The 104,240-nt window shown below is 34.6% G+C and overlaps 8 protein-coding genes across 9 annotated transcripts; 6 read left to right on the top strand and 2 right to left on the bottom strand.

Annotated features, from left to right (window-relative positions):
- Positions 1–6,156: 6,156 nt before the first annotated feature.
- Positions 6,157–10,454, top strand: LOC123890516 (ERBB-3 BINDING PROTEIN 1). 2 transcript variants are annotated; one of them, XM_045940142.1, is made up of 10 exons: positions 6,157–6,342; positions 6,476–6,584; positions 6,790–6,874; positions 6,994–7,143; positions 7,251–7,404; positions 9,201–9,416; positions 9,498–9,634; positions 9,736–9,827; positions 9,916–10,095; positions 10,218–10,454. In XM_045940142.1, exons 2-10 carry the CDS (start codon positions 6,494–6,496, stop codon positions 10,283–10,285), a joined length of 1,173 nt encoding a protein of 390 aa, XP_045796098.1. In that variant the 5' UTR covers positions 6,157–6,342; positions 6,476–6,493; the 3' UTR covers positions 10,286–10,454. The 2 variants fall into 2 exon arrangements, with proteins under 2 accessions (XP_045796098.1, XP_045796097.1); XM_045940141.1 differs by having other exon boundaries at positions 6,184–6,338.
- A 4,439-nt stretch (positions 10,455–14,893) lies between these two features.
- Positions 14,894–31,496, bottom strand: LOC123889378 (importin-11-like). Its single transcript, XM_045938679.1, has 24 exons — positions 30,997–31,496; positions 30,766–30,875; positions 30,519–30,591; positions 30,031–30,092; positions 29,531–29,672; positions 27,716–27,931; positions 27,500–27,566; positions 25,949–26,348; positions 24,773–24,920; positions 24,502–24,662; positions 23,608–23,707; positions 23,239–23,313; positions 22,985–23,119; positions 21,839–21,928; positions 20,779–20,961; positions 20,592–20,696; positions 19,804–19,962; positions 18,488–18,532; positions 18,161–18,382; positions 17,202–17,308; positions 16,789–16,845; positions 16,498–16,567; positions 16,154–16,397; positions 14,894–15,250 (listed from the first exon to the last, which is right to left on the bottom strand). The coding sequence occupies exons 1-23, from the start codon at positions 31,135–31,137 to the stop codon at positions 16,236–16,238; spliced, it is 3,030 nt and encodes a 1,009-aa protein (XP_045794635.1). The 5' UTR covers positions 31,138–31,496; the 3' UTR covers positions 14,894–15,250; positions 16,154–16,235.
- A 20,596-nt stretch (positions 31,497–52,092) lies between these two features.
- LOC123893061 (dnaJ protein ERDJ3A-like) lies at positions 52,093–55,675 on the top strand. Its single transcript, XM_045942984.1, has 7 exons — positions 52,093–52,331; positions 53,169–53,224; positions 53,326–53,399; positions 53,559–54,010; positions 54,097–54,435; positions 54,705–55,055; positions 55,156–55,675. Exons 1-7 carry the CDS (start codon positions 52,242–52,244, stop codon positions 55,441–55,443), a joined length of 1,650 nt encoding a protein of 549 aa, XP_045798940.1. The 5' UTR covers positions 52,093–52,241; the 3' UTR covers positions 55,444–55,675.
- A 2,763-nt stretch (positions 55,676–58,438) lies between these two features.
- Positions 58,439–61,639, top strand: LOC123889815 (pyruvate decarboxylase 2). Its single transcript, XM_045939311.1, has 6 exons — positions 58,439–59,240; positions 59,552–59,715; positions 60,070–60,720; positions 60,803–60,920; positions 61,012–61,200; positions 61,285–61,639. The coding sequence occupies exons 1-6, from the start codon at positions 58,713–58,715 to the stop codon at positions 61,453–61,455; spliced, it is 1,821 nt and encodes a 606-aa protein (XP_045795267.1). The 5' UTR covers positions 58,439–58,712; the 3' UTR covers positions 61,456–61,639.
- Positions 61,640–69,735: 8,096 nt separating this feature from the next.
- On the bottom strand, positions 69,736–72,448 carry LOC123892481 (subtilisin-like protease SBT3). The gene is made up of 2 exons (XM_045942268.1): positions 71,671–72,448; positions 69,736–71,525 (listed from the first exon to the last, which is right to left on the bottom strand). Exons 1-2 carry the CDS (start codon positions 72,350–72,352, stop codon positions 69,913–69,915), a joined length of 2,295 nt encoding a protein of 764 aa, XP_045798224.1. The 5' UTR covers positions 72,353–72,448; the 3' UTR covers positions 69,736–69,912.
- Positions 72,449–81,195: 8,747 nt separating this feature from the next.
- On the top strand, positions 81,196–84,976 carry LOC123889899 (pyruvate decarboxylase 2-like). The gene is made up of 6 exons (XM_045939407.1): positions 81,196–81,813; positions 82,590–82,753; positions 83,275–83,925; positions 84,007–84,124; positions 84,216–84,404; positions 84,491–84,976. The coding sequence occupies exons 1-6, from the start codon at positions 81,286–81,288 to the stop codon at positions 84,659–84,661; spliced, it is 1,821 nt and encodes a 606-aa protein (XP_045795363.1). The 5' UTR covers positions 81,196–81,285; the 3' UTR covers positions 84,662–84,976.
- Positions 84,977–86,005: 1,029 nt separating this feature from the next.
- Positions 86,006–91,587, top strand: LOC123890159 (pyruvate decarboxylase 2-like). Its single transcript, XM_045939709.1, has 7 exons — positions 86,006–86,072; positions 87,831–88,297; positions 89,249–89,412; positions 89,878–90,528; positions 90,613–90,730; positions 90,815–91,003; positions 91,112–91,587. Exons 1-7 carry the CDS (start codon positions 86,006–86,008, stop codon positions 91,280–91,282), a joined length of 1,827 nt encoding a protein of 608 aa, XP_045795665.1. The 3' UTR covers positions 91,283–91,587.
- An 804-nt stretch (positions 91,588–92,391) lies between these two features.
- On the top strand, positions 92,392–95,584 carry LOC123891889 (disease resistance protein RUN1-like). Its single transcript, XM_045941760.1, has 4 exons — positions 92,392–92,997; positions 93,154–93,435; positions 94,195–95,106; positions 95,203–95,584. Exons 1-4 carry the CDS (start codon positions 92,392–92,394, stop codon positions 95,290–95,292), a joined length of 1,890 nt encoding a protein of 629 aa, XP_045797716.1. The 3' UTR covers positions 95,293–95,584.
- Positions 95,585–104,240: the final 8,656 nt, after the last annotated feature.

Below are 104,240 nucleotides of genomic sequence, written 5' to 3'. Positions count from 1 at the left end.
GAAAACCCAAAAAATTGGCAGAAAAACCTAAAATCGGCCAAAATTTCAAAAATCGACTAGAAACCCTAAAATCGGCTGAAAACCCAAAAAATCGGCCGAAAACCTTAAATCGGCCAAAATCCAAAAAATCGACTATAAACCCTAAAATCGGCCGGCAACCCGAACAATCGGCAGAAAAACCTAAAATCGGTCAAAATTCCAAAAATCGACTGTAAACCCTAAAATCGGCCGAAAACCCAAAAAATCGGCCGAAAAACCAAAAATCGACCCAAAACCCAAAATCGGCCAACATCCAAAAAATCGGCCGAAGAATCTAAAATTGTACCTAAACCCAAAAAACTCGCCCGAAAACCTAAAATCGACCCAAAATCCTAAAATCGGCTATAAACCCCAAAATCGGCCTAAAAACCTAAAATCGACTATAAACCCATTTTTCGGCCAATATTAGGGTTTATAGTCGATTTTTGGGTTTTTCGGTCGATTTTTCGTTTTTCGGTCGATTTTAGGGTTTATATTCGATTTTTGGGTTTTTCGCCGATTTTAAGTTTTTCGGCCGATTTATTGGGTTTAGGGTCGATTTTTGGGTTTTCGATTAATTTTTTGGGTTTTCAGCCAATTTTGTGTTTACTGTCGATTTTAGGGTTTTTGGCCGATTTTAGGTTTTTCGGCCAATTTTATGGTTTTTCGGCCGATTTTATGGTTTTCGGCTGATTTCATGATTTATAGTCAATTTTAGGTTTTTCAGCTGATTTATGGTTTTTGACCGATTTTAGGTTTTTCTGCCGATTTTTTCGGCCAATTTAATGGTTGATAGTCGATTTTAGGTTTTTGCCCGATTTTAGGTTTTTCGGCCGATTTTTTTGGTTTTTCGGCCAATTTTTGGGTTTAGGGTCGATTTTATTAAAATAAATAAAATTAAATGAAGGAAATTCAATTACATTATCCAAACAAAGAATTTTATAATTGATGGAATTTCAACACTTTATCCAAACACTGGAATTTGAAAATCAAGGGAATTCAATTGAATCAATTGAATTGCCTAGTATTTAAAATCCCTTAAATTTCTAAAATCCCTCATTCAAACACACTCTAAAGATATCTTTCAATAATACAATCTTACTAAGAGATGTTTTTTAGTAGTGTAAATTTTATCATGAGATATTTTTCAATAGTTTATTTTCTAGAAATTCAAGAGGTGAAGCGCAACTATCAAATAAGTGGTTGAGGCCAAACATGTGGCTTACAAAATCTAAGCTCTGGCACCATTATTTAGCTAAACACATGTATACTAGTATGGGTATGTTTGGTAAGCCGAAAAAATTAATTTTTTAGCTTTTGTCTTATGGTTTATAAGCTAAAAGATCTGTTTGGTAACAGTCTTTTTAAAAAGAGTTTTTAGCTTATTTGACTGACTTATAGCTTCTTTTTCGGAAGCTATTTCAAGTAGCTTCTGAGCTTATAGCTTCTAGTTTTTCATTTTTTCTTCCTCTTTTACCCTTATTATTTTAACTAAAATCCACATTTACCACTTATAATTTATTATCATTAGAATTTAAAATAAAATAAGTAAATACATGTTTTAACGTTGTTTCTTTTAAAATCACATGTATATATAATATGTTTTAACATTGCCTTATTATCTATTTTCAAATATGAAGGCTAAATCATTTTTTTTTTATCAATTCATAGGTACGTATCTTACTATAATTTTTTTGAAACAACGTACCTTACTATAATTAATCATTATATTATATTGTAAACATATTTTGTTGTTATTTTTTCATAAAGTATATCAACTGAAATGAAAATAATTTTTCTTAAAAAAAATCAGCATATAAAAATTTGTTTAAAAATAATATTTAAAAGATATATTTATTGAATTAATAAACTTAAAATATTGTACCAAAAAATAAAATAAACTTGAAATATTAAATTATAAGTATCTTAAATAGTATTAATTTGATAAAAAAAATTATTGAATTAAAGATGTCTTTTCATGTCATTTTATATTTATCAGTCAGTTGAACTGCTAATTTTACTAAATACTTCAATCAGCTTATCAGCTAGAAACTATCAGCCATCAGTCATCAGTCATAAGCTATCAGCTAGCTTATCAGCCATAAGCTATTTTTGCCAAACAGAGCCTATGTGTGTGACTCTTGTAGTATGTTGTGACCGTTGTTGGGCATGTTTGAAATCAAACTTAGTTAATTTGATTGAGAATTTAATTTGAAAATTTTACTTTTAATCTAGAAATTTAAGTGTTACAAATTTTAATTAAGGAAATGATAAAAACACAAACAATATACTATGAAGTTTAATTTTTTTTTTTTAAAAAGAATATTAAACAGACAATACATTACATAATTGATTTCTCCTAATTCTTATATATTAAATATAATTTTTGAAGTCATGCATCTCAATCATCAAGAATACTATTAACCAACTACACATATAATACCACCAATATATTATGAAGTTTAGATTAAAATAAATAAATTTTGAATTTTATATACAATAAATTTTCTTTCATTTCCATGTATTAAATATGACCCTTGAAATCATACATATCAACCACCAAATATACTATCAACCAACTACATGCTTAATACCACGAATATATTTTTAAAAGAATTCATTCTATAAAATTCTTCATATATGTGACGATATATATTGTATATGTAATTATAAATAAAAAATAATTGTAAATTATAATTCTTATTATATTTATGTATACTGAGGTTAGAATTCTAGCAAGTAGTAATTGGTTGCCGGTGGGAGTTACATATTTTTATCATGTATGTTTTTTCAGATTTTGTTAATAGTTATTTATTTATAATTTTAATATATACCTCACAAACAATTAGATTGTTATAAATTTATTTGGCTTTAATGCAGTTTTGATCCCCCTATTTTTAATTTCTTGAAGTTTTGATCCCCCTATTTTAAAAACCAACTTTTTGGTCCCCATATTTTAATTTTTTTTGAGTTTTGATCCCCCACTTTATTTTATGGTCAATTTTGATGACATGTCAAGGTCATTACTGACATGACATTGCATACTTGGCCAAAATAATATCCATGTCATTAAAAAATTTCTTCTATTACAATAAATCTATTTTAAATATTAAGAAAATTAAAAAAAATCTATAAAAAAGTTAAATATATTAATTAGTAATTGATATTTTTTTATCTCTCTATAATCATCTTCAACACCATCGCCATCCTTCATCATATTTTTCTATCAACACCATCATACACTCCATCACTATTACCCTCTCCTTCAAAATAAGTTTCATCCACAACAAAAACCCCAAAATCCAAAGAGTGGAAGATTATATTTTTAACATTGGGTTGCAGAAAATAAATGAAGAACAAACATTAATCCAGAAAACATGATAAATACCAAATTGAATAACAACAATAAAAAGGAGAGTGATGACGATGATGTTGTCTGTAAGTGTCGATGAGAAAGAGGACATTAATGTCGATGAGGGGATGATGAAGACTTCTAGAGGGAGAGTGAATGGGTTGAGCGATCTGTAATTTTTTATAATGATATTGATGATGTTGTATCCGTTCTAAAGATTTTCCATATTTGTTTTTCTTAGATTCAAGATCAATTTGAGAATAAATCAATTAGGGTTTTTTTGGCCAATTTGAGGATAGATCAATTAAGCTAATGACATGTATAATGTTTTGGCCAAGTGTATAATGCCACATAATTAATCACCTTGACATGTCATCAAAGTTGACCATATAATTTAGTGGGGGACCAAAACTCAAGAAAAATTAAAATAGGGGGACCAAAAAGTTGGTTTTTAAAATAGGGGTATCAAAACTTTAAGAAATTGAAAATAGGGGGACCAAAATTGCATTAAAGCCAATTTATTTTTGTGATACAAAATTTACATTCTAATCTAGAGTAAGATAGAAGTAGAAAATTACAAATTTGACTCACATTCCAATCTTCAAATCAAATATCTCTGTTATTTATGAGTTTGTTTTAGGGTGTGTTTGTTAGCTTATAGCTTATTGGACTAGCTTATAAACTTATTGGAAAAAAAAAAGGATGTGTTTGGTAACACTCTCGTAGAGGCTGCTTATAATTTTGATCATCTAAATTAACCTGCCCAACACTCTCATAATGATACCATAATGCAATGTTTGTATTTTAATAAGCAAAATATAGAAAACACATTCAAAGTTATAATAACCCACAGGATATTCCAATATACAATTTTCACTACTTCTTCATCCGGACGAATGCCATTAAATCCAACCTTGTCTCCAAAACATAGAATTCATTCATTCTAAACCTCTGTTCAAGAAGAGAACACAGCTCAAATTAAAAAAATTCATTGTAATAAGAAGGTGTGATATGATGTAGGAAGAGAGATCATGTATTATCGTAGTAGGAATGGTTATTAGATAAAATATTCCTCCTGAACATGCTCATGATTATTCAGGAAGGAAGCCTTGTTCAAGTTTTTTTTGAATTAATAGATCTTTGCTAAACTTGTTAATTACTTACTGAATTTATAGAAAACTTTTGGGTACAATACGTGGTGGTCAGAGATTTAACATAAAGAATTTCCTCCAATTTATGAAAATTATAAGATTTTATTATACCGTAAAAAGATTTTGTTTAGATCGATTTCTTATTATAATGGCGTTGCTGTAATTTTTTTATTGTAGGGCGAATATTAAATCATAGTTTTTTTTTTTTTTTGAGATAACTCTATTTAATCCCTATCGACAAAGTCATTTAAAGTCACACACATAAGTGAAGGAGATAGAGTTCGAACCCCGGTTATGACGTTCGATCTAACAATTTCTACATTTTTTCCTACTTAAAATAGGACTTGTGGACATGTATATCCATGATTCAACGAACATATCAAATTACTTTTGACATAATTACAGTTTTGGTCCTTTTGTTTTTACCTTTCCAAAAAATTGGTTCCCCTATTTTAAAATCATACAGTTTTAGTCCATCTATCAAATTTTTGTATTTTTTTTTTACAAAATTAAATTTTTATACTTAAAAATGCTGAATGGTGATTTAACATATTTTAAATGATACTACATACAACATGATGATAATAAATTCTCAAAAGTCATGAAATTACAAGAAAACTAATAAAAACTTCAATTTGAATTTCAGAAATTATTCATAGTTAAATGATACTACATACAACATGATGATAATAAATTCTCAAAAGTCATGAAATTAGAAGAAAACTAAATAAAAACTTCAATTTGAATTTCATAAATTATTCATTTTTAAAATTTTATTAGTAAAATATAAATAATTAAATCCACAAATCTTAGCTCAGTCAGAAATGTCAAAATTGCTAGTGTCGGACGTCAGAACCGGGGTTCGAATCCCGGTCACTCCACTTTGTGTGTGTGAGTTTTAAATGACTTTGTCATTTCGTATATCAACAAAAAAAATAAAAATTAATACACTTCAATGAATCTACATCTTCAAATTATATGCCATATCATTTAAAATATATTGAATCAGAATTTTTAAGAATAAATATCTGATAGAGGGACCAAAACTAAGTGATTTTAAAATAGAGGAACTAATTTTATGAAAGGTTGAAAATAGGAGGACAAAAACCGTAATTAAACAATTAATTTTTATTTTATAGTAGGGAGTTAGTGCATGAGAGGAGGGGTAATAAAAAATTCCCGTGAAATTTGCTTAATTGAGATGAATATTACATTATATAGGCACTCCATGTATTAACTTAGATTCCGTCCGATAAGATTAAATTTTGAGTTTATAACTTATAAGTTAATATGATAAAAAAAGACCTATTTTGTAAACATTTTTTAAAAATAGCTTATAGCTTATAATTTTTATTTCGATTTTATCCTTGTCATCTTACTTGAAAAAATTAAATATTAATTAAACATATATTTTTTACGTCATTTCATATTTATAAGCTAGTTAACCGTTAATTTTACCAAACACTACAAATTCAATCAACTAGCTTATTCGCTATAAGCTATTCATCATAAGTTCATTTATTATAAGTTAACTTATTAATTATCCGCTATTTTTTTATTTATCAAATAAAGCCTTAAAAGAATTCTAGCGATCAACTTAATAAAAAATAAAAAATAAACAAAAAAAGAAAAAGAATGGAAAGGGGAAAAACCCTACGCAATAAACGAAAATGAAAACTCCTATATAAGCCAAAACTCGCCTCTCTGTTGAAACCCTAGCTTCACTTTCACAGACCCATTTTTCGCCACACTCTGCCGCAAAACCATTTTCTTCCTCACACATCAATCTCCACTTTCATCATTCTCATTTCCACACCGTAAGTAATGCTCTGTTTCTCAATTTCAATGTTTTCATTTTCTTCGTAATTCCGTTTATTCTACCGAATTGGGTAAAAATTTAGTTTTTAATTTTTTGATTGTATTTTAATTTTTTAATTTCATTTGGGGTTTTCAGAATCATCAGTGAGGTACCATGTCGGATGATGAAAGGGAGGAGAAGGAGTTAGATCTCTCTTCTTCTGAAGTTGTCACCAAATACAAAACTTCAGCAGAGATCATTAACAGTATGTTCATCACTCTATCACTGTCTTTTTTATTATCAAATTCTATATTGGTTTTTGTTAATTCATAGATTAGATGCATAAATTTGTTGAATATAGCTAAGATTCATATTTGTTTTTTATTTTCATATTTCGATTAGTTTAAGGTTTCATGTTTTTTGTTGTTTTTGAATGTATACAATTTGACATTTTTTGATATTTTTTGCAGAGGCTTTGAAGTTAGTTGTTTCTGAATGTAAACCCAAGGCTAAGATTGTGGACATTTGTGAGAAAGGAGATGCATTTATTAGAGAGTAAGCTTATATTATATTTGGCATTTTGTGTCTGTGTTTTTGTGATTGCTATGATGTTTATTTTTTAATATTATATCAATGGTTTTTAGCTTATGAGGTTTTGTTTTGTTGGTGTGAAGGCAAACTAGTAATGTGTACAAGAATGTGAAGAAGAAGATAGAGAGAGGTGTTGCTTTCCCGACTTGCATATCTGTTAACAACACAATCTGCCATTTTTCGCCTCTAGCAAGCGATGAAACAGTGTTGGAAGAAGGTGATATAGTGAAAATGTAAGATTTTTAGAGTGTAGTTTTGTGATTTATGATATGAGAATTGTTCTAGTGGTTTTGGCTGTTATTTGAAAGTTGATAATGATGTACTTTTTCTATGGTTGCAGTGATTTGGCTTGTCATATAGATGGATTCATTGCTGCGGTGGCTCACACTCATGTTCTTCAGGAAGGTCCAGTTACTGGACGAGCAGCTGATGTTATCGCTGCTGCAAACACTGCTGCTGAAGTGGCCTTGAGACTTGTAAGGCCGGGAAAGAAGGTAATCAATTGTAAGATTTTACCCTCCTTTAGTTGCATTTTTATTTTGAACTGGTTTTGATTTTATCACGTTCATGTTTCTTGTTCCATGTGTAGATAGTTTTAATGTCATAGGAAAATTTGACACTGTAAAATTGGATTTTTTTACTTGGTTTGTATTATCCAAAGGGATTCCTTTGTCTTGTGAATTTTGATCTCTAAATGATGAAAACTATCATGAGCTAGGATAACTCCAATGAAGCTTTTTTTTGTCATAGTTACACTGATAGAGTTCCTTTATGAATTTTGTTATGCTGTCCTGCTAACCAATTACAAGTCATCTTCGTGACTCGTCTTTTGGCTGAAATGTTTAGTTTATCATGCTGTTTGTTTTTGTACATTTGAGATTACTTGGTTTGGTTGTCGCCTGAATCCTTTTGTACATTTTAATTACCAATATGTCATTTCTATTTTGAATTTTTTATTGAAATTGTAGGAAAAGAATAAAGTCTTAGCTGTATCTGTTTCATTTTTCACCTGTTTCATTTTTCACCAGTTTTCAGTTTCTCTTCGTAAGTATTTATTTATTTTTTGTTTTTTACTTTATGATTTATTTGAAAATTTGATTTGTTGAGCTGATCTCCATATGATGAACACATCATAGGCTATGGATAAGCTCCAATGATGCCTTTTAATGTCATAGTTACACTGACGGAGAATCAGCCATCCTTTGTTTAATAAATACCCACTTCCCTTTGATTTCGTCTTTTTTTCCCCAGTTTTACAGTTCCTCTCAAAACTATCAAATTTTTTTGTTTTCGACTTCATAATTTATTTGTAAATTTGTTTTGTTGAGTTGATCTCTATATGATGACAAACATCATAGGCTATGGATAAACTCCAATGATGCCTCTTTATGTCATAGTTACACTGATAGAGAATCATTCATCCTTTGTTTCATAAAATACCCACTTCCCCTGGGTTTTTTTATTGACCATACTATATTTCATGAGATTGAATTTATTGTTTGCCATTTGTCGACATTGACTATGATAATATAATGAAGCTTTAACTTTGTATATTCGTACTCTTGATACTCTTATATATGATAAAACTTTAATATTGGCAACTTTGCCGAGGTGATCAAAACCATATTGGTTTCCTCTTTTTCCCTGTTGCCAAAACTTGAATGGCTTGAACTAGTTTCATGTTCTGATTTTCATAATCGGTACATTTCTAGTGCAGCCAACATATTATAATATTCAAATAATTACATATCAATTGCTTGTAGAGAATTGTGTGAATTAGTTTGATTGAAATTATAAAACTGTAATATCGGCAACTTTGCCGAGGTGATCAAATTCATATTGGTTTCCTCTTTTTCCCTGTTGCCAAAACTTGATTGACTGCATCTAGTGTCATGTTCTGATTTGTATAATCAGTACAATTTCTAGTGCAGCCGACATATAATAATATTCAAACAATTACATATCAATTGCATGTAGAGAAGTGCTAGAATTAGTTTGATTGACATTTTAAAACTGTAATATCGGCAACTTTGCCGAGGTGATCAAAACCATATTGGTTTCCTCTTTTTCCCTGTTGCCAAAACTTAAATGACTGGAACTAGTGTCATGTTGCTCTGATTTATATAATCGGTACAATTTCTAGTGCAGCCAACATATTAAAATATTCAAACAATTACATATCAATTGCATGTAGAGATGTGTGAGAATTAATTTTATTGAAATTCATTCGTGCAAATTTCCTTTGTTGTAATACCATGTATTAATTTTTCTCAAATACTTTTCTTGACAGAACAAGGATGTAACTGATGCAATTCAAAAGGTTGCTGCTGCCTATGACTGTAAAATTGTTGAAGGTGTTCTAAGTCACCAATTGAAGCAGTTTGTGATTGATGGGAACAAGGTTGTGCTTAGTATCTCTAATCCAGATACAAGGGTTGACGACGCAGAGTTTGAGGAAAATGAAGTTTATGCAATTGATATATTGACAAGTTCTGGAGAAGGAAAGGTAAGGTTAATTTCATAAATATATTTTTCTGCATGATTTAGGACCATATGAAATATTAAAAGTGTTTTCAATCCCTTGCAGCCTAAGTTATTGGATGAGAAGCAGACAACTATTTATAAGAGGGCTGTTGACAAGAATTATCACTTGAAGATGAAAGCATCTCGGTTCATATTCAGTGAAATAAGCCAAAAATTTCCAATCATGCCATTTTCTGCTAGGTAACTCTAGTAATTGCAAAGCTTTAATGCTATCATGAAGCTCAAGTTCTATGATTTTGATTATCCATTCCACTTAAAAATATGTTCCTTTTATTGTGCAGGGCTTTGGAAGAGAAAAGAGCTCGTCTGGGTTTAGTGGAATGTATGAATCACGAGCTCTTGCAGCCATATCCTGTTCTGCATGAAAAGCCTGGTAAGGTTTTTAACGGCTGTAACACAAACAACTCCACATTGGTGTTGTATTCTTATGAACCTTAATGTCATGCTGTTTTTTTTATCAGGTGATTTTGTTGCACACATCAAGTTCACTGTCTTGTTAATGCCAAATGGGTCGGATCGCGTCACATCTCATCCACTCCAAGAATTGCAGCCTACGAAGACAATAGATGATCCTGAGATCAAGGCATGGCTAGCTTTGGGCACAAAGACAAAGAAGAAAGGTGGCGGAAAGAAGAAAAAAGGTAAGCTTGTAAAAGATCATGTTTTTCACTATGCCTTTTCTATCATATACTTTCTGTAATGCATGGAATTTTGCATCATTTTAATGTTGGACTAAACATATGATGTTTGGTTGTTTACACAGGTAAGAAAGAGGACAAGGCTGAAGCTGAGCCAGAGGACTCAACAAATGGGGCAACACCTCAGGAATGAGTTAACATCTACCTCCCCAATCCCAAAAAAGAAATGTTTTTCATTTCATTTTTCTGACACCCCTTTTCAATTTTGGTACATTGTTCACTAAATTGTATCTCTGTTTGGAATTTGGATATGAATTTAGTATAGTGTTTAGACATCTATTTTAATAGCTGTTTTCAGTGCACTTTTTAGTCTCAAATACCAAATTATAAAACAAAGAAAATGTTATGTTTGGAAAATTGAGTTGTCCTTGTATTTTAAATATTCCAAATCTATGTTCTAAATTCCAATTCTATATGCTATACATACAACAGTAGAAGAACTTAATTAAATACTGGAATGGGTTTAACAATGATATATACAAGAAGATAGTTGATAGATTGAACTTAATTTTGAAGGTGATGATCTCTTGATTTGGTAAATTTGTATCATTCCTCGAAATGTGCTGGATTCATGTTAGTCTAGTTGCATGACTCACAAAAGTAGTGATCATGGAGAGTGAATTGAGAAAGAAAATATGTGACTGATGTTTGCCACGAGGTTATAGAAATCATGAACTTGCATGAGGTACTCTATCTGACCTTAATGTTCATAAGTAAATACTCCCTCCATTTTTTGTGTTAATTAGTTTTTTTTTTTGTTCTCAAGATTAGATAAATTACTTATTTAATAAATTTAAAGAGATAAATGTTATTAAAAAAATGTTAAGGAGATAAATGTGGAAAAAATTTATTGAACTTGTGGTGTATTTAATTCTCTAAACATTAAATTTTTTCTATTATTAAATGCTATATATTTCTATTTTTAGATAGCTTAACATGTCTACTTAGGGCACAAGTTAACATAACCCTTTGTTTATAATTAAAGTTGAAGGAAGTATTAAAAATAAAAAATTGCAGTACATTATACTACTACCTCCATCCCTAATTATAAGACTTTGTTTGACCACTGTACGTACGCTAATGCACAATTTTCATCACTAATATTTTTAGTTGTCTATTAGTAAAAATTATAAAAAAACATTTTTGAAAAATAAAAATTTAATATTTTAAAAATACTCATCAAAAGAATTTGAACAAGATCTGATATGCTAATATTTATATTTATATATTATTAAAAAAAATACGATCAAAACAAGATAAATGAATAGTACACTTTTGTCAAACAAGGTCTTATAATTAGGGACGAATGTAATATTTTACGGTTATTGTAAGATGCTAACCGGTGTTAAAAAAAACTAGTGTTAAAGTGGTTACAACGAAGGGCACTAGATCTGTAGATCAACGATGTCACAGTGTCATACTCCCTCCGTATTAAAATATAAGGAAAAAATTAGTCAAAGAAAATTGATGTATTTGGTTAAAAATTTGGATTAAATACATCCACTTTATTTGATCAATTTTTCTTTATATTTTGTGACGGAGGGAGTATGTGACAACGACAACGTCATTTTGGTATATATTAATAGTGTGGGGCTGTGGGCGATGACAATGATGGAGTGGAGGGTGTACAACAATGACAAAAAAAAAAAATTATGGAAAAGATAAACTTCTAAACAAAACCTCTAGATTATTATTTATTGCTCCAAAACAGAAAACAAGAGCTTAGTTTATTTTGTTGTTAATTACATTGAAGTTAGAGCTTAGTTTTTGTTGTTAACTAGAATAATTCACTCGTGCCAAGCATGGGTTAGTTTTTATCTATAAAAAATGTAATTGTTATTTTTATTTTTTTTTAATAAAAAACGTAAATGTTTTAAAATAAAATTTGTAGTTTGTTTTATCGCTCATGACTTGGCATAGAGTCCGTGTAGTCAGTGAGTACGAGTACAGCCTATGAAACAGGCCAAACCTGAATACTATGCTTTCAAGCATGAAGTCAACGGGAAACCCGACTCTACGAGCCCGAGGAAAGGCTGCACAACAGTAGTAGGGGTGTGAAGACCGGAGCTTTTTGTAGTGCTAGCAGGAACTGCGGGTTCGAGCCCTGTCAGTCCCGACCTAGGATCTGATGAATCGATCAATTCATCTCTACTTTATAGAAATTTGTTCCAATTTTTTTTTATTCAGGTGAGCTGCTTTAGCTTGAGCAAAGTTTGATATAGAGATAGAGATTACATTGAAGTTTGATCTTAATATCTCACGTGTTCTACTAAAACCCTTAAATAAGAGCTTACTTTTGATAGCAAACAATCATAAAACACCACTGCATTCTCTTTTTAGATATTTTTAAAATTGTAATCAAAAACATTAAATCTAAAGTTTTCTTAAAATGTCTTAAAATTGGCGGAATAGGTGTCTAAATAGAGAGAATCATAATTAACTTGCAATGAATGAAACTGTGACATAACCTTAATTCTTAACAAAATGTATAGTATTATATTGAATATTGATGGTTTGTCTAATTTTATTTAGACAAAGTTCTTGTAAATTGACTTCTAAATACAAAGTCAGGACATAAACATATCAACATTCAGGGACATTTGGTTATAATGTCTGAAAGCAAGAGGATACATTTTAGTATCTACACTAAAACCACATCCAAATTTAATCCTCATAATAGGAATGAAGTCAGAAATCCATCACCATTTAGGAGGACTAAAATCAAGCTGGAGATCCAAGTCAATTTTAAGATTCATCATCATCATCATTGGCCACCACTTATTTGGTAAAAAACAACTTTGCAAAAGTGATTATCACTTGTGCTCATTCCCACTTTTTAACGCATAAATTATCATTTAAATGAGTTGAGTAGTAGATTCAATGAGCAAACACTTGAGAATAGCTTCTTATATTGAGTGCAATTTTAAATCTCAATGATGCATTCAAGTCATTTAATGTTGTTGAGAAATTCTACGCTTCAAATTTTTCTATTAAAGAAAATATGATTTGTAACACTATGGAGCTTACCTCTATGCAAAAATGCCGAGTATAATTTCAGAAGTAAAATTTGTTTCTTTTTATATTTGTTTGACAATATTAATAACGTTGGATATATCTCTTAAAATTTATTTTATCTTTACAATTATAAACTTGGTCCCCCCCAAGCTTACTTTCTGGTTGTGTCATTGGGTAGTAGGATTGCAATTAGCTAGGGATATGGGAGTGTCACGGCTCCAAGTTAATAGTAACCAACAACTTGTGGTAAACAAGTAAAGTGGGAGTATCAAGCAAAGGAGGAAGTCATGATCGGTACCTAAATAAGGTCAAGCTACTTATGCAGAAGTTCAAAGAGATTAGGATCAACCATATCCCTCGAGGCGAATACGCCAAAGTGAATGAGTTGTCAAAGTTAGCAACCTTAAAGACTTTGATTCAACACAAATCCATTGTTACAATCACCGAGCATATTATGTGCAGTTACGGTTGATCCAACATGGATGAATGAAATCAATGACTACCTTATAAAGGGATACTTCCCAAGGATGAAGAACAAGCTCGGAAACTCAAGCAAGTTGCAACACACTACATTCTCATTGCAGACAGGTTGTACATAAGAGGTTACACTAGACTTTTGCTTAGATGAATAGGGAGCAAAAGGAAGTATACCAGGGAGGTTGTGGAAATCATTGCAGCACAATGGCCTTAGTCACAAAGATACTCAACTTTGAATATGATAAGTCTAGCATGGTGGCAAATTGCAAAGAAACTTTCCAGAAATTTGACAAAAGCTAGAGGTTCATAAATGATAACCACCTGTGGTCATTCACTAGGTAATCACAGTTTGGCCCTTCAACACATGGGAACTAGATATTATGGAACCATTCTTATTGACACCAATTCAGCTTAAGTTTATTGTGGTAGTAATAGATTACTTTCAAAGTGGATGGAAGGTGAAACTTTATTCACAGTCATCGTTGAAAGAATGTGAAGTTTCATATGGAGAGGCGTTGTTTGCCAATATAAACTCCCATATGTTATTAACACAGATAATGAACTGGGCATTAAACTTAAATCGACTTTTGCTTAACACCATAAACTAATGGACAAGTTGAATCAGCCAATAAAGCGATCCTCGGTATTGTGGACAAATCATAGTACCCCTCAATTGTCAACTAAGGTAACGCCAGACAAACACATCTGACATCTCAGAGAGCTAATATGATGGTCATGTAGTAATTAATTAATCCGATGGTGTGTATTAACATGAGCTAATATATGGATGCTCCCCATAATTCTCCCACTAAAGCAAAATCAAACATTGTACCTAAAATTGTAAACATTGCCGTTGATGAGATTACTGCAATGTCTAACTTTGCATTCTAAGCAAGTCTTTTCAAAGATTGTCTTGTTCTAATTAAACAGTCCAATGAGTTGACTAGGATTCTATAGAGAACAAATCTTCAAATAAATCACGAGTGGAAGTGAAAGGTGGAAGAAGGAAAGAGAAAAAAAATCATTGTAGAAGTAGGAATGTAAGGGGGCAGAAGGGAAAGGGGAGCAATGGGGTGGCCCTGGTGGGGGAAAAGGGTGAAGTACAAAGTTCATTTAGTCACAATTAAGTTTATTAAAGGACATCTAGATATACAACATCGCCTTCTCAAGTTTTTCATGAGTCAGGGTTCAATAAATTGATGTTTTAATTTAAGAAGCCACTGAACACTGATGCTATGATGCATGAGAATTGCGTAAAAAAAAAAAATGATGTATGAGAATCAATTACTGGGTTGGATGTAGAACATGCAATTCAAAGAATCGGTAAAGTTTGCACTACACATCCGAATGCATCCAAAAACAGCATCTACAAAAGAACATTTTACATTTTACTGCCATTCTTCTCAACAAAGTAAATAATACTGGACTCAATGCTACTCCTTTTTTTCAAATAAAAATAATAAAGGAGCAACATCCTATTTACAAAGTTTCACGCTGCAAAGGGGCAAAGACAAGTAAAAATGAATGGGGGCAAAAACCACGACCTTGCAATTTTAAAAAGATGTATCAAAAATCATCAGCCAAAGTAACAAGCTTCAACATCACCCTGCAAAAAGAGTTTATTAACATGTTAGATGCAACTGGATAAGGAACTTGTTGTTAGTAAAAACTATTCCATAGAAATAATTCCACATAATGATAGTAAATTAATATTATTTTTAATCTGATTTGTCATTGAAATGCCACAGAAATAATAAAAAAAAAGCTGGAAACTTTATATAAATCACCAATTCATTAAATAAATGACAACTTATGTGCATTTCCTTAGGTGTTTTTCGTGTTGTTCTTAACTTAAAATACACCTTTTGTGGTTACAACAAACTTTGAGAAATTGTGGATTTAAGGAAACCATGGTAGGTATGAATATTTTAAGTGAAAAACACAAAGTAACTACAGAAATGCACCTAATTTTTTTTTCTCAAGTAAATCACAGAGAAAGAAGTTATATGAAAACCTAGCTCTGATACTATGTAATATATTGTATTGGAAGTTTGAAAGGAGTGTATTATTCACAAAAATATATCTCTTAATTTGATAATTAAGAAAAAATAATATATCTCTTAATAAATAAATAAAAAAGAGAATATATCTCTTAATAATTGGAAGGGAGGATCAATCAAACTCCTAATCATATCCCACATTAATATAGCACATGTCAATTGTGTTTTCTAAAAAACTCTTCTCACTCTCTCAAGCTTCATATCCTATAAGTTCTCATTTGCTGATGGAAAATAAAGTGTACATCTGGAACGTTTTAGTTTATAAGCCTACAATTTGACACTCAGTATGCAGGTATCATATCAATCTTTTTTCTTGTATCATTCTAGGGTTAATGAAAACAAAGAACAACGTATGTGATTGATTTTAAGGAACGTGAAACATCAGAGAATTTGGGGGGTGGGAGGGAATCAAATAGAAAAGCCACAAAGGTAAAAATGAGGAACTATACCGTATAGGAAGTATGAATCTATAAACAGAAGGACCGAGAGCATGCACATAGCACCACTAGATCACAAAAATGTCACACCCAGTTATGGCATTTTTAATGCCTGCTTTAACTGTGCAAACACAGATGGATGCATACTGCTCATTGCAGCATTAAAAGATTCCCCGTGAATGGCAACACATGTTTGTAGATTATCTCTCACAGAGTCCTCAAGTGACAGCTGATTTACACGGTCTGATAATTTGATCTATAGACAAAATAAACAAATGCATAAATTTGTTATTCATACAATATTGACACACACCATTCCGGAATGGATATTCGATATAGCTTTCATAATAACTTACCTGTCTTTTCCTGAATTCTTTACTAGGAATAGTGCCCTCATCAGGAGACGTACTGGAGCTCATGTCACCACTGTTATTGAGAACACATACATAAAGAATTATGTTTGTAAAACATGATGCTTGACATTTAAAAATAGGGAAAACACTGAGAGTCTAAATGTCGGTTGCTTTTGGAACTAATATTAACTGTTATCGAACTAAGAGGAAGCTGATCAAGATTCCACCCAAGCCCCGACTAATCTTTAATGAAGTGCGAAAAAAAGGATAATATAACAAGTACAAAAACCTAACCTGGACTCTTCCTCTGCCAAGTCATCATTTCTTCCCAGAATTACACTAATGCAAACACTGCACAACAATACATATATAGGGGTCATTTTCTCCCTTATTTGCACAAAACGTACTCCCTTTGGACTTGTAATTATATATAAGCAAAGATAACTAATAGTAAACTAATTAAGATGTTAGTTAACATCATTAATCTTCTTGATATAATAAAAAAATAATTGTATTCCCCAAATTACACCATCTCTTCATTTAATTTTCTATGAAAACTTGTATTCTGAGAATACTAATAAAATAGAACATTAAATATGGTGGAATTGAAATTTGCTTATATGTGAGTCCACCATATAAGACTTGTTCTTTTGCTTATATTCGAGTCTGAATGGAGTATAATATTTAAAGGTATTAGTAATTAGTACCTTAAAATTTGCTCAAGTTTGTCAAGAACTTGAGGCAGCCTTAATGTCAGAATTATTGAGAGGGCTAAGCCAATTGTCTTCTTCTGGATGGAAGAAACATTATCTACCTGGAAAATCATATGTTGAATAAGAAAACAGATGCATAATATTGTGAAACGGTGTGTCTTAGAGACCGTTTGTTATAGCTTATTTTAGAAAAAAAATCACTTTTTTTATAAAAATAATTACTTTTAATTGTTTTGCATCTGTTTGTTATAGATTTTTAAAATAATCAGAAGTTAAAAATAATCAGAAAACAGCTAAAAATGAGAAGCTACTAAGAGTAGCTTATAAAATAATAGATTTTTTTTAGAGGAGAGAGAAAAGAAATATTAAAAGAAGAAAGTTATTTGTAATTAAAAAAATCACTTTTATAAGTTGTATCCAAACAAACTAAAGATTATTTTATTTAATAAAAGTGATTTTTATTATAATAAACAAACACAAAGTAAATTCAACTTTTCTAAAAAACTCTAAAAACTAATCTCTAAATTATTTTACATCAAAATCACTATTTTTTTAAGGCAAAAGCTAAAATGTGCCCTAAGGGCACATGATAAGCTACTTAATATAGAAAAATTCTTCTCAAAAGTTGTGTATTTCACTTTTCAAAAGTCAAAGTGTTGTATTTTCCAAAACAAGAATTTTACTTTTGGATTCCTTAACATGTGCCCTTAGGGCACACATTAGCAAGGCCCTTTTTTTAATCTGTAACAAACAGACCTTTAATCACACAACAGGGTCTCTTGGAAAAAATAAGGATCAACAGTGGCAATATATTTCAACAACAGCAACATATACTATGCTACAATAACATTGGTTAAGAGTCAAATGTGAAAATTGTTTTCTAAGGTTTGTCCAAGCACAGATAAGATACAAATATGCAATATATGGAGAACCCAAACAAGCACCACACTCACCTTATCAACCCAAATGTCAACCAGACAAAGAAGTATATTTTCTTGAACTGGGATAGATGCCGTCTGAAGCAGTTGAGAAGTAGATGGATCTGATGCTAATTGGGCAAGTGAATTTGTATTCATCACCAAAAGTCTTGCCAGGATGGCAGCAGAAGATGCTTTAACAGATGTTTTAGAGGGGTCCCGGTCATCTCCTCCACTCAAACATATGACAATTAATTTCTGCAGAAAATAACATGATACAAGAGTTGAAATTATGTCTATAGATTTTTAACTATAAGCCATAAGTTGAACACACATATGCTGCAAGTATATAACTAGACTTACTTGTAATGTATTGCTAATAAGTGGCGGCACTTCCATGGGGAAACACTGTAAAGAAGAAAAATAAAATAAACATACTGTTTTTGAGGATTCAATAAAATCATGTTATGATAAAAAGGTACAGAATAATGCTACCTTCAAAATTAAGACACAACCAAAGGAATTTATGAATAGCAAAGGGATTTATGAATTGATGCAGTTCATGGCAAGAAGGCAAAAATCTGCCATAACATCAGATGGCACTGCAGCCTATGGGAGTAGATAATATAATATAAATAGAAAAAATTGTGTAATATAATTAAACATCTAAGAAGTGGACAGAACTCAATGAGAGAACAGAGAGAGTGAACTAGAGAACGGAGAGAAATTGACAAAGGTCATAGGAGATGTAAGAGCAGAGGTGAGATGGAAGGTTAAGTGTAAAAATCAAGAATTGATATTTAAAACACCTCTAGTTTATAATACATGTGGTTGACATTGCTCACTTTACTCTTAAAGTGGGTTGACATTACTCTCATTACTCTTAAAGTGGGTTACTACTAGGAGTTGGATCCTTATTTCTATTCAACTTATCAGGACTTGTTTTACATTTTACATAAAGTGATAGCTGGTAATTCTTTTAAAGGAATATAACAAGTTGATGGTTGTATAAACGGAATTGGTGTGAATTAAAAATTGCTGTAACCAACTTATAAAAAGTTGAGATTCATGTCTCAACAAATACTGGGGAATATTTATTCAAATGGAAAATAAATAAATGGAAAATAAAAGTTTAACGATCATGTGGAGTGAATATTTATTTTAAACATAGGAACACAGTATAAACAAACTGCATGAGGGGGTGACAGCCCCAATTTCACTATACTTGGGCCCACCCCTGATGTCACTAATAAATTTGCAAGTTAAGCTAGGACCTACAAAATCACCTAATAAGAATTTAATTAAAAGCTTGTGGATAAGAGCAGGGGGAATATAGGTTATAGAAGATTTCAGAGTTACTACGTTGTAAGTCAAATTGTTGACAAGTTGTGCTTGTACTATGAGTATTAGTACTTGACGTAGTTAGTAGCATAAATTGAAGTCTGAGGTTAGGTTGTTGTATTTCTTTTGAATAGACGATCACAAATATCCTACTCACTCTAAATACACAATTTAGTTAGCCTATACAATGATGATAGAATATATATACGGCCTATCAATAATATACTCAATGTTATTATCATTTTTCTCTCTTTTTCTATCTTCATCCAAAAGCTATAACTCTTTACACGAAAACTTAAATACCGAAAGTAACAATTGATGAGATGGGAATAACATACCTGAATTAAGATATCAATGACAGGAAGAACAGAAAGTAGACCTCTGTCATTGACATTGCCAACAACTAAATCAAGAATTTTAGCAATATTTGTTGCATGCATGCTTAGAAAGTCATTTCCACCCAAAATTACGTAATCTTCAATTATGTTCACTGCAACCTGCACTTCAGATGAAGAGAATGTAAAAACAATTAACCAAGATATTAAAATAAGGTCAATAAAAATGTGCTGCTATAGTAAGGGTGTAAATAAATCAGCATGAATATGTAACAGTAACGGCCATAGGTGAAACGAAGGTTTCAAGCAGATAAACATAGCACAAAAAGCAGAGGGGACACTCTGGAAACATCAGCATGAATATGTAACAGTAACGGCCATAGGTGAAACGAAGGTTTCAGCATGAATATTTTTTGCATTATGCCACACAAATCTAGATGCAAGTGGAGTTCTCTGGAAACTAACACAAAACTACACTAATTTGAGTTCAATATATATTAGATACGAACACATTCACAATGCAATAAAATCAACTATGTTCTTTATATATATGCGAAAATAGTTGTAGGAAGAGGAACTAGAAACAGAAGAAATTTTGAAGTCGAATTAATTCAAATATTATGTACGGCACATAACACAAGTGTTTGAAACAGTTGTCTCAATTCAACAACCGTCTATGCTGAAACCGTTACAATAATATTTCATCCAAAAGCCACTATCACACACACCATCTTTTGAAAACAAAGACCTAGAGTTAATTTAAAATTGATTTGTACGGAGTCAAGTCTAACCTCCAAATGGTCGAAGCTTCTCTCCATAATCCCCACAAGGCGTGAAAAATACGATAACAATTGAGGCACCATTGATGGAGCATGGGAAAGTGTGGCCTCCCATAACTGAAAGGTTGTGCATTAGAATTTTCATGATATATTCTCTCACAAAAATGTATCCAACTAATTAGTTAAAACAAAACATTACCAGCATGCTATCTTCAAGAAGATTGAGCTCATCTGGACTATTAATATCAATTCCATTCTCCAGAAGTGGCAGTAGTATATTGTAGCAAATGGGTGATTGATAACCAAGTGCAATCACAAAATTTCTCAAAGCAACCAGAAGCTGAATCTGTAGTAGACTTTCACCAGCAGATTCCTCCCAAACCTTACCATAACATAAGCAATAGATAAATAAGAAAAATTCAAATTTGCTAAGCTTGATGTTTAATTATAGCTACTCCTGCTATTCTATCATTATCACTTTCAGGGGTAAAAACCAAATAAGAATGTGATCAAACATGTCAATAAGTTTAAATTTAATTTAATCCATTAATTCAAATATACTAATTTCTAGGTCAAGATCCTTTCCATTTTATCCATTATCAAAGTTTTGGGAATATAAATATAATAATGTGATATTTGGTGGGTCCAATTATTTTCCATACATTTCAAAACTCTTGAAAACTATAGTAATGGAGACGGAAAATGGAGAGGATCCTAACCCCCTTCAACCTCCTTTGCTACTGACTCAGGTTAACCAGAATTAGTTGAACAATAAAGTATAAAAAAAATTGTCTTACTGCCTAGAAAGCTGTTAGATTCTTATTATTAAATAAATACTACATTTCACAATAGCAGTTATGGTAGTTATTAATATTATATAATAAGTAGTTATTTAGTTAGTTATGGATTGTGTGTGAATAAAAGGGAAATTGCAGGATATTGTGGATTATTCGGAATATTAGATAGTGGTTATTTGGGAGGGAGAGACCAAGCTCTCTAATTCTTGGAAGGGAGAGAACCAAGACTCTCGAATTTCTTGGGAACCTATTGTAATATTACTATTAATTCGTATCTTGGTACCAGTTTCTATCAAAATCTTTCTAGCTTTAAATTTTTGATGTTATGAACATTATGCTGAGTTGCATGAGAATCTTTAGAACTGAACATTATACACCTCTTCTTTTCTTGTGAGCCTAACCAAGCATTAAATGAACAAACCATAGTAGACAAAAAATAGAAGAGAATCATGTTTCCGTTACCTTTTGAAAAAACTGCACCAACTTGTTTGAAAATGGAATAACTTGACTAACATGTCCTATAAGGGTAGAGATCAAATTCAAAATCTGAACCTGAAAAAACATATTAAGAAAAATATCAACTACAATTCACTAATGGGACAATTTGGAAAGAAAATTCATATTTAGAATACTATTTACATGTGTTTGCTATTGCCAACATTCACTTAATTCTAGATACCTACCAAAAAAAAAAATTTAAAAGAATGCCCAAAGAAAGGGTACCCAGCTGGATCAAATGTAATGCATAAGTGGGATTTCTACCGGCCAAAGATAGAAACAGCTAAACCAATAAAAAAAACTCCAAAATCAAGCCCTGTAACAGTTAATTATGATACTAAAGAAGGTCAAGCAGTCAACAACATCCAAGCCTTGTCTATCTATCTGGTGAGGTTGACATCGTGGATCAACCAATATCATTATATACTACTATACCTATTTTTCAAAAAAGTATTTAAGGTAAGCTATAGTCTGTTGTGACCAGATGCTCAAGTAGAAAATAATGTTAACAGAAATAGTCCAAAACTTTGGCATGATTTGACCTAATGCGTACTATAAACCTACATGTTACATCTATCCTAGGGAAAAACTAAAAACTTCAACACAATAGATGAAGATTTCAACAAATAGTCGTTGAGCACTTCAATCCTAATCCTGACAGACTCAAATCCTCATTGTTGCCGATATTTCATAAATAATTGGTATGAGATTTTGTACTATACAACCTTCTGCTTCCCCAAAAAAATCTCCTTGAAAATTCCTTGCTAAATTGAACCACATGCTTTTTAGGTTGGATCACATGACAAGCCACATCCATTATAAAATACGACCCATTTTATACCAACTCTTCTGCTTGCTTTTGTATTACCATCATCACCAAGAAATCAATTCATCACTCTCTACTCTGGACTGGAGGGGAACCAATAGAAAGTTTTAACAGTTATGGTTCCCAGCCACCATATCCCTTCTCTCCTCTGCATGAATATTAATAACCCGGAAGAGGATTATTCCCTTCCATAATCCATCCCCCATTATTACACATTTCCCAAACAGTCTAAATGAATTTACTTTTTGATCAAAAAGAAAAGGTTGCATAGCAGTAGATTTTACCTTTGAATCAAATTCTTGAACGTCCTCAAACAACTTAAAACATGAGTCCCAACAAAGAGGAAGAAGGTCAACAAACTCCCTCTCTGAAAAGTTTGCATCTTCAACATGTAAGCACAGTGACCGACTGGCTGCCAGCTAAAAAAATTAATTTGCATGGTTAGATTGAAATAATAACAATGATAATGAGGCACAAATATATTGATCAAGCAGAGAAACAGAAGTAAAACCAATAGCAACATGTGTATGTTACGTACCCGGACAGATAAATCTTTACCCTGTAACAATCTGATTAAGGCACAATATACAGGCCTTTTTGTATCATCTTTAATCTGTGAAGAATAGAAAAGCCATAAGATATAGTAAATACAAATGGAGTGTTTCTTATTTGAAGATTTTAGACAGAGCAAGAGAATAACTAATTATTTACTATAATAACCATGTCATTCAAAAATAAATTTTACTATAATAACCATGTTCTTATATCTACGTTGAAATTATTAAACCTGTACATGTTTTGAATAGCAAAATTTAGGTCGTGAGAGAAAGCAATGCACCAAATCTTGAGTAAAATCAATAATGAAAATGTAGAAATTTACTCACAAAGGAACGAATCAACTATATACCTCAGAAACCCACTGTCCCAAAATTACCGCAACTTTACGATGAATAATAAACAGATTTGGATGATCATTTGAAAGCTCGTGCGATAAAGCACCATTAAACCTGCAAATAAATGATTTAGAACGAATTTCAAAGTACTTTTTGCACCAGGCAGAGCCTAACAAAAGAAGAGTCTAATATCAAAAACATAATAAACTACAAAATTGAACTGTCATTAAATATACATAACTCTTCTTAGAATTGGGAGTTGGGGCTAACTCAACCTTATAAAACCAGCTTCGAAGGTGAGGATTACCCTCACTTGTAAATGCCATCTCGCAACTCTGAAGTCAGAACCATTAAATAAGTAAACTCTTAAGATTTGTTGCAGTTTGAGGTTGTCAAATATCTCTCTCCAATTATGTGTTATGTGCATATCTGCATATCTGAGTGCGAATAGACATTTTGGCATTTCTGGTAAATGATGGGTATGTCCTTGGATCATCTTTTAGACATTATTTTCAAGGGTTTGATGACAAGGAAAATAACATTTGTTGCAATGTGCTGTTTATGGCATTTTATTTTTGGTTGGATAGGAATGCCTATATCTTCGAAGGTGTAGCTTCACCTCTGAGGCTCTGACTTAATAGTTAATATAGGATAGAATCGTTTTATGCTTAGCTCACGGATTTTAAACATGATAAGTAATTTATATAGAAAAAGAGACTGGACAGCTCTGCTACACCAACTAATTATTAGGAATTCCCAGTGTTTTCTTTCTTCTTTTTGTTGTCTTTGTTGAGAGCTTCTTATCTACCAATCTCTAGTAACTTCTATACATTTTCTTCAAATAGAATCAAAATATGGATCTTACAAGTAACCAAATATAATAGATAGCATAATAGGTTTAGACTCACCAGTCTTTAAAGCTCAGATAGTTTGAGAGTTCATAATAAACATAAGCGGCAGCACCATAGGCAGCATCTTTAAGAAGTAACGCAGAAGTAATTTCTGTCACTGTAGTCGGGCAATTGTTCATGGTCTCTTGAAGAAGAGAAACCACAGCAGGAGCTAGCAGCTAAATTAAACAGTCAAGGTTGCACATACATATTAGTCTATAGTCAATATAGTCATTGAAATATCTCATAGAAAATACAAGATAACATGTGATCTTCAAATGTCACTTACTTGACTATTATTTTCGAACAATACAATGTACAGAGCTTCAGCACATGGCCTCAATTTTTCTGTCCACTGGACCATATCCTGCTCGTGATGAAAAGACTCGGGGTTACGGTACCACTCCTCCAAATCACTTGCTGTCAGAACAAAATACCTGTTGGGAGCTAAGGGCACTGTTTAGTCTGGAAATAGAGAGCATAATCATGAGGATATTTATAACTGACTCTTGATGCAAATGAAAATTATGTAGCTGAACCTCAGTAGCTTGTCAGCATGAAAAATGTATATAAACAACAGAAAGTTAGTTAATTTCAAAACAAACATTTCACATTCTTCTAAGACATCTGCATCTACTCAATCAATCAATTATATGCAAACATAATGAATATGTGCACAGACTCTTACATGATAGTAACATTGCTGAACTGCACACTATCATTTGAAACTGTGGTTTTTATTTTCTAGGTCCATATACAAAGAGAAGAAATAACTGGCAAGAATAAAAGATGAATGGCCTGGTTTATGTCATTAGAAATTGAAGTTGAACAAACTATTAGTTGAAAAATCAAGTAATCCAACTTCAGATATCTTTTTGGTTCAGAAGGTCCTTGATGATTATGTTGAAGAACCTTTTTTATCCAGGGAAGTGTTCGATGATGATAATGTTGGAGATGATATTGATGATGTTGTAAGAGGATTGGTCATTTGAAGGCATAATTATGTTCTTTTTTAAATGTTTTCGCTTTTTAAACTTATGTTTTGATTTTTTATGTAGAAAGGTCTTATCTATATACTTCGCTAATTTGCATTATTATGGAGTTGGATCCATTATTTAACCATTAATTGTGTAAAGTGAGTAATATCAACCATTAATTAACAAATTAAAGGTAGATATTGTAGGTACATCATAACAAATAACGAGTTGTTAAAATAAAAACCCTTGATTATCTCACTATACACTTTAGAGGATCCAAATCCTATGGAGTTATATAATTTGAAATGTTGAATTAGTATGTGTTACTAGTGTTCTATATGTATGTGTTAATGTTTTTATTTTTGGTAAAATTTGACAAAATTGTGTATAAACAAACATATGGCATACCTTCAGACCTTACTCGGCTGAGAAAATAAGAAATATGCAGGTCAAATAAACAAGTCAAGAAGAGCTTGCGAAGTGAATACCTTGTTATCAATACATTGCACAAAAGAACTATCCGCTCATTCGGAAGAAGGGAGGTTACAACACCGCCAACTGCACTGGAAATATTTTTCTTCATCTGCTCCAGTGTAACTCCATTTTCATCCACCACCCGACCAGTAAGACTTGGCTTGTATTCCTTACATTCCAGAATATTCTTAATCATCACCATACATTGAATGAGAAATTGTTCAAATGACAGTAGATTTGGCTCCGGGTCTGTTATTTTATTCAAACAGAAGTCCATGACTGATGAAAGAACAAATTTATCCCCAAAGGAGTAAGGATGTCTTCCCTGAATGGCAATTAAAATTTTCATCAATTTGGTACATGATCTCTTTAGAAAGTCCCAAAATTTAGGATACTGCTTTTGAAAAGACGAATCTGCAGGCAAAGAAAACGTCCCGAGAGGTAAGACTAAAAGCAAGAAATAAGTAGCATTTTATGCACAAGAAAAAGCACAGAAAGTGAACAAATACTATTTATGTTTTCTTTCCAACAATATGAGAACTAGACATTGTAGAGTGAGGAGGGAAGGAAATATTTAAAGGTTCAATATTTAGCATGGCATCTCGCTACATAGCATATAGCTACTGTCTATTACTACTGAAAGATAAAGATAAATTGAGAAACACATAATTGTTATATTTGTGGATACACGTGTTACAAATAAAACCACTATGACAGGTTAAAGAGGCAGTAGTCATTGTATATTTTCATTGTCCGTCACAAAGATATCACTTTTAAGTATCCACCTCAGTATTTCATTTTTATTGACACTTCACCACCCATTTTTATTGACACTTCACCACTACCATTGAGAAATGTCGGTCTTACGGCTTTCCTTTGAATTTGATAGTAGGTATGCAAGCAAAAACTATGCCGAGTACATTTCTCCATTTCATCCGGCCAGCTTGACTTCTGTGTGTGACTTCCATATCAATCTCCCTATCAATTCATAAAATGAATTCAAGCTACTTAAATCATCCAAGTAATGGAATGATGTGATTCACCTCCAAAACATTGCTAATATACATCTTACTGAACTTGTGAGCATTTCATATTGTCTGTCACACTCATACTCAACAAAATCCCTTTGACTCCAAAGTTTCTAACTTACTCGTCTCGATTCACCAACATAACTATATCATCCAGCAACTTACGAGCATGCAATAAAACATTATTGCTTGTGTGTGCCTAAGTACATCCAATACTAAGGGACTAAAAGTTGACCTATGGTACCAAATCTTTCATTACTGCGCTAATAAGAAACTTTATCTACATCATGTTTGGATAATCAATTTCCCAGTTGAAAATAAATAGAGAGAAAAGTGTAAATTACACAATATCATTTGATTTTACAAAGAAGGAACTTGACACGCAAAAGAATATACTATCTAGCTCATAATGAAAAACTTATTCTTGTCCAGGAAACAAATGATTCTTAACATTTTCACTTTTAACAACTTAGATTATACAATTGTTTAACTTAAACACATGGATAATCATAAATGCATAAGAAATAGCAGTCTCACAATATGGAAGAAACGATTGAATGGCACTTAAGAGAGCAGTTGAGACTTCCTTGACTGGCCGAACCTCCTACAAAATAGTAATACCAGGCCCATCATCATAAATTTTGTATTGAATAACTTCAAAATCTAAAAACAAAAAGGTGATAAAATTTTCAAGAAATGGAAATCACAATCACAATAGAGAAAAAGAATGAAACACGAAACAGAGATAATTACCTGAAAGCACTTGGAATCACTTTGAAATCCTGAAATAATTAACTGCCGTATGATCTTTGAACATAACAACCATCTCTCACATGTAAGATAAAGTTCATGATGCTGATCATCAGCATTGGAATTATAGTTTTGAGAAAGAGCAGAGAAACCATGCAGCAGTGCCTGCACATCACTCTGCCAGAGGCGCCAGCTATAATCAAAGAATTGGGATGATATCTGCAAAAGAAATCGGTTGAGGTATTCAATTATTCAAAGAATATGTACAGGATATTGAATAGTAATCTTAATCAAGAAAAATCACATCAATTGAATGCAGAATTTAATGGCAGAAGAGGGAAGATTCAAAACATTGGGGGAAAACAATAAAAGGAGGGCAATATAAACCCCAAAAGAGTCTAGATGTTAGACCATGTATAATTCATATGTCTGTATAAGGGAAAATGACAATTATTCTTAGTGGGGAAAAAAATTAAAATATGGTCCAACAAAAAAGCCCGCAGTCTCATAGCATAGGGGGGAGAAAATTATTCACCTTAGGGTGCATTTGATATGCTAAGAAATAAGGGATTGGAGAAGACTACTTCAGTTGTACTGTGTTTGATTTTAAAATTGTTCTTGGGACTGGAAAAATTGGGGGGCAAGGGACTGGACAATTTTTTGTCTCAAGTACAAGTTATCTAAAATGCCAAAATAGCCTTTTGTCCACAAAACATCGTTCAAGACAAAAAAAAAAGTTGTTCAATACCTTAAACGTTTGTTCTATCTTGTGTTGTACTGTCCTATGCTTACCTTTTTCAAATCAAACGCACCCTTAGGTAATGAAGGTGGGCAGGTTTATGATGACCACTCCCAGTCAGATGCTTAGAAAGCAGTTTCTCTTAATGGTGATCCAATTCATTTTCACTAAATGGACGAGTGAAGACAAGAACCTAGGAGCTAAAGGAGGATAATTAGATATAGTTTATTTTATACCAGTTAGTAGGAGCTATGAGCAAGGCTTGCTATCAGAGAGCCACAAACAGGTCAAACTAGTGTTTTGTTACAAATGGAGGCAGTAATGCTCGAGGTCAATATGTTAATGAAAAAATGATTCGTGGCCATTTTGTATTATCCTTGTCGTCATTTATGTTTTGGATTGGAAAAAAATCACTATAAGCCTTCCCTGCCTGCAGATCAAACGATACCGCATAGTCTATCACGTATCATGTTTGATGACAAACCAATTAAAATATAAACCCTTTTCCATAGTTTCATTTATAATTTATTTAAGTCACCCTCTACCTCTAAATATTATAATTTAGAAATATATTACCAATTAGAAAAAATATAAATATAAATATGAAGGAATTAAGTAGAACTTATAGAACAAACCTCACCATTCATTCAAGCTATATCATGTAGAAAAGTGAAGTTATTCTTTGATTTTATATATAAGATTATTTTTACCCTTGGCTAAGTTAGTACTACTACATTAACACCCGCATGCATAATCTTTTACCATGCAGGACAAAATTAGATGCAATGCTATGACTTCCCATCCACAATTTCTGCTATATTTTGTGCTTCAGCACTTTTAATACGTATAATGATATGTTCTCCTAACAAATCCTACAAATTACATACAAGATATAGTAATAAATAAAATAATGTTTTAGAAGACTAAAAAAGCCAAGGATAAGAATAATTATAGAGGTTTGCATGTAATTGAATAATGATGGTTGGTATTTTTATATTTTTGAAATGTACAGCATAAATGCAAAGATTGAGACAACGTAAGCAATAAAAAAAAAAAAAAAAGAATATACAGAATCACACCTCTGCAAAGTTGCGCTGGTCTGCGGTAAGCCGTTTTGTAGACAACTCCTTTAAGGTCCTAAATAGAATCGTAAAGATTCGGTGGGAGGCAAGAACATCTGCTGATTGAAGTTGTTGAGATAAAACCAAAAAGATGTCTGGCCTGAGAAGTCATTACATTAGCATATCAATACATAGAGCATGCATTAAGAAGAAATCATAAAACCAAATGACAATATAAATGATAGCATCTATGCAACAAAAAAGAACACCTTGCAAGTCAATAAAACTCGTCTCAGATAAAACTTACAAATTGAAACATTCTTTGCTCAAATAAAATTAATGCATAAAAATACAATTTAGACTTTCAGTATATGCTAATAGGAGTTCACAAATTAATGAATCAAACTAGACAAACAAAAAGAGAAGCAAACACGAGGAATTGAAATTTCAATGGCAATGGTGTAGACTGTAGACAGCAATTATTCTTGGACAGGACAGAAATAAACATCAAAAAGTACCATTCTTTCGGATAATCAATGCGAGCAATCTTGGAGATTAGTACAGCCAACATTAGAGCTATCTGCATTTCAAAAAATAAAAGAAAATAGAAGTAAATATCGACAGCTTATGACAAATTCAAAACGTATAGCCAGTAAAATAAAATACGATAAAACACTAAAAGTCTACCAAATTGGAGGGTGGATGGCTATCATTTACAATGCATTCTAACCTAAACCATGACAAAGAATCTAGAATTTTAAAATCATACAAGACAAAACAACTTGGAACCATGTGCAAATCGAACAGCATTGATTATAAATCATCCAACCCATCGCTAAATGAGACCATTTCTAGGACCAAAGTGACTAATTTTGACATAAGAGACAGTAGTGGTAACAGGCACTAACAAGTCAAGTACCAAACAAAATGTCAAAATCACAAACAAGTAAAGTACGAAATCACTAACAAGCACCATCCAAGTCATAACACAGTCCTAAAAAAACACCTGATCACTCTCTTCTCTCAAGTGCATCAACAACTTCTGCTTCAAATGCGCTTTCTCCTCATTGGTAATTCCCCTGAACAAAAGGAAGAAATACAAAAGCCACATTACAATCTACACACTGCATGTTTAATCCAGCTTGATTTTCACGCCAAAAATTAAAAACTCTCCACAGCATTTTGATTACAACTTTTTTCTCTGAACATATAATAAGCTAATACTCAATAAAATCACATTCAGAAGCGCTTACGTAGAATCACGACGCTGGCGCCAGTAACGATTAATACTGTTTTTGAAATAAACAGTTGCCATTAAACGCACATCAACTTGCGACGCCAAATCCTTAGCAGTAATCACTTCCTACAGTTCCATTCACCAAAAGAAAAAGCTCAATAACAAAGCAAAACAAAACAAAGAAACAAGTAACACAATGCGAAGTTCATCGGAACCCTAAGAGAGAGAGAGAGAGAGAAAGAAGTACCAGGAGGCATGAGCAGAAGCCACGTCTAGACTCAGATTGCGCAAGGGCTTCTTCAGCGGGACCACGGAGACGATGATCGGCGCTCATGGAATTGGCGAGGAGCGAGTACATCGCCGCCACGTCGGAGACCGAAAGCGCCATCGGTAAACGACGTCGTAGAGAACCGTTTGTTTGTTTGCGTTTTGGTTAGAACTTGGAAAATGGAAAAGTGAAAATGAATCAGTGTTCGGTGGTGTGAGAGGGATTTATCGATTTATTTATATAATATTATTATTATTATAGTTACTTTGAAATGGAAGGAAGATAGAATAGAAGAAGAAAAAAAGTGTGTTGTTTTTTTTAAGAGTGTTTGAGATTGAGAGGGTTTGAGACTCTTTGGTTGAATTGAAGCATTTAGCTGCAGAGGGTGGTACAAAATGGGGGTGTATAGGCTAATGGAAGTAAAAAGGGGTTTCAGATTCAAAAATGCACCATCAACCTCTTTGATGCCAACTCATTTTGCTCGTTTTTGTTTGGTGGCTATTTTTGTCACCCGACCAGATACTCGTGCGCCCTTTTTACATATCCGCTACTTAAGTAGCGGATGTTATAAAATCAAAAATTTTGGGTAAAAATGTGGTCCGCTACTTAAGTAGTAGACAGTGTTTGAGTAATCAGTAGGACAACAAAAGTATCTCCCTTTTTATTTTTGTTGTTGTTTTTCTTTCATTTGTGGGTAGACTTAAAGAAGTAATGGGCTCCTCATATGAGGATGTAAGAATCTTTGTTTTTTACGTGTAGAAGATGGTGAAGGGGGTGTGGTATTGGCACCCCATGTCTTTTTTACCACTACCTTCTAGTCATTATTTTAAGAAAAAATTTATTTTTTAGATTCAAATAATGTTTGATGTATCTGATTAATATTATAGGCTAGATACATCAAACATTATATTAACCTAAATAAATTTTTTCTTACAATGAGGCCTAGAGGGAGTATTTATTCAAAATTTATATCATTTGAATGTATACATAGGAAAATTTGAATTTTACTTTCATTCAATTTGCTTGTTTATGTTTTTGTTGTTTGTTTTCTCTCCCGACCCCGTGTTTCTTTTATATTCCCTGAATTTCTAATTTTATCCTTGAAAAAACTTCGATTTGTAGAAACCGAAGTTTTTTTTGTCTTGAAAACAAATTTCAGTTTCTAAAAATCGAATTTTACTCTGAATTTGCACTAGAAAAAATTCGGTTTCTGCGAACATAATTTTTCTGCAAGGGCAAAATTGAAATATTGGGGGTATAAAAGAATCACGGGGGTCGGGAGAGAAAACATTTCCTATGAGAATGTAAGAATCTTTGTTTTTTACTTGTAGAAGATGATGAGGGGGGGGAGGGGGGGTATTGGCACCCTTATAAGAAAAGGATGGCCTACTAATTACGTAGAAAAGGGGTCGGGCTATTACACTTGTCACTGGTTCTGGGAAAGACAATGATGCCTCCATACTGTCTGTTTTCTCCTCTTCCATGCATCATACCGACCACGAGGTACCTTAGAGTTTTAACTTAAATTGCTTTATGCATTGGTAAGATATAAGATTAGAAAGATCTAATATTTTGTTTGTTTCTAGGTTTAGGTCTTTCAATTTGATTAATGTGTTGATAATGATTTGTAAGATGAGTTATTGTGGGGTGTTGCTTGGTTACACAAAGTTGCAAAGAATTCAATGTGCCTAAATTACATTTTTTAAAACAATTATGTCGCAACAATTCTAAACGGTTGTGGGTGGTTTATAATTGTATTTATGTTTCTTGTCTTATGCTATATTAATTTAATAAATCTTCGTTGGTTGTTTCAATGAAAAAAAAAATACTATGACATGTGTTTTATGTTTAGAATTTCATTTTTATCGATCAAAACTATGTAGTGATCATTAAAACTTGTTGACTTTGTAGGAGGTGGCTGCAGACTGTTGTACCCTAAATTTTGACTACGATGTTTCTCGTCTATTTTATTTTTCTGTCGTCTTTTTTTAATCAGTCGCGACGTTCTGACGAAATTTCGGCAGAGAGGTATTTTAAAATACCTCATTTGTTTGTTCAAGTACTTTTTTTTTTATTTATTTTATTATTTATTCTTTTTTTTTATTATTAATGTTATTATTATTTTTTATTATTATTAATGTTATTATTATTTTTATTATTTATTAATATTATTATTATTATTTATCTTTATTTTATTATTTTTTTTTAGTATAAAAAGGTGGAAATATGTTAGATTGTTTTTTTAGGGTTTAGTATGTTAGAATAGTTTATCTCTTTTGTTAAGTTATTTGTGTGAAATATGTTAGAATAGTTTATCTCTTTTGTTAAGTTATTTGTGTGATAAAAAATTGTTGTCTTTTTTTAATAAAGATAGAATGAAAAAGGATCGGTTTGTCATGTGGCTCTCCGGTTCTCTGGTTATTCGTATTCTTGGTGATTACCTCGAAATGTGGATAACCGGCGTTCTTTTAATTATTTCTTTTCAAAAAGTAATAAAAACCATAAAATGAACGCAACGCACTAAACTGAGTCTTTTTTGTGAAAAATGTTTAACTGAGTCTTATGTGTTTAAAAAATGTATTAGAGTGTTTCATGTGTTTAAGAAATGTTTTAAGGAGTCTTATGTGTTTAAGAGGTTTTTTCCATGTGTTTAAAAAAGAGTCCCATGTATTTAAAAGGGTATTTTGTGTAGTTAAGAGTGTATTATGTGTTAAAAAAGGGTGTTTGTGTAAAAAGAGTCCTTTTTGCGAATTAAAATCAACCAACAAACACGTATTTTCTACCCGAGAACTGCGTGTAGCTTTGAATTTTCCATTGCACCTGGGAATACGTATGAGCGGGATGGTGTATCTCGTCAAGCACATTAATAAAAAAACTTTTTGTGTCAAAAGAAATGTTAAGAGTCTTTAGTGTCTTTTAATGTCTTTTCTTCGTTTAATTAGTATAGCACAAATAATAAAGCATCATTACACAAGCGCGAGAACTAATTTTAATCCTAGATCTAAAGAGAAGGTTCCCGTTGAGTACAACGGATGCGAGGGGTGCTAATACCTTCCCTTCGCATAACCGACTCCCGAACCCGGAATTTTGGTTGCGATGACCACCCTTTCCACTTAAAGGTTTTATCGATATTTTCCTTTTCCGCGTGGCCGCGTGGAATAAATAAAGTTCGGTGGCGACTTTACTGTTTTAGCGAGCGTTTATCGCTTCGCGCAGTTTTTGTATTAGCTAGTTGAGTAGATTAGCAGTTCATCCTTAGAATTAGCCTTAATTTTTAGGGAGGGCGCTACAGCTGGCGACTTCACTGGGGACTAGTTAACTAAGAGAGTCGAGCCCACTCTCTTTAGATTTAGGTTTTTGGGTTTTTGCGCTTGTTTGTGTTTATTGTGTATTATTTTTTATGCTTTATTCAGTCATGTGCTTTATTTGCCGTAATATTTGCATGTGTTGTATTTGTTTATTACTTGTATAAATATATCTGTTATATATATATATGTGGGGTTGTGATGTTGGGTTACATGTGGATAAAGCTCTACACCCGAGCTTCGAGAGAAACTAAGTTAAGTTAGGGGTTTAGTATTGGCCTGCTTGGCGCGTGCCTCGAGAGGACCAATACGAAAACTCCGCCTAGAGTAGATTCCTTCGAAGGATGTGTTACCTTGCGAAATTTCGTAATGGGAACAAGTATCTTTCTAGGGATCCGTGACTCCAGGGACCTTTTAAAGTAGAACCTAAACGTGTTAGAAGGCCTCTACTAGTACATAATGAGGGGTACGCAATGTTGACTTTCTTGGCGTTTGTCTTGTAAAGTCAACGCGTAAACCTCACCTAAAGGAGACCTTATTTGGAAATATTATTGTCTTGCGAGTTTTTGCAATGTTAATATTTTCAAATAAGGGTTTACGATCTTAGGAACCTTGAGAAACTCTAGAACCACATGTGAGATGGGATGGGACATATACAAACACATGATTTACTATCTTTACCCTAAACATCACTTCCACATACCATGATATTCAAAAACTGATTTTCTTGCATATTCATTGTTGCTTATAGGAAGGAAAAGACATTGATTTGAGAAAATGGCACCTGACAAAAGATTACCTATTGGTTTCAAGGTTAAGATTCCAAATGTAGAGGAACTTCAAAAGTTGAGTGGCCGTATGTCTACACTTGCCGAAGGAAACTTTCGATACCACTATGGGCGTTTATTGGATCTTCTTCAAGTAAGGGTTAATGAGAATGCCCTTACTACTTTGGCCCAGTTTTATGATCCACCCCTCCGGTGCTTCACTTTCCAAGATTTCCAGTTAGCTCCGACTCTTGAGGAGTTCGCCAAGATTTTGGGATTTGATCTAAAGGAAAGTAAGCCATACTTAAACTTAGAAGAAGAACCAACCATGGATGATCTTGCTAAGGCCCTAGATCTTGGAGTTGAAGAGGTTACATCTTGGTTGGTGAAAACCAAGGATAATGGCATGGTGATTCCAAGAAAGGTGTTGGAAGCTAAGGCCTCAGACCTATTAGCCAAGAAGGAGTGGGGGTCATTTAATGCGATCTTAGCATTATTGGTGTATGGGTTGGTGCTATTTCCAAAGGTGAATGACTCTATTGATATGCCCGCCATAGGGGTATTCTTGGTAGGAAGTCCTGTGCATGCTCTATTGGCCGACTTCCACCTCTCTCTTTGTTCTAGGCATGAAAAGAGGAGAGGGGGTACTATCGTTTGTTGCACACCTCTGATGCAGCTATGGCTATACTCCCATTTGCCTAAAAAGGGATTCTTCGTGGAAAATCAAGATCAGTTTTCGTGGCCTAACAGAATGGTCGCACTCACTGAAAAGGACATTGCTTGGTATTCACGAGAATATGATGGTACTAAGATTATTCTCCGATGTGGTGGCTTTCTTAATGTACCCCTCATAGGACCTAGAGGGTGCATTAACTACAATCCTGTTTTGTCCCTCCGACAATTAGGATATTCGTTGGATGATAAGCCCGAGGACCGTCATGTGGAGGAGTTTATTCTCAAAGAAGGGGAAAAGGATGCTGCTTTGGTGAATAAAATCAAGAAGGCTTGGGGGCAAGTGTATGAGAAAGAGAAAGAGAAAAAGAATTGCATTGCAAAGCCCCCGTATACTCAGTGGGTAAAAGAAAGGGTTGCCATGTTCAGATTGAGGTATCCTGTGGTAGCACGTGAGGAGGTTTCCTCACCACCACCGGTTATTACTATCACGATGGAGGAAGCAACAGAGCTGAAGAATAAGGTTGTTGAGTTGGAAGGAAAAAATGAGGAATTGGAAAACAAGTATTTGCAAGTAGCGGGTGAGTTGGCAAGAATGAAGAGGGAGCAAGAGAAAAAGGAAGAAAATCTTCTAAAAGGGAAAAAGAGGTTGAAGGAGTCCGAAGGAAAAATAGAAAAGATGGAGGGTGGTTTACTTAGCGCGACGGATAATCTCCGAGCATATAAGGATAAGATTAAGGAGCTAGAGCATTCTTATGGAGAGGTGGATAAGTTTTGGAATCAGGCCGTCAAAGAGAAGAAAGAGTGGAGAACGGCACATGAGGAACAAGTAGCGAGGACTTTGGAGGTTGAGGAACAATGGCGTGCGGAGATTCACCGATTAAGGGAATTTGAGAATCTCTACCTTCTAGAAAAGACAAAGCTTGAACATCTCCAAAATAATGTTCAAAACCTTTTGTCTAGGCATGTAGAGGCACATGTGAGTTGTATCACCTCATTGAAGGAAGAGATTGATAACTTGAAGTTGGAGCTTGATTATCGTGGAAGGGTACTAAAGCATGTGTGGGCGGATGCAACCGAGCTTTCAAAGAGTAATGCCAAGTTGAGCAAAGATTTTGTGGAGTTAACCGTTTTCTCAAAGGCGGCACTTGACGACATTCCGGATAAGTTGGAGGATGCTGAAGTGGATATGATGTGGCATAAGCCTCCCAAGGGGATCCAAGCACTTATTGAGTATTGTAGGGTTCTCCTAAACACCTACAAGAAAGCTAGGGAGACCGCAAGGCAACAAACGGCCATTTGAGTGTACTATGAGACTTTGATGTTCAATGTATTTGAATTAATGAATTTGTTTTGTAAGCTTGAACCAAGAGGAATGAAATGAGGTCTTTGGTGTTTTACATTTATTCTCAAATCTATGTCATAAAAGGCCTATAAGCAAAAATGATAATAAAAATGTTTTTTTTGTGCATCGCATTCCCACATTCATGCATTACCTTTTTTCAATAATAATAAAATGAAAAACACACTCATACCTTCTCGAAACTTCAGGAGACTTGCCCTTCACCATAGCGAGGAGATTTCTGAAGTTTCTTTTAAGTAATATGCCTGTTCTTCTTAAGAAAATGAAAACACATTTGCTCTGCCCAAGGCAAATGAATATCTTTTAAAGGGCCCCTCTTGTTTTAAAAGTTTATCATGAATAAAGGTGCATTTTATGTTGAATAAGAACTTTTTGTTTTTCGCTCCATGTTTTTCAAAATGGCAACTCTTTTCTAAAAAAAAGGAAGACTTTTACAGTTTAAGCTTTTGTTCAGTTTGCATTGTTTCCTAAAAAATGAAAACATCCTCATGCAGATCCATAGAAATACCCGTTGAAACCTACCCCGCTAGTTTCCCTTTTGACTTCGAACATCCGGTAAACCAAGCCGAAGGAGTTGACGAGGATGATTGTGAACTTCCTGAAGGACTAGCTCGCCTGTTGAAACAAGAAGAAAAGGCCATTCAGCCGCATCAAGAGCAAGTTGAGACAATCAACTTGGGGAGCGAGTCAGATGTAAAAGAGGTCAAAGTAGGGGCATCATTGCAAGAAGATGTGAAGAAGGATTTGGTCAGTTTGTTGCAAGAATACGTCGATGTGTTTGTTTGGTCTTATCAAGATATGCCAGGATTGGATACCGCCATAGTTGTGCACAAGCTCCCACTCAAGCCTGAATGTGCACCTGTAAAACAGAAGATGAGGAGAACAAGACCTGATATGGCTCTCAAGATCAGAGAAGAAGTGAAGAAGCAATTTGATGCAGGATTTCTAGCTGTGGCCAAGTACCCGCAATGGGTTGCCAACATTGTACCTGTCCCAAAGAAAGATGGCAAGGTACGAATGTGTGTGGATTACCGAGACTTGAACCGAGCAAGTCCAAAGGATGACTTATCGTTGCCCCACATAGATGTGTTGGTGGATAATACCGCTCAGTCCTCAGTGTTTTCTTTCATGGATGGTTTCTCCGGATATAATCAGATCAAGATGAATCCTGAAGATATGGAAAAAACTACTTTCATTACTCCGTGGGGGACTTTCTGCTACAAAGTCATGCCTTTTGGTTTGAAGAATGCTGGAGCAACATATCAAAGAGCGATGGTGACCCTCTTTTTATGATATGATTCACAAGGAGATAGAGGTGTACGTGGATGATATGATTGCCAAGTCTCAAGGAGAAGAAGAGCACCTGGTCCACCTGCGTAAGTTGTTCGCACGTTTAAGGAAGTTCAGATTGCGACTAAATCCTAACAAGTGTACATTCGGGGTCAGATCAGGAAAACTATTAGGGTTCATAGTCAGCAAAGAGGAATTGAGGTAGACCCAGATAAGGTTAAGGCTATACAAGAAATGCCTGCGCCCAAATCTGAAAAGGAGGTGCGTGGTTTCTTGGGAAGACTGAATTACATCGCCCGCTTTATCTCGCATCTCACATCTACCTGTGAACCAATCTTCAAGTTATTAAGGAAGGATCAAGCTGTTGAATGGAATGACGACTGTCAAAAGGCATTTGATAAGATCAAGGAATATCTGCAAGAGCCGCCCGTTCTGATTCCACCTGTGCCCGGTAGGCCGCTCTTAATGTACATGACTGTGCTTGAAGATTCAATGGGTTGTGTGTTGGGTCAACAAGATGAAACCGGTAAAAAGGAGCATGCCATCTATTTCCTAAGCAAGAAATTCACAGATTGTGAATCAAGGTACACTGCCCTTGAGAAGACCTGTTGCGCGCTAGGCAGTACATGCTAACTCACACTACGCATTTGATTTCCAAGATGGATCCTATCAAGTACATCTTCGAAAAACCTGCCGTTACCGGAAAGATTGCGCGTTGGCAGATGTTGTTGTCTGAGTACGATATCCAGTATGTCGCTCAAAAGGCAATCAAAGGAAGTGTGTTGGCGAAGTATCTTGCTCACCAACCTCTAGAAGAGCATCAGTCGGTTCCATCCGATTTTCCTGATGAAGATGTCATGATCTTAGAGAAAGTTATAGGAGATGAAGAAGGGCCCGAACCAGGCGCTCGTTGGAAACTAGTCTTCGATGGAGCTTCCAATGCTATGGGGCACGGAGTCGGGGCAGTTTTGATATCACCAAGAGGTGGGTATAGACCTCTTGCAGCCAGATTGTGTTTTGAATGTACAAACAACATAGCAGAATATGAAGCCTGCATCATGGGTCTCGAGGCAGCCATCGATCTAAGGATCAAAATCTTAGAAGTATATGGAGACTCAGCGTTAGTCATCTGTCAAGTAAAAGGGGAATGGGAAGCACGGCACCCAAAGATAATCCCATATTGCACTCAAGTCAAGAAGCTAGCAGAGTACTTCGATGAGATCACTTTCCATCACATTCCAAGGGAAGAGAATCAGGTGGCCGATGCTTTAGCTACATTATCTTCAATGTACAAAGTAAGGTTCCACAACGAAGCGCCTCTCATAGTATTGGAACGTAAGGATGAACCAGCTGTATGCGCGGTGGCTTCAAAGGAATGTGATGACAAACCATGGTTCCATGATATCAAGCGATATTTGGAAAAACAAGAGTATCCCGAAGGTGCGTCAATCAGTGACAGAAAGACATTGAGAAGGTTGGCCACACAGTTCTTCTTAGATGGGGAAGTACTCTACAAAAGAAACTATGACATGGTGTTGCTTAGATGTGTAGACCGACAAGAAGCGGATCATCTTCTGGCAGAAATCCATGCAGGAACTTTCGGGACTCACGCCAATGGGCATGCAATGGCAAGGAAGATCTTGAGGGCAGGGTATTATTGGCTGACCATGGAAGCAGACTGCTACCGTTATGTCAAAACATGTCATAAGTGCCAAATATATGCCGACAAGGTGCATGTGCCACCAAACCCGTTGAATGTATTGACGGCACCTTGGCCGTTCTCTATGTGGGGCATTGATGTAATTGGAATGATTGAGCCGAAAGCTTCTAACGGACACAGGTTCATCTTGGTCGCTATTGATTACTTCACCAAATGGGTTGAAGCAGCTTCATATGCGAATGTGACACAACAAGTAGTAGCCCGATTCATCAAGAAAGAAATAATTTGTCGTTACGGGATTCCTAACAAAATTATCACAGATAATGGGTCAAACCTAAACAACAAGTTAGTGAAAGAGTTATGCGATGGTTTCAAGATTGAACACCATAACTCTTCGACGTACCGACCACAGATGAACGGCGCCGTGGAAGCAGCCAACAAGAATATCAAGAGGATTATTCAGAAGATGGTCAAGACGTATAAAGATTGGCATGAGATGCTCCCGTATCCATTGCATGGATATAGGACGACTATCCGTACCTCAACCGGGGCAACCCCTTTTTCTCTGGTATATGGCATGGAGGCAGTACTTCCCGTAGAGGTGGAAATCCCTTCATTGAGAGTGTTGATGGAGACCAAATTAGAAGAGGCGGAGTGGGCCCAAACAAGGTTTGACCAGTTGAACCTCATAGAGGAAAAGCGCTTAACGGCACTCTGCCATGGTCAGCTGTATCAACAACGACGCAAGAAGGCCTTTGACAAGAAAGTGCGCCCCCGTGAGTTTCGAGAAGGCGAGCTAGTATTGAAGAAGATCTTGCCCATCCACAAAGATTCCCGAGGCAAATGGACCCCTAACTATGAGGGACCATACGTGGTGAAGAAAGCATTTTCAGGAGGAGCCTTAATCCTCGCCACTATGGATGAAGAAGAATTTCCACTCCCAGTGAATGCTGACGCGGTCAAGAAGTATTATGCCTAAGAAAAAAAAGAGAAAATAAAAAATAAAGGCTCGCTAGATTGAAAACCCGAAAGGGCAATCTAGGCAATAGAGAGCGTCCCGGTAGACTGAAAACCTGAAAGGGCAGTCTAGGCAAAAATTAGGGACACCAAAAAAGGAAATGTAATCCCGGTGGATTGAAAACCCGAAAGGGCGATCCAGGCAAAAGTTAGGGATATGTAAAAAAAAAAAAAGAGGAAAATAGAAGGCAAAAGACCCGAGGCGTCAGCATTGTAGTAGAAGGCTCAAGTGGAAGTGATCGGTCTAATTGTCAGCTTCGAGGTTAAAGTTTGTGTATGTTGGAAGTCACGAGGGAAACGGTGGATGAGGTGTTGTTGACCTTTTGTTTTTGTTGCCATTCCCAAAATTAGTAATCTCCTCTTATAGGAATTGCTTTCCTATGTATTGACACCCATTCGAGGGTCAATATTTCATCAATAAAATCCCTTTTGTCTATTGTTTTTGTTTTATGTCTTGTTTCTCATAAAATGCATTCTTTTCTTCTTGATAGTGCATAAAAAATGTGAGGGCTCATAAAAGGATATAGTTAAGACTTTTCCGAGAAAAAAACGGCATTTGTTTATAAGAAAAGATGATCCTCGGTTTTTAACCTTGCACCCGCAGTGCAAACTCGTAGCAAGCAAAGAGATCGTGTTCCTTGAAAGAAAAATAAGTATTGTGTGAGAGGAGATAATAGGGGCATTACCTGTGGAGAGACGAGAAGGATGACGTGCATTAATGTTTTAATTCATACACCTCAAAAGAAATCATGCATTTGGCTTAAAAAGTTTTTCTGCATAAATAAACATGCTCGCATATAGAATTCATGGTATGTGGAAACCCGATGGCTTAGAAGTTGTTTAACCCTCTCCCCCAGTTAGCTTGAGGTAACGAGATGATATTTCTCGAATGTGTGTCTGCCTGCCTCGCAGGACGTCGATAGTGGTTTACCCAGATGGCTAGTGTATGTAGGTATGAGTGCATATCGAGTCCTATGTGAAGTGAATGTTATTTCGAGTCCTATGTGAAGTGAATGTTATTGAGCCCTATGTATAATTATGGATCGAGTCTTATATGAAGCGAATGTTTTTGAGCCCTGTGTGAAGTAAGTGAGTCTTATCTGTATGAGTGAAAATTTAGTCTTATGTATAAGTGTAGATTGAGTCTTATGTGAAGTAAAACTTGAGTCTTATGTGAATTGAGCCCTATCTATATGAATGTAATTGAGTCCTACCTTGTGGATGTTGAGGTTTTTTATGAGTCTTACCTGTGTGAATGAGCGTTTGAGTCTTACCCGAGTCTTATCTGAGTGAGTATTTGAGTCCTGCCAGAGTTATTAGAATCCCAGAGGATTGTTGTTGGTTGAGTTTTAAATGATTTTTGTCGGTATAGATGAGTCTTGCCTGAGTCTTGTTCGCGTGATTGAAAGTTGAGTCTTACTGGTGGAGATGTTAAGAGAGGTATTATCTGAGTCTTGCGGGATTGTTGGTTATAGAGTCTTACCAGTGCGAGTATAGAGTTTCAAATGAGTCTCATCTGGGTCATAGTGCAAACAGAGTATCATGTAATTGAAGTCATCGTAGAGGTCCGTTCTTGCTGTCTGGTCAAAATTCGAGTCCTTAAGTATTTAATCGTCTTCCACCATGAGTATGCAAAGATGTAGTCAATGCACTCTCGGGTGAAAGTCAATTAAATAGGGGCAGCTGTTGTACCCTAAATTTTGACTACGATGTTTCTCGTCTATTTTATTTTTCTGTCGTCTTTTTTTAATCAGTCGCGACGTTCTGACGAAATTTCGGCAGAGAGGTATTTTAAAATACCTCATTTGTTTGTTCAAGTACTTTTTTTTTTATTTATTTTATTATTTATTCTTTTTTTTTATTATTAATGTTATTATTATTTTTTATTATTATTAATGTTATTATTATTTTTATTATTTATTAATATTATTATTATTATTTATCTTTATTTTATTATTTTTTTTAGTATAAAAAGGTGGAAATATGTTAGATTGTTTTTTTAGGGTTTAGTATGTTAGAATAGTTTATCTCTTTTGTTAAGTTATTTGTGTGAAATATGTTAGAATAGTTTATCTCTTTTGTTAAGTTATTTGTGTGATAAAAAATTGTTGTCTTTTTTTAATAAAGATAGAATGAAAAAGGATCGGTTTGTCATGTGGCTCTCCGGTTCTCTGGTTATTCGTATTCTTGGTGATTACCTCGAAATGTGGATAACCGGCGTTCTTTTAATTATTTCTTTTCAAAAAGTAATAAAAACCATAAAATGAACGCAACGCACTAAACTGAGTCTTTTTTGTGAAAAATGTTTAACTGAGTCTTATGTGTTTAAAAAATGTATTAGAGTGTTTCATGTGTTTAAGAAATGTTTTAAGGAGTCTTATGTGTTTAAGAGGTTTTTTCCATGTGTTTAAAAAAGAGTCCCATGTATTTAAAAGGGTATTTTGTGTAGTTAAGAGTGTATTATGTGTTAAAAAAGGGTGTTTGTGTAAAAAGAGTCCTTTTTGCGAATTAAAATCAACCAACAAACACGTATTTTCTACCCGAGAACTGCGTGTAGCTTTGAATTTTCCATTGCACCTGAGAATACGTAGGAGCGGGATGGTGTATCTCGTCAAGCACATTAATAAAAAAACTTTTTGTGTCAAAAGAAATGTTAAGAGTCTTTAGTGTCTTTTAATGTCTTTTCTTCGTTTAATTAGTATAGCACAAATAATAAAGCATCATTACACAAGCGCGAGAACTAATTTTAATCCTAGATCTAAAGAGAAGGTTCCCGTTGAGTACAACGGATGCGAGGGGTGCTAATACCTTCCCTTCGCATAACCGACTCCCGAACCCGAAATTTTGGTTGTGATGACCACCCTTTCCACTTAAAGGTTTTATCGATATTTTCCTTTTCCGCGTGGCCGCGTGGAATAAATAAAGTTCGGTGGCGACTTTACTGTTTTAGCGAGCGTTTATTGCTTCGCGCAGTTTTTGTATTAGCTAGTTGAGTAGATTAGCAGTTCATCCTTAGAATTAGCCTTAATTTTTAGGGAGGGCGCTACACAGACTCTTGTTCTATTTTTATTTTTTATTTTTTATTTTAATTTTAATTTCATTGGTCCTAGGCACATTTAGTGCACCACCACCACTATATGTTAAAATAACAAAATAGTGTTGTCAGTTTATTTTTCTTTATCGACATTCTGACATTCTTTTATCTTATTTGGTCGCTTATAGGGACAAAATCACTTTTACTATGGTGAACGATCTAAGAAGAATTGTTATTAAAATTGCTAAAACATTTTTTCTGCGTATGGTTTTAATTGTTCCGTTTGAGGTGGTCACAACACGATTCCACCCATCTAGCAGAGGATATCATGTATTCATTATGCTTAATTGTTTATGGTTTTCATCATAATTCATCCATATCTGCTTCATTTCACAACTGAATTTTTTTGGTGAAAACTGAACCAACTTCAAGGACAAAGCATTGATCCAAAAAACGGTTCCAAATTTATCTACGACATAAATTTATCCATTGTAACGCATCATATCATCAAACGTTTTTCCACCCTCATCTATTGATATTGTAATTTTCTTTTCTCCAATGGAAACTTCCAACCTTTTATGACCTCATATTAATGCAAAGACCATGCAACAACCCTCAACAGAAAACAAGATTACTTTGCAACCAAGACTAACACGTGGAAACCCATTATCACATAAAGTATATAGTTCAAACAACTCAATAACTTGAACTTTCATCAAATTCACCACTTTTTGCGTACTTTTATCGTGAGATAAGAGTTTCTTGTTAGTGAAAAGATCAAGGAGATAAAATTTGGAGGAATTTGAATCTTGAAAAACTTTGATGAGCCACCCTTTCTTAGAAGTTAAGGGTTCGTTATAATGTTGTGATGGTTGAATGCGGTATATTTTAGTTTGGATTAGAAAATGTCCTTTATGTGGAATGCAAAGATTGTTAGAGAGAGGATGAAGAGGAATAAAAGATCGCCGTAAATTACAGATACAGCGAATCAAATAACATCTGGTATAGTTTTGAGATTTTTTAATATAATTTCCCATAATTCATCAGGAAGATATGAGTTTGAACACTTCTTATTCATCGCATTAACACACTATTTTTCACATAGGCGTACACTTTTTTCCAAGTCTTTTATTGCACTGATCAATTGACTTTTTTTTTATGTATATGTTCGTCTTCTTTAAGTCTCCACCATTCGTCCCCTTTCTACTATTTAAAAATCCAAACGGTGAGTAATAATGAAAGATAAACCACATCTTGGATTTGATTTTGAGACAAAAAATGTTAAAATTGCAGTTAATAATGATAAAAGATGTTTGAGATGAGTATGCTTTGAATTCAACCTTTACGTTTATATTTGAAATTGACAATCTAATTCCAAATTATAAATCGGGCTGGCCTGATAATTTAGGTTTGGAGTTCGAAGTGTGCTACTCTAGGTTTCAGGTTTGAATTCTACCAATTTTTATATTGGGCCAGTTCATATTGCTTTGACTTCAATTGAACCCCGTCAGTGGACGATGGGATTGGTTCCTAAATTAATCGTCCGATACCAAGATTCCAAAAACAATTTGTCACCAAATTATCTAAAATGTTCTAATCCTAATTCCTTAATGAAAAGAACTTATATTCTAATTCAATAATGTTGTGAATTCGGATTGAATCACACCAATAATCTTGATGTGTGGAGCAAATCGAATAAGCAATCAATTAAGTGAAATAGCAATAATAATCACGAACAAAAGATAACGAAAAACTGTAAAGAACACGAAGCAATTGTTTACCCAGTTCAGTCAAAACCGACCTACTCTGGGGGAGAGAGCCACTCTCCGTTCCACTATCAATGAAAAAGCTTGATTACAAAGATTCAATACAAGAGTTGCAAGAATTAGACTTCAACCCTAATTCTACCCTTTTTCCCAAATCTCTCCCCGTGACCAAGAGATTTCAATGAAAGTGTTTCCCAAGGTGATGAATCAATTCCCAACCCTAGAGTATGCCCAAGAGAAGTTCTCTAATAAACCCTAGTCTTTTGTTGGCTTTAGAAACCCTAAAAACACCTTAGAAAACATCAGAAAACGCAAACAGCCCATTTATAGACGCGCACCTGCGCCCCGCGCCAGATGCTCTGCGCCCCGCGCAGACAAACAGAAGCAAACAAGCAATTCCAGACCTCTCCCTGCGCCCCGCGCCACTGCACTGCTAGAATTTCCAGTTTTGACAGCTTCTCAGCTTTTCCTGTTTCCAATGTTTTCAAGGCAATATCCAACAATCTCCACCTTGCCTTCAAAACGATGGTGATGTCAACTTCCCATCAACCACCATGCTACTCCACTTGTTTTCACCATACCTTCTTCGAACCCCGAAGTGAACCGCTCCGTACTCTCGAAGAAACACTTGCCTCCAATTGCCCTTGGAATTTTAGGACAATTCTACAAGCTCCACCATACCCTCTTCAGCCCCCGAATTGATCATTTTCGTCCTCCTGAAGAATTGCTTGCATCCGACTATTCATGGAATTTTAGAATAATCATACAAGCTTCACCACACCATCTTCGAACCCCGGAATGCTTCCGTACTCACGAAGAATTGCTTGCCTCCAACCAACCTTGGAATTTTAGGTGGTTCCACAAGCTTCAACATCAAACTTTCCTTGCATCCAACTACCTCCAGCAGTCCTACAAGTTATCAAGTCTGATTTCCATTGCTCCCAAGGTCTCCATAGCCGTACTTCTTTGGTGCAACACTTTCACTCTCATCCCTACCCCTTACTTGATAGCCAAGAGCTAATGTTGATTGTTTGTCTTCCTCTAGTCCCACTAGTAACAAACTCCACCTCAAACTGAGATTCTTCCACCAAAGCTTTAAACAAGTACTTCCACTATGTCTTCCACCTTGTAACCGAGTATTATTCCACCGCCTCTCCAAGCTGATGTTGAGTATTATTCCACCGCCTCTCCAGGCCGATGTTGAGTATTATTCCACCGCCTCTCCAGGCCGATGCCGAGTATTGTTCCACCGCCTCTCCAGGCCGATCAGCAAACTATGATTGTCAACTGGTGACTATGAGTGCTCCCGCACTCTCATAGCCTTCCTCCTCATCAACGGCAACATGAGCTGACGAACTACCACTGCCCCTTCTCTGAGGACAGTCCTTCTTGAAGTGACCCGGATCCTGACAATAGAAGCATCTGAACCTGCCACTATTATCACCTTTTGGCCTAGACTTGGACCAATTTTTCTTCCCCTTTCCTCTACCTTCGTTCTCACTTCTATCCCTCGTCACATTCAACCCTTCCGCACTATCATCAATCCTCAAGTCTCTCAACTTTGTCAACTCCTTGGTCCTCAAAGCCGATTGAACTTCATCCAAGGTGATAGTACCTTCTTTGCCATAGAGCAACGCATCCTTGAGATTTTCAAGTGACTTGGGTAAAGCACACAACAAATGAAAGGCCTTGTCCTCGTCTTCCAAATTCACGTCAATGTTCGCCAAGTCGTCAATGATCTTGTTGAACTCCGAAAGTTGCTCCCCCACCGGCTTGTTCTCCACCATTCGAAAGAAAAACAACCGTTCTTTCAAACACTGCTTATGTGCCAAAGACTTCGTCATATACAACGCATCCAGCTTGGTCCACATAGCCGCCGCAGTTTTTTCCTTAGCTACTTCCCTCAACACATTATCCGCGAGGCACAAGATAATTACACTCAAAGCATTATCATTCATCTCGCTCTTTTCTGCGTTCGAGAGAGTATTTGGCATATTCGATATGCCCAACAATGCTTCAACACACTTTTGTTGTGTCAGTATTGCTCGTACCTTCACCTTCCACAAACCGAAGTCATTTTTACCGGTGAATTTCTCAATCTCCCACTTAGAACCCATGATACTTAATTCGATTGATCCTTGCCCCACGGTGGGCGCCAATTGTTGTGAATTCGGATTGAATCACACCAATAATCTTGATGTGTGGAGCAAATCGAATAAGCAATCAATTAAGTGAAATAGCAATAATAATCACGAACAAAAGATAACGAAAAACTGTAAAGAACACGAAGCAATTGTTTACCCAGTTCAGTCAAAACCGACCTACTCTGGGGGAGAGAGCCACTCTCCGTTCCACTATCAATGAAAAAGCTTGATTACAAAGATTCAATACAAGAGTTGCAAGAATTAGACTTCAACCCTAATTCTACCCTTTTTCCCAAATCTCTCCCCGTGACCAAGAGATTTCAATGAAAGTGTTTCCCAAGGTGATGAATCAATTCCCAACCCTAGAGTATGCCCAAGAGAAGTTCTCTAATAAACCCTAGTCTTTTGTTGGCTTTAGAAACCCTAAAAACACCTTAGAAAACATCAGAAAACGCAAACAGCCCATTTATAGACGCGCACCTGCGCCCCGCGCCAGATGCTCTGCGCCCCGCGCAGACAAACAAAAGCAAACAAGCAATTCCAGACCTCTCCCTGCGCCCCGCGCCACTGCACTGCTAGAATTTCCAGTTTTGACAGCTTCTCAGCTTTTCCTGTTTCCAATGTTTTCAAGGCAATATCCAACAAATAAATCTCTGATTCCTCGGTAAACCTAACTAAAGTAGAATAAAACATCCAATATAGAAACTTTCAATAATTTCATGCATCAATGACTAATTTCATGCATCAATGACTAAACTTCAACCGATAATCAAGGGAATAAAAGTATTAAGAATAGAGATAGAAAAGTAACTGAATAAAATAAATTATACTAATAATCAAACGTTCAAATCATAATAGCTTCAAGAACGAGAGATTAGCTACTGTCATATTCAAGAAAATATACCTGGATAAGTTTTAAATACTATTGGCACTCGTCGCTCTTCTCTACTTGAACGCTGCTTTTTTCTACTTATAATGCCCTCGTCTTCTCTTCTTAATTTGTTGCGGCCTCCCTTTTTATTCTTTTTCTAGGCTTGCAAACTTAATTTAAAGGCAAAAACACACTCTTGTTTATCTTATTTATTTATAAGACTTTAGTCTTTATATTTTATTTGTAACATACATGTGTATATATAATATCTAATTACCCCTATGTATATATAAGTGTAACATGAATTTTCTAGTATATAACTTCAATTTGTTGGACATAATTTTATTAAATATAAGATGGGGTAAGGCCTAGTCCCCCTCTTGTACATATATCTATTTAATAAAATCCCATATATTTAATAAAATCTTGTATAACACATTGAAGTTATGTGCCAAGAAATTCATAAAAGTTACATTTATATATACATAGGGGTAATTAGGTATTTAATATCTAATCGGATGTGATTTCTGGTTTCGGGTGCGGGTTTGAGTGGTCCAAAATTGAAACCCGTGGTATTGGGTGTCACCCGAACCAAAACCCAGTCAACTTGGGTTTTTGTCCATTGACTCATATTTGGGTTTGGGTGGGCCCCACATGTTCGAGCTTACCTGTCATCCCTAAACATGACTCTGATGACAAGTTTGTTAGCACAAGCATTACCCTCCCGAAAAATATGAGAGTACTTTATCAGCACCATGCACCACTTAATCAACTTGTTCAATCATCTACCGAATGCAATTAACAATATATTTGAATTGTGTTAACCATGCCATGAAGAAATTGATAGACTTCTGCCAAAATATCATTGGGTTCAAATTTGTATATTTGTTGGCCATCTACTAGGCGTAATTAATCATATATTTGAATTGAATTGTATTAACTATGTAATCTATGAATTACTGACATGACACTGACACTAACACGTTATATACCACTAATAATATGATAAAATAAACTAGTTGAATATTGTTGGGTTTTGAATGTCGGCTATAATTTTGCAAAAACAATAGCCAGATGTTGGACCAAGATGTCATAGCATGTACGTACAACATATGTCACCTGAATAACGGGCCTTATTTTCTGCGAATATCTTTTGAAGATTTGATTTAAGAATAAGCTTGTGCTTATCTAGTACGCAAGAACGCGCCTTCCACTACAAGTCACCTAAGGCAGTTTGTTTTATTTTATTCAGTCCAAAAATATGTTTCAATATTTTTGGAATCCTTGTGAGCTGGCCATCGCTGTTTCCAGCTGTCAACAAAAGATTTACTAGTTTGATTTGTTCCTCAAGTTTCTCAAGCTTATTACAAAAGATTAAGGAATAAAAAAGATTTGATAAAAGATTTGATTTAAATATATTTTTGTGCTTCAAGGAGGTTGCTACAAAAAAATATATTCATGAACAACAAAAATATTTGATGCAAATATATTTGTGGAAGATTTAATTCTGAAATATATCCACTGAAAGTTTCTAGGAGGAGAAGTAGCTATATGAAGCTCAAATCCACGAAGCTCTGTGTATATAAAGGAAGACGCATAACCTATTTTATTAACCGAAGGGACTAAAGATGTTAATGGATAAAACTAGAGGGACTAAAAATATAATGAAAAAAATGCAGGGACTAAAAGTCGAAACACACATAAAAATATGGACTAAAAACATATTTAACCCGAGTTTTATATTTCAACCACATAGTATAACATGAAATGTAAAGATTTATTTATGTGTTTGTTTTTTGTGTTTGTTATATACTCTTAGAATATTACATAAATTTAAAATAATTTGAAATCAACCGCTATTGTCATGGTTGGTAATGTAACCTAAAATTAATAAATTTTTAAAATGTTTTTTTTTTTAAAAAAATTCTCTTTTAGAGACATCATGCAGTGACTAAAAGAACTATAAATTGAATTCGATAATGAAATTATTTTAAAATTGAGTTCGTTTTTATATTTTAACCCACATAGTATAACATGAAAGTTTGGTTTTATTTCAGAAAAATACAGAAAAAATTAATAAAAATATTGAAGGTCAAAAATAGTGAAAAAATATCTACTATTAATTTAAGCGATACTTAAAATAACATATATAAAATTATAAACTATATGATATGATTTAGATGCTAGATAGCCTTTGTTTTAATTCCAATTTCAGTAGTCATTATTTCATGCCTACCTTCCTGTTACCCCAAAATTAAGTAGCATTCATATCTAAACTCATTATTCATACATCAATATTAATAGTATTTTATTTTAGGATTTAATTTATATACACTTTTACAACGTCGATCAATACCAACCATGTTTTCCACCACATCACCCCACTTTCTTGACATGACATGACAAAATGGTGATTGTTTATTGGACGATCGTGTAAAACTATTTTGTACCGTCAGTGCATATCGATTAAACTCTTTATTTTATCTATAAGTCATGGCTCAATCAACAATATTGATATTGCTAAGTTACACGCGTCTACATATGTTTGAATATGAAATTGTGAGTTTAAAAAAAAAAAAAAAATGAAATGTGCAGTTGTGCAAATATTGTGTTTACCACTTCGTCTATAACATTTTAAAATGTTCATTAATTGAATTAATAAAGGCGAAATTGGGCAATTGGTCCCTTAATTTATTTATTAGTTTCATATTGGTCCCTAACTAATTAACGTTACAAATTGGTCTATTAATTTATTTATTAGTTGTGTAAAAAAAAAATAATTATTTATTAGTTTCATATTGGTCCTTAACTAATTAACGTTACAAATTGGTCATTTAACTTTAATTTGTTTGTCATATTGATCATTTTCGTTAGTTTTTTCTCAAAAAAATGTTAGAAAATGGCTATTGAGGTTTTCTTTTTCAACATACCACTCATTTCAGCATGTTACGTGGCCATATCAGTAGCCAAGTAATCAAAAGTAACATAAAAAAATAAATATATCCCTATGAACTTAGCTCAGTTAACAAATAATAAATAATCACGTCAAAAAATTCTTAGCAAACCTATTTATTCATTTTGAAAATACTTGAAAAAAATTAAAAATAAAATAGTATTATGATGATGTAAGAAACAAAAAAACTCTGAAATCTTATTGGCCAGTATGCGTGGTGACAAATCAAAAGGCCACGTCACATAACGGCAATATAAAAACCTCGAAACATCTAGATTTTCTTCCCGCGAACTTATTTACAGAAAATACTCCGATCAAAGGTTCCGTCACCGTCACCGTAAAACATCTTAACAGTTCCTATTTCGAACACTCTTCGAAAACGATGAACCGTTCAGCCGCCACGTTGTTCATCATCGTCGCTACGTTGTGTTTCGTTTTAGAATTCGAAACCAAAACAATCGACCCCTATAAGGTTACTCTAATATCAACATTTTTCGTTTTCTTTTAATTTAGTGTTGGGGTCTTATAATTTTAGAGGGATTTATGGTTAGGTTAACAGAAAGGTTGAATTTTGAGGGTTTATCGTGGATTTGAATCGAAATGTTATGAGGGTTTATTGTGTGATTTCAATTCAAATGCGTAATTAATGAGTTAATTGCATTTCATTATTGGTAATTTCATTAGCTAATTTTTTTATTCTTTCTATTTCAGTTAAAATTTATATTTCATTTGTATCTTGCAAGATTGTATCTTTGCATTATCTGGTTTTGGGTGTTGTAAATGAAATCTTTTCTTACTTCTGATATTGGCATTGTTTATATTTTATCAAATAATATGAACTTGCAAGTTCTTGTCTTTGCCAAAAGGGGAAAGGGGGGAATTTGGTGGAACTTGTTTTAGGATTTTATAATTTCAGAGAAATTTGAGGTTAAAATGGTGGAAAGGTTGACATTTTAGGGTTTATTGTGTGATTTGAATTTGAAATGTGTAATTAATGAGTTAATTGTATTGCATTATTGGAAAGGTTGAATTTTGTGGGTTTGTTGTGTGATTTTAAAATTGATTGTTCATTTGTATCTTGCAAAATTGTATTTTTACCTTGTCTGATTTTGAGTGTTGTAAATCAAATTATTTCTTACTTCTGACATTGTGTATCTTTATCGAAGATTATGAACTTGCAACTTGTCTTTACCACAGTCCGAGGAACAAGATGGTTTCAAAAGGGGAAATGGGGAATTTTATTTATTTATTTATTGATTTGCATTGTATTGTTTGCTTAAGCTGATTTCACATGCTTCAATTTTAACAGGTTCTTGGGGTTGATAAAACTGCAAGTCAACGAGAAATTCAGAAGGCTTTTCACAAGTATGTTTACTTTGTAAATGTAATTGTATTCTTGTTGCTTGTCACATGTTAAATCTAGCCATCTCTGACAAATAACTTGGCCTTATATATATTTTTTGCAGACTCTCTCTTCAATATCACCCTGACAAGAACAAGGCCAAAGGTGCACAAGAGAAGTTTGCTCAGATAAATAATGGTATATAAAGTTGCTCTCTCCAATATAAAGTTCATACTTGCAGGACAAAAGATTTAGTAGTATGATAAGGACTTATAGTGTAATAAGTTACTTTCAAGTTTCTACTTATTTCTTGTTTCAGGATGTTGATTTGAATGTCTTTTTTTTTGTTGCCAACAGCGTACGAGATTTTATCTGATGAACAAAAGAGGAAGAATTATGACTTATATGGAGATGAGAAAGGAAATCCTGGATTTGAAGCTGGCCACCCTGGAGGTAGCGGCTTTAACTTCAGACCAGGCGAACAATGGAGTAGCGGTGGCCAGGGAGGCTCTAAGTCATTCTCCTTTTCCTTTGGCGGCGGCTCTGGTGATTCAAATTCTTTTGGATTTGGTTTGGATGATCTTCTTGGCAACTTTTTTGGTGATTTTGGCAGTTCATTTAGGTCTCAATCTGGGCCCAAGAGTTCCCCCAAAAGTTTTAAAGCCATAAATTCAAATATCTACAAGAAAGAAATTGTTGATGAAGGAATGACTTGGCTTTTGTTATCTTATACACCCTCATTGAGGGGCGTCCAACAGTTTGAGTCCACTATAGGGGAGGTTTCCAGTACATTGCAAGGAGCTTTGAAGGTTTTTATTTATTTTTAAAACTTGAATAATTTTCATTGATTGTGTTGTAGTTGGCATAACTTATTGCCTCTCTTATTTTTTGACAGGTTGGAAGCATAAACTGTGAAAAGGAAGTCTCATTATGTAAGGAGCTTGGTATATATCCTCGCAAAGCTCCAAGGATTTTTGTCTATTCTTACAAGGAGAATGAAAAGGGTTCTCTGGTGGAGTACGGTGGTAACTTGGCTGTTAAGGATTTGAAGGCTTTCTGTCAACAACACTTGCCAGGATTTTCAAAACGGATTGACTTGAATCAACTTGATCAATTTAGCACTACTGGAAAGTTGCCTAGGGTGCTGCTTCTCTCTTCCAAAAAGAACACTCCTGTAATTTGGCGTGTTCTTAGTGGCTTGTATCGTAAACGCATTACTTTCGGTGATGTAGAGGTATGCTAGTGATGGTAGTCAATTCGTTTCTTTCTCTGTACATGTAGTAAAATTCTAGTTCTTCTGTTTACATGTTAAGAGAAGATAGTTAATTCATTAGTCACATCAAACTTGATTGTTTAGACTCAACCATCATATATGTTTATAATCTTTTAAGCACTTTATTTCTTTCTCTGAATATTTCAGATTGTTTTTTGGTGGAAGTGGCTCTTCGTGTTTACATTAAAAATAAACAAAAATCCATAATGTGTATCTTGAATCATTTGCAGGTTCATGATTCTGATTTGAGAGTGGAAAAACTAGGAGTTGATGCACTTCCAGCTATTGTAGGTTGGCTACCTAATGGAGAAAAGAGTATTCTGAAAACAGGGGTTTCTGTGAAAGATGTAAAATCTGGTGTACAAGATCTTAGTAACATACTTGATAGTTTTGAGAAAGTAAGTAAAAAGGAAACATCAAGTCAGTCCAAGAAAGCACAAACTGATTCAGAAGACGGATACATTCAGTTGCTTTCTCGGTCAAACTTCGAGGATCTCTGTGGGGCAAAAACTCCAGTTTGCATAATTGGTGCCTTTAGATCTTTGAAAGCAAGGGAAGAGCTAGAATATATTCTCTCTTTGGTAAGTAAAAATTTCATCAACTTAATGGCTTAAAGGGTAGTATATAATATATATAAATTTTATCCTGTGCAAAATCTCAAAGGGAGCACTGTTATTTCAGGTCTCACATATGTCATTGTCAAGAAAACCAAATGGAGGCGGCAGCTCTAGGGACTCCATTTCCTATGCTCTCTTAGACTCTGCACAGCAACAATCCTTTCTAAACGCATTTGACAAAATGGGTTATAAATCATCAGATAAGTTGTTGATTGCCTACAAACCTCGGAAAGGGAAATTCGCTGTATTTATGGGTGATATGAGAATAGAGAAGGTAGAGAATTTTATCGGCTCCGTTCTAAGCGGAGATATACCCTTTAGGGAAACACATAAGAAGCCTGTACTAAAATAGAGGCATTAGGGTATATTAGGGAGCACTGTTTTGCAGTATAAATATAAGAGATAGAATCAGATCAGTTTCAATACCGGCAAGAGTACATATGATGCACAAAAGAGACAAGTCTAAAATTTAAAATATCTTAAATAGTCGCCGAGTCCAACTAATTATGTGCAATGGCCAATGGTACGAGATTGACAGGAAATTTTGGCAATGACATATTTCAAAGATGTTGGTTTTTGGTTGATATGCATTTCTGTTGTAGTTTATCATATTATAAGCTTGTGAGGTCTCATTTCACATGAATTAATTGGTAGTGTACAGTAATATTGTTTTAAGTGCTATCACCCTGAACACGAGAACTTGATATTGTTTTTGTTTATTTTTAAGTTTAAATCTGGATTTACTTCAGTTTTATCAAATCATGTCTTCCAAATCGTCCACACTAACAATCCACCCCTCTCCCCCAAAAGGAGACCCACTTTCCAAATATTTCTTCCCTTTCTTCGGCATCGAACATGAATTTCAAGGATTTTGATAAAGGAATTATCATTGTTGGGATACATATAGATGAAAAATCTATCCCCTAGAAAGGTATAAGAAGTTTTTTCTTTGTATGGATCAATCAAATTCAAAATAGGGCTGTTTAAAGTTGACAAAATAGAGTGATCAAAATTGCATATTCAAAATTTATCAAAAAAAAAGAAAAAAAATTTGCATATTCAAAAATAGGAGAATTAATATTCAAAGTATATGAATTTCTCTTGTGTTGGAGATGCTCGTTTCGGGCTAATGTATTCCTAAATCTCAGCTTTAATTAATTGTCACCGTGATTGGGAATGGGATAGGTAGCTTTAATTAACCAGTTGAACTATGAGTCAAAGAGTAGTAGTTCAAGTCTTGACAATAAGAAAAATTAAGTATAACATTATAATTAACTAGCAATTAATAATTTACCATTAAAAAAAAAAAAATTAATTTTCGCCATTTGCAACATCACGGTAGCCACGCACATGAGAGTCACCCAACCACGAATCAACGAGACTAATGCACATGCGCGCATAGTTTCAATTGTTCTATGCCAACAAATTGTTTCCACTTGCCTCATTACCTGTTGTGGTTTCATTGGGTCTAATTACCAGTCAATTACATGGTTTCTGAGGTCACTAAATCAATGGATTCTTTTCTTTTCCTTTTAATTATTATTTTTATGATTTGGAAATAACATTGTTTTTTCAATCTGTCCTATTCTCAACGTATTTTGTCATAAAAAACAGATCTGTCTTCTTTATCATCTTTTTATTTACGGAGAATGTTAACATGTGCATATATGGCACATGTTAAGGTAGTAAAAATAGAAATTATGTCTTAGAATTTGTGCATTTTAACTTTTCAAGCATTAAATGTCTTGTATCATTAAATGTTAAATTTATATATTAAGATACCTTATCATGTGCCCTATATGCACATGTTAACAAGATCATTTATTTATTTATTTAGATGAGTTGCATTTAGAAATTATTACAACAATTTTGGAAATAACACTTTTAATGTTTTGCCATGTTTTCAAAAGTTCTTTCTATTTAGATATGAATTTTCGAACATATTATTTAGCCAGTAAATATATGTTTTTGAAAATATTGAATCCATGTAGTATTTAATTAAACAATTTTTTGTTACCAACAATAAATTGATTTAAGTTGGACTGAAATGAGTCGAACTCGTCTGAGCTCGACTCGATAGAAATTGATTCAGCTCGAAATTCGGCTAAAGTTTGATACGAATTATTTTTTCAACTCGAGTTTGGCTCGCTTAAAGTTCACGAACAGTTCGGTTCGACTCGTTAGAACCATCCAAAACAAAAATCCTAGAACCAACCAAGAGCTAGAACCATCTTCGGAATCAACCCAAGTCCACCAACATGGTGGCGTCGAATCAAAAGGCAAGAAAATTGCAAATTTCAACAGATTTGACACAATCAGGAATCAATGCCAGAACAATGAGGGTCGAGAAACACCTACCACACCACAAGATCCACCACCAACCACCCAAAACCAACACCATGCAACAAATTAAGTGACCAACGACACACCAAAAGGAAGGAGGCATAGTAGTGGGTACGGGGGCGCTGATGGAGAGGGGGAAAAACATTCGCAATAGGGTGAAACAGTGGCCCGAAGGAGGAGTCTCGTCGCACCACGAATCACCAAGTCTACATAGGAAACAAAGGGTTTATATTTGATGGTGGTGAGGGTGCTGCGGTGCTAGCTTGTTTAGAAAGTGAATATAGAAGATAGGTTTTTAGAGCACCTAAAAGGATGAAATCCAATAAAATTTCTATCATAAAATTGACCATATAATTTGCACATAATCATATTTCTCTATACATGCATTTTCTTTCACTAATTCTCATCACATTATAGTGTCACTCTTTTATATTCTAGTGGTTTTGAAAATAAGTACACAACATTATTATAAAATAAATGTACATGACATAGTTTGATTGAATGTATATACAAAAAGTTTATATCGTTAACATATAAATTAAATCCACGTAATACCATTTTTTTAATATTATTTATAAGACCTTTTTATAAGTTTTTAACTTCATATTTAGGTTACACTATATTTAAATATTTAAAAAATGTATATATATATATATATATATATATATATTTAAAAATGGAGGGAAATAAATTTCCCGCTGCAACTATGTCAACACACAACTTCAATCTAAGCTATTTAATGTGATTGAATATCTCTAAATATTTTAATACATATATAATCTATATTATCCGATCTTTAATCAATGATAAGATTAATTACTACATATAACTTCGTGATATTAATGTATCCAACAAATCTAAATTCGAAATGGAGTTTTTTTTTTACTAAAAAATTCAAAATGGAGTTAGTACCTAATACTATTTGTTTGTTTGGTTAACAACAAACAGAAGCCTAATTGGTCTTTCCTTATTGATATTTCTAGAATAAAGGCAACTTAGTTAACAAATCCAAATTTTCATACAGTGTGAGTCATAACAATAATTAATAAAGCAAAACAATAAAGAATAAACAGCCCCTGGTATCTTCTTCAATACAGGTATTTCCTTGCACCTCCCACTGTCTTACTCTAAACAATTTTCTACTCTATCACTTTCTCAATAACACAACTCATAACCTTTTTAGTATATAACAACACCTCTTAGTTTCTTCCCATTTCAAACCTTTAAAAACTTCACATAAAACCAAACTAAACTTTTCACATCACACTACACACAAAAATGGACACAATGTTAGGATCTTTAGACTCAAACAAATCAACAAGCAACGACGTCGTTTCATGCACAAAACCAAACAGCACATCCCCGATCCAACCGTCAATTCCATCAACAACTCTCTCATCATCCGACGCTACTCTTGGCCGTCACTTAGCACGGAGACTAGTTCAAATCGGTGTCACCGACGTCTTCTCCGTTCCCGGTGACTTCAACCTTACACTTCTCGACCATCTCATAGCTGAACCGGAACTTAACTTAATCGGTTGCTGTAACGAGCTTAACGCTGGGTACGCTGCTGACGGTTACGCTCGATCACGTGGCGTCGGAGCTTGTGTTGTTACTTTCACTGTTGGTGGATTGAGTGTTATTAATGCTATTGCTGGTGCTTATAGTGAGAATTTACCGCTTATTTGTATCGTTGGTGGACCTAATTCCAATGATTATGGAACTAACAGAATTCTTCATCATACTATTGGGATACCTGATTTTAGCCAAGAATTGAGGTGTTTTCAAACTGTTACTTGCTTTCAGGTTGTTACTAAATTAGTATATTTTAGCTTTTGGTTTGATTTGTGATTTGTTTGATGCTAATTTTATTTTCTTGTATTTAATATTTATTGTGTTTGTGAAGTTGATGAGTTAGTGTTACTGTTATGATTTCGGTGAGTTTGACGAAATCACGTGATTTTTTTGAAGCTTTTAAAGTGTGGCACTGTGGCTTCTAAAATTATGTAATTTTAGGTGGCAGGTCGTGATTCTGACAAACTCACCGTAATACTGTCAAACTCAATGTCAATCCAAACATGGCATGTACTTAATTGTTAAATGGTTTTTGGTTATAGGCTGTGGTGAATAACTTGGAAGATGCACATGAGTTGATTGATACAGCAATCTCAACTGCACTGAAAGAGAGCAAGCCTGTTTATATAAGCATTGGATGTAACTTGCCTGCTATTCCTCACCCTACTTTCAGTCGTGATCCTGTCCCTTTTTCACTTGCTCCCAAGTAAGTTTTTCTTTTTTTTTCTTCATTTTTAGTAACTAGTGTATTTGGTTTCACATAGAAATCATATGAAGTAACTGACATTTTGTGTTAAGTTGAAAAGTTTACACCAAACTTAGCAGTGTGTTTGACAGAAACTACACTACGGAGATCAGAATCATGGTGTCACTGAGATTTTGCCAAACTCGCTGCTAACCCAAACATGCATGTTTGTTGAAAATCATGTTATGCAAGCATTCATTCACCTAAACATACAGTTAATTGTTGACCGTTTGGTGGAGGAACCAATAATTTGAAATGTGGATGATTGGTATTTTATCTGATTTTTGTTTGTTTGTCGCTTTTGGTGTTTTGTAGATTGTCTAACCAAATGGGGTTGGAAGCAGCAGTTGAGGCAGCAGCAGATTTTCTTAACAAAGCAGTGAAACCTGTACTAGTTGGTGGTCCTAAATTGAGGGTAGCAAAAGCATCTGATGCCTTTGTTGAACTGGCTGATGTGAGTGGTTATGCACTTGCTGTGATGCCATCAGCTAAAGGGATGGTTCCGGAGCATCATCCCCATTTCATTGGAACTTATTGGGGTGCTGTGAGTACTGCATTCTGCGCGGAGATTGTGGAATCTGCTGATGCATACTTGTTTGCTGGTCCCATTTTTAATGACTACAGTTCTGTTGGGTATTCACTTCTTCTCAAGAAAGAGAAGGCGATTATCGTGCAGCCCGACCGGGTTGTGGTTGCTAATGGACCTGCATTTGGATGTATTTTGATGAAGGATTTCCTCAAGGCACTTGCAAAGCGTCTCAAACACAACAATGCTGCTTATGAAAATTACCATAGGATATTTGTTCCAGATGGAAAACCTTTGAAGTCTGCACCAAAAGAACCTTTGAGAGTTAATGTTATGTTCCAGCATATACAACAGATGCTGTCCAGTGAAACAGCTGTGATTGCGGAGACAGGGGACTCATGGTTTAACTGCCAAAAGTTGAAATTGCCTGAGGGATGTGGGTAAGTGTTGAGAGAATGTGATTTGTGGCATTTTTCTTTTAAAAAAATCATGTTTATTGTGCTGATAAAATCTTGTTGACAGGTATGAGTTTCAAATGCAATATGGCTCAATTGGATGGTCTGTTGGTGCAACTCTTGGCTATGCACAAGCGGTTCCCGAGAAGCGAGTGATTGCTTGCATTGGTGATGGAAGCTTTCAGGTTTGTCCTGCATAACTACTCAAAGTATGAGTTTTTCGTTCAACATTTGATTTATTCTTGAATATGGTTTCTTATCTTAAATGTTTTGCAGGTAACTGCACAGGATGTGTCAACAATGCTGCGATGTGGTCAGAAAACCATCATCTTCCTGATAAACAATGGTGGATACACCATTGAGGTTGAAATTCATGATGGACCATACAATGTTATCAAGAACTGGAATTACACTGGATTGATCGATGCAATTCACAACGGTGAAGGAAAATGTTGGACTACCAAGGTGAGTCTCTTGACATTGTAATATATACTGCTCAAACTTCTTTAACATGGATTAAATGCTGATTCATGCATGCTTTATTTTCAGGTATTCTGTGAGGAGGAGCTAGTGGAAGCAATTGCCACAGCAACAGGACCAAAGAAAGACAGCTTATGTTTCATTGAAGTGATTGTTCACAAGGATGACACTAGCAAAGAGTTGCTTGAGTGGGGTTCCAGGGTCTCTGCTGCCAATAGTCGTCCCCCAAATCCTCAGTAAACTTCAGAATCAGTCTATTGTTGCTAGATTGCTGAATTTGCAATCTGATTCTAAAAAAATTAAGAGCACTTTTAGTCGGAATTTACTTTTATTGATGGATTTCTTGTTTATGTTACTGAGTCTACTTGTTTGTATAAATTCAATTACTTGAGATAAATGACATGCATCACTCTTTATTTTGTAATACTTTGCTGCTTCAAGATTCTTATGCATAGCATAGTTTTTGTGAGTAAATAATCATGGTGGTGCCTAAATATGTTTGAGGTTGTTATTGAAATTACAATAACATCTTCAATTGTGTCTATTGTCAAAAAATTCATGGATCAAATGGAAATTAATCAAAGACACGTTAAAAGACTACAGTGAATATTGGAAGATGCATTTGGGTTGTATACTGATTTTTATTTTGTTGTCTTTTGGTGCATAATGTTAAAACATCTGTACTTGGGATGTGGAGATGGATCACTAGCTTGATGAAAATGGCATATGAATCCACAGCGTGATGATGGTTTAATATATTTTTCTAAAAGAAATTTACTAATTATTCCGTCAAATTTTATCAAATATTGGTAATTGGAATGCGACCAACCATATTTGTAAACCAATTAGGGTATGTTTGGTTCGGGGAGTTTTGGAGGGGAGGTGAGGTAATATTTTAAATTTTATATATTTGGTTCAATATTTATGAGTGGAGAGATGGGGAGGGGAGGGAGTAAAATCCCTCATATGGCAACTTTTTGTTTCTCCTCAAATTGAGAGGATTTGAAACTTTGAAAGGGAGGAGAGACATGATATATTATTATATTTAAATTATATTGATGTTCTGGTAAAAAACAAGGGGGTTTGTATTATTGATCAAATGGTGTGATTACACTCAGTTCAATCCCAACAACCCTGGGAGTTTTATAAGTCAGAATTCGATCAGAACATAGGGGTTTGTATTATTCAAGATTGATAACTGATACAAGTATGTCGGAGAAGAAATTGAATCTCTTTACAAGAATGAAAATATGGTGGTTTCTCATGATGAGAGTGAGTCTATGTAGAATCAGAGAAAAAATCCTCTTTCTTCTCTTGAAACAGACCTTATTTATAGGCAAAAATCTCCTCTTGTTTCTTAAGTAACTGCCTTGCTTGGAGAGGAAGTCATGGGTAATGGGTGGTTTATTTTCCTTCTTCTCCAAGCTTCTTCCTTCTTCTCCAAGTTTCTTCCTTCTTCTCCAAGTCATGGTGGATCATGCTTATCATGTGTTTTTCATGGTTGTTTTCATGCTTCTCCTTTAGATGCTCCCATTGGGCTTTTTCGTATTGGGCCTTAACAAATCACACCCTGGTCCATGGCCCGGTACACAGCCCCCCAAGCACGAGGCTTCAAGAAGGCGAAGTGCTTTTGGTTGAAATCACCTGGCAATTATTATGCCTCGGTGTTGTTCTATGTCGCCTATTTATTGTTGACTCATACTCTTTGTTTGCTTGTCGCCTTGTCCTTCCTTTTGTTGTTGATATTTCTTAGATAATTTGTACGCCCTTCTATGACTTTTGAATATCTTGATGCACGCCATTTGTGGCTTTGAATATTGTTGTCATTGTTTCTTGGCGACTTTGAGCAAGTTGGCAAGTCGCCCTTCCTCTTTTTTCATTGTATTTGCATTTTGAAGTTAGCGTTGTCACCAATCTCGCCTCTTCGTCTTTCGCGGTTCGCCTTTCCTTCTTGAAAACAAATTGAAACTTCGTGGCTAGTAACTTCTGCTTCTTTGTTGTAGTTGATTTTCGTACTGTCAGGCTTACACACCTTAATTGGTAACTGTTGTTTCTTGGCGATTTAAAAAGAATTGGCGCTGCTCGGATTCGCCCTTCCATTATACTTTGTGTCTGGTGTTGAAAATAATCTCAACTTTGAAAATTTTTTAACTTTGCACCTGCAATGTCTTTAGCTCTTTAAATATAATTATATATTATTTATGAATAACTTTATACCTGTTGCCTTTTTGGCGATTGTAACTAGTATGGCGGTATGTCGCCTTGTTTCGCTGCATGACGAACGCTTTGGTTGTGTCCTTCTTGCTTTTAGAATCTTATGGCTTGACGTTATGGTGACTCGCCTTGTTTTGACTGTGTGTAAGCTTTTCCTGTTGGTGGTGTTGATAATCTTGCCTTTCTTCGCTGTATATTTTCTGTTTCTGACGCCCCCTACGGGTGACGCCAAGGCCTTGCAACCTTGTTTAATTTTTCTTTTTCTGACGTACCCAACTCGTAAGACTTACAGGTAACGCCAAGGCCTTGCAACCTTGTTTAATTTTTCTTTTTCTGACGTACCCAACTCGTAAGACTTACAGGTAACGCCAAGGCCTTGCAACCTTGTTTAATTTTTCTTTTTCTGACGTACCCAACTCGTAAGACTTACAGGTAACGCCAAGGCCTTGCAACCTTGTTTAATTTTTCTTTTTCTGACGTACCCAACTCGTAAGACTTACAGGTAACGCCAAGGCCTTGCAACCTTGTTTAATTTTTCTTTTTCTGACGTACCCAACTCGTAAGACTTACAGGTAACGCCAAGGCCTTGCAACCTTGTTTAATTTTTCTTTTTCTGACGTACCCAACTCGTAAGACTTACAGGTAACGCCAAGGCGTCTCAACCTTGTTTTCTTATTCAGAGCCCGTAACTTAATCAGGTTGACCTTTATTCCATCACCGGTTAGCCTTTATTGGTCTAGAGCCGGCTGGCTTCATTTATTCTTGGTTGTATATTTGATCACTCTTTATCATATCCACTTGTAGTCCTGCGCTATGATCAACTTGATAACTTTGTTAGTTACATTCCTCAAAATATAATAAATAAAACTTTCAAGTGTTTTTGGGTCTTACCCAATCCACAGCCCCGAGGCCTGAAGGGCGAGGTGCTTAAAATAATCTATCATGATTAGTGGAGACATAAACATAATCCAGTCATGTGAAATTTTCCCCAAGAGATTTGGAACGATGTCACCTGGTTTATGGACAATCAAGTTGGCAAATGGTCTGATGATGTTTTCGTTCGTGTTCTTGAGCATTTTATCAAAATGGCATGAGCCGTATAGATTAACAATCAATTTAAAACAAAGGTGTCCTCTTCAACCATGCATAACCATGCATAATATACTGCTTGGGAACATCATGATCATAAACATAATTGTGAATATAAAAACTTGTGATGGGATGACCTTGAAGTAAATAACACCTGACACGCATCCTCCATAAATATTTTTTATGAATCCACAAGCAATGATTCACTTGTATTCAAAGAAAAACAGGTTATAAAACACTTCAAGCATATTAACCAAGTTTATGAAAAATGTGAAGAACATCTCCAGAATGTGTAAGAGAGAATAAAAATGGATTAGATCAACCAAAACACTGAAGCGGTATGACAAGTTTCTTTTTAAAATGTGCACATCTTTATTCCAAGCTTTGAGATTGGTCATGGAGTATTTTGTCTGTTCAAAGATGACTAATTATCTTTGCCAAATTTCAACTTGCTATCTAATTCATTACCAACTTATCATCGATTTTATTAACTGTTAATCATAAGTTTGTAATATGAATTTTATTTTAAAATTAATGAAAATAAGCAAAGGTGTTCTTATGTGTCTACCAAATTCTATTTGAGTAATTCAAAATGATTTTGAGAGCGATAACAAACAAAGGTGATGCTTTTAGTAAGCAATCTTGAAAAAATGTACTGATTCTCTTCTCTTTTACTCAATGACCATAAAGCATGATTCTTAAACTATAAGTCCATCACGTTAATACCGACAACATATATGCGTGCACAAATAGCATGTTTATTGAAATAGAACAAGTGAAAACTATATGATTAAATGGTAGGTTAAAGGAAAAGAATGTTAACACCTGGATCGGTAGTCGCCTAGCAAGAAAAACAATTATGTTTTGGCGCGGCGAGACTGAGTTCCATTGCGGTGGTCATTGCGGAACATGCTTCAATTGGAATGTTAATCGGCGGTTTGTATCTCGCCGAGTGGTACCAATGTTTAGTTGCTTGAGTCTTATGATCACCTCTCTTAGCAAGAGGACCTAATAAGCATTTGGATGAGCATCCTACTTCTGCTTCACTATTCTGAGTTGTCAAGCAAGCATTTCGTAATTTTAGCTTCCTTAACCTCTTCCTCCGCTTCACTTCCCTCGTAAACCAATTCGGAATATTGCCTGCTGACTAATAGATACAAGACCTTCCAAACTGTGTGTGCCGGGGCTTTGATCAAAGCTCTGTCGTTACTGAGTACACTCAAATTGACGGCGGGATTGGCTTTCACATCTTCTTGTATTGTGACCTTCTCTGTCAGTGCTTCAATGTCTGACTCTACCACTACCGCAACAAAGTTTGACGGCGGTGCCGGACAAGGCTGCAACAGCCACGATCCCCGGCGCCGTTGGACAGCAGGTGATGAATATGCTTGGACTCATGATTTTGACAGTGATGACATCCATGTTTGAAATAATGATGGGCGAAGGTGGAACACCGACGACAATTGGGCATGACAGCGAATGTAGATCCATGCCATTGATTAAGCAAAATTAGTCATGAAGAATCAAATTAAAACAGAGGCAATGGATGAAATGAACTAAGTTGAACTAGAAACAAACATTACAGCAAGCCAAATATATTAACTCTCCTCTATTTATTTTTGTTTTAAAACATCCAAATCAGTATCACTATAACAGGCATAGAACTAGCCTTTATTAAGATGGAAGCTATAACATCAGCACAGCAGGTATCTCTAACATTGTCTTTTCATTGGCCTCCATAGAACTAATATAAGATTCTATATAATATATAAAGCAATTTTTTAACAACTATGACATTAATAACTAAACTTTTTAATCATATTGTTACTTTCATGAGAATGATTAATATTCAGTAACCACAATGAGAACAACTTGGCAAAAATAAGAACATCATGGCAATAAGCATCAGAATTCAGGAATACTATGTTACTCATGCAACAGGATTGATAATATTGATGGGAAATTGAATACATATAACCGCAATCATACACTACAACGATCAATTTAATACCATAAGCAAAGTAAAGCTATTAACAAATTGGCACTAACCGCCTCGCCGTGATGCAAGGTAGAACATTAAGCCAAATTATTCCGCATAGAAACAATTGGGCTAGTAAATCAAATATGAATTAAAGGATCTTATGGAGCATTCAAACCAAATAAATCGGTGATATTAATTTCTTTCTGCTTATTAATTTCACGTGGAGTCAACTCTCTTTATTACTTCAAATTACTCAAGGATGAAGACAGAACTCTTAATCGGTGATAGTAAATTGAAGCCAAATAAATCCAAACATTTGTCAGAATAGTATAGTTTTAAGACATTGCAAACAAAAATAAAGGATTGAAAGCACCTGGGCGGAATTGGTTCACGTCGCCTCTAGTCGGCGTCGATAACACTGGTCTACTCTTCTTCGCCGCATATTTTCTTTCCTATCGTTGGCGTGAGAAGACCCACACCTTCATTCTTGTTCGTGTCGTCGCCACTGTTTCTTTTGTTGCCTCAGCGTAATTATGGTTCCGCCCACCAAGATCATGACGTTGCGCTGGTGAATCTCTTAAGTAGAAGACGAGTAAACGGCGACACCAGTGGTTTCCGTGTTCTCCAGCCATGTGGAGATGTTTGATTTTTGTCTAGTTTGATGTGGTAGGCTGGGACAAATGTTTTTACCGCAGCCCCACGGTGGGCGCCAAAATGTTCTGGTAAAAAACAAGGGGGTTTGTATTATTGATCAAATGGTGTGATTACACTCAGTTCAATCCCAACAACCCTGGGAGTTTTATAAGTCAGAATTCGATCAGAACATAGGGGTTTGTATTATTCAAGATTGATAACTGATACAAGTATGTCGGAGAAGAAATTGAATCTCTTTACAAGAATGAAAATATGGTGGTTTCTCATGATGAGAGTGAGTCTATGTAGAATCAGAGAAAAAATCCTCTTTCTTCTCTTGAAACAGACCTTATTTATAGGCAAAAATCTCCTCTTGTTTCTTAAGTAACTGCCTTGCTTGGAGAGGAAGTCATGGGTAATGGGTGGTTTATTTTCCTTCTTCTCCAAGCTTCTTCCTTCTTCTCCAAGTTTCTTCCTTCTTCTCCAAGTCATGGTGGATCATGCTTATCATGTGTTTTTCATGGTTGTTTTCATGCTTCTCCTTTAGATGCTCCCATTGGGCTTTTTCGTATTGGGCCTTAACAAATCACACCCTGGTCCATGGCCCGGTACAATTGACATAATTGTCCTTATATTTATTTTAAAATACTAAAATTATCCTTACTTAGTATTTTTTATTTTTTTTTATGTTGCTAACCTTTTTCTTTTTATAATGCTAACTTGCTAATTTTCTCAAGTCCTGTTGTTAAGTTCTATATATTTCTATTCCATAAAATTCTTTTATAATGATTTCTATACAATTTTTTGTTTCGTCGACAAACAATTTTCTCATATAATTCCTTTTGCTTTACTTTCAACGTTAATACTCTTTTTCTTTTTTTCTTTTTTTACTTTATTTTGTTATATTTGAGTTAAAAAAATAAGACTTTGTTTTGTTATATTGAGTTCCATAATACTTTTGCCTACTCCTTTTTTTTTTCCTTCTTTCTATTACACTTATATATACTAGTGGCCAAACGGGCACATTCGTGTGATCCACATTTTTTACATGCCCGTTTATGTGATCCGTATTTTTTATTCTTCTAATTCATGTTGAAGTTATTCTAAAATTTTGATACATCTAATTTTGTTTTTTATGAATAGTTGATTTTTGAATAACAACAAATTAAATCACACAGAGACATTGAGTTAAATGTAAGAAACCATTAAAAAAAAATGTGGACATCTTTACCACGACTTTTATGCGTATTTTTCATATATATCTTTTTTTTTTTATGACAGAGTGTGAGCTGAGGGACTAGGATTATTACACATGTTTATCAAATTTAATGATTATGAAGTATTTAATATTTATGCACCATGCATAAGAAAAAAACTTATGCGTAATAACTTTTGCCGTTATCGATATATCAAAAAAGATAATGAATCTTCAGTGTCAAATGAGACATAAATCCGCTTAATCAGATTGACTCACTGCAACGCGACATCACAGCCGTAGGATCAAATAATAATGGTTAGTTTGATTGATTGATTACAATGTTCAGGTTCACGGGGCCGTTCACGGGCAAACTAGCTAATGTCTCAAATTCCAATTCTTTTTTCTTTCTCCTCACAAGAAACCAAATCAATTTTATATTAAACAATAATTTAAAGAAAACAATGTCTTTAACAGTTTGACCCATAAATTTTTTAAAATAAAGTGGAAAACTAATTTCAAATTATTTTGAAAAATATCTCTTAGGACAGTTTGGAAGATACATTCTGAAATTGGCCTTCACGGGATCTTTTAAATGTCCATACACACTATGATTTTAGAAGATATGATCTCATTGTCACAATACTTATGAAATGTGCCTAGAGACATCAACTTTTTTGTAGCATAATTTGTTTAAAAGGTAAATGACTAACACTATTTTTTGGGCTAATTAATCTTCCGGTTCTTAGGGGAAGGAGACTCTAGTAATTTTAGAGTACGGCTGCGAAGTAAGTAAAATTTGATCAAGAAGTTATTCCATAAATAAATCGAACTCAGATTCCGAACAATCCATTCTTAACCGCTTCAACTCAATGTAATGACCAACACTTTTCCCTATTTTTTTTTTTTGACGCAAACACTTTTAATTACCTACTAAAAAGGCTAACTTGTTTAAAAAATAAAAATTAAAGGATTAATTGTTATAAACATCTAGTTTCAATAAATGCAAAATGTATTTGCCTTAAATGATACATAAACTTTTCCCAATTTCTCTCAGCAACCAACTTGCAAAAAAAGTTGAGTCAACTGAGTTTACCCTGCATGCTTGTCATTTCTTCATGGTCCCTTGCCCGTGATCTATCTCTGAATTCAAGTGAAGATCCAATGCAATGAGTCATAGATCACATAATAAGAAACTTGTTTTTTAGTTCATAGAAATTATTAACTAACAGCTCTCTTTAGATACTATCATTTATAGGTGAATTCAGGCGGTACACATCTTATTTAAATATGTATCAGTATACTGCTGAAGTGAATAATTCTGATAAATTCACAAATAATATTTATTAATTTTTAAACCTATCTGAATTATCCGCTCAACAGTGTACCAGTATATATCGAAATAAAATACCATAATGTTCATCGCCTTCATATAATTGAAACACTTGGTAGAAACCCCCTGTGAATACACTTTCACATACATGTCCAAACCTATGTAACTTATCTAGGAAAGTGAAAATGATGGTTCATACAATAATTTTATTAGGGTACCACAAAGGTGCAGAAAAATGAAAAACTTAAGAACTTATATAATTCCACTAGGTGCTATTACAATAGGACTTCTAACCGTGTGTGTTCCACCATCTTCAATCCAAACAAGATCTCCAAATGAAACATTTTCATTCTTGTACATAACATACTTTATATTAATGTAGTAACTTCGTTTCTCATTTATATAACTGAAATTTAATATATCAGGTGACACTTTCACCACAGAACCCTTTGGATATGTCAATTTAGCTCTATATGTAGCAGCACCATCACCAACATTAGTAACAGTCCTCTTAAACTTGTGAACCATTGATCTTGTTTTGTTGCTATATAATGCTATAAATGAAGGGTAATTAAGATCCAAAGAAGGGTTTTCACAATCATAAGAATTTGATCTTGTAATTGTTAAAATTTGGTTCTTTGTGAAGTTCAAACCACAAAGAAAATTAACATAGTCTTGTGGTGTAGCATCATATATCAAACCTGGATTCATGGCTCTATTTGGATCAATTTCACCGGCGCCAATAGCAAGAGGCGAAGCATATTGAGAAGGATAACCATTATCCCTTATAGGATATTGTGTATTATCTAAAGGACTAGCTGTGGTTATTAATGACGATCTTATAGCCGCAACACTCCATTGTGGATGTGCTGATTTCAGAAGAGCAACAACACCGGAAACATGAGGACAAGACATAGATGTTCCTGACATGAAAGTGTAGTCACTTGATAAGTACACATTTGTGCCGATTCTAGCTGATGGTCTAGTAGGAATATAAGCTGCAAGAACTCTAGAGCCAGGCGCCATTATGTCGGGTTTCAAAATCCATGGAAAGTAATGTGAAGGACCTCTTGATGAGTAATGTGCTGCAGCTGGTGCTGGCTTTGTTCCAACAAATGTTTGTTGAAATTTAATGCTGGCTGTTGGATTCTTAATGCTTTTCGCATAGTTGATCACATATTCTGCATCTTGCGGCTTGATTACAATACTTGGTGAGTAAAGTAATCTTGTGTCAATTAAACCAGGATTATCAGAGATAAAAACTGCCCCGAACATACTTGTTGCTGCCACAACTCTGATTTGTTCAAACACCGAGTTTGTGTTTGAGTTTGACATTGATTCATCACAAAGAATGATGACTTGTTTGCTAAGTTGAGATAAAAGCTCCACTGAATTGCATGAAGAGACAGTGTTATTGTAAACAAGTGGAAGATTTTCAACTATAGCATTTGCTGGAAACAAAGTCCAACCAATAATGTTTTGACCATTTCCCAAAACAAGAGTACCAAAGGTTCTATCAATTGTGCCTGCAGCTGCTGTAATGAGCCAGGGGATACCATTGTGCAAGGTTCCAAGTTGAGGTCCTGCATTACCTGCTGAAGATGAAACAACAATCCCTTTTTCCATAGCTGCAAATGAAGCTATTGCTATAGGATCTTCAAAAAGTGGAGTATCATCAAATCCCATTGAAATTGAAATCACATCAACACCATCAATAATTGCTTGGTCCATTCCAGCCAAAACATCCGAGGCGAAACGGCCCTCTTGCCAAATTACTTTGTACATAGCAATTTTAGCTTTTGGTGCAATGCCTCTTGCTATTCCTTTTGCATAACCAAAATAAGAAGCGCCGTTAACATAGTTACCTGTAAGTCCAAAGCAGACAACTCGGTTGGTGAGCTGAGAGACATCGAAGGAGTACTAATCAGGAAATCCAAAGTTCAAACTTCCGAAAGTCCGAAACTAACATAATTTACTAACATTTGTATATTAAAAAAAAAAGATAGTTACCTGCAACAGTTGATGATGTGTGAGTTCCATGTCCTATATTGTCTCTAGCTGAATTCATGCTAATAGTAACATTTGGATTTGAAGCAATAACACCTTTGTTGAAATATCTAGCTCCAATCAATTTGAAGTTACACATTGAAGCATTGAATTCTTGACCAATTTGACAGGTTCCTTTCCATTTGTTTGGAATTTTCTTTGTCATTCCATCATCTTTAAAGCTTTGACTCTCAGGCCACACACCGGAATCAATAACACCAACAACGATATCATCTCCGAAATTTGAAGCATGCCATAGTCCATTTGGAGTATCTAGGGAGAGAAATTCAAAGGTGTGAGTTGTGTCAATTGTAGCTGTTCTATCTTGATATGCTGCAACAAAGCCATCAATGTTCTTAAGAGTTTCTAACTCATTTGAAGTTAACAATGCACTAAATCCATACATGGCATTATCATAGGTGTACAATAGTTTCTTCTGTGCATGTTGATCAGGATCATCAAGTAGTGTTTTTGATTTTAAGGAATGAATGGTGGATTTGAACCAATCATTATGAGTCATGAAAATTTGAGGAAATAAGGATTTGTTCATATGAATTATATATGTGGAAGTCTCAGCATTGCTATGAAAGGTTATCAGAAAAAAAGGAGTAATGAGGAGAGTTGAAAACAAAAATTTAAGGTCCATTGATTATTTTTTCAAATGAACAAAGAAATGTTGTTTTGGCTATTGATTCATCTTATCATGTGACTATATAGGGAATCTCATTCTGTGGAAAGTATCAATGATGATGACATTTATGAATTATTATTTAGATATTTGTTTCCAAATGATTGGATATAAATTTTCTTGCATAAGAACTAACAAGTAATTTATGTTCAGAAAATATATATATATATATTTTTTTTGAGAAAAATATATTATTTTTATGAGGTGTGTTATATAAATACAAAAAAGTTGGACAAAAATACAACACATTTTTTCTCCATTCATAGCACGGATATCGAGGCGTGCAACAAATATTAAAAAAAGCAAAAAGTGTAGTTTTATTGTATTTTTGTTAAAAATTTGTGTTTAAATAACATTTTTCTATTTTTATACAAAGTGCAAAATCACATGTAACACCACTGTGTCTTAAATATATGTATATACTTATGGTGTCAAATCTCTCCCTTCGAACAGCCTCAACCGATGGGTTGTTAATTTTTCCTTATCCCCGCAATAAATTTGTCATTCCATTGTTGGAGAAGAGAATAGAATAGAATGAATGAAAATTATTTTGTTGCAACTTTACCCTTATTTTTATAAAACGAAGTAAAATTCAACATGTTCTATTTTATTATAAAATAAAATAGGTTGTTTCCTATTTTTTTTTTTGACGTAAAAATAGATTGTTTCTATTGCTGCAATTGTTGTGTGTGGTTTTATGCAATTGTTATTGTCTGCTATATGTTGTTGTTGTTGTTGTGTGTGTCTATGGGTAGACACAACTTTTAACTTTAAAAATATGAATAATACTTTTGCCATAAAAAGAGAAGAAAGAAACAAACAGATAGAAAAAACATGGAATGAGAAATCACTTGCTGAAAATTAATTCGAGCAAACACATGAGACCTGTGAATGAAAAATGAAGATGTTGCCTAGAAGAGAATAAAAAGAAGGGGTAGGATGGTATTTTTAATCAATTAAAAATTAAGTAATATATCATTCCATCCTATTCGTCTCAAATTGGAGGGGAACAAATTTAGAGTAAGTGATGGAATGTGATGAAATCTATTCCATCCTATTCCATTCCATCATATTTTAAGTAACTCAAATAATGGAACATAGATTCATTCCATTGCATACCACCAATCCAAACATAACTAAAGAGAGGTATATGGGGATTAGGGATGACAATAAAATATGTTCCTGCAGAGGTTTTGGCTAATATGAACAAGTGCATCATGTATTTTTTGGTGTACAAGTTCATGATATCATTATAACTGATACGAATTTTACAAAATCCACCATTGGATTGATAATTTATATCATATAGATTATCCATGTCAAATTTTAAAGAAATTGAAAATCATATGATATGTCATTGAGATCCATCAAAATTAACGGTATTTAATAAAAACGCATAAACCATAATCTTGATGGGTTCCAATGACACATCATATGATTTTGGATTCCTTTAATATTTGACATGGATGATATATATGATATAAACTATCAATCTAACGGTGAATTTTGTAAAATTTGTATTCGTTGTTATAATGATATCATGAACTTGTGCACCATAAAAAACATGATACAGTTGTGCACGTTAGAATTGTCCTCTCGGATATCATTCTTCTATAGTTAGTATTGACTCACATCATGTATATATAGTGGATCAATCACTTGTAATAAACAATTTTGTGAGTAATAAAAATTTCTGGCTTCTAGGCTCAAATTGTGCCTAAGTCACTTGCTCCATCTTCTCTATATATCTTTGTGTTTCTTCTGTAACAATGGTGATTCACCATTAGTTTTCACATGGTATGAGGAATAATTCTGATATCCACCTTCGTCTTCCGCGTCAATTCTTAACTTTTTGATATAACATTTGAAACCAATATTTCCAATATACAACTATTTAAAAATTATTCCTTAAAAAAAAATCTATTTAAAAATTAATTCCCTAAATGCCACACTTTGGTCATAGTTTGACTGACTTTATTTTGCCCTATCTATTTGCGCCACACCATGTGGTGGAATTCTAAAGGAACTTATTATTATTATTATTATTATTATTATTATTATTATTATTATTATTATTATTATTATGGGTTGAAATCAAATGACACCAAGAAATATTATTAATTTATATTCTTTTTAACAATGATTTTACAAGTAGTACTCGAAGAATAAAAGAAGGCCGTCCAAGCAGTATTCAAATAAGTTAATATATCGTTAGAAAATATTCGAATATGAGCTTAATATTAATCATAGTTGGATCCAGAAGTGGTGGTCCGTTAACTAGTCCTTCATCATGTCCATGTTGCCAGAAAGTATATTCTCTGAAGTTCACCAAGCATGTATTGGGTGCCATAATAAAGAACATACTGTCACATCTTTAGATAATCCTCTTGAACAATTAAAGTTGTCCATGAAACATAAGCCGGAGGTGAAGTAGCATAAGTTTCTATACATTTTAGTTGATGCAGTACGGAAGCGTGAAGGAAAAGCAAGCGCTAATCCTATTAGATAAAGGTTCTGGAATTCATCAGATTTCCGAAATCCACCAGAAAGAGTAACTAATCTAGAATCCACTAGACTTCCGGAATCCACCAGAAGGAGTAATTTGGAATCCACCAAATTCGAGAAAAATCTATGTATTTTTATTCAATCAAAAGGTTGCCTTCAAGGCTACAATAGTTTAGTTTAAATAGGAGTGGAAAATAAAAATAACAAATCTCCTAAAAGATTGTAAAAGAAAATAACAAACCTAACTAAATAAAAATAATAAATCTACCTAAAATATAAAAATAACTAATCTAGGTGAAATATAAAAATAAGAAATCTACCTAAAATATAATAAAACTAAATCTATCTAAAATAATAAATTACTAAAGAAACCTTCTTACATCATTAGTACTTTCATAAATAATCAACACTTCTCTTTCTTCAATTTCTCTCTTCTTTTTCTTATAACAAACAACACCTTAAATCTATTCTATTTCTCACATATTTCTCTCATCTCATACTCTCTCTCACCTATTTCTCGAAGATTTTACCTTGTAAATCTATACCATGATTATATCATGGATCAATAATTCTATGGATCCAGATGTATCACAAAGCATCTTATGGATGAACACTATTGCAGAAATTGGGAAGGAACTCAAAAGATCGTTTCTACCTATAAGTAATCTTGTAATCTCAATCCAAAAAAGAGTCACGTAACTAAAATGTTTACAAAGAAGTATGCCAAAAGTTGGATTTATTTATTTCATTCGTAGTTTGAATCTTGATTCGTCACATTATAACATTCTAGTCCCCCGTAGTAATAAAAAACATTCTAGTCCTTTATGCTAGACACAATCTGCGATGCTTGCTGCTTCCTCAATAAATTGGTATATTATCTTCATATAATTTAAAGTGCTCAAAAAAAGAGTCACGTAACTGATTTGTTGCATTGATTTAAAGTGCTCAAAAAAAGAGTCACGTAAATGATTTGTTGCATTCATGGAGACCATATTTAATATTTTCACCGGTCCACATGCATCTCACTAGTGTCTAGTAGTGACAACGGTTGTAATTTCTTTCGTAAACAAAAAACAACATAGAAATCATCAACCCTTTGGTGCAAGGCAACGCTTGGACAACGCTTCCCAGGGGGAACAACGCTTGGCCAGTGCGCATGCCTCTACGCACGAGCTGGATTAGTCGTTCACCTTTGGTGGGTCGGAACCAGTGCGAAAGCCAAAAAAAAAAAAAAAAAAACAACATAGAAATCAAATTTTGAGATTGTTTTTTTGGAGGAACTTTTTATAATGCTCTAAACTTACCTACAAAAAATTATTCAGAATGGATCAAAAACTGAATGCATGATAATTTTCAGTGTCTAAAAATATAATATAAATTAAGTAAAGAATAAATTAAAAGGTCACCATTTTGTAGAAATAAAAAAAAATATTTAACCCATGTTTTTATCATTGAGAAAAATTTATATGAATTGTTTAAATATGGTGTGGTATTATGGGAATCGAGGAAGTCTTATGCGGACAAAAAGAAAAATAAATACTAGTATTTGGGCTCAAACATAGATGAAGAAAAAAAAAGAAATTAGTGATGAATATTTTTCGAATAAATAAATAATGTAAATGATTATGTGTGTGCGCCTGAACACTACTCTCTCTATGCATACTAAATTATAAGTCGCTTTAAGAAAAAAAAGTTGTACCAAATTATAAGTCACTTTAAGAAAAGAATTTGTACCAAATTATAAGTCACTTTAAGAAAAGAATTTGTATCAAATTATAAGTAGTTTTACAATATCAATAAAGCGTTTAATATTATTTTTCTTATTATACCCTTAACTATTAATTTTTTCTTTCAACTTTTCAATTTATCTTTCTTATATCATTAATAAATGACAATTCTGTAAATTATCTTGTAATTTCTCTTTTATGTACAACATTAATAATATTTTTTAATTTACATAATAGGGTCATGCTAAACAGTGCCCCTGGGGCACTAGTTAAGCATACTAAAAAAGGAAACAAATGATAAAGTTAATGATGAGAGAGAATAACTTTTCACATCATTAAAACATTGAATGCACAATTTACGAGATAAAACTTCTATATTTGTATTCTTAACTAGTGCCTCAGGGATACTGTTTAGCATTTTCCTACATAATATTGTCAAAACGACTTATAATTTAGTATGAAAGGAGTATTTATTTGTGTTTGTACCTATATTAGAATTCTTTTATGGGAACCATCAACCATGTGATAGAAGTGTATGAAATTTAAAACAAGTTACATAAATGCTCTAACATGGCTTTCATGCCGGTCTTTTCTACAATTGCCATATTTTAGTTGTTGGGATCAATTTCATTATTAGGCTTAGAGGCGTGTTGTAGTAGACCCCTTCATAAGTGGTTTCTAGGAGTTGAAATCCTCTCCATTTCTTATGTTTTCTATGTTGGATATTTTGATCTTATAATTTATTTTAAAGTTATTTAAAATAATTTTATAAGTAATTTTAAAAGAATTAATGTTGTTATTATTATTATTATTATTAATGATTTGTTAAAATATGTTTTATACTTGGTCAAAGAAACGTTTATCTTTTAATCCCCATTATTTGGTATCAATCCTTATTAATAGGGCCTTATGGTATATGCAAATAGAAGAGGAAAACATAATGAAACATGGATGAAGGGTGAAAAGCTGTAATAAAAAAATCACATTTTAAACATACAGCTCCCCCTTTCTTTGTTTTCATATGTGACCTAAATTAGAGAAATTATTTTAATCTTTAAAAGAAAATTGAGGTGTTAACTTCCTGGATTACATCACCGGTATCTTATAATGTCTTGCTAGTTCTGTCACCTCGAATATGATTCATATCCGGGAAGGACCTGTTGAATCCTGGGGGATTTGCGCTTATGAGGCAGATAAATCCTTAAGGACAGTGCGATCAGCACGCCTCAGGTATTGTTCGATGGTTCACTATTTTGCAGGTCATTCAGGGTTTTGAAAGTTCATGGCTGGTGGTTGACGAAATCAATAAAGATAAGTTTCTATAATATATATTCTTATTTCTATGTTATTCGTTATTTGATTACTTATATAAATATATGTGATTTATTATTGTGATTAGGTCCAATTTTTACAACATTCTATTTCTTCCATTACCAAAGTTTTTAAATATTTTGGCATGTATAAATGATATTTGGACCCACTTGATGTCACTTTTTTGCATTTATATTCTCAAAATTATATAATAATGGAGGAAATGAAAAGAATTGGAAATTGAGAGGATCCTAACTCGTCAAATGAGAGGATCCTAAGACCATCTCCAATGGTGTAGTACCACCCATTTGAGTACCTATTAGGTACTACTTCTAAAATAAGAACCCTCTATCTCCTCTTGGACCCACCTTATTTTTCATTAAAATATTATTTTCATGAGCCCACTTTATTTTCTATATTCAATTTGAATTAATGGTACAAAAACACAATTTTATTTTTGTACATCACAAAAGCATAATTTTTGAATTGGCATGCCTCTAAAAAAATTTAATGCCAACCATATAGACGTTGGTGCAATATTCGGTAAATAGAACCTAATATAATATGGGGTATTATTTAGCCGATGGTATTTATCCATAATGGGCTACACTTGTCAAGAATAGCACAAATTCAAGATAGGCGAACTCATCTTCAACTTCAACATGATCTTGTCGAGCATATTTGGCAACGTTTTGGGCATGATGATCAACAAAATTAATTGTTTTTAAAATTATGTAATGTTATTTTAAATTATTTTTTAATTATCTAATTCTTAAAATTTGGCAATATTATTTTAAATTAAACTTTGAATTTTAATTATTTTTCGAATTATAAAAAAAAATAGTACATACTAATTTTGTAATTTTATCATTCAATCAATTTATATTATAAAATATATAATTAAATAATAAGTTATTGTAATGATGTGGAATTATTGATGAGACCCATTTTAGAACTTTTTAAGAAGTGCTCCATTGGAGGGGTTGAATACCTATTAGGTACTATTATTAAAAAATAATAAATTAGTGATGTGTCAATGTGGGACCCATTTAAGTATTCAAAGTTGGAGTGCTCCATTGTGGATGATCTAAGTCCTAACATGTAAATCTCAAAATTTTGTCCCCATGCCTTCCTCTCGGTTTCATTTCCCTATTTTACTCTCATTTCAAATGAACAAATGAATAGAACAACGTTACTTGTAACAAAATAAAACCAGGAACAATATTAGTATCTTGTACAAAAAAGAAATCAGGAATAATGTCATCTTTAGTTCAAACTACATTAACTTTTTTCAATATAAATATCATACGATAAGATAAAGCTATTTTTATATGGGTGGTTGAATACGACGAGTGTGACTTTAGTTTCAAACTATCATAGCTGATGGTTTAATCATTTGCTTTGTTTGGGCCTTATATGATTTGTTTATGATTTTTTTCCCGACTCTTTGTAACTCTTTGTAGTCTACCTTGATACATCTCGTGCTGAGAAGACTGTTTTTATTATTATATATCTTATTTTGGCTTGTTCAAAAAAATATAAATATAATACGGAGTACTAGTTTATGTAGTAACATATGCATAAAATGATGAAAAATGTTATTTGAACAACTTTTTATTGACAATTTTTTAAACAACTTTCTCTCTTTTACTCACATTATATTCTTATTCTCTCTCCCTTTTTCTCTCTCCATTTTCTTTGGACAATAAGAAAAGGAGAAAAACTAAGTTGTCCCAAAAATTGTCAAAATTAGTTGTTTAAATAACATTCCTCTAAAATAATACTACCTCCGTCCCTAATTATAAGACACTGTTTGACAAAAATGTACTATTCATTTACCTTGTTTTGACCGTATTTTTTTAATAATATATAAATATAAATATTAACAAATAAGATTTTGTTCAATTTGTTTTGATGAGTATTTTCAAAATATGAAATTTTTATAATTTTTACTAATAGACAATTAAAGATATTAGTGATCAAAATTGTGCATTAGCGTACGTGCAGTAGTCAAACATAATCTTATAATTAGGAACGGATGTAGTAGTATGAATGAATATGTGTTTGTCTGGAAGGATTTGTGTGAGTGGGGACATTAATGCATGTGAAGTGTGGTCATTATATCAATTTATGTTACTATTGGTTGAAAAAATTTAAAAGGAGTGGGGTCAGCTGACCCCAATTTAATATGTGTAGATCTGTGCCTACATGCAAAGGTTCGAATCCTTTTAGTCCGGATTATGAATGCTCGATCCTCCCTCAGCTCAACAAAAAAAAACCGCAAAGGAATTTTTGTGAGCATTAAACTCATGTATAGTCTTTACCACTTAGGAACCTCTGCTCTATGGCTCGCTGAAGTTAAATCAAGCTATTGATCATATTCATCCTTCTTCTGCCGATGAAAGTACTAACTTCCTACATTTTTTATATTGATAGGGATTCCCAGATTCCCGCTACTTCAACAAGACTTATAAATAGAAGAAGCTCCTGACCATTCAAAGTAGTCATTCTTGAAAAACAATGCATGACATTTGCACTCTTTCATGGGGAGACCGACCAGGTCGCTTACGACCCAGCCTCGATCTTTGAAGATTTGAAGGACTAGTGTCCAATCCAAACGGTAAAGAAAGAAGAGCAAAAGAAAGCCCGTAGAAGTCTTTAAGGTCCCTCTGTCCGATAAGAAAGATAATAGCAACAAAATAAATATCTGAAGCCAGAAAATTCTCTCAACATTAGAGAATGAAAAACCACGGGACCAAGCCAGATAAATAGATAAATTTTCACTATAAATTAATAATTAATAATGGGTACACAAAGGTGGGACCAATCAACAATTCAACTTTCACACAAGTGGGTAAACTAATACGCTCTATAGAGGTTTAAACCACTAAAATCTAGCTAGGTGATAGAAAACACAAACTCTAGTTGTAGCTCAAAATAAATAACTTTGCTACTTCAAAAAAAAAAGAACTTTGCTACACACTCATTATCTAGGAAGCACCGACACCTTTATGATTAGGTGTGTCGCAGTGTCCGACACTCTTATGACACTCGTCCGATACGTGTCGGAAAAAATTCAATTTTTCCTTTAGTTTGACACTCCTTTGATCGGTGTCCGACACCTGTAAAATACTCGTATGTCCATACAAATTTATTAATTTATTAATTTTTTTTTTAAAAAAATTGAATTTTAATCCGTGTTTGACACGGATGTCCATACAAATTTTGTATATATAAAGGCTCTTTCCATTCTAACAAGAAGAACAACAATAACAAACACTAATATTTGTTCTCTTTCTTTCCCTTTCAAACCAAACTTGTGATCATAAAAACCAAAGTATTACAAAAATGGACACAATGTTAAGCTCTTTAGACTTAAGCAATCCAACCGGCAATGACGTCGTTTCATGCTTAAAACCAAACGGCACAGCAACGACCCAACCGTCGTCAACTTCAACGGCGATTTCTTCCGCCAATGCTACTCTAGGCCGCCACCTAGCACGGAGACTAGTTCAAATCGGAATCACCGACATTTTCTCAGTTCCCGGTGACTTCAACCTTACACTTCTGGACCACCTCATTGCTGAACCAATGCTTAACGTAATCGGTTGCTGTAATGAGCTCAATGCTGGATACGCTGCTGACGGTTACGCTCGTTCACGCGGTGTCGGAGCTTGTGTTGTTACGTTCACTGTTGGTGGTTTGAGTGTTCTTAATGCTATAGCTGGTGCTTATAGTGAGGATTTGCCGCTTATTTGTATTGTTGGTGGACCTAATTCCAATGATTATGGAACTAACAGAATTCTTCATCATACCATTGGTGTGCCTGATTTCAGCCAAGAGTTGAAGTGTTTTCAAAGTGTTACTTGCTTCCAGGTTGGTACCAAATTTACAATCTTTTACTTTTTGGTTTCACTTGTCTTCAAATTTTTAAATTCCAGAATGATTGAACATGGAAAAATGTTTAAAATGTGGAGAATTTGTGAATTAACTTCCGATATTAATTATAAATAAATATTCACTTTTTCATATTAATCGAATAATTAATGTAATTGATAGGATCATGATTACCTGCCATAAAAAAAGCATGCAATTGCACGCTATTTTGAATCATAATCGTTCATTTATAATTAATCAAATGTTTTAGGTTCGATTCCTGGTTTGGGCATGCACCAGTGTTACATATTAATAAAATCAACTATAAATAACCCCAAATGTCGATTTCAGATTAAATGTTTAGAAATAGTAACTGTGTGACGTAGTTCCTGCGTCTAATCCAGATTCATATTTGGTGACCATTAAAAATAAAAACTCAAAAAGAATATTTGTTTATAATTATGGTTGTATTTAATCAGTTTTTTTTTCTACCAAAATTATTTTGTGCATAAGAAATTTCAAATGACATCTGTAGTAAAAAAAAAATGACAGCTTAAAATTAATAATTCGAAATTTCTTCTTTACTCTATGAATGTCAAATTAATTCTTATAATATTTCTTTCCAAATTTTGCAAGTTGGTTCCCATCTTCAAAATTTTTAATTTAACCGATATAAATTTTAAAGAAAATTCAAGTTGGTCCATATTTTTCAAGTTTCACATATGTAAAAAATGGTTTTTGGAGATTATTTTGATTGTGGTTTGATTTGATAATAGGTTGTGGTGAATCATTTGGAAGATGCTCATGAAATGATTGATACAGCGATCTCAACTTCATTGAAAGAGAGCAAGCCTGTTTACATAAGCATTAGCTGTAACTTGCCTTCAATTCCTCACCCCACTTTCAGTCGTGAACCTATCCCTTTTTCACACACTCCCAAGCAAGTTTTTTTCTCCCTTTGTTCTTTTTTAGTAACTAGCTTGTATTTGGTTTCACATAGAAATCATACAAAGTAACTAACATTTTGAGTTAGGTTGAAAAGTTTAAGGCAAATTTGATGGTGAGTTTGGCAGAATCACAGTGTGATTCGTTGTGATTTTAGTGAAAACTACACTTTGTAGCTTTAACAGAATCATGATGTCACTTTTAAAACCTAGGGAGAATTTGCAACTCATTTGGGTCCCACAAGGCTCGAGGGATTAGTCTCTGCAGTTGAGCGCAGATCTACGCAATTTATGTCAAAAAAAAAAGAATAATCATGGTGTCACTGTTATTTAGCCAAACACATTGTTAATCAAAATATACAATTTTGATGAAAATCATGTCTGGCAAACTTTGACCTAAACATATAATTATTAGGCGCCTAATTATTAATAGTTTTGTGGAGGAACCAATTATTGGAAATGTGGATGATTAGTATTTTCTCTAATTTTTGTTTTGCTTTGGGGTGTTTTGTTGTAGATTAACTAACCAGATGGGGTTGGAAGCAGCAGTTGAGGCAGCAGCAGAGTTTCTCAACAAAGCAGTGAAACCTGTACTAGTTGGTGGTCCTAAACTTAGGGTGGCAAAAGCATCTGATGCCTTTGTCGAACTAGCAGATTCGAGTGGTTACGTATTTGCCACAATGCCATCAGCTAAAGGGATGGTCCCAGAGCACCATCCCCAGTTTATTGGAACTTATTGGGGTGCTGTGAGTACTGCATTCTGTGCGGAGATTGTGGAATCAGCTGATGCATACTTGTTTGCGGGTCCCATTTTCAATGACTATAGTTCTGTTGGGTATTCACTTCTTCTCAAGCAAGAGAAAGCGATTATTGTTCAGCCCGATCGGGTTGTCATTGCTAATGGACCTGCATTTGGATGTGTATCGATGAAGGATTTTCTCAAGGCACTCACTAAGCGTCTCAAACATAACAATGCTGCATATGAAAATTACCATAGGATATTTATCCCAGATGGGAAACCTTTGAAGTCTGCACCAAAAGAACCTTTGAGAGTTAATGTTATGTTCCAACATATACAACAGATGTTGTCTAGTGAAACTGCCGTGATTGCCGAGACAGGGGACTCATGGTTTAACTGCCAAAAGTTGAAATTGCCCGAGGGATGTAGGTAAGTGTTGAGAGAATGCGATTTGTTGTAGTTTTCAATTTTTTCATGTTGTTTACAGTGCTGATAAAATCTTGTCGACAGATATGAGTTTCAAATGCAATATGGCTCAATTGGATGGTCTGTTGGTGCAACTCTTGGCTACGCACAAGCGGTCCCAGAGAAGCGAGTCATTGCGTGCATTGGTGATGGAAGCTTTCAGGTTGCATAAACTACTTAAATCATGATTACATTCAAAATGTAATTTATTCTTGAACATGGTTTTTTTTACCTTTGTCTTTAATGATTTATAGGTAACTGCTCAGGATGTATCTACAATGCTGAGATGTGGTCAGAAAACCATCATCTTCTTGATAAACAACGGTGGATACACCATTGAGGTCGAAATTCATGATGGACCATACAATGTTATAAAGAACTGGAATTACACTGGATTGATTGATGCAATTCACAATGGCGAAGGAAAATGTTGGACTACGAAGGCAAGTCTTTTAACTTTGTAATATATATTCGTCAAACTTCTGTAACATGGATATAAATGTTGATTCACGCGTGCTTTATTTTTCAGGTGTTCTGTGAAGAGGAGCTTGTAGAAGCAATTGCCACAGCAACAGGACCAGAGAAAGAGAGCTTATGTTTCATTGAAGTGATTGTTCACAAGGATGACACTAGCAAAGAGTTGCTTGAGTGGGGTTCCAGGGTCTCTGCTGCCAATAGTCGTCCTCCAAATCCTCAGTAAACTTCAGAACCAATCTATTGTTGCTAGAATGCTGAAATTGTAATCTGATTCTAAAAAAATAAGAGCTCTTTTAGTTGGGATTTACTTTTAATGATAGATTTCTTGTTTATGTATGTCTTGATCCTCTATGTTATGACCACTGTATTGCACTTACTGTGCGTTTAAGGATATGAGAGGATCTCCATATTGTTTTCGCGGGATATCCCGTTAATTGCCAGCCCGAAAGGGGACGATTGCAAATGGTTATCCCATTGTCTATAACTTGTTTTAAATATATTTTCACATAATAAAAGTATGATTGGATTGGGTTAGGAACCTTTTGCTTGTGATGAAATCTATGATCCTCGGATGATTTTATTAAAAACATATTGCCTACTTTGCTTGCTTGATCAATCTCTCACATAAACCAAACCAAATCTCCAATATTCTCTTCATATTTGTTTTATTTCTAATCTCTATAAATAAGTTTTACCTTGTCTTTTCTTAGTCTCCGTTGATGGATACTCTTTATTACGAGCATATCAATCATTTCATAGTTACTCTCCTCATTGGAGTATGTCTATGTGGTTGATTGAATTTAAAGAGAAGTTAAATCCACTTTCTTTAAAGTACTGTGTCATAGAAATATAAAATTAATTTTATGCCTTGAATCAAATCATCAAATTTTAAAATTAATTTTATGCTTACTTAAGGTACCTTCATGTTTCATGTGTGTTGCATAGAAAATGTAACTCGCTTATTGAATTGTTTTTATCTTTGACATTATGGGAACAAGAAGTGTATAAAATTTAAAATAAATTACATAAATATGAATATAGGAGATCCTCTAAAGTTGACTTATCACCTATAAGTTAGGGATTCGATTCATCTGCAAGTAGTGGACAAAGCATAACACAACAGAACAAGGCAAGACAAATGTTTAAGATATTAAATAAATTGTGTTTTATATGATATTTGATGGACAAAAGATTTTAGATAATTTGTGCAGATAACCAGAAATGCCCCGGTGAATGACAAAAATAAGTGAAACCCACAAACAGGAGGTATATTAATATTATTATTCAATAATACATGTGCTCATTTTTTATTTCCACGTACCTCCCACTCTCTTTCTGTTAACCACTTTCTCAAATCTCAATTCTCAATACTTATATATATATATATATATATATATATATATATATATATATATATATATATATATATATATATATATATATATATATAAAAGTCTCTTCTAACTTGAAACCATTGAACAACAAGAAACACAAGCACTTCATATTTGTTCTCTTTATTTCCCTTTTCAACCAAAACAGTGATCATAAAAACCAAAGCATTACCAAAATGGACACAATGTTAAGCTCTTTAGACTTACACAAGCCAACAAGCAACCACGTTGTTTCATCTAGGGGTGTGCAAAATATCCGGCCATATGGATATGACTATATCTAAATCCAAAACCAACTCCAAATAACCAGTTATTTGGAAACAGATATTAACCAGACCATTCTAAAAATGGTTGGGTATCCATTATGTAAATCCGGTTTTTTAATTAAATACCCATATCCATGTCCAAATCCATTGGATTAGACTTTTTGCGCATTTCTTTATTTTTTGATATGAAACTTTTGACTATTTTTTTTACGCTAATTATCCTATAAAAACCTAAAATCGGCCGGCAACCCGAAAAATCGGCAGAAAAAACCTAAAATTGGCCAAAAGCCCAAAAATCGACTATAAACCCTAAAATCGGCCAAAAATCCAAAAAATTTGCCGAAAAACTTAAAATCGGCCAAAATTCCAAAAATTGACTATAATCCCTAAAATCGGATGAAAATCCAAAAAATCGGCCGAAAAACCAAAAATCGACCGAAAAACCCAAAAATTCGGCCGAAAACCTAAAATCGGCCAAAATCTAAAAAATCGACTATAAACCCTAAAATTGGCTGGCAACCCGAAAAATCGGCAGAAAAAACCTAAAATCGGTCAAAATTCCAAAAATCAACTATAAACCCTAAAATCGGCCGAAAACCCAAAAAATCGGCCGAAAAACCAAAAATTGACCGAAAACCTAAAAAATCGGCCGAAAACCTAAAATCGGACAAAATCCAAAAAATCGACTATAAACCCTAAAATCGGACGGCAACCCGAAAAATCGGCAGAAAAACCTAAAATCGGCCAAAATTCCAAAAATCGACTATAAACCCTAAAATCGGCCGAAAACCCAAAAATTCGGCCGAAAAACCAAAAATCGACCGAAAACCCAAAATCGGCCAACATCCAAAAAATCGGCCGAGGAATCTAAAATCGTCCCTAAACCCAAAAAACTCGGCCGAAAACCTAAAATTGATCCAAAATCCTGAAATTGGCTATAAACCTCAAAATCGGCCGAAAAACCTAAAATCTACTATAAACCCATTTTTCGGCTGATATTAGGGTTTATAGTCGATTTTTTCGTTTTTCGGTCGATTTTTCATTTTTCGGTCGATTTTTCGTTTTTCGGTCGATTTTAGGGTTTATAGTCAATTTTTGGGTTTTTTGCCGATTTTAGGTTTTTCGGCCGATTTTTTGGGTTTAGGGTCGATTTTTGGGTTTTCGATTAATTTTTTGGGTTTTCAGCCGATTTTAGAGTTTATAGTCGATTTTAGGGCTTTTGGTCGATTTTAGGTTTTTCAGCCGATTTTAGGTTTTTCCGCCGATTTTTTCGGTTTTTCGGTCAATTTTTGGGTTTATGGTCGATTTTATTAAAATAAATAAAATTAAATGAAGGAAATTCAATTACATTATCCAAATAAAATATAGGAATTTATTCTATAAATAAAATTCTGATTTCTTTACTATTTTTTTTACGCAAGTTTTACTAAATTTAGATTTTTTTCAAAAAAAAAGATTTTTTTTAAATTGTCTTAAAAGCAGTTTTTAAAATGAAATAACTGATTTTTTTATCAAATTTAAAAATAACCGGTTAAAAATTGGATTTAAAAAATGACCACTTTTAAATTTGGTTTGGTTAAAATAACTGGTTATATATCCATAACCAAATTTATAACCAGTTTTATAACCGGTTTATAATAAAATATGGTTATGGTTATGAATCTAAATCCAATTAAATGGTTTCGGTTTGGATATGGTTTGGTTTGTCAAATTATCCGACCATGCACACCCCTAGTTTCATGCTTAATACCAACCAGCACAACAACGATCCAATCGTCGTCCACGGCGATTTCCTCCGCCAATGCTACTCTCGGCCGCCATCTAGCACGGAGGCTAGTCCAAATCGGCATAACTGACATTTTCTCAGTTCCCGGCGACTTCAACCTTACACTTCTGGACCACCTCATAGCTGAACCAAGGCTTAACGTAATCGGTTGCTGTAATGAGCTCAATGCTGGATACGCTGCTGACGGTTACGCTCGTTCACGCGGTGTCGGGGCTTGTGTTGTTACGTTCACGGTTGGTGGACTTAGTGTTCTTAATGCTATAGCTGGTGCTTATAGTGAGGATTTGCCGCTTATTTGTATTGTTGGTGGACCTAATTCCAATGATTATGGAACTAACAGAATTCTTCATCATACCATTGGGATATCTGATTTCAGCCAAGAATTGAGGTGTTTTCAAACCGTTACTAGCTTTCAGGTTGGTACCAAATTTACAATCTTTTAGTTTTTTGTTTGAATTTTTTCAGTAGTGGACTGGACCAAGTTAAGATCATTTTTCTGGGGACCGTCTAATCTGGTTCGGAGTCAGTTCTGACATCGAGTGATTTCAGCCTCTTCTCGATCACAATTATGAAGTAATTTGTTAATAGTTAAATATATTTTTAGTCCATGAAATTTTATGATATTAATAATGATATGTTTTTGTTATGAAGTGATATGTTTTTAATGATATAATGATATCAATAATGTTTAGAGGACTAAAAAAAAAAACTTTGTATATCTAGAGGACTAAAACATATTTAATTTTTTTATTAAATATAAGAAATTTCAAATCACACCTAAAGGTAGAAATTTGGAATTTTTTATAATTTTGCAAGTTGATTCCCATATTTTCTTCAAAAATTTCAAATTGACCCTCTTATAAATTTTCAAAAATTGCAAATTGGTCCCTATTTTTCAAAATTTGATATAAAACTTAAAAATTTGTAAACATAGCCCAAAAATATTAACAATGAAACTTTTTATTAATTGGTTTAAATAAAAACATTTAGAAATGAAGAAATTCAATTGAATCATTTGAATTGACTAGAAATCTAAATTCTTTAAAATTTGTTATTACATATTCAAAAACTGGCTTCATTTGTATGATGCCAATTTTATCTTTGTAGTATTTTCAATTAGTTGTTAATAGTGGCGCTATAGCGCTAAGAGGAATTTTACCTTATCATTATTGTTTTGCAATACTATGTGTATTTAGTATGAAGTGTTGTCAAATGGGGGTGATTGTTTTTGCTATAGTGTAGCGGAATTTGAACAAAACTTATACAACTACCACTGGTTTTGTTGCACTCTGTGAAGTTGATGAGTTAGTTGTTTGTAAAAAAAGGGTTTTGGTGATTGTTTTGATTGTGGTTAGTTTTGATAATAGGCTGTGGTGAATCACTTGGAAGATGCTCATGAGTTGATTGATACAGCAATCTCAACTTCATTGAAAGAGAGCAAGCCTGTTTACATAAGCATTAGCTGTAACTTGCCTGCAATTCCTCACCCAACTTTCAGCCGTGAGCCTGTCCCTTTTTCGCGTGCTCCCAAGTAAGTCTTTCACATAGAAATCATATAAAGTAACTGAAGTTTTTTGTTAGGTTGAAAAGCTTACACCAAACTTGATGGTGAGTTTGGCAGAATCACAGTGATCCATTGTGATTTTAGCAAAAACTACACTTTGCAGCTTTAACAGAAACATGGTGTCTGATAGAAGATTAGTTAGTGGTTAATTAATTAATTAATTATTAGGTAGTATTTAATTAAGTAATTTAGATATTAATGAGATATATTATTTATATTATTAGTTTGATATTTATGTTATTGGATTGTCAAATGGGCTTTATTCCCTTAGGCCCATTAGGAGTCCTATATATGTATGCCAAACTTACTGTTAATCCAAACATGCATGTTAATAGAAAATCATGTTTGGCAAATTTTGACCAAAACATACACTTAATTGTTAACTGTTTTGTGGAGGAACCAATTATTGGAAATGTGGATGGTGTTTTGTAGATTGACTAACCAGATGGGGTTGGAAGCAGCAGTTGAGGCAGCAGCAGAGTTTCTTAACAAAGCAGTGAAACCTGTACTAGTAGGTGGTCCTAAACTGAGGTTGGCAAAAGCATCCGATGCCTTTGTCGAACTGGCCGATGCGAGTGGTTACGTATTTGCCGCAATGCCATCAGCTAAAGGGATGGTCCCCGAGCACCATCCCCATTTCATTGGAACTTATTGGGGTGCTGTGAGTACAGCATTCTGTGCGGAGATTGTGGAATCAGCTGATGCATACTTGTTTGCTGGCCCCATTTTCAATGACTACAGCTCTGTTGGGTATTCACTTCTTCTAAAGAAAGAGAAGGCAATCATTGTGCAGCCCGAACGGGTTGTGATTGCTAATGGACCGTCATTTGGATGTGTGCTGATGAAGGATTTCCTGAATTCACTTGCAAAGCGTCTCAAACACAACAATGTTGCATATGAAAATTATCGTAGGATATTTGTCCCAAATGGGACACCTTTGAAGTCTGCACCAAAAGAACCTTTGAGGGTTAATGTTATGTTCCAACATATACAACAGATGTTGTCTAGTGAAACAGCTGTGATTGCTGAGACAGGGGACTCATGGTTTAACTGCCAAAATTTGAAATTGCCTGAGGGATGTAGGTAAGTGTTGAGAGAATGCGATTTGTTGTAGTTTTCAATTTTTTCTTCATGTTGTTTACAGTTCTGATAAAATCTTGCCTACAGGTATGAGTTCCAAATGCAATATGGCTCAATTGGATGGTCTGTTGGTGCAACTCTTGGATATGCACAAGCGGTTCCCGAGAAGCGAGTCATTGCTTGCATTGGTGATGGAAGCTTTCAGGTTTGTCTTACATAAATACTTAAAACGTGATTTCAAATCAACATACATGGTATTTTTTTAATCTTTCTCTTAAATGCTTTGCAGGTAACTGCGCAGGACGTATCAACAATGCTGCAATGTGGTCAGAATACAATCATCTTCCTTATAAACAACGGCGGATACACCATTGAGGTTGAAATTCATGATGGTCCATACAATGTTATCAAGAACTGGAACTACACTGGATTGATTGATGCAATTCACAATGGCGAAGGAAAATGTTGGACTGCCAAGGTGAGTTTCTTGACATTGTGATGTATACCCCTCAAACTGTCAAACTTCTACTTAACATGGATATATATAATTGCTGATTAAGTGCTGATTCATGCATGGTTATTTCAGGTATTATGTGAAGAGGAGCTAGTTGAAGCAATTGCCACAGCAACAGGACCAAAGAAAGACAGCTTGTGTTTCATTGAAGTTATTGTTCACAAGGATGACACTAGCAAAGAGGTGCTTGAGTGGGGTTCCAGGGTCTCTGCTGCCAATAGCCGTCCCCCAAATCCTCCGTAAACTTCAGAATCAGTCTATTGTTGCTACATTGCTGAAATTTCAATTTGATCGGAAATGTCACTGATACTTTAGATATATATTGGAGAATCGGTGCTTCGGACTGAGTTTTCTAGAACATGTTTGATATGCTTTGCAGTGATTTAGGAAGAACTTTTTTGCTTTAGCAATGAAATTGGGGTCATTTGTATTCTGGTGTCTTTTTTTGGATAGTGCATTGCATGGCCCAAGTACAATAGTTGAAGTTGTAAGTTGTACTATGTATAATAGTTTGGTGGGCTTCTGTGTGTTCAGGTTTGGTTTCGTTTGCGGGAAAGCTTCAAAAGCAAACATATTGAATAGAAGCTTATGTTCATAGTGAGTTCTGTGCCATTGTGCCTGTTTAAAGCACTGTGTTTCATAGTCCTTTAGGATAATGGTGAAAGCAATCTTGTAATCTCAATCAAAGTGTGGTAGACAAACATTTTGTTTAATGAATTGTTGTTTGATCATTTCCTGCAATTTTATGGCATATTTTTCTGTCAACTGCTCTGGTATATAAACCGAAACACCAAAGCAATGATATATAGTTCATTGTGAATATGTTTACATAGAAATATGCCAAAAGTTGGATTTATTTATTTACTCATTCGGAGTTCGAACCTTGATTTGTCACATTATGAGATTTTAGTCTTCTTAATTTAAATTTTGCATCAAAAGAGTCGCTTAACTGATTTGCGTATTGATGGAGACCGTATCCCCACGGGTCCACATCGCTAGTAGTGAGAATAGATCTCCATGTATGATTTTCACATGAGAGGATAATGTGTAATCTCTCACCATTAAATTTTTATCTCTTCTAAATTTTTTATATGTTTTTCTCTCATTTGGAAAGGTGAGAGATTACACATTATCTTCTCATGTCAAAAATACACATGAGAAGATTCATTTCCTACTAGTAGTACATACACACATAAATGGTTACTTGAAATTTTAAAAATAAAATTATAGATATGACAAGACAATAAGATACTTTAACTGAACCTGAAATATTTGACAATAGAAAAAACTTAAAAAAGATTAAATTCACAAAGTCCACAATAATTTATGAAGGCTTTTCTACACAAAAGTTTATGAGCTTCAATACCATTCATCATATTCTTAGAGCTTATGGAGCAAATATAGTTTACAATGTTGAATTGATGAATGGTATTGAAGCTCATAAACTTTTGTGTAGAAAAGCCTTCATAAGTGATTATTCATGCAGTACATTTGCAGAGCTGATTCCCGAGGTTTTAAAATATACTCAATGTCTTCCATTGGCAATTAGAGTAATAGGTTCTTTCTTGCATTCTCGAAATGCCAAGCAGTGGAAAGCTACCTTGGATAGATTGCGGAATAGTCTGCCGGACAAAATATTGAAAGTTCTTCAGGTAAGTTATGAAGGACTGGATGAGGAAGACAAAGAAATATTTCTGCACATTGCTTGTTTCTTTAAAGGAGAGAGGAAGGATTATGTGAGCCGAATTCTAGATGCTTGTGGATTGCAGCCTGATATTGGAATTCCACTTCTTGCTGAAAAATCACTCATAACCATTAAAAATGAGGAAATTCATATGCATGAAATGTTGCAAGAGTTGGGGAAGAAAATTGTTCGAGGACAACATCCAGATGAGCCAGGATTTTGGAGTAGGTTGTGGCTTTACCAGGATTTCCATTATGTGATGGTGACCGAAAAGGTAACATATCTCTCCAAACAGATTTTTTTTTTTAATAATTTTCTTATTTCCATTAAACTATATCTTCAAATAATTATTACTTCTACTCAAACCAATGTTTGCAACCTAAATCAATTTAGCATGGCAGTAACTACATATCTGTATTTTTACCTGAAGTTGAGGGTTGAAGCTAAAGCCATAATTCTAAATCAGAAAGAGGATGACTTCAAATTTAATGAGTTGAGGGCTGAAGATTTGTCAAAAATGGAGCACTTGAAACTGCTCATATTAAATCATAAGAATTTTTCAGGAAGACCCTCATTTCTTTCTAATTTCCTACGCTATCTTTTGTGGAATGGTTACCCTTTCATTTCTTTGCCATCAAATTTTCAACCATATCACCTTGTTGAGTTGAATTTGCCTAATAGCAGCATTGAACAACTATGGACAGACATCCAGGTACATTTAGTACTCTTTTCATCTAGATCGCCCTAAATAAACAGTCCAGAAATTAAATGAGGTAGCATTAAACAGTTGAGAAGTTACATGGTTTAAATATCTTGGATCCATAATACAAAAAGATGGAGAAATAGAAGATGTAAAACATCGAATTTATGTATAGATAGAAAGGCAAAGAGCTTTGTTTATAACTGATATATTATTACAAGTACTTCACTACCCTATAAATAGAGCTGAAGTGTAACTGAACTTAGGAAATAAATTCCCTAAACTTATTGCCCTTGAAAACAAGTCATTATTGAAAAGAACTCAAAAGCTTCAGGTGTTTTAGAAAGCTTCTCTTCCTTTTTTTCTACAGAATATTATAACTGAAGTACTAAGGCAATTTCTACAGAATTCAAGTTGGGTGGTTGAAATGGATGAGGGCCTCAGGTGTTTTAGAAAGCTTCTCTTCCTTTTTTTCCCTTCAATAAAAACTTCGGAACGCGATATATGATAGAACATTATGGCTTCGTTTAATCATTGTAGCCAACCTCACTGAGTGAGATAACGCTTGGTTGTTGTTGCGATGCAAATACGCTTATAAAATGTTTCGTTTTTGGTAATGTTATAAAAAAAGGTTTTTAAAATTAATGTTGCATTTTGTTTTTCGAAAAGGGCTATTATTGCAATTGTGAAATCATACTTGAGTGAATTACTGAAATCCAAGTTGTAATACAACAGTACTAACATATTGATGGCTAATTCTCCGTTTCACAGCCATTACCATATTTGAAAAGGATGGATCTGAGCAACTCTAAAAATCTCAAGATGACCCCATGCTTTAAAGGGATGCAGAATCTTGAGCGACTAGATCTTTCAGGATGCATAAGCTTATGGCATGTGCATTCATCAATTGGACTTCTTACAGAACTTCAATTCTTGAGCTTCCAGAACTGTAGCAGTCTGGCATGCTTTGATTTTGGCATTGCATCCAAGTTAAGTTCTCTGAGAGTTCTCTGTCTCTCTTGTTGCACAAAACTTGAAAATACTCCCGATTTCAGGGGATTATCAAATCTTGAGTATCTTGACATGGATCAATGTACAAGTTTATATACAATTCATAAATCTATTGGGGATCTTACAAAGCTTAGATTCTTAAGTTTGAGAGGCTGCACAAATCTTGCCAAATTACCTGACAGCTTTAACGATATGACATTTCTTATGATACTAGATTTAAGCGGCTGCTCTAAATTTACGAATCTTCCACTGGGATCTATATTCGGTTCTCAAACTCAACAATCTTTGATTTTTATCGACTTAAGCTTTTGCAATATTTCTCAAGTACCTGATGCTATTGGAGAATTAAGGGGTTTGGAGAGACTAAATTTACAGGGCAATAACTTCACTGGACTACCTTCTACCATCCAAAGACTTTCCAGTCTATCATATTTAAACTTGTCTCATTGCCACAAGCTTTGTAGTTTCCCTAAGCTCCCGATTGAAAGTGGTCAGACAGATTCAGTGGGAAGATATTTTAAAACAACGTCTGGATCCCGTGATCACAGGTCTGGATTGTATACTTTTGATTGTCCCAAGCTGAATGTATATAAACTACAGTTACATCTTGAAGTCAAAACAAGAGTGAGAATATCAGAATTATCATTTAAATGGCTAAAAAGACTAGTTGAGGTGCGTATTATGCCTACCATACCTTTCCACTCTATCCAGTTTCACAGTCAGTAATTTTTTTCTTGCTCTAATACTTATTATTTTGTTTGGTACTAGGAACCTCATCACTTCCAGTGTGGCTTTGACAGTGTTCTTCTTTGGTTTGATTACCTATGTAGTAGTCTTCCTCTTTGGTTTGATCACTAATAGAATACAATATCAAAATAGAATTGATAGTTAGCAAAATGTATTAGGCAATAAGTAAAATGTAAACAATGATGATGTGGCACAAAGTTGTTACAGTCAGTTACACCTAAGAGCTGATGTGGCACAAAGTTTGTTACAGTCAGTTACACCTAAGAGCTGATGTGGCAATAAGTTTGTTAGGAGTCTGCCAGCTCAGATATTTTAGCAGCTCTATTTAAAGAGTCTGCAACCACTTGTATTTGTGACTTTTGACTAATCAGTTTCAATGCAATCTCTGAGATGCATAATTCATAATTCCAATATGGTATCAATTCGCCCCTAAGATCCATCATCTTCTTGCTTCCGCAAGCTTCAACAAATTCATCAATGGCGGAATCACCAATCAACACTGAAACCCCCACCGATCTTCCTAATACAAAGAAACAATCTTCCAAATCCGGTCTAACGCACTCTCTCACAATCAAACTCGACGAAAAGAATTTCCTTCTTTGGAGCCAACAAGTTAACGGCGTCATCACCGCACACAACTTGCATCGATTCGTGGTGAATCCTCAGATCCCGCTTCAATTCGCCTCCGTTACAGATCGATTGGATGGAAATAACTCAGACGAGTATCAACAATGGTTGTTCAAGGACCAAACGCTATTCACATGGCTTCTTTCTACTATCTCCGATAGCGTTCTACCTCGCGTTCTAAACTGTAAGCATTCTCACGAAGTCTGGGAAACAATTCACAAATACTTTAACTCAGTTCTTAAGTCTCGTGCGCGTCAATTGAGATCGGAATTAAAGAACACCAAGAAACACGGCAAATCCGTCAATGAATATCTCCTACGAATCAAATCAATCGTCAATTCACTAATTGCAGTTGGAGATGCTGTTTCTGTTCAAGAACAGGTTGACGCGATTCTTGAAGGATTACCAGAGGATTTCAATTCCTTCGTAATGATGATCTATAGCAGGTTTGAAACTCCAACTGTTGAAGATGTAGAAGCTCTACTCCTTCTTCAAGAAGTTCAATTCGAGAAATTCAGGCAAGAATTAGCTAACCCTAGCGTCTCTGCAAATGTCGCTCATACTGAAGTTAACTCCAATGAACCAGTAATGGATACCACTGCTCAAGAATCAGAAACGCAACATTACAATGCCACTGCAAGTCGAGGTAGAGGACGGGGAAAAGCAAAAGGTCGAGGACGAGGCCGTGCGCAAAATTCACACAACAATGGAAAAGTCCAATGTCAAATCTGTGACAGGCCCAATCATGATGCAACTATTTGCTGGTATAGGTATGATTCTTCCACCTCTAAACCTCAAGCTCGTGGTTACAATGCCTCCCCAAACCCTAGACCTGCACACTTTAACCCATATGATCGTCCATCTGCACATTTAGCTATTCCACAATACTATGCACCTGATGGATAATTTTCGCAAGTGAACGAATTACCACGTAGTAATAAAAATATCGATCCACAGGGATTGTGTGATTAAACTAGTCGAATAGTGCTCATAAACATTATGCAAGAAATACACATAAATTGGGGGTATGTTGAGTGATGAATTGTTAGAAAACGTGCTTTGATATAATGGAAAAGCGAGGTAGAATCATCGGAATCGCCTAGTCTATAGCTAAACCACATGCAATCTACTATATCATAGGAATCTACTCAAGTGTTCACAACTAGATCGACAAATTAGTGAATCGCAATCTCTTGTCAAAATCCACTCTATTCGTTGTCGATACTCCCCCGATCTCTCGGGCGGAAGCTACCTACAACGAATGATATTAACGCGCGTCAATCGTTCGCTACACTCTATGTCTCAATCTCTCGACCGGAAACACTCGAGCGCTCAATGCAATTCAGTTCAGAAATTAAATCAATACTCTCGCACGTGACTTAACTCGAAATCATTACAACACTAATGAAGGATTATAAAGCATTAAGCATCGAATTGCATTAAATCAACACTATGAACAGAGTAGATCCTTACACATATAGCAGATTACAACTGATCCATCTACATCCTAGACTATCCTAGATCCTACCTCCAAAGAAGCTTAGCTCCTCATCTCCCTTCGTTCGCGTCCTAGCTTCAACGTCATGGCTTGTGAATCCATGCTATCGATGTGCTTGGAGCTATCCTCTGGAGTCTTGAATCCCAATCTTGAAGTTTCCAAACCCAGAATGTAGATCAAATTTGCAGAATTTTCCAACTCCAAAACAGAATTATGCAGAAACCATATATACTGAACGCAACCACGCCGCGCGCCAGATCTATCACGCCGCGCGTGGTTGCAGATCCATCAGCTACGCCGCGCGTGATAACGGTATCACGCGGCGCGTGATCAAGTCAGAGAGCAGTCTTCTTCTTGAACAAGGCTTCACGCCGCGCGTGGTCAGGTATCCCGCCGCGCGTGATCAGAGTGAAAATCTTGGCTCCCTGTGAGCTCCATCACGCGGCGCGTGATGGGCTACGCCCCCAACATAGTGAAAAACATCCATTTCCTGCAATTTTTCCTGTTTTCTTGCAAAACAAGTAATCAAGCTTATGGTTAGATTTCTCTTATATTTATTGCTAAAAACCTACTAAAATGCATCCAATGTTGCTAAAATAGGCCTGGATTAGAGAGTGTGACGATTCGTCATCACAACCCCAAACTTAAACCTTTCCTTGTCCTCAAGGAAACAACTTTTACCTCAAGCTTTTGTGTCAAGACCTTGGCATTTTCCTTAAATTCACTCGAATCATACATACGTGAGAATCACCTGATGATCAATGATCCACCTGCAAACAATGCTCAATTGCACAATCGTTCCCGCAAGACATTTTCAAGTAGTTCACACTTTTCGACCAAGGCTCCATGATTTCATCACACTACTCACATGCACTCTCCAGTTTTTGGTAATTCACTCAAATCAACACCTCAATGCAAGTCAACAATAATTTTGCAAGTAGTCTAAGAATTCATTCGGTTCACTTTGTGCACACACATTAGAGGTCTTTTAGGGTTATAACGTGGCTTGGCTAGGGTGGATGGTGACATTTTGGATAAGTAGTAGAAAAACTTGGAGTTAGATCCCCCTATTAGTCAAAGAACATTTTCATAAACCAAACCCCTTTTGAAATATAGTGAACTAGAGAAATTTTTCACATCATCAAACAAAGTTTTGCAATTCTTTTGAATTCAAGGCTATCACTTCTTTTCCATATTTTTTTTGTTTTTGTTTCATATTCATTCATCGTGTTTGTTTTTTTTTTTTTTTCTTTTCCATTTTCTTCTTTTCTTTCTCTTCTTCTTTGCCTTGCAATTTTTGAAATTTTTCAATCAAAACTTTTATAAGTTCTCTAGTACCCTCACCCCAAACTTTATTTGTTGCTAATTCCAAAGAGCAACCCCAAACTTAGTGGTGAGCAATGCGCATCAACCACTAATTAGGTGCCTAACCTCCAAGAAAGTCATTCCTTTTTTTCTTTAAAATGTTCTTAAGGTTGTGCAAAATAACATATTATTTTTCAGCTCAAATTGGTTAAGCAAGGGATAATTATATGTAAGGGTGGATAAAAAGGCTCAAAGGTACCAAGGAACATGCCTCGTGTGTGCTACAAAAGTACCAATCAAATAAAAAGACGACAAGCAAAATCGAGAGACAATACAAGAGTGGATATCACACATAGAAGAAAAAGGAGTGTTTTGCTCAATACCTCTCGGTTGGGTCGAATCAAAGAACCGGTCAAAAAGTGTGCGTTCCTTTCCTTTGCCTCTTGATCACATGAGTGCAACAAGCTATTGCACTGCAGGTTTCACATATCACACACGGAGAAAATCAAGTAATTGATACTCAAGTAACAAGAAGGAACATGCCAAAATATTGAAACAAACTCTAAAAGTAAAAACCATTCCACAATCAAACAAGACAAAGTTCAAATTTCAAGGTTAAAATAGTACATCCAGCCAAATCCAAGCAACATCAAATTATTATTACAAACCAACAAACGTAAAGTAGCATAAGAGTGAAAGGGAAGAAAGGACCGTAAACTCATGGGTTGCCTCCCATGAAGCGCTTCTTTCTCGTCATTAGCTTGACGCTTCATCATCACAAGTTAGGGAGGATACTTCAACTTTGATTCAACCCGGCTCCTCTTGTTCTCTTCATTCAAAGGAGCAATATTAATATCAATAAGTAATGATTTCGCACTTCCCGAATCACTCTTGAGATCTTCCCCTTTGGTCTTCAAATTGGTTCTTTCCTTCTTACTAGACCGTGATAGAGATTTCTTAGAGCCTTTCTTCACCGAAGCTTTCAATGTTGAAGTGGAAGAATTTTGAGGATTACCAACCGGATTGGGCTCTTCTTCTTTGGCCACCTTGTACAAACAATAGATAGGAACCACACCATCCAAGTCCCATCCTAGGTCGTCATTCACTTTCTCCGCTTCTTTTAACACGTCATTCTCTTCTAGTGGAGTGAGCAAATCACTTATGATCACGGGTTTCCTAGAGTCGCCACCCAAAAACACATACTTCCATTTAGGAGGAAGTTCTTTCAATTCTGGTGGCTTTTTCATCGCCTTTGGCTCTTTCTCCTCTTCTAGGGGGTTATCCAAGTTTTGAAGAAATATTTCAATCTCATGATCCCACTCTTCTTCTTTCTCATCTTTTACCACTTCCTCTAGCACTTCCACTTTGAAACATTCGGCTACCACTCCACAAACTTCAAGGTCTTGGTTCTTGACCCTCTTCATCCTAGGATAAGGCATTCTAGCATATGGTGAAGGAACTTGAGACTTGGGGTCCTTCACAAGAGGTTTCTTGCCTTTCTTGGCACTAGACTCATTCTCCACTCTCTTTTCAACTTCACCCTCATAAACTTTTTCTTCCTTATTTTTTTCTTCTTTCTTATTTTCTTTTCTATCTTCAACTACACCATCCCTCATCTTTTCAACTACACCATTTTTACTCTCATCCTTCTTAGGATTCTCCACTACTTTTTGTGATGAAACTTCTCTACTCCTCAAATTAATGGAATTACAACTTTCATTAAGAGGATCCGTGGTGTATCCACAAAAACTACTTTGAGTTTGTAGAGAAGAGACTTGCCTTGCTAATTGACCCATTTGGTTTTCGAGATTTTTGATGGAGGCTTCATGACGTTTGCTTGACACTTCTTGGTTTGCCTTCATCACCTCAAAATTGCCTTGAGTCATCTTCATGGCTAAGATAAGAGTATCTTCAAAAGATTCAAGGTGATCTTCAAAATGTTGATCTTGAGGAATTGCTTGATTTGGATTAGCTCCATAAGAACAATTCATGTGATTCTTCACTCCAAGATTGTAGGTGTTGAAATGAGGATTATTTTGAAAGGTTGCTTGCACCATACATTGAGCTTCTAGTTGTTTGGTAATGATTTGTAGAAACACATTATTGAACTTGCAACTAGTTAAAAGTGCCTCTTGATTGTATGATTCGAACATGTCTTCCTTCCACTTCACGATTTGCTCGTGCTGTTTTCTCAATCTCAGAATCGAATTCCAGCTCAATTGGACCTGTTCTCCGCATGCACAAGGAAGCACACCAATAGAACGTTCCGGTAGAAAAATATAAAACAGAAAAATAAGGAAAACACAGAAAATATGAACACTATTGCCTTGTCGAATCGATCACAATCCCCGGCAACGGCGCCAAAAACTTGATGGATAATTTTCGCAAGTGAACGAATTACCACGTAGTAATAAAAATATCGATCCACAGGGATTGTGTGATTAAACTAGTCGAATAGTGCTCATAAACATTATGCAAGAAATACACATAAATTGGGGGTATGTTGAGTGATGAATTGTTAGAAAACGTGCTTTGATATAATGGAAAAGCGAGGTAGAATCATCGGAATCGCCTAGTCTATAGCTAAACCACATGCAATCTACTATATCATAGGAATCTACTCAAGTGTTCACAACTAGATCGACAAATTAGTGAATCGCAATCTCTTGTCAAAATCCACTCTATTCGTTGTCGATACTCCCCCGATCTCTCGGGCGGAAGCTACCTACAACGAATGATATTAACGCGCGTCAATCGTTCGCTACACTCTATGTCTCAATCTCTCGACCGGAAACACTCGAGCGCTCAATGCAATTCAGTTCAGAAATTAAATCAATACTCTCGCACGTGACTTAACTCGAAATCATTACAACACTAATGAAGGATTATAAAGCATTAAGCATCGAATTGCATTAAATCAACACTATGAACAGAGTAGATCCTTACACATATAGCAGATTACAACTGATCCATCTACATCCTAGACTATCCTAGATCCTACCTCCAAAGAAGCTTAGCTCCTCATCTCCCTTCGTTCGCGTCCTAGCTTCAACGTCATGGCTTGTGAATCCATGCTATCGATGTGCTTGGAGCTATCCTCTGGAGTCTTGAATCCCAATCTTGAAGTTTCCAAACCCAGAATGTAGATCAAATTTGCAGAATTTTCCAACTCCAAAACAGAATTATGCAGAAACCATATATACTGAACGCAACCACGCCGCGCGCCAGATCTATCACGCCGCGCGTGGTTGCAGATCCATCAGCTACGCCGCGCGTGATAACGATATCACGCGGCGCGTGATCAAGTCAGAGAGCAGTCTTCTTCTTGAACAACGCTTCACGCCGCGCGTGGTCAGGTATCCCGCCGCGCGTGATCAGAGTGAAAATCTTGGCTCCCTGTGAGCTCCATCACGCGGCGCGTGATGGGCTACGCCCCCAGCGTAGTGAAAAACATCCATTTCCTGCAATTTTTCCTGTTTTATTGCAAAACAAGTAATCAAGCTTATGGTTAGATTTCTCTTATATTTATTGCTAAAAACCTACTAAAATGCATCCAATGTTGCTAAAATAGGCCTGGATTAGAGAGTGTGACGATTCGTCATCAGCACCCCCTGCAGATTTTGACTCCATGTCTAGTGCCTCTTGGTACCCTGATTCTGGTGCTTCACACCACCTCACATATAATCCCAACTACTTTGGTTATCGTGCTCCCTATCAAGGTCATGATCAAGTGATGATGGGAAACGGCACAGGTGTGTCTATTGAATCCTTAGGTCATTCTCATTTTATTTCCCCTAATGATCCTAATGTGCATCTTAAACTCACTGATTTATTGCTAGTTCCTGCTATATCTAAAAATCTTCTATCTGTTAGCAAATTTGCTCAGGACAACAATGTAATCTTTGAATTTCACCCTTATAATTGTTATGTGAAATCTCAGGATTCTAAGCAAATCCTTCTTGAGGGCAATGTTGGAGCAGATGGCTTATATCAGTTCAAGCCACTCAATCTCATCACCAACACTGCAGCCAGTTCAAAAGCTCACTCTCAAAATACTTTCCCTGTAAATAAGTCCATTCACTCTAGCTATGTTGATTTTCCAGTTTTGAATAAATCGGTTGGTTGTAACACTGCTGTGTCTTCTGATAAAGTAGATAATGAGTTTCATAAATGGCACCTTAGGCTAGGCCATACTCACAATAAAGCTGTTCAGTCTATATTGCAACTTTGTAAAATTCCTTACTCAAATAAAACTGTCTTAACTTCCTGCACTTTCTGCTGTGTTGGCAAGTCTCACAGACTTTTTTCTCCTTTATCCAATACTGTTTACACTAAACCCTTTGAGGTAATACACTGTGACTTGTGGGGACCAGCTCCCTTCACCTCATACTATGGATACAACTACTATATTACTTTTGTTGACACATACACCAAGTATACTTGGATTTACTTTCTCAAAAATAAATCCGATGCACTACAAGCCTTTACACAATTCTCAGCCTTTATCAAAAACCAGTTTCAAGCTACTATAAAGGCCTTACAATCTGATTGGGGAGGTGAATTTCGCCCTTTTACCACCCTATTAAATGAGTTAGGAATTCAACATAGATTAACATGTCCTCACACATCCCATCAAAATGGAACTGTAGAGAGAAAATACAGGCAAATAGTTGAAATGGGTCTCACTTTACTATCCCAAGCATCCTTACCCCTAAAATTCTGGGACCACAGTTTCACACAAGCTGTATACCTCATCAACAAGCTGCCCACCAGTGCTTTTAATCAATTCAAATCACCTCATCATGCCTTGTTCAAAACACAACCTGATTATAGTCAGTTAAAAGTTTTTGGATGCTTATGCTTTCCTCATCTTAGACCCTACAACAAACACAAACTACAATATAGATCTAGTCCTTGTGTCTATTTAGGAGTCTCTCCTCAACACAAAGGTCACAAATGTCTAGATGAACAAGGTAGAATTTATATATCCAAAGATGTTATATTTCATGAGTCCCAATTTCCATATATCTCTATGTTTCCTAACTCCACTACTAATCCTGACAACTCTGTTAATCCTTTAACCCACTCCATTCTCTCTCATCACATGCCTCAAAATGGTCATTCCTTTTCCATAACCAATACAAACTCAAACTCTGAAAGTAATTCTCTCACCTCACCTAAACAAGCTCCAGGTGACAAAGACATTTACAACCACAATCAAGTGCTTAAAACCAACAGTCCTTCCAACCCCCCCACTTTAACTACAAATAAAGCTCAAAACCTTTCACCAATCACCACTACCCCTCATCACAATGACCACCCTATGATCACCAGAGGCAAAATAGGCAATCTAAAACCCAAAGCCTTCACTGCTGTTCTTGAACCCACCACTGTGAAAAGTGCTCTTGCTGATCCAAAGTGGCTACAAGCAATGCACACTGAGTTCAAAGCTCTTACAGATAGCAACACTTGGTCCTTAGTACCTCTCCCACCTCACAAAAAGGCCATTGGCTGCAAGTGGATTTTCAGAATTAAAGAAAATCCTGATGGAACCATCAATAAATACAAAGCACGCCTAGTAGCCAAAGGTTTCTTACAGACTCCTGGCTTTGATTTTACAGAAACCTTC

The sequence above is a fragment of the Trifolium pratense genome, linkage group LG6 (genome assembly GCF_020283565.1).
Source record: "Trifolium pratense cultivar HEN17-A07 linkage group LG6, ARS_RC_1.1, whole genome shotgun sequence".
In the NCBI taxonomy this organism is placed as follows: Eukaryota; Viridiplantae; Streptophyta; class Magnoliopsida; order Fabales; family Fabaceae; genus Trifolium; species Trifolium pratense.
This window is presented reverse-complemented; position numbering and strand designations above follow the sequence as displayed.

Coding starts and splice junctions, on each gene's coding strand:
- LOC123892481 (XM_045942268.1), bottom strand. CDS start 72,352: ATGGACCTTAAATTTTTGTTTTCAACTCTCCTCATTACTCCTTTTTTT. Junction 71,526..71,670: donor CACATCATCAACTGTTGCAG/GTAACTATCTTT, acceptor TTGGACTTACAG/GTAACTATGTTAACGGCGCT.
- LOC123889815 (XM_045939311.1), top strand. CDS start 58,713: ATGGACACAATGTTAGGATCTTTAGACTCAAACAAATCAACAAGCAAC. Junction 59,241..59,551: donor AAACTGTTACTTGCTTTCAG/GTTGTTACTAAA, acceptor TTTTGGTTATAG/GCTGTGGTGAATAACTTGGA. Junction 60,921..61,011: donor TTGGTGATGGAAGCTTTCAG/GTTTGTCCTGCA, acceptor AATGTTTTGCAG/GTAACTGCACAGGATGTGTC.
- LOC123889899 (XM_045939407.1), top strand. CDS start 81,286: ATGGACACAATGTTAAGCTCTTTAGACTTAAGCAATCCAACCGGCAAT. Junction 81,814..82,589: donor AAAGTGTTACTTGCTTCCAG/GTTGGTACCAAA, acceptor ATTTGATAATAG/GTTGTGGTGAATCATTTGGA. Junction 84,405..84,490: donor GAAAATGTTGGACTACGAAG/GCAAGTCTTTTA, acceptor TTTATTTTTCAG/GTGTTCTGTGAAGAGGAGCT.
- LOC123889378 (XM_045938679.1), bottom strand. CDS start 31,137: ATGGCGCTTTCGGTCTCCGACGTGGCGGCGATGTACTCGCTCCTCGCC. Junction 30,093..30,518: donor TGAGAGAAGAGAGTGATCAG/GTGTTTTTTTAG, acceptor TTTGAAATGCAG/ATAGCTCTAATGTTGGCTGT. Junction 24,663..24,772: donor TGTTCGAAAATAATAGTCAA/GTAAGTGACATT, acceptor TGTTTAATTTAG/CTGCTAGCTCCTGCTGTGGT.
- LOC123891889 (XM_045941760.1), top strand. CDS start 92,392: ATGAGCTTCAATACCATTCATCATATTCTTAGAGCTTATGGAGCAAAT. Junction 92,998..93,153: donor ATGTGATGGTGACCGAAAAG/GTAACATATCTC, acceptor TTTTACCTGAAG/TTGAGGGTTGAAGCTAAAGC. Junction 95,107..95,202: donor GGCTAAAAAGACTAGTTGAG/GTGCGTATTATG, acceptor GTTTGGTACTAG/GAACCTCATCACTTCCAGTG.
- LOC123893061 (XM_045942984.1), top strand. CDS start 52,242: ATGAACCGTTCAGCCGCCACGTTGTTCATCATCGTCGCTACGTTGTGT. Junction 52,332..53,168: donor AAACAATCGACCCCTATAAG/GTTACTCTAATA, acceptor CAATTTTAACAG/GTTCTTGGGGTTGATAAAAC. Junction 55,056..55,155: donor TAGAATATATTCTCTCTTTG/GTAAGTAAAAAT, acceptor CTGTTATTTCAG/GTCTCACATATGTCATTGTC.
- LOC123890159 (XM_045939709.1), top strand. CDS start 86,006: ATGGACACAATGTTAAGCTCTTTAGACTTACACAAGCCAACAAGCAAC. Junction 86,073..87,830: donor CCACGTTGTTTCATCTAGGG/GTGTGCAAAATA, acceptor GCACACCCCTAG/TTTCATGCTTAATACCAACC. Junction 91,004..91,111: donor GAAAATGTTGGACTGCCAAG/GTGAGTTTCTTG, acceptor TGGTTATTTCAG/GTATTATGTGAAGAGGAGCT.
- LOC123890516 (XM_045940142.1), top strand. CDS start 6,494: ATGTCGGATGATGAAAGGGAGGAGAAGGAGTTAGATCTCTCTTCTTCT. Junction 6,585..6,789: donor TTCAGCAGAGATCATTAACA/GTATGTTCATCA, acceptor TATTTTTTGCAG/AGGCTTTGAAGTTAGTTGTT. Junction 9,828..9,915: donor TGTTCTGCATGAAAAGCCTG/GTAAGGTTTTTA, acceptor TTTTTTTATCAG/GTGATTTTGTTGCACACATC.